This window comes from Convolutriloba macropyga, chromosome 14 (assembly GCF_964194025.1).
Source record: "Convolutriloba macropyga chromosome 14, txConMacr16.3, whole genome shotgun sequence".
Lineage (NCBI taxonomy): Eukaryota > Metazoa > Xenacoelomorpha > Acoela > Convolutidae > Convolutriloba > Convolutriloba macropyga.
Window position 1 is genome coordinate 33,890,087 of NC_134481.1, and position 144,179 is coordinate 34,034,265.

The 144,179-nt window shown below is 35.5% G+C and overlaps 2 protein-coding genes across 3 annotated transcripts; both read right to left on the reverse strand.

The window, feature by feature from the left end:
• Window positions 1-31,607: 31,607 nt before the first annotated feature.
• On the reverse strand, window positions 31,608-120,014 carry LOC142353673 (protocadherin Fat 4-like). Its single transcript, XM_075405977.1, is given in 23 exon segments — window positions 31,608-33,594; window positions 37,452-37,671; window positions 40,246-40,499; window positions 43,999-44,116; window positions 44,415-44,640; window positions 45,069-45,130; window positions 45,543-46,060; window positions 51,415-53,695; window positions 53,698-54,353; window positions 54,642-54,767; window positions 60,908-61,097; window positions 63,795-63,931; window positions 71,242-72,516; window positions 72,792-73,060; window positions 75,477-75,717; window positions 78,025-78,783; window positions 79,168-79,357; window positions 84,286-84,479; window positions 90,335-94,891; window positions 98,781-99,138; window positions 104,403-104,640; window positions 106,277-106,769; window positions 119,431-120,014. Coding segments are annotated over 23 exon segments (15,783 nt in total). The 5' UTR covers window positions 119,963-120,014; the 3' UTR covers window positions 31,608-31,705.
• Window positions 120,015-131,028: 11,014 nt separating this feature from the next.
• Window positions 131,029-136,915, reverse strand: LOC142352997 (fringe glycosyltransferase-like). Of its 2 annotated transcripts, none has more exons than XM_075405170.1 (2): window positions 136,812-136,915; window positions 131,029-132,466 (listed from the first exon to the last, which is right to left on the reverse strand). In XM_075405170.1, exons 1-2 carry the CDS (start codon window positions 136,849-136,851, stop codon window positions 131,715-131,717), a joined length of 792 nt encoding a protein of 263 aa, XP_075261285.1. In that variant the 5' UTR covers window positions 136,852-136,915; the 3' UTR covers window positions 131,029-131,714. The 2 variants fall into 2 exon arrangements, with proteins under 2 accessions (XP_075261285.1, XP_075261283.1); XM_075405168.1 differs by lacking the exon at window positions 136,812-136,915 and adding an exon at window positions 135,588-136,795.
• Window positions 136,916-144,179: the final 7,264 nt, after the last annotated feature.

Here is a 144,179-nt window from a genome sequence, read left to right on the forward strand (position 1 = left end):
GAAGTCACAGCAAAATTTTTTATGAATAAATGCATAAAAAACTGAGTGCTATAAATTGTCTGCCTATATTAAAAAGAGACAGAGCATTCTCTCATTCAATTGGTTACTATTCAAATTATACAAATATAAAGCTCCTTAAAATAAAACAGTGATCGCAAAAAGTATATTGATTTTTCGCATTGCCTAAATTTTGCATCTATCGATATGTGAAAAATGTTCTTCAAGAGAACGCAAAATACTTCAAGCATTTGAAAAAGACTACAAACATTTAATTTAACGAAAAAGAATAATAAATTCTTTGAGTTTCCAGTGTTACATAGAGAGAACATAGCCGGCAGGCTGCCGGAAAACAGCCGCGATAGACGTTTTTGGCCCTCCATGGAATTAAAACAACTAAAAATAACAAGATAAACAGAATGACCACCAGTCCTTTAATAGACCACTAGAATTTTTAATTTAGATTCAGACTATCAATTTTATGAGATCCATACGCTCTATAAGTAGAAATCCCTAAGAGAGCTTTTTCAAAATTAATATCCGAAATCAAAAAATCAAGATTCGAAGACTCAAGAATTAGGGCATATACGTTTGGCACTACTTAGACATACACTATTGATCTTTAACTAGCAAATGTTCATAAAACTTAAAGTTAATTCAGGGGAATCAGAGTCATTTCTTTAAAGTAAGATAAGTAAACCAATTGACCTAAAAACACTAAAAGCAGAACCAAATGACATCACGCACACAAATTTTAACTGCAAAGAAGTAGAAGTCACCGAAATAGAAAAAAACGCTGGCCGCAAAAATCATCAATGAAGACAACAAATTAAACATAGCGGGACTAGTCCTGAAATGCAATCCAAAAAACTGAATGAAAAACTTAGAACTGAAATTCCTGACCAGCAGATCTCAAATATTGAGAAGCCAGAACAATACAAAAAATATAATCATTGCAGAAACTCTTGAAGCTTTCAACCTGAAGGCCAAGTTTTATCCATTAAAGTATACCCATTAAATTAAGTGCAAGCCTTGACAGAAATTTATTGATCAATTACAACAGAAAAAACTGAGAAATGTGACAAACACTTAATAAATGAAAAGGGCAAAGAAAATTTCTCAATTATGCAATTTTAAAAAAGTCGAAACCACTATTTTCACTCTAATCTGCCGAATAAACTATCTGCAAGACCTAAAAAAGTTTCACTAGCTCCGAAAGGTTAATAAAATTGAAAAATGACAAAAGTTAAAAATGAAAACAATTGAGCATTTTAATTAAAGTATGCTAAAATTAATGATATTAAATTCTTCCGAGCCATTTCAGCATCTCAATTGCTATCCAGTAAACCAATATAAAGAAATTTTAATGCTTCATTTTAATTAAAGTATGCTAAAATTAATGATATTAAATTCTTCAGAGCAATTTCAGCATCTCAATTGCTATCCAGTAAACCAATATAAAGAAATTTTAATGCTTCATAAAGATAAACTATGAACGTGACAAAAAATTCAGAATCCTTTTTTTTTGAAAAATTTTAGTTTAGATCTCAAATATTGAGATCAGCAGATCTCAAATATTGCGAAGCTAAAACAATACAAAAAATATAATCAGTGCAGAAACTATTGAAGCTTTTAACCTGAAGGCCAAGTTTTATCCATTAAAATATGCCCATTAACTTAAGTGCAAGCCTTGACAGAGGTTTATTGACCAATTAAAACAGAAAAAATTGGAAAATACGACAAACACTTCAAAAATGAAAATTGCAAAAAAAAAATTCTCAATTTTGCGATTTTAAAAAAGTTGAAACCACTTTTTTCAGCCTAATCTGCCCAATAATCTATCTGCAAGACCAAAAAAATTTCACTAGCCCCTGAATATTGATAAAATTGAAAAACGACAAAAGTTAAAAATGAAAACAATTGAGCATTTTATTTAAATTATGCTAAAATTAATGATATTAAATTCTTCCGAGCCATTTCAGCATCTCAATTGCTATCCAGTAAACCAATATAAGGAAGTTTTAATTCCCCATAAAGATCAATAAACTATGAACGTGACAAAAAATTTCAGAATCTTTTTTTTGAACAATTTTAATTTATCAATAAATTGCAAAAATTTGTGACATTAGAAAGTTGAAAACCACTTAAATACCCCTCGAAACTATGATATCAAAACCTGAAAATCATTAGGAAGTTGCCTGGTCGTTGAGGCAGAAAAAATTTGAACAAAAGACAAAAATATGTAGAAGAAAATTGCAATTTTTATCAAAAAATTGCTAAAATTCGTGAAGAAAAGCAACTGAAAACATCTCCATTGCCACTAGAAAATAAACAATAACATATAATCAATTTCTAGAGGAAGTTTGTGGGCCATTGACGCTGAAAAAATCAAAAGATGACAAAAAACACTTGACAAAAATAGCAAAGTTTCTCAAAAAAACTACCAAAAGATTTACGATATTAAAATCTTGAATAGAATTCCATGTCCCGAATAAAATTTTTCAGTGAACTATCGTCAAACACTAGAGGAGGTTTCATGGCCCCTGGGGCTAGAAAGAATGTGGTACTGACAAAAATTGCAAAAAAAATTACCAAAAGTTGATAAAATTTGTGATGTTAAAATGTTGAAAACCATTCAGTTACCACTAGAAACTATGTAGTGACCTATTATTAAACTCTACATGAAGTTTTGTGTCACGTAGTGTTAAGAAAAGCAAGAAAAGCAAAACGTTTTACAAAAAATTGTAATAATTACTGAAATTTTGTGTGTTTATGTTTGGAGTACTAAAACATAGAGGTCACAAAAATGTCAAAAAAGGTAATTATGTCGTGCAAAAGACCTTTATCAATTTTACAAAAAATTGCGAAATGACAAAAAAGCACTCAAAACTGCAAATTATTGTGCTGAACAAAAAATAAAACTGACCTTTTAACCTTGAATAACTGCCTTCCCATTAGCTTCACAACACTACACACGTGAAGGACTACTAAGCGCTGCTAAGGGCCTCTGATGAAAGTTGATGCCCGGTGATTTTTACCCGTCCATCCCGTTTTAAAACCTCAAAGTCATGAAAAAGCTTTGAAAACATATTACAAAAAATACAGAGCACCAATACAATCAAATTTTTAGATTGCAAAAATCCACAATGTCCGCAATTATAGCCGCTATCGCTTTGCGGCTATTAAAAACAAAGATTACCTGAAAAAATTGATATTTAAATATTTATGTTATGCGCTGATTTACAATAACTAAATGTAAATGCAGTTTATTGAAAGGAACTATCCCTTACAATTTACAAATACCATAAAAATAAAAAGTATCATTTATGAAAGGCGCTAATTGTGATATATCGAAAAGTGGCGAACTTAGCAACTTAAGTTAAAATTTCGATATATAAAGAAAACTTTCTTACCTGATGTTTGGTGAAGTGAAATTGAATAATGGCTTCTAATTTGAACCGAATCGTTGATTCAATTTTGTTCATACCGCAAGTTTATCAGTGAACATAAACCATAAATTTGTGTGATAGATTCTATCTTCCCACCACCAGATAAGATCAGAACTACCAGCACTAAAAGCAGAACAAATGACATCACGCACACAAATTTTAACTGCAAAGAAGTAGAGGTCACCGAAATAGAAAAAAACGCTGGCCGCAAAAATCATCAATGAAGACAACAAATTAAACATAGCAGGACTAGTCCTGAAATGCAATCCAAAAAACTGAATGAAAAACTTAGAACTGAAATTCCTGACCAGCAGATCTCAAATATTGAGAAGCCAGAACAATACAAAAAATATAATCATTGCAGAAACTCTTGAAGCTTTCAACCTGAAGGCCAAGTTTTATCCATTAAAGTATACCCATTAACTTAAGTGCAAGCCTTGACAGAAACTTATTGACCAATTACAACAGAAAAAACTGAGAAATGTGACAAACACTTAATAAATGAAAATGGCAAAGAAAATTTCTCAATTATGCAATTTTAAAAAAATCGAAACCACTATTTTCAATCTAATCTGCCCAATAAACTATCTGCAAGACCTAAAAAAGTTTCACTAGCTCCGAAAGGTTAATAAAATTGAAAAATGACAAAAGTTAAAAATGAAAACAATTGAGCATTTTAATTAAAGTATGCTAAAATTAATGATATTAAATTCTTCCGAGCTATTTCAGCATCTCAATTGCTATCCAGTAAACCAATATAAAGAAATTTTAATGCTTCATTTTAATTAAAGTATGCTAAAATTAATGATATTAAATTCTTCCGAGCCATTTCAGCATCTCAATTGCTATCCAGTAAACCAATATAAAGAAATTTTAATGCTTCATAAAGATAAACTATGAACGTGACAAAAAATTCAGAATCCTTTTTTTTTTGAAAAATTTTAATTTAGATCTCAAATATTGAGATCAGCAGATCTCAAATATTGCGAAGCTAAAACAATACAAAAAATATAATCAGTGCAGAAACTATTGAAGCTTTTAACCTGAAGGCCAAGTTTTATCCATTAAAATATGCCCATTAACTTAAGTGCAAGCCTTGACAGAGGTTTATTGACCAATTAAAACAGAAAAAATTGGGAAATACGACAAAGACTTCAAAAATGAAAATTGCAAAAAAAATTCTCAATTTTGCGATTTTAAAAAAATTGAAACCACTTTTTTCAGCCTAATCTGCCCAATAATCTATCTGCAAGACCAAAAAAATTTCACTAGCCCCTGAATATTGATAAAATTGAAAAATGACAAAAGTTAAAAATGAAAACAATTGAGCATTTTATTTAAATTATGCTAAAATTAATGATATTAAATTCTTCCGAGCTTTTCAGCATCTCAATTGCTATCCAGTAAACCAATATAAGGAAGTTTTAATTCCCCATAAAGATCAATAAACTATCAACGTGACAAAAAATTTCAGAATCTTTTTTTTGAACAATTTTAATTTATAAAAAAATTGCAAAAATTTGTGACATTAGAAAGTTGAAAACCACTTAAATACCCCTCGAAACTATGATATCAAAACCTGAAAATCATTAGGAAGTTGCCTGGTCGTTGAGGCAGAAAAAATTTGAAAAAAGACAAAAATATGTAGAAGAAAATTGCAATTTTTATCAAAAAATTGCTAAAATTCGTGAAGAAAAGCAACTGAAAACATCTCCATTGCCACTAGAAAATAAACAATAACATATAATCAATTTCTAGAGGAAGTTTTTGGGCCATTGACGCTGAAAAAATCAAAAGATGACAAAAAACACTTGACAAAAATAGCAAAGTTTCTCAAAAAAACTACCAAAAGATTTACAATATTAAAATGTTGAATAGAATTCCATGGCCCGTATAAAATTTTTCAGTGAACTATCGTCAAACACTAGAGGAGGTTTCATGGCCCCTGGGGCTAGAAAGAATGTGGTACTGACAAAAATTGCAAAAAATTACCAAAAGTTGATAAAATTTGTGATGTTAAAATGTTGAAAACCATTCAGTTACCACTAGAAACTATGTAGTGACCTATTATTAAACTCTACATGAAGTTTTGTGTCACGTAGTGTTAAGAAAAGCAAGAATGGCAAAACGTTTTACAAAAAATTGTAATAATTACTGAAATTTTGTGTGTTTATGTTTGGAGTACTAAAACATAGAGGTCACAAAATGGTCAAAAAAGTAATTATGTCGTGCAAAAGACCTTTATCAATTTTACAAAAAATTGCGAAATGACAATAAAGCACTCAAAACTGCAAGGTATTGTGCTGAACCAAAAAATAAAACTGACCTTTTAACCTTGAATAACGGCCTTCCCATTAGCTTCACAACACTACACACGTGAAGGACTACTAAGCGCTGCTAAGGTCCTCTGATGAAAGTTGATGCCCGGTGATTTTTACCCGTCCATCCCGTTTTAAAACCTCAAAGTCATGAAAAAGCTTTGAAAACATATTACAAAAAATACAGAGCACCAATACAATCAAATTCTTAGATTGCAAAAAACCACGATGTCCGCAATAATAGCCGCTATCGCTTTGCGGCTATTAAAAACAAAGATTACCTGACAAAATTGATATTTAAATATTTATGTTATGCGCTGATTAACAATAACTAAATGTAAATGTAGTTTATTGAAAGGAACTATCCCTTACAATTTACAAATACCATAAAAATAAAAAGTATCATTTATGAAAGGCGCTAATTGTGATATATCGAGAAGTGGCGAACTTAGCAACTTAAGTTAAAACTTCGATATATAAAGAAAACTTTCTTACCTGATGTTTGGTGAAGTGAAATTGAATAATGGCTTCTAATTTGAACCGAATCGTTGATTCAAATTTGTTCATACCGCAAGTTTATCAGTGAACATAAACCATAAATTTGTGTGATAGATTCTATCTTCCCACCACCAGATAAGATCAGAAACTAACCCTCCGACCCTCCCAATAGATAGAAATGACATGTTCTCAGGTAGGGAAAACAATGTGTTAAGTGCAAAAAACTGCACTAGTATTTGCAAGGGGTAAAACTTGTTCACAACTAAGGTGTAAATTAACTCATATCAGTTTATCTATATCTAGACGGATCTTTATATTTTCATACTGATACGCACTATAAATACCTGTGAAATTTTGTACATTTAGGCCATTTTGAATTCAATTATTAAAAAATAAAATTCTTGTTACTCGTGCTCGAGACCACGACACTATTCTAAAACTAAAAAACTCTAAATTATATTATCAAGTATTTGGATAGCGCTGCGAATTGTATTTGAAGCAGAAAAAGAAAAAGCTTTTCTTTATCTATCATACGTAATTTCAGAATCAAAACATCAGAAAAACCATTTGAAAGCGTCCTGATAAAATCTTGAACTGTCTTTTTTTAAATTCAAATATGTATTCAAGTAAATATTTGGTTTCCACCGATTTATTACCAAAAGTTGAACACTTTCGTGTCAATCACATGGTCTCATCCAAAACTTTAAATTGTAAAGATAATTCAAATTCGGTTGTTCGATTTCAAATGTAAATGTAAAATGATAAGCAAATTTGTCAACTTTTTCAAATGTTACGAAAGGTGAACTTGCAGTAAGCCAACGCAAAAGCAAACAGACACAAAAGCAATTTAAGCCGGAACGGTATGTAATAATTATAAAATTTATCTGAAATATTACAGTATTAACCAATAAAATCAAGACTGCGCTTATCATTTCCAAATTATGATGTATTCCTGTGCACCAGAGAAACAAATTTGAAAAATATAGTAATTTCAAGCCCCGGCCAAGCCTCTGACCAATCGCAGGACGTAAACCGTAATCCTTGGGCCGCTTATCGCGGCGAAGCGTACCCTTTCGTCTGACAAGGAGATTTAATAATATCGCTATCTCCAATTTTTTTTGTCTTACTTGAGCAATTTTTACAAATTTGACTCGCTTGTCTGTTGGATCGGCTATCGGCTTGCTTGACTGCCATGATTTTGACAAACAGAAATCCTTGTCATTATTTATCAAAGTTTTCCTTCAAGAAAGGTTTAATCAAATCAGCGTACCTAATGATAGTTTAAAAACATTGAGATCGTGCATAGTTTTTCGTCATATATCGGGTTTATTATCAGGAAAATATACCTCTAGAAGCTAAATTTTTGCCGGTTGCTCCTATAATATTTGTTAAATTTTTGGCCTCTGTCCTCTTCATTATCTGGCCAATCTTCGAAAAATCGAGTGCACACTCAACTTTTTCGGGGTTTTTAAAGACTGATGTGTTAAGATAAGGGTTTTTAAACGTGTTTAGAAACCAGTGACACCGGGCTAATTTAGATCGAACTTGCTTTAAAATTGGCTGTGAAAGACCCAACTTTTTACAAAGAGCTATCGTAAAACCAAAGGAGAATCTTTCGTCATTAAACCCTTTGAGTCGAGACCTTTAAATTACTTTCAATTCTACTTGGTGTATCTGGCAATATCCTTGAAAGGGAATTTTATGAAATTAATAATAGAGATCGCAGTTTAAGCGTTGATTTTCCAATAATTAATTTTTATCCTTTCATCTCGTCACTCTTTTCCGCACGTTTGATGTCGGCGGCTACCACTCTCTATAATTTTTTTTCAGAACAGAGTTTTGTGTAAACAGATGGATTTTATTATAATTATTAAGTCCGATTAATTAATAACGAAACCGTAAAAATCACCCGTCCGCTAGTTTTCGGTGAGCAATTTATCTTATTATAATCAGTTATGACTTTCCAAAATCTCGTATGACTTTTTCTAGTTGTTGGCAGATCTAGCTGTGCTTTGCATCTCAATTGTAGTACTCGTCTTGTTGCTCGCTAAGCCGAATGATTTCCTGAGCATCCCTTTAAACTCGTTTCTGAAAACTTTGCTACCTAGAAGGTACATTACAAAGTTGAAAGAGACATTAGCCGTGGCGGGCAATTCGGCTAACTGCAACAGTCCCACATACAGGTCGCTCATCCATGCTCCGCTATCCTCGTCCAGTATCGGCTCAATGTAGAATAGGCTAATGTACACTGGCGTCATAGTGAGTGCTGTGAAGAAAAGGAACGCGAATGTCACAATTAGCAGAGCTCTCGTGATAGCCGACTCTCGGCCACCTTTGTTGAACGAGGCCGCATTCCTCCTAAAGCAATGATTGTTCAATCAGTTAAGAATCTTCAGGAACCTATATAATATTCTGCTCGAACTTTCAATTGAATTTACGGGGACAAAAAGGTTCGGAATGCGGAGAAAACAATAAATTTTTTAGTGTAAATTGCACTAAATGCGACGAATGCCGCAAAAAATCCCAATTTGCGCTACATTTTACTTTTTAACAGAATTTAGCAGATCCGATTATGTTGGTCCAACTGCACCTATGCTAATGTCTTAATTTAACAAGGAGGCTCGGTAATGTGCGTTCACACATAATGTTCCGACACCGCTCATCCACATTTTTGGCATAAATGTCTACCAAATGAGGAACAGACAGAAAACCCCAAAAATTCAAGTTTTTTTCAAAAAAAATGTGTATGAACAAAGATTGTCTCCAACGCAAATAACTTATTGGAGTAAAACTGCTGCATTAGACTCATGAGATCGGCCATTATTCAGAAAGCAAGTCAAGACGAACAACAAAATCAAACAACAATAACAACAAACATTAATTACATCCAAAACCTTATGTCCATTTAAAAGAAACTTGCTAACGAGCTCAAAATAGCGTCGGATAAAGGTGAAACTAAACAAAATAACTTGTATTTCACTAGAAAAGATATGGACCATTCAATAAAAAGGCTCGGTAACAATTTGACAAAAAAAAGAACAAAAAAAACAAATTGGCTAAAAATTTTAAAAACAATCAATTTCAAAGTAAGGAAAACCATTAGATGGCAATTGAAAACATACAACATAAGTATGATCACACACTCTTTTATAGAAGAGCATTCACACCTGTCAATAATCAATTTTTTAAACGGTTACAAAAAGAACAACAAAATGAGACAACAAAAAGAAATTCAATTAAATTTTAAGAGAGAACGCTGTCGAAGCCTTAAAACCATATTCGGCACCTCAAAATATGTTCAATTGAGCCTTCTCAAAACGCCAAAAATGTGGTATTGGCCTTCTCATTAAAGAAAATTGGTAACAAGTAAAAAGAGAAAAAGGGGCAAAATTAATTAGCACTTTCTTTTCGAAAACAATTTTTTTCAAAGTCATGAAAGCCATTAGATACAAAATGAAACAATTAGGCAGGTTCGCCTATTCGTCCAGAAGAAGTGATTGCTTTAGATTTTTCATAAGTCCGAATATATCTTACGTCTACACAAAGAGCGTTAAACATAGACAAAAATCAAAAATTATTTTACTTTTTGTGCGAAAAACCCGTGTCGAATCCAGTAAATTCATAACGAATTTTTGAGAAAAAAACCTTAGATTTTGTACACTTGCACCCTACCTCGACAACAAAAATGTCAAATTTGACCCGTGACTAACGCGATTAGGTAACGCATAGACAGAAGACAACAAAAATGAGAAGCTAAAGAACGTTAAAAAGAGTTTTTTTTTATTTTTGAAAACATTTGTTTTCAAAGTCATTACGGCCATCAGCTATCTACTCAAATCAGAAAAAAGGCTCATTTATCTCTTAATGAAATGCCAATGAGATCTGTTGTTATCCAGGTAGTTTCATACGACTAAAAAGACAAAGTAAAAACGACAATTGAAGACAGTTGTAAAAAATTATTTTAAACTCTTCGAGAAAGGGATGTCGAAGCCGTTAAAACCATATGATATGTCTTTCAAGACTTTTATATGTTTAATTGTGTCTTATTTCGAGCGGCAATAATGCAATATGTGAACTGTCAATAATGTGATAATGTAAAAAAAAACGAGAAAAAGTCGTGAAAATTGGCCAATACCTAAAAATCGAAAAAAAAAATTGATATCGAGTAGTATGAAAGCCACATAACCATAACTTAACGCGTAAAACCACAAAAATTTTTTCAAATTTTTTTCAATAGAAAGAAGCTGTTGAATAACAATTCTTCCTTTGCTGACACTAAGATATAAGTTGACCAAATTTAGAGAAAAATCGTGGCAAAGTTCAATAAGCAATTGTTCATTTAAAAAGCAAACATTTACAAAGGTCAAAACGATCAAAATCTTTCAAGTAAAGACAATAGTTACAATAATTTGGAACTGCTTAGAAAACCATCTGGACCTATTAACAGTGAGCTTTGATGTGATTTGTTCTGTTCTTTAGTTAACATAAAAAGCTCATAATTTTTTTTTAAAAAAACAGACTGATTACAATCCGAATTTTTTATTGATTGTGACAGTCCACGATTGCAACAAAACCAACGCCGCTACTGCTTTTCGCCCACTTAGAGCACTCAATTGTTTCGAATGCTTTAGATCTAGATAATTTGTTAGTTAAAATTTCAAAAAAAATGCTGCGTTTTTGATTATCTTAGAGTAAAGTTAGCAAAAAACAGCATAATTTTGATTCTAGACTACCCTCAATGGAAATAGAAATAAAACTAGCTGTCTTCGTAGTTTACAGGGATTGTATTTGTTTTTTTTTGGGGTGTGTACTTCGTGAAAATTTAATCATAGTGGACTAAAGAAGCTTATTGCGGGCAATTCTGCATGAAAAAGGCTGAATTTTGAAATATTTAGCCATAATTTTAGCCAGAAAAAGTAAATGAAAATTGTCAACACTACTTTTTCTGTCTCTAAAAATAAAATTATCAGTACTATTGTTAAAAATTTTTAAAAATTTTTGCAAAATTGACGAAATTTTAGGCGAAAATCCGGAAAACGTGAACTAAAAAGGAAATGGGAATGGGAAAAGAAATCCGTCAATTATTCGCAAAACTTCAACCATCGATTACTCCTTGTAAAATACGAAATTCAAAAAAAATCTTTTAAAATTCCATATTCTACGCTGGAGGGGCTTTTTAATGATACCACTCACGACTCTGTACGATGAATATATCGATCGGCCAAAATTGACTGAACAAAAAAAACCCATTTGAGTATATAGTTCCTCCCCCCTCAAGAGGGTCGGAACAATGAATGGATCTTTTCAACAATTGCCCTCCTCCTTTGCAAAAGGGGGGCAATTCTTGAATAGAAATTAGGCGAGCGATTTATTAACCATGAATTTCATAACCAAAGAAATTGTCCTTCAAATTTCAATCACACTTAAAGTTTTGATAATGGTCAATAACACTGATTTGGAAACTAAATATTTTAATAATTCTCAAATTACAAGCATTTCTGGAACTCATTAAAGGGAATGCTTTTTAGTTTTTGACAAAAAAAACAATCAAATTTCAAAAACTTCAGTTTTTCGGATATTATTGTTTATATCACTGACAATGGCAACCGATATCTGATCACGGAAGAACTTAAAATTACATAGTTAGCAAAAAAATGCGAACAATTGTGATGTTTCATGCCTCGGGTGACATACCAGCTCTCACACGTGGATCAAGCCATAATTATTAGAAGAACCGATTACGTGAGTCAGCAGGTTGTCAATTGGTTTGAAGAGCCATGATTTAATATTAGAGTTGACACTCGTGTGGAAACCAGTTACACTTAGCAATTTTAGTTTAATTTTACTTCAAAATTGAATATAGATGTACTCATAGGTCAGGATGCGTGCTTTTGGCGCTATTGTGAAAACATTGGACAATACTTCGGAACTAATCTCCACGCCTTAAGTCACATTTTCCCACGCTATAAGCCACTCTTTCCAAATAACTAAGATAGTGATCATTAGACCAAAAAACGAAGCCAGATTGGCGATTATTTTCGGAAATTTTCCGCTTGATACTAATTGCGGATTAAGAGGACTATTAGCAGTTTTGCGATTACCCATATCATTGTTCCCAAGAACAATTAAATCTTACAATTGGCTCTCAAGTAAATACAAATAAAAAAAATCAGGCACAACTTTTTTAGGCTGATCACATGCTAAAAATTGTGAAAATGTGTTCCGTTTATTCGTGAATACTATTTGCAAAAAGTTATTCGCTTCATAAAATATAAGCAACTTGTTTGCACGTTTTGAGTAACTATTTTCCATCGTGGAATAGGGTTCTGAAAATGAAAATTGGTGAGAAGATAGTGTCACTGGTTTCTACAAAACAAAAAATTTATTTATTAACAAGCTAAGCACGCTGCTCATTTCTATTAAGTTTTTTTTGGAAAGTTCTTCATGAAAAAATTGCACAAAATTTTTTGAATTTAGTTATTTTTAGTTTAAGTTGTTCACGAGCTGCAGTAACCTTCTCAATTAGTTTTCATTTGGTTATTAAAGAAAGTATGAGCTTTAGCGAACAATTTTTTAAAAATCCCGTTTTGTGTTTATATCCTTCATACCAGTACGGTGTCCCATTTTGTGCCGCACTAAAAAAGTAATTTTAAATACTCTTTGGAAAAATGTTTTTCGCAACGATAATGATTTGAGATAGTTGATGAAAATTATCTGTAAAAGGATCTTTTCTGTTTTTGCCCCCCCCCCCCAGTCCTATATAACCAGGCTGTTTGCACCCCCCAAATATGTACTTTTTTGTCCTTACATTATAAGCAAAGTTCAATTACCGTATACGTCTTAAATTCAAAATTTCGCTGCATAATTAAATTGTAAATGCCGTTTGTGCCTAATTGTATGTAATTGTATAAAATCCAAACAATATGCTATAACATGCGTAAGTGGGGGGTGCAAATGGACGTGGGGGGGGGGGGGGGGGGGGAACAGAAAAGATCCCTGTAAAATACTTTGCAGGAATTTGGAAAAATAAAGTGAAAGGGACTTTGACTATTGTTATTTTGTTTCTGACCCTCTGCCTTATTGCACAACCAAAGTTTGAAGATGTGATAGACTGAAAAATTTTGATGGCCGAAAAAGTGTTTATGTCAACGACAACAATATAGACACTGGTCTACTTTGTTTCCCGATCTTTAAAAGAGAGCTCATCTGAGCAGACATTAAAATATTATACAGAACGATCATGCTCGAATAACAAGAAAAAGCGAGAGAACCGCTTGAAAACGTAAGCGATTTTTATTGGTCTTTTAAGTTAAGGGAACTTGAACATTCACATTCAGTACATGTTCACAAGTTTACAAGTTTTTTTCCACCAAAATTCACTGCTAGCCGAAAAAGATAATTTTCAAGAAGAGGGTAAACGCATGCTGCTTTTGTCACGGCGGTACATGCGCCTCCTCCATGAACACCCTCAACCCCCCCCCCCCCCCCCTCCCCCGTAAAAATAAGGACAAATTGGCTACTGCTGACCTCATTTGTACCATGATGACTATGTTGAAGAGGAATAGCATAGTGGATGGGATTGCACAGTAGAGGAGAGACACTTGGGCATGGAAGTAGATCTCTCCCCACACCTGTGGAATGTGTGTTCCCTGTTGACAGATGCCACCCACCAGGTCAAACACATACACCTGACCACCACTCAGAATGTACACAATCACAGTCACTATTCCACAGCTGATTATTGGGTACTTCAAGTTACCCTGTAGCAAAAACAAAATCATTATTTTCACATAATTTTTGTAAAATATTGGTTAAGCCATCAAAGAATTTTGATCTCTGAAATTTTATGACATGAATCAACATACTTAGTTCAACCAAGCGAGATCAAGTTTCTTGTTACGCGAGCACTATCTTTAAATATAATAGTTAGTTATAAGAACTCTAGAATTTTGAAGCTCATAGGACTCTAGAATTTTAAAAGTAATTTAATTAATTTTTCGTCAACAAACGGCTTATGTAAGAAAAATTCAAATTAGGGCAATAATTGTGTTGCTATAGTCATAAATTCAATTGAAAGATGATTGGTTCTGATAGAAATATTCCTCAGCGGTTTAATAGTAATGAAAACACTGATATTGTCATAAATAAAACAAGACTGAAACAAGTCAAATCATCACATAATATACAGAAAACATCGGTATAGTCCATTTTTAAGATTTTTTTGTTGGTAACTCGTTTGGTAGAGGACGAGAACGGGCGAGAAAGGATGGAAAACCAAAAATACAGGAAAATCTTAGAAATTGGTTTTCTGAATCAATCTAAGATAATTTTTCGACAGTACTTTAACTATATTATGTTATATTTTGTTTTGTTTAATTTTGTTTTGTTTTGTTTTGGTTTGTTTTGTTTTGTTTTGGTCGAAGAAAGTTTTAGAGCGCGGGTTCTACCCTTTGTACGGACTCATTTCTCCTGTAGCATTTTGTTTTTAACTCCACCGTAGCCGGTTCCCAGCCCGCACGAGAAAACAGGAGGGAAAAAATCACCTGAAAATACAGGAAAATCTCAAAAGTTGGTTATTTCAATCAACTTGAGAAAACTGTCCGATATATTTTATAGTATTATCATCATCATCTCTGATCAGACTATTGTGCGCTATACTGAATTCCAGATTATACCAAATCTCTCTAATGTATGAAAAATGACGAAACAGAATTACTCTTACGTATTAAATGACGATACCGAATATCTCCTACGTTTAAAAATGAGAATATCTTATCCCTCTTATGCTTGAAAAAAGACGATACCGAATCATGTTTTAGTTTGAAAAACGACGATACCGAATCTGTCTTACATTTAAAAATGACGATACCGAATATCTCTTACGCTTAAAAAGACGATACCAAATATTTCTTTTGTTAAATACGGAATAAAAACGATGAAACCGATTAAAAATGTAACAAATTTTCTCGTATTTGGCTTGCAAAAAAGACGATACCGACCATTTCTTATGTTTATAAACCAAGGATTTCTCAAATAGGGCATGTGTCAGCCATGGTATTTATCACTTTCCTTCTCTAAAATGACACAATCTGTTTATTCATGTTTATGAAAACTCAGTGTTCAATAGAGACAACGTTTTACATTTTTGGTATACCTAAGTTGAACTAATTTACCAACCTCACACTCTCATGTATTCAGAGTACTTTTTGTTTCAGCCATAAGACAAAAATCAACAATTTTTTTTTGCTTGATATTGAATTTTGACAAAAAAAACTTTCTGGTTTTTGTATAAAAAAAGGTTTTTAACGTATAAACTAAACAGTTTCTGAAAATTTTTGAAAAAGGTTGAGGTCATTTTCATCAGCAATGATTGACTCATCATGCCCAATAGAGTTGGTGAAGAAATTATATGCGATATTAAATTTTTTTATCATTCGATTCAGAATCAATAATCATTCAGAAGCTTTTGAAAAAAGAACTTACTTAAGAGTTCATAATTTCAAATTTTAGTTTTTCGCCGGAACTATTCCAGAGTTTTGTTCACTTTTCACACCATACCTTTTCCAGTAAACTTGATCAAGCCGAGAGTCCATTTATATAGCTTCATATAATTCCGATGTTTAAACTTCTTAATTGAAAATTTTATGGTTGGCCTAGAGTTTATAACCGTTTGTAATTTAACTTGTTTTTGCAAACTGACTTATTGAAATCACAAGGATATTTTTTTGTCTCTTTTCCTCTCCTCCTCTTTTCAGCCAATTTTGAATATTCATTTGACAGAGGCTCAAGTTAGGTTTGTCTCGCTTTTGTGGGAACCACAATGATAAATTTGTACCATATATTTCATTCGGAAATGTTTCTGATTTTGTTTGAATCACTGTTTAGACAAATTCTGCTTTTAACTAATTACTCCTTCTTCCAATCCTGCAGACGAGGGCGGAAATGTCATGGACGCCTCAGTTTTTGATTTTTACAAAGACAACTGGCAGGCACAAAGCACGCGATCATTAAAATTTGATGGAAATAGCTGATTTCTGAAAATATAGGAAATTTGGAATTAGCTCTCAAAATCTACAACAATGAATCAGCCAAGAATGAATTTCACTATTTATGATACATTTCAAAATCTAAGACCTAATCCAACTCCCTGCCAACATAATAAAATTATCAGACTTGAATGGGTCGGGACTCAACGCTTAAATTCATAGGCTCCGTGTTTACAGTAACATACAATAGAAGTATGGTACCTTGAGTGTGCGATATTTAAGAGGTAGAGTGACCGCTAGGACCCTGTCGAACGTGAACAAGACAAGGACAAACTGGGTTGCAGTTGATGAGGAGTGGTTGATCCATTTGAGGAACTTGCAGGAGAAACTGCTCACTGCGTACAAGTCACGCTTCCAATAGCTGATTCTAAACAAAAATGCACTTCAGGTGTTTAAAAACTAAAACTGTCTATGTTTTTGAGAGAGAATCATCGCGACCAATCCCGTTTGATTATTCAAAAGATCCAAAGAGAAAATGTAATATCTTGCTGTTTAGAATTTTCTTACACCATACACTGACAATATTTCTTTGGAATTTTTGAATAAAAAATTACAAACACAAGGTTAATATCAGTGATAACTATTTTGCTATCTCAAATTTAAAACCTCACTCAAGACTCGAAGATTGTACGTTCAACCGAAATTGCAAGCTCTTAAATCTAATTCAAAAATCGAAATCTAACGTCAAATGCAAAGGGGCGATTATTGGTTATTGTCAACAAAAAACAATAAAAAATTGTACACGGTTATTTTAGTAGTCGCCTTGTTTCATTGTTTCAAATAAGGTTTTCATAGTGCCGTGTGAAGTAATGACTTCGAATGACTTCAACTTCCGTTTCACCAAAGTTATTAATTTGTATCAGTTTTTGAAAATTTTATCTCTATCTTCAAAGGCGCACTGTTCTCATTGGTTTTTACTATTGTAAGCAACACACCAATGAAGAAAAAATTCTAATTTTTTATATTTCAAAAGTTGCAGAACAGACTTGTGGAGTTAAATGCTTTTCATTTTGGTTTATATGAAGAATGTTATCTGAGAAACATTTTTAAAATTCTGCTGCAACCTTTGTTAATTATTGTTTATATTTGTTCAAATTTATCGACATGATTTTTTTACGATTTTTAAGAATTGATGCGAACTATGTATCACTACATCACTAAAACTTCATGATTTTCTGCACCTCAAAAAAGCACATCAATTTCCAAAATAGTGACGAAATTTTTGACCAAAGCGAGTAACTCTGAGAAAAGATTTCTGAAAAGACATAATGAGAATTCGACTAACCCTGCAGTCAGAATGGAGTCCACGAATCCTGACCAAATGTCCCCAACGAACAGTATGAGCATGAATACCATAGAGGACGAATTGATACCCATGTGGAACAAAGTCGCTATTCCGAGAGAGTTGAACACGAAACCAAAAACTCCCACTGTCGGAATGACAACAGCGTTTGTCGCCACTAGAGCCGAGCGCCATGCTTTGCTCGTCTCGGTTGAACTATCGGTAATGTTCAAAATGTTGTCAACTTCGGACATGTTACTATCAGCAGGTTTATTAAATTTACTGAAATTAATACCCTGGCCCGAGTCAAACTTTGGTCTTTCCCATTATTACCCCCACGAAATTGTAGCCCACCTCATGGTACATTTACAATAAGGGGGGCTATATTGTGAAAGACCCCAAGCTTTAACGTTAATTCCGTTCAATATAATAAATTTTGATAGCTTCGTCCAGAAAATGTCGTTTTGAAACGTAAGAAAATCGTCGGTATGTTCTGTCAGACGAAAGCCCTTACGTTTTTTTCAGTATTGTCGGTATAATGGGCGTTCCATCGTAGAAAAAAATAGGTATGCTCGGTTTCAAACGTTTCTAACGAATTGATTTGTAAAATAAAAAAAAAATGTTTGGGTTTTTGCAACAAAGACTTCTCTGTGAAAAAAATAGTCGCATATTTCAGTAAAAATTGAGATGCCGATGAAACAACTGAATGCTGATCGAAAACCGCCCTCAACTCTTCTAAATTTCAAAATATCATTTGCTTTAGCTTCGCGTTATTAGTTCAAATGTCCTGAATAATTTTAACATGGAAAATAACACGCAGCGAACACTGGCGCCAACAGAACTCAACAATGCTAAATTAATTATATGGCAGCTATTAAAAAAACACGACGAACCACAAAATATCAAATTATCACAACAGATTTTCTTTACAACCATCCTGAAAAATTGTTCAGTATCTTTAAAACATTTTCGTTGCAGTTGAAAAATGATCTGTTTAAAGTTGACAACATTTCTAGCTCCTCGAATTTTTTTTACAATTATAACGCAAGTATCAAACTATAAAAATAGAAGTGGTATTGACTGCTTCATCATCATAAACTAAACCAAACTGATTAGAAACAAGTTACAAACAATCGCCATTTATGGACGATACAGAAAACAGCCGGCAGGACAATAGAAATAGCTTTTCAATAAAATCTAACGCCATAGATTTGTAAATGTATTCTAAAAGAAATTTGATATTTTAGGAGATATTACATAAGGAATAGTTTACAAAATGTTTCAGGCGGAAATCTGGACTAGCATAATTTGGACAGGCATAACTTTTTTTGAAATTACAAAAAACAGACTGAACTGAGAAACTTTAAAAAAAGTGTTACGAAGATAATTTTTGAGTCCCAGGACAAAGATCAATAAATATCAAGCTGTATTTTCTTCACAGGCAAGAAATTTTGCCGTATTGCCTGAGTGAGCAGAATTGTTGATTGTGTGCTACAGTAGCGACAAAAGTTTAAATATTTGGACAAGAAAAACTTTCAGGAAACCAAATTTAAATATCTTCAGATATTTTATGTGTAAAACCGGCATTCGGAATGAATTAAACTGAATACGGATAAGTCGAGGAAGGCAAAATTTCAAACCTAGACAAATTCTCGGTGAAGATAAAAATAAATTATTAAAATATTTGATCCAATCATACTCTATCAACCATTCACCGTTCGGCTATGTGTGACTGAAGAAGATAAACCAGTCGAACAGAAGTTTTTCCCCGTTAGCGAATCAGAACAAAATTCGAACCAATCGTTTAAAAATGTGTCAGTATAATGTGCGTTTAAAAATGCATCTCTTCCTAATAATGGTCATTCCTGACTTTGACGCCGAAAAAAAAAACAAGGAGGCTCGGTAATGTGCGTTTGTTGAACAAATAATTCCGACACCGCTTATCCATATTTTTGACTTAATTGTCTACCCAACGAAGAAGAGAAAACTTTCAAGAACTTCAAATATTTGTTCAGCAAACCGCTAAAGGTATAAAATAATGCCGCAATAGATGGTCGATGATATCTGCCATTAAGGAGAATATGAGACTAGACAGACTAAAATTTCAAATCACAGCAAACAATAATTGCTCCAAAAATCTATCGATATCTATATATAAAAAAACACAATAACAAAATCAAAATAGCATCAGATAAAATATAAACAATGCAAATTAGGCTGTGCTGCAAAAAAAAGTCGTTGGACCTGGCCTTAAGGAGACCCAGTAACAATCCGGGAAAAACAGCAGGACGAGTAAGGTTCAAAAAAAATTTTATTTTTGAAAACCATTATTTTCTAAGTGATTATACCATTAAGTATCAACTGAATTCAATAAAAATATCCAATTATTTTTATTGAGGTATAAAAGTGGGAGTGATAGAAAATTTATCAAAATTTAAAAAAAAATCAAATAATTTAACAAGAAAACGGTGTCACGGCCGTTAAAACCATAAGCAATTCTCTGAGAACACTGAATAGTTTCAGTTGCGAGTTCATACTCTTTCAACCCGAAAAAGTTTCCCGTTAGTGTGATAATGTTACAGGAAACAAACAACCAACCTCAAATATGGTCGGATATCCAGATATTGTTTTAAAATGAATTTTTGTTCCAATTTTAAATGAAAATGTGTAGTATCAAAGCCAAAACACCAGTACTTAAAAACAAAACATATATAAAGATAGAGGTTCATTTGCTTTGAAAGAGATGCCATATGTCTTTACAGATGCTTGCTAAATATTGGCAGAATAAAGATAAATTGTGACAAGGTTTAACTATTCACTGATTGTTTAAAAGAAATTTTCTTCCAAAAAATTATAAAAAACAAAATTTTTCAAATAAAAAAAAACGGATCACCTTGAAACTTCTTAGGAAACCAACTGGGCTAGTAATTAGCGAGACAAACTCATAAGAGTAATAAAATTCGACGGACCTCAAGATTTCAAAAAATTTTGTTACGAAACTACAGCCTTGAAACCATGAAAACTATGAGACGAATTCAACCACATTACAAAAGAAAACAATGACTACTAGAGACAAAAACCAATAGAGAAGTGGTAGGCAAAAAACTAATAAGACTTTTCAAAAACGAGACTAATCAACATTATGACAAAATCAAGAACAAATAACAGTAGTTTCCAAAATCCTTTTATAATTAGAAATTTTTTGAATTTGAAAGTTTTTAAAACTTTTAGCAATAAATTAAATCCATTAAATTGTTTTTCTTTTACAACTAGAGAAATGGCAATATTTTAATATCTTGAATATGTTGAACAACTACAAAAAGAACGAAAATTACCTGGAAATTTTTTTTAAACCAAAAAAGTTTAGCGAGAGAACGATGTCGCAGCCGCTAATATCACAAAAAACACCAAAATCCTTAATATGTTCCAATCTGAAATCGTTAAGTACCAAATGGATCTGTCATTATTTTGATAATTTGTCGCGTAAAGTAAAAGATATTTTTTCAAAAAAACTGGTAGTACTAAAGGCAATACATACGCCAGTCAAAAAGTTTAACCAACACAAAAATTAATTTTTGGTTCAACAAACAAAATCAACCAGAACTTTTTTGAAAAAGGTTAATTTGAAAAAACATTAGCTATACAATGTTATCAGTTACTAAGTTCAAAAATTTATCCAAAGTTGGCCGTTGAGACTATTTTTACTCAATATTTCTCATACGACAACAAAGACTAACAATAAATATAGTGCAAAAAAACAATACAGAAAATTGCAAGAGAACGACATCGCAGCCCTTAAAAGCATAAGTTATGAAAAAAGAAATATGTTCAATAACGGATATTGTAGCAATGTAACAAAATTTTGTACAAAAACTCGTAGTATCAACACAACAAGCCGATATTTAAACAAAATTCACCACAAAGATTATTTAATATTCTATAAGAAAAAATTGGACCTGCATTTACTCAGAATAGGCTCAAAATAAAAAGAATGAAATTAAAAAAACGAAAAGTTTAAAAAATCACTGACATTTACATGAAGCAAATATATTCAATGTCATAAGAGACATTAGATGACAACCGATTGCACTGTAAAGGTTCACTTACACCTCTTGAAGAAGCTATTTGGATTATTGATTGGTTAGATTTAGTAACCAGACCTCAAAAAGAATAACAATTGAAGGCAAAAAACGAGAATTCATTTAAAACTTACTAAAGTTCTTCTTCAAAGCCACACAATAATTAGGTTCTCTGAAAACATATAATATCTACATTTGGCCTCATTTTTAAGTTAATGGGAGCTGTCATTAATGGAGCCGTGAAATAAACATTTTGTCGGTAATTTACATAAAAGAAAACAAAAAAGCAAAACATTTAAAAAAAAGCAGCAGTAAAAAAATGTACGACTATAAAAATCGATGATAATATCAAACCTATCCCTGATATTGACGCGCTCCCAGCAAACCAACCATGTGTCCCAAATGGTTGCGAATAAGACCAATAGTTATATGAAGTATTTTAAAAATAAAAAAAATAAAAAATGATGTGTTTTTTATAGTTATCGAGTTACATTCACAAAAAAGGCAAAATTTTAAACAGAGAAGACTTTTATATGGCGCCGCGTTTCAACTAGCTCTCTTTTGAAGTTAACGGAGATTGTGTCTGCGGTATGTAGGTCTCCACTTTCGGCAGACTTAAACAAAGTGGACCAAAAAAGCATAATCTCTGCAATTATTGACGAAAAAATACTGAATTTTGAAAGTGTTATCAAAATTTTTAGCTAAAGAAAACTGCAATCAAACATTTCAGCAACGCTCTTCTATCTCTAATTGTAACAATAACGCATTTGAGTATATAGTTCCTTCCTCTCCACTAAAGTGGGGGTCGGAACAAACACTTAACTTGCTTAATTGGCGAATGTGTAAGTTCTTACCATAGCTGAAGTAATTGTTATGCGAGACTATTGTATGAAAAATATTTCCCACAAGAATGGTTCAAAATTTGTATTATAGAAATTTACATATCTGAATGAAGTTTGACTAGGACTAGGGTTATAAAATGATCAGCAATAAAAAGCAGCTCAGCGTTCTGTTTTATTCGACAGAAATTTTGCTATTTTTTGCCCTGTCAGGGTTGTATAAGTGAATGTTGTCAAGAAGGCGTTCACTGTTATCGTGAGGCACGTTTATTTTTAAATAACAAAAAATACAAATTAATTGATAATTACGAGGGAGAAGGACGGTGAGATCAATTTGAATTTTTTAAAAAAAAAAAGATTTTTGTGACGTAACTGCAGAAATGTGAAAAGGACCGGCCAGTTTTTGCCTTTGTTTAGATTTTCAGTGTTTGATTTGAAAGTAAATGAAAATGCTGACCCGCTAAAAGTGCTATTCATTGACAATAGCCCCTAAAAACACCCCGGCTTATAATGAACTTCACGAAATAATTATTGATCAAAGGAATCGAGAAACAGAATTACTTTTTCCCATTGCTTTTGATTAGAGGCATAAAATTAAATTCTTTTGATCACGAAGAAATTAACGGAAGCGTCATCCTTACTCGAATCTCTAAAAAAGTTTTTAAGAATAATTATTTTTCAATGATGATCAATTGAGAAGTTCTAAACAACTGCTCCCACAGAAAAATCATCTTTGAAATTAATATCTTTTGTTGTTTCAAAATGTTATGGAAAGCTTTACAAAATATTGGGATTCGAAAATTGATTAGAAATGAGTTTTAATATCAAAGACAGAAAATCTTTGATGTGATTCAAGTTAAAGGTCAATATTACATCTCATCTATACGAGGAAAAAAGTTCGGATCAAAAAGAGTCTTAAGGATCAAATTGAAACCAATTTGATTTGTTTCCATTATGTTTGATATAGAACGTAGATATTCACCTGATTTTGTGAATATTACCACTTCCATCGCTTAATTAACAAGATTTCCACCAAATTGAACGGTTTTTGATGTGCCCGCGGCTTCAAAGAACCGATTTGAAGTAAAAGATCGTCAAGGGTTTTCTTAATATGCTGCATAAACCAAATCACCAATCTCAGCAATTGAAAATGAGCGATAATTAATAAACTAAGTTGGAGAGAATTATATCGGATCTCCCGCTCCCCGCCCATTGGATGAGACAACATCGTAATGAAACTACTAGTTGCTTTTTTCTCGTTTTTATGCTCCCCACTCATAGGGCGAGCTTCCGTCACCACAATAAGGGATGTCAAGAGGTTATAGATAGTACTTTGATTTCATTTTATCGGAGATCATTTTTGAATGATCAATGGAACTTTGTGATCTATTTGAGGTGAAATTTTTGCATATAATCAAGAAAAAGCAACCCCTCATACGCAACAAAGTCGACAGTTTTGATTTGATATTCCGTTTATAAATGCAATATGTAAACATTATTTTTATTTTTCGAACTTTAAAAACTTAATTCTTGCTAAAGACTCGCTCATTTAAAATATCCTATATTAATTGACCCTAAAAATCACTTTGTCAAAAATTCTTTTGAACAAGAAAAAACTATCAATCTGAAAAGTGCCATAACTCGTACTGCCTCATTGGGTTGTTGCGCTAGAGTGTCTTTGTTCTTGCTAACAAGTTTCTGGCCCAAACTTCAGACCGTTGATAAGCGAATAGTGTTTCAGTCGCGGTTGTCATGTAATGAAGATTTCCCTCCTGAAAAAAAGTACGAATAAAACTGACCAGAAATTTAAGTTCATGCTTCAAACTTGAATCATCCCACGACAATTTAAAACAGATGACGTTCAATAGGCTAGGATAAGATTATACAACTTGGCGTACATTTTTTGTCTTCGCGAAAACCAAGAGCCTCATCAAAAATTTTACAGGAATTTTTGAGTCTGACGTGATGATTGATAGAATAAAAAATTTGGGAACTTGAGGCAATGCATTAGTCCCTTATGAGAGCACAAGAACTGGTTAATTGTTTGCGTCAGAATGTATAAGAGCTTTCAGAGACATTACCTAATCCTATCAGTCCAATGGTGCTCAGGTTATTACCACAGAGACCACGGGACTCAACTCCTCAAAGAGCTGGACCCCAGATAGTCCTAGCACCGATGCTCTGGTCTTCATGGCGTAGAGTTCATTCCTCTAATGGTCTGATGACTAATTACCTAAGGTTTCGGTCAAAGGGGCGGTGCACCACAGAGATATGAAAATTTGTGTTAAAAGAGAGCTCATATGCTGCTGAAAGCTCCTAGAAAAGAAAAACACTTCTCGAAGCCTTCGAGGAGAGCCACAGACAAAAATGATGCGGAGTACAATTGGCAAAAAACTAAACCAGCAAAAAAATGATTAGATTTACACTGATATACAATCTCGATACAGGTCAGATCTAATTTCATCGGAAAAATTTTTCTTAGCCTAGTTGTTCTTGATGTTCTGTTTTGTGTTTTTTTGTAACAGAACTAAACTTTTAGTCAAAACCATTAAACAAAGACACAGCTGTATGTAGCAATTATGAAACAAAAGGCCAAGTTGCTAGTGCATGTAAGCATAAAAACTAACGACAAAAGTGTCCGCTTTAAATATTTGCATCTCGTTCAACGCTGAATGCACCTTTCAAATTATAAAAACTGGTTTATTCAACGAATCAGAGAGTGCTGATAGCATGACAGGAGACAGAGTGTTGTTGTAAAACACAGTAGAGTAACTCAGATAAAGGGAAAATACAAATCGATTTTACTGAAGATTATAAAGAGATGCTAAGAAATTGTTTCAAAACTTTTTAAAAAAATCTCTTGCTTGTGCCTGAATACAAAACTAACTTGGTTTCATATCCTTGTCTGACTGGTTCGAAAACAACAATAAATATCTTACAGAAAACTTATGTGTTAAATATATGAAGCAAAGAAAGCGTCCAAAAAGAAGATGAAGAAAACTGTTCCTTTGTTTTACAGAAGAAAAATTTAACACTTCTCAATGTTGAGTTTGAACTGTAATCAAACATGCGCACGGCAGAAAAAGACATAGACAATTGAACTAAACAAAATCAGGCAGCACAAACAACAGATGTAACGTCTAAAGATTCCAAATTTTGTAAAACTTGTGCAAAGGAAACATTTTACAAAAAAAAAACTGCTCTCAAAAAAATACAAAAAAGAAGAATGAAGCTATATCAAACCTAAGAACAAGGTTTGTTGGAGGATATTGAAACTTTGAGTGTTTCAGGTATAGGATGAAACATATGTTTAATCGTTTTCACAGTAGAGTTCAGCGGGACATCAAGATAACAAAACCAATCACAATTTTGCGTCTGCATAAAACAGACCTCGACAATTAAGGGTTCTTGAAAAATCTTTGCAAAAAGACAGTGCAGAACAAATTAATGGAATAGTAGTAGAGACTGCAAAATAATTTTTCATTAAACAAAAAAATAAATTGCCATAAAACAACTGTGTCTGACCTCTAGATAATCATTTACGCAAGCGATTTATTTGTCAAAACTAGAAACACAAAGGAAATTTTGGAATAATTCTCTTGGAAATGAAAATCATCAACCGTATGAGAAACCACCGCCTAAAACTTCGGGGTCCGACACACTATTCAAGAATTTGTAGACCAACACCTTTAGACTGAAACAAATCTAAAGAAGAACATCAAATTCTGCGCCACTCAATTGACTACAGCTATTGAGTCAATAATTTTGTTAATGGAAACTAGAGGAAATCTTGGTATTCAACATCATGGCTTCCGACATCAGGACCCTAACATATATACACTTTGAAAGCTATCATTTCTACAATTCTGGTATTATCATTTTTCAAGTTTATGGGTCTTTATGCTCCGGTAAAATCTGTTCTACGCTTGCAATTGGGTTACTAGATAGTTTAGGGAGACAACGAAATAGTTCCAAAGATATTATTATCAGAAATTTTAGCAACGTTGGAATAAATTTTGCAATTGTTCCAAACTTTTTGAAAGTTTTCATCATTTTCTGAGTATATCTAAGGGTCAATTATTTTTTTTAATACTTCCAGATAGATTACTGGACAGACTTTACAGACATAAAAATTGGTTTTTAACATCTTTTTGTGAATTTTAAAAAGTTTCAATAAGTATTGCAGTTTCCATTTTTTAGAGAACTTGTTTCATTTCTTGAATAGTTCTATCTTTATTGGCCAAAGATGCAAAAATTTCAGAAACCTTCAATTTCTCAATTTTATTTTTTTGTGAAATTTCTCGAGTTCTCTATCTCAATTGGTTTACCCTTTTCAAAGCTTGTGCGTGATTTTTAGGGTACATTTAAATGAATGAAATTTGGCCTTCAGGGTAAAAGCTTGAAGAGGTCCAGCAATAGTTATTGTTTAGTTTGTTTGATTAATTCAGTTTCGAAACTTTTGAGACTGTTTGTTATTTTGTCTGGCATTGCTCGATTGATCAGATACAGTAGGTTCGTTTTGCATTCAATTTTTTGTTTTGTGTTTAAAAATTTGTCCTGCTATGTTTTTTTTGTTTTGTTTTCGCTTAGCGGGCAAATTTTTTTAACGTTCAGATTTTTCGAGCGTTTTTTGCTTTTTTAAGCTTCTATGTTGTCTCAAAAAATAATTTCAGACTAAAGTTTTAAATTTCTGATTGTTTTGGCAGCGCATCGAAAGTTTTTGCTAATTAGAGAGAGTTTTACACCAATTTAAGTTTTTTCGAATAATTCACTGGTTTTCAGGATATTTAAGCAATTTTGGCCCATTATTGTAATTTTGTTATTTGTAACTGAACGTAAGTTCAACAGTCGTGGTTCATTTACATTACAAGCTAAAATCATTGGTACCATTCAATTTTAGAACTTTCACAAAAAATCGTTATAAATTTTTAATTTCCTACAGGTTTTCGCTTATTGTGCTTATTTTGACTTGCCCGACTTTTTAGAGGCAACGAAATTGTCTCCATTTCTCGAAATACTATTTTTAGTTTATAAAAATTAACGCGTTTTTTATTTTTTTTTCGGTTCAAATTACTTTTGATTGTCAATTCAATCAAGATAGTCTTTTCTCTTATTTGAAGCTCCCTCCAATCAGAAACTGGATATTCGACAGCCTGCTGTTTGGTGAAGACATCTTTGAGTTGTTTCGACTATGTTCTAAAATTATTATAATCTTTAAGCGAGAATACTTTCGGCTATGTTTTTTAATTATTTCTTTTTCAGCACGAGTGGATTTTTCAACACGAAAAAAGCGCGTCAAAATTTGACTTCGGAACAAATTTTAGGAGTGGAACAAAAATAGTGGTTTTTTGTTCATACCGCTGTTTTCGAGAGATAGAGAATATGAGGTGAAAAAAATTTCTGTCAGCGAGCGAAAATTTTTGTTCATACGCGATTTTTTGAATGATTTAATTTCTCAATTCTCTTTTGTATTAAACGTCTTTTGATGAGTAAAAATGGCAATAAACAGAAATTTTAAAGTCGTATTTTTCGTAAATTTTTGCAGTCTACCGTTTTTGTCTATTTTTTTTATTTCAAGTTGCTTGAAATGCATTTTGTATTCCTAAAGTTTTTTGTAGCATTTGCAGATGTCGCTGGTTTTTGCTATTTGTCTTTGTATTCATTTGATTGGATTTTAGATTCCAGCTATTTTGTTAAGATAATTGAGTAATGTTTATGAAGATTCGGGTGGATTCTTTTTGGCTTATTGTTTCTACTTTTGTCTGATTTTGTGCTTTCTTTACGTTTCACTTAGGCTAGCTTTTTGAAGCTTTTTTGAGGTGTTTGAGGTCCCTGGTATCCAGATAGGGCCCTCTTCATTGAAAAGCATATTTGTTTTTGTTTTTCGTTCGCTGTTCTTTTTTTGTATATATCGGCAAGGTGCTGGATTGGTGTATGCTGACCTGAACTAGTAGTGAAAGTTCAATAAAATACTGGTTAGAAATTAGCGTATTGGCAATTTATCCAATTATAGCTAATTTTTGTAGAAATTTTGCAGTGTACTTTTTGATTTTGTCCTTCCTTTTCATTGCCTGTTTTCTCATCTTGGAAAAATTGCCTTGTGTTTATATGTCAAAATGTAGTCAATTAAGGAAATAAAACTAAACGTGACGCATAGTCTTGCCTTTTTTAATTTCGGAGTTTCAACTGATCAACAACTTTTATCAGAAGCCCTATGATCTTTTCTGTTCAGATACTTTTTCATTCATTTTCAAGTTTTTGTTTCAAAGTGATTATTTTTATTTGTACGGATAAAAATTATGTCAGTTTTGGTTGTCGTTTTGTCCTTCGGTCGTTTCCGGAATTCTTCCGGCTATCTATTGTCTTTCCGCGTGATTATTTTTTTTTGTCACACGTGTCCTACCTCACACTGAAAAATAATTTTCTCACTCTCAAACTGACTTTACTTTAATTCATGACATAAAGTAAAGTGGGTGTGTTTCACTCTAAACGAAGGCTACTTTAGAGCATCTAACAGAGGTAACAATTAAACAAAGTGTAAATCAAAATATAACACATCAGCATTTAATCAGAAGTCAAATTTTCTTTTCTGGATTGTATTTTTAATATCTTTTTGAGACTGTAGATCTACCAACGTATCGCTGCTATTTTCTGGCAATCTGTCAGTTGTGTTAATTATATTGAGGTTATTGAAATCTCCGAGAATAAGTTTACACTCCAAAACTTAGAAAATGCTTTTGCACCAATTTCAACCGTTTACCATGCAGAAGTTTGACTATCTTGCAGAGCAAAACAAGAAAGGCTAAGTTAAGTTGTACTTACTATTTTTAAGCCTCAAAAATCAAAAACCCGTCTAAATTGGAATTTCCGCAGACTAATTGCCATCCCGAAAAAGAGAATTTCTTGACTGATTCAGTGACGATGTTTTGACACCAACCTGAGGCTAATTCCCCCCCCCTTTGCGTTGAAACACTTACATAGCGGAGCATAATCTAGAGGGAAAGGGAGCAACCATATCAAAAATGCTCATCAAATTTTTGCTCCAAAGAGTTTGCGTGAAAATTTGGGTGCTGAACAAAATTGAGTGGAGAAAAAAGTGTTTTTTTGTTCATACCGCTGTTTTCGAGAGATAGAGAAATTGAGGTGAAAGAAATTCTGCACGCAAGTGAATTTGTTCATAAGCGGCTTTTTAAAACTATTTTTTCTCAATTCTTCTTTAGGAGTTTGACTTTGATATTGTATTAAGTTAAGGGATGTTTTGATAGTGGTTTGAATGTTTCTGGCAGTTAGAATGAATGCTCTCTGAAAGTGCAGGTTTTTCTGCTATTTTACTTAATTACAGAAAACTTTGTCAATTTTTTTTTGTTTTATTGCGTTGTTGGGGATTTTATTGGACGCTTAATGCTTCAAGAGTTAATAGACAGATAGTGAGAACAGTTTTATTTGTATTAAACATTTTTTGTATAAATGGCAAAAAAACACCTTTAAATATTTTTTGCAGTTTTCTGTTTTTGTAGACTCATATAGGTTTCTTAGCCTATTCTAATTTGTCTGTCGTTTTTCGAGCGTTCCAACACTCTATAGTCTTCAACAACTTTTTTCCTCGATGTGCTCTCGTAATGTCAAAAAATTTGAAATTTTTTATGTCAAGATTGTTTGGAATGCTTTTTGAACTTTTGCTGCTTTTAAAGCATCTCGGGATGTCTCTGTTCAAGGTTAGTGTCTTTGCCTCCCCTTCATTTAATTTTAGTTTCGAGTTGCTTTTGTTGAGACAATTGAGTAACAATTATGCAGTTTCTGGCCGATTTTTTTTTGCTAATTTTGTCTTTTGTTACTTTTTACTTATAGTAGCTTTTTTTACTGTTCAATTTTTTTGAAGCTTTTTCTTTAGGTGTTGCTTGAGTCACTGGCAGCTAGACAGGGATCTTTTCAATGGAAGTATGTTTGTTTTTCATCCTTCGCTGTTTATTCTTTTATAAATCGGAAAAGGTGGTGGATTGATGTATGCTTGGCCAGAACTAGCAGAAAAACTAAAAAAAGTTTGTAAATAGCATATTATTAATTTATCTATTTGTAGCTAAATTTTTATTGAAGTTCCGCGCATTGTATTTTTTTAGATTTCGTCCTTCCTTTCATTTCACTGTTTTCTCTTCTTCGAATGTTTCTCCGAGTTTTCTGTCGAAATTTAGTCGTTTAGTGTATGGAAACTAGACGTGCCGAACGGTCTTTTGCCATTAGTTGTTCTGGAGGTGCAAATAATAAAAATTTTCATCAGATGCCTTATGATCTTTTATGCTCAGATAATTTTCGATCTTCATTTTCACGTTATTGTTTCAAAGTTATTAGTGTTATTTATTAGGATAATCATTATGTCAGCTTAGGTCGTTTCTTCCTTCAGGTCGATTCTGGAATTCTTCCGGCTATGTTTTGTTCTTTCGGCTGATTAATTTTTTTGGTCACACGTGGCCTACCTCTCTGAAAAATAATTTCCTCACTCTCAGATTGACTTTACTTCAATTCAAGGAAATTCAAGCAATAAAGTCAAGTGAGTGTTTCATTCTAATTAAAGTTTACTTAACAGCATCTAACAGAGGTAGCAATTAATTATAGTCTTGATCAAAATATAACGTATCAGCATTTAATCAAAAGTCGAAATTTCTTCTCTGGTCTGTTTATTTACTACTTTTTTAGACTGTAAATCTACAAATGTATCGCGCCTATTTTCTAGCAATCTGCCTTCTCTTATACTGAGGTCATTGAGTTCGCCGAGAATAAATTTTTCCTTCAATTCAGATAATGCATTTGCACCAATTTTAACCGTTTACCACGCAGAAGTTTGACTATCATACAGAGCAAAACTAGTATGGTTGAGCATAGTAAATTTGTACATACCAATATTCAAGCCTCAAAAATAAAAAAGAGACTAAATTGGAATATGCACAGACTAATCGCGATCCCGAAAAAATGTCTTGACTGATTCAGTGACGATTTGTTTTGACACCAAAACATTTTAAATATATCTACGCAGCATACCACGCACAACCCTGATCAAATCAAATCACAGCTAATCAAATCTTAATATCGTCGACACGTCAAAACTGATAATCAGAAACTAAATTGAACTACAGTGCAAAATATAAAACTCAAAGCAATTTTAATTCTATATTCAATTATTATGAAATGTACACTATTTACAGTTATGGCACAAATTGAGATGCTGATTGAGTGAAATCATCGTCTTCATTTTCCACCAAGTCGGGAATGTTTGGGAGGTCAGCCAAGTCTTGGAAGACAGGCGCCAACATTTCAAAGTTCAAGCGACCTTGGAAGAACGGATTGTAGTCACCTTGTTGAAAGAATCGCTCCGGGTTCGAGTCTGGATGCGACCTCGGAGAGTTCAAGTTCTGGGATGAGTTATTTGGTCTGCTATTGTGGCTTGATAAAGATGTCCGACCAATGCTCGGCAAGTGAGGCATTCTGGGACTGACTTCTCCGGGTAACCTAACATTATTATGATCATGCCTTACATCATCTATACTTTCATAGTAAATGTTCGGCTCGCTTGTCATCGGCTCCCGATTTAAGTTTGGTAATCTTGATGTTTGAATTTGGTCACCATATTCCGATTCTGTGAATTCGTAGTTTCCGTCGGTGTCACTTCTTGGGGAAGATTGGTAGAAAGATCTGGTTGAGAATTCGTCGTCTTCATTGAAAGGGAACTGGTCAAACTCTGGAACTTTCGCAGGACTTGTCGGCGTCTTTCTATCAGTCTTAACTGACAATGTTGGCTCAGTGAGTTCGAACTGATTTTCTGGTTCCGCTTCGGGATACTTTTGCATGAAATAGGGATTTAGGGAGTTGTTGAACCTTCGGTAGAAATCACTGTGATCCGAGTAGTCAGGGAAGCTATCTGAATGTTCATGGCTAGGACGCTCCAAAGATCCCTTGGTGCTTTTTTGAGATTGTATAATGTATGGAGTAAAGTTGGAGCCGTGCTTTCGCTTGCCTTTTGCAGCTTCGTTTTCTGGTGAATTGTAAGCGCGATCATAGTTGCTGTTATCGGTTCCTGATTCAGCGTAGGTAGTGTTGTAAAACGGTAACCCATCATTAGCGTGTAACGTATGCATTGTTGAGCTACTCTTAGACCTCCGCCGCTCACGTTGATGGCTTTCGTCCATTTCGTGGACAACCGACAAGTTCGGGTCGTTCATGTTGTCGTAATAATCCCGCTGGTCTCCAAGGTGACCTAGGTGACCGGAGTTAATTCCAGGGGCTGGAAAATGTTGATTATCAAAAAGGAAGCTATTGTTGTTACTTCTTCTGTATTCGCTGCTTGTGATCATGGTTTCGTCAATATCTTCCTCGACTTCTACACCCGGAGCCACAGGAGTAAAATTAGTGGTACTAAATTTGTCAGGTACATGAGCCAGTAAATCGGGAGCAACTGGATCTCTTGGAAACTGACGATTTGCGGTCGGAGATTTGTCTTCAAACTCCATTACTTCCACTTTACTCTCACTATGCGAATTTTTGGAACGCATTAGTCTACACACACAGCATACAATTATCAGAATGGTCACGAGAAGTAGTAAAACGCTGAACACCATTATCAGCCAAATAAACCATTCCAATGCTTCATTTTCCTTCTCTAAGCACTCAAAAGTTGGTTCGGATCCCAGCTGCGGCACGCACTCTTCGCTTTCTCTGCACTGATTGACACCGTCATTGCAGTACAAGCTATGCTCGCATAAGTCTCCCTCAAAGTTCAAACCGCAATCGCATTCGTAGCTAACAGACGGAATTCTATCGTCCGGGATACACGGCGTTCCGAATTTACACTCATTTGAATCGCAAGCCGAAGGCTCCAAACATTCAAAGTCATCGACTAACGAGAAACAAGATAGCGTACTTGGACAGGAGTTGTTTGAGCAGAATTTGTTTCTGTTACAGTAGAGAGGAGTGATTCGGTCGACCGAATCGCCGTAGTCAAATGTAGTTGAGAATAACTGGGAAATTTCGGCTGATGGGTTCAAGTTAGAAATCCGTTCTCCATTTAGCTTTGCCCAAGACAAACATCCTTGAACACCTGAAAATTTCGATACTTCAAAAATGATTTTAAAAACAGTTTGTGCTTCAACGTTTTGGGATTGAAAGACGATAAAAAAAACTAATGAAAAAATGATTTTTGTACGCAATCAATTTTAAAGTGCGAACTATTTTGATATCATTTTGGAGCTGAACATAATCCTGTTTAGTCGTGAGACGACACAGGGGCTAGTATCAACACCAATAAGCATCAGACATGGTAACTAAGAACAAAGTTCGAGTAACGGGCATCTAAAATTGGGCTTTATGGGTTTATCCCGTTTCTATTTCTGATTTCGGTTTTCGATACTGACTCTGTTCATTTTGAATTTCTTTGCTGAGCAACTGCTGTCTAAAAACACTTTTAGCAGAATGAGAGGAGTGAAACTAGCCTAGAGAAGTCAAAAAGATTTCACGCAAAATGTTGAACAAGCTGTGAACTAAAGAAAAGCGAAAAATTCATATTCGACGAAGTAAAAAACATAGCAGGACAAGTCCTGACGTACAATTCAAAGAATGTTGATTGACTCAGCAGAAAAACTAGACCTAGAATGGACAATGAGTGAATTGAGAAAACCATTTTTAAAAAAAATCAGATCAAAAAATAAGAGAAAAAAAAACAAAAAATCAATGTCAAAATGCCGCATGTGAACAAAAAACCACTAGGGAGAAATGAAAATTTAATTCAAACAAAAAACTAGACCTAGAACGGACTATGAATGGATTGGGAAAACCATTTAGAAAAAAATCCAATCCAAAAAATCGAAAAAACAGAAAAAATCAAAGCGAAATTGCCGCATGTGAACAAAAAACCACTAGCGAGAAAGCGAATTTTTGTTCAAACACCGTTTTCTCACTCTACTTTAAAATTAGAGCGAAAAAAATTCACGCCAAAAAACCACTCGCTTTTTTCGCTCCATTTCCTGTTTCGGCGTGACCAAAATCACTACTCCAATGAGTTCAAATATCATGAAAACGTGTGAACAGATCTTAAAAAAAGACAGCGACCCAATACAATTCAAATTCTTTGAATTGTAAAAACATACAGGACACGTCCTGACATACAATTCAAAGGATTTTCATTGTCTAAGCGAAACACTAGACCTATCATGGACTAAGAGTGAACTGGGAAAACCATTTCTTAAAAAAAATCATATATAAAAAAAACAGAAAATCGAAAATCAACGTCAAAATGACCCATGTAAAAAACAACTAGCGAGAAATTAAAATTTAGTTCAAACGAAAAACTAGGCCTACAATGAGCTGTAAATGGATTGGACAAACCATTTGAAATAAAAAATCAAAAAAAAAACAGTAAACAACCGACTAAGCGTCGGAAGAATTGTTCTCGAACGACTAGAGGGAGCTCTAATCAATTGCAACCTGCTTCAGTCGGTGCGGGTAGGAGGGAGGGAGGGGGAGCTTAAATGGTACTAAGAAGTTCAACAGTGGGCTTCAAATAACCACATAAGAGGTTAACATATACAACTATTAAGCTTTAAAGTAAAAAATGGCACCGCAGTTTTGGCGCACTTTTCATTTGATTTTTAGTATTAAATTGCCGCCAATTGAGTTCAGCTGCTTGAAATTGTGACTGAGAGAGAGTTTTAGATCACGCGAAACGCAAAAAGTCAAGGGCGTAAAAGTCACCCGAAAAGTCAAAATTGTCAAGCGAAAATTTTGCAATACACACACGTTTACAATAATTGCTATGAACTTCGCTCAAGAACAATTAAAAATCAAAGTGCAATTGCCGCATGCGAACAAAAAACCACTAGCGAGAAAGCGACTTTTTGTTCATACATCGTTTTCTCAATCTACTTTAAAATTAGAGCAAAAAATTTCACGCCGCAAAACCCCTCGCTTTCTCGCTCCACTTGCTGTTTCGGTGTGACCAAAATCACTACTCCAATTTGATTTCAAAAATTATGAAAAGTTGTGAACAGATCTTTAAAAAAACAACGCCCCAATAAAATTCAAAGTCTTTGAATCGTAACAAAAGGAGCGCAATAATAGCCGGCTGAGAAGCTGCGGCGGCTATTAATGAACCAATAAATCTCTATAAACCACCAATGAAATCCAATTATTGGAAAAAGAATACAAGAAAAAACAATTTATAGCTTCTTTCGCTCAGCTGGCAGCTACAGAAAGGCGGCTACACGCTCTAATAACGAGTAATCCAAGAACTTACAACTCTCCCAATTTGTAGATCTCCCAATTACAAAAAGATAAAAGAAACAGACCAAAAAGAAATTTCTTTTTATTAAAAGCTGAGATGTTGTATTTTGACTAAGAATCTGTTTAATTTATTGCTGCTTATACTAGCTGCTCTCCAATAAGCTTCAAATAAAGTGATACACACTCACTTGACCTTATCTTTCTGAATTAAAGTAAGGAAGAGTCAATTTAAGAGTGATGAAGTCATTTTTGTGAGTGAGGTAAGTCACGTGTGATCAAAAACTTAATCACGTGAATGCACAAAAAAACTCGCTCCACTAAGAGTGAAAAATGACGTCACGCAGGCAATTCAGTTAAAGTTGCATGAATGAATGAACAACAAGCAGATTTGAAAACCTGATTGTGACGTCATATGGTCGTAGCAAAAATGCTGTTGATGAAATGAAAAAAACTAAGAGAAGGCCAATAATAGCCTCAGCCATCACTGTGCGGCTATTAAAAACAACAATCGGTCAAAATATTTCCAATTTATTGATCGATTCTCAACTGTTCTCTTAAGAAACAGTTAAACTGAGCATTTTGGGTATTGCTTATTTATCAAAAACGACTTTGTTCAAGACATTATAAGTGACTAGTAAACTAACTAATAGTGACTAGTAAATAACTAGTAAACTGCCGCAAATTGCATTTTTCTGATCTCAAATGTGTTTGAGAAAAGAATTTAGGTCAAGCAAGAATCAAAACAGTGGGATCTTTCCCGTTTGTGTTCCCCCCAGTACGAAATGCACACCCCCTTCAGTTACGGAGCACGTGTCATTACCTAGTAAATCATTATGTAAAATTATGGCACGTGCGTCTGGGAGTTCAAATAATATGCATCCATTACGCTGTGGGGGAGCACAAACAGAAATTATCCAAACATTGAAGGGCGTAGAACTTTCTCGAAAAGAGGAGGAGGGGTAGGTTACGTAGGTGGGCGAGGGGTTATTAGTTTGGGTAGGACGGAGGGACACTATAACGGAGACAAAAATTCTGGAAATAACCTTTTCACCTTGAATATTACCAGCAATTTTTAACTACTGAAAACTCAAAACACACTGCCTACTCTAAATGATAATGCCCAACGCTCGAAAACAGAAGTCAACGTTCGAAAATAAAGATCAAAATTCAAGTCTGATAGATGCTTCAGCTAAAAAGAAATAAGTATGAAACAAACAATCATCTTAAGAGTGTTATAAAGACAGGATCAAAATAGTCGCTTCAAACTTCGCGAAAATAGCAATATCGTTAAAATAAGGTTATTAATTGGGTGCCCATTAATTAGTTGGTACTTTTATGCGTCAGTAAGAACAAAACCAAAATTTTTTAAGCCATGAGGTATAATTCAACAAAAATGTATACCTCAAAAAAGTGAATAAGAGACATTTAGATGGTGCTAAACTCAAGAAGTCACGGGCTAGAAATCAGTTGAATCAGCGAAACGTCAAATCGGTCAAGCAAAAAGTTTGCATAAACGACTACAGTAATTGCTTTCAGGCGTTCGGGAGTAATTAAATTAAAGAAACCCGGTACATGCTTTTTCTAAATGATGTTCGTGTTAGTTCGATAAATTTTAGCACATTTTTACTTATATTGACGCTCGAGGTAAATTGTTCAATACAGATTGTTCAAGCCACCTACCTTTTGCAGTATCTCCAAGGACAAACGTGTCTAAATAGGGTGACATCACTGCACTTCGCGCACCCCACTGATTATTAGTGGCAACAACAACCTCGTCAACACTCAACTCGACTCCACTTAATTTTAGGGTGTGGAAAGTGCCTAACTGTTCCATTCCACTTGGCAAGTCTATTTGCCAAGTGCTATCTCCAATACCAATGCGCAATCCCGAGGCTGATACCTAGAATCACATGACTGAATTTAATTGAATCATTTTTCAGTGACATACGATATACGAAATTTTGATCCAATAGTTTTTCGGGGACAAGAAATTAAACCACAAAGTCACTGCAGATACTTGGGTATAATAATTGATTCTAAACAAAATTTTCATGTACAACTCAACAATGTCCTATCAAATATGGCCACAGCGATTAGATCCATATACCTTTTACGTTATCAGTTACCTCTGGAAGCACGATTGATGCTATTCAAATCCCTAGTCCTTTCTCATTTAACATTCAGTGCTCTATTTTTTCAGAACTTGAATTTCTCTGCAATGCAGCGAATTAATCGACAAATCAATTGGGGTATTAAAGTTTGCTATATGAGAAAAAAGTTTGAGAGATCTACAGCTCTCTTAGTAAAATCTGACAGTTTGCCTGCAGAACTTTTAATAAGCCAGATGAGTGTTTCAAAACTTAGGAATGATATTTCATTATTGAAAACACAGGGCACTGAGAGTTTTTTTCTAAGTGGTAATGTCTTAGTAAGAAAAAACAACAGAACTGAACAGCTAATTCTCTTAAGGTCGAGCAGTCGATCAATACAAAAAAGAAGCATCCAAAAATGGAATAAACTTCCGCGTGAAGTCCGGATTATCAGATCACGCTCAAAGTTTAAACGCATGTTAAAACAGCATCTGCTCCAACAATTCAAACTTGTACCGTTGGAAAGGAACGTTGGCGGCTTCAAAAGTTATTTTTACCTTTAGAAAACGGAATCACTAATTTTGATTTTTAACATTGTACTAATTTTGTTAATTTTAAACTTGTAATATTTAACCCCTGGGTTATATTTTCAATTTACTTGTTTAAAAAAAATACTGTTTCCAGCTGTCATTGTAGCTTAACCATTATTCTTTACTAAAATATTGCACATCAATTTACAGAATGACAAATAGCTAAATAGCTAAATAATGAACATAGCCGGCAGATTGCCGGATTAGCTGCGAAAGAAGAGACCTTCCTGCCATATTATAGAGATAGAAACAGATACAGATCTAAAAACAGATACAGATCTAATTTGAAAAAAAAATCGACCCCGATCAAAAACTAGGCTAAAAAACATTCAGCGATAAATTAATAGAGCTTGTTAAAATTCATTCCACAGAAGCCTCTTGTTAGGGACCTTTACTGCACATATGAGTTCTTTTGACCTTAAACAAAATCAAATTAAACTTAAGTTTTAAAGTGCAAAAGTCATTTTATTGAGTGAGGTAAGTCACGTTTGATCAAAATCTAATCACGCAAATAACCTAAAAACTTTCGCTTAAGTGAGTGAGAAATGACGTCACGCGCGCAAATGCCGTTAGTAAGAGGAAGAAGTCATTCATAAAATTTGACTTTTTCAGCTTTGCTGTGTGAACAAATGTGAAACGAAAAAAGAGCGTCAGACGACGAATCAAAAAAAACATAGCAGGACAAGTCCTGACGTACAATTCAAAGAATTTTCATTGACTAAACAGAAAAACTAGACCTAGAATGGACTATGAGTGAAATGAGAAAACCATTTTTAAAAAAATCAGAGAAAAAACCAGAAAAAAAACAGAAAATCAATGTCAAAATTCCGCATGTGAACAAAAAACCACTAGCGAGAAATAAAAATTTAATTCAAACAAAAAACTAGGCCTAGAATGAGCTGAGAAAGGATTGGGATAACCATTTAGAAAAAAATTCGATCCAAAAAATTGAAAAAACAGTAAAAATCAGAGTGAACTTGCCGCATGTGAACAAAAAACCACTACCGAGAAACCGAATTTTTGTTCAAACACCATTTTCGCACTTTACTTTAAAATTAGAGCGAAAAAAATTCACGCCGCAAAACCACTCGCTTTTCGCTCCATTTCCTGTTTCGGCGTGACCAAAATCACTACTCCAATTTGACTTCAAAAAACATGAAAATGTGTGAACAGATCTTAAAAACATAGCCGGCAGATTGCCGGGATAGCTGCGAAATAGACTTGCGTGCCGTAAAATACAGATGGAAAAAGATACAGAAGTGAGTTGATAATAGTTATCGCCGCCACCTATAAAACTTACAAGTTTATTTCAAATGAGGTTGTTTTGGGTGCAAAAAAATTTTCCCTGTCGCGTCTCGAACCGGCGATCTCCGGATTAACAGCCAGTCGCCTTAACCACTCGGCTGTCGGACCATACAATCTGTTTTCTTACAATCAAATTTGTTTTAGGAACAGATTCTGTTTCTGAATAACCGCAATTTAGGTCACGCAGAAAGCGTGAAATCAAGCGCGAAAAAGCCATTTAAGCAGTGACGAGACAGAATGTTCTAGAACAAATGTAAAACGAAAATGAAGCGTCAGACGACGAAACAAAAAAAAACCAAGAGCACCGCAATATAGCTACGCTCTGCTTACAGCTTCGCAGCTATAAAAAAGACAGCGCCCCAATACAATTCAAAATCTTTGAATTGTAAAAAACCAAGATCACCGCAATATAGCTACGCTCAGCTTACAGCTTCGCAGCTATAAAAAAGAAGAAAATTGAAGGAACGAAAGTAAATAACGATACATTACCTCAAGAAAGAACTGGTTGTGATTTTGAGTTGAAGTGAAGTTGTACATCACAATTATCCTCCAATCAGAGTCCAGTTTGGATAGAGACAATCTGATCTCGATTGATTCCGGTTCAGCAACTGAGTTACCAAGAGATCTCTTAGCTCTCCTCCCATCTGGCGAGGTCTGAGATTCAAGTGAGAGAGATGAGATGGCAGTTTGTGTCAGTTGCAACACGTATGCAGTCCTCCCGGAGAACGACACAGTCTCGATTCCTTCAAACAAGAAAGCATCACTCATCCGTTTAACAAATAAACTACACTGCGGAGGTAATCGCAACCAAAGTTTTTTTAATTTTATGATTCAAAACCGGAAAACTGGGAAATTTTGCTTTATAAAATTTTAATTAGGAAAATCAGACATGTACATAAAACAAAATTTAACCAAACGAGTGCTTGATTTTGACTAGAATAATGTTTTAAAACAAGTATTTTATTTTGCTAACATTCTAAGGAATTCTATAACATTCTAATTGAACATTCTAATGGAAAATCAACTCCACCTCAGCTATCTCCAGGGACAGAATGCTGCGAGGGGCGTGCGGGGGGGCAGAGAGGTAGGAAGAGGGTTTTTATTGGGGGGGGGGGGGGGGGTTGCCGGAGTGCAGGGGGAGGGGTCGGGTTAAACTCTAAGAACCGGCCTTCACACCAAAATTATGACTCCACAACCGTTTCACTGAATCGCATACTTAGTAAGGCGTACGGCTCTAAGATAACTGCCCAACGACTTAGTGTCCTCCAGTCATTACCAGTTTAACCCAGTTCTGAGGAAGAAAACTTGAAAGTGAAAGCGTCAGAAGAATTGTTATAACTTCATTTGAGAGCAATCAAAAATTAGTTTTGGATAAAAAGCACTACAAGGCGCAGCAAATTAAGGAACTCCATATACATTATATTGGTCCAGAGTTTTTAAAAAGATAGGTTTCAATTTAAAAACGTTAACACCCAAAAGATATGTTGTTTTTTAACGAATAGTTGAACGTGCAATACAGTTACCGGATCCTTTGAAAACTATTTTTTAAAAGAAATGACAGGACTGTACTTTTTTTTCGCTCCACTTCCAGTTTCGGTGTAACCAAAATCACTTCTTCAATTTGACCTCAAAAATAATGATGTGTTAGCAGATCTAAAAAGCGCATAGCAGGAAAAGTCCTCACATAGTTCAAAGAAATTTCATTTAAAAACAACAAATTAGACCGAGAAAAAACAGCACTAGATTTTGAAAAACATTTTTTAAAAAAAAGTCGAAAAACCGGTTAAAAAATCGAAGTCAAATTAGCGCATGTAAACAAAAAACCATAATCGAGAAAGCGAGTTTATGTTCAAACACCGTTTCTTACTCTATTTCAAAAATAACTTTTGATCCATTCGCTTTTTAGCTAAACTTCCTGCTTCGGCGAGAGCAAAATCATGAGTTCAAAAATCATGAAAATGTGTGAACAGATCTTAAGACAGCGGCCCAAATTTCTTTGAATTCAATAACCCTCTGAGATGAGGGCGGCTATTCATCAACATGACCGACAGATTGCCGGAGTAGCAGCCAAATGGACTTATTTGCCGTAAAATACATATAGAACTCCAATCCCTGGCGTACGAATCGGAAGCAATATCCACTCGGCTGCCAGTCACTTGTCACTCTGATCCTTCAATCGATTTTGTTTTAACGGTAGGAATAATTTCAGAGTGCGGGAAATTTCGATCACGCAAAACGCAAGCAATCAAGCATAAAAAGTCACAGAAAACGTCAAGCAAAAGAAGGTTCCAGAACAAATGTAGAACGAAAAAGAGCGTCAGACGACGAAACAAAAACCGACTAATGCCGGAAGAATTGCTCTTGAACGACAGGCGAGGCAATTTAATTCAGGGGCTGTAGTCTAGATAAACTTTTCTTTACGGGTGCAAAAATAGTTTAATGCGCCGGGAATCGAACCATTGACATCCCGCTCCCTGACAAGAAGCACTACCCACTCGACTATCAGGCCCTTCTTCTTGCTTTGCTGCAATCATTTTCATTTCAGCAACAAGCTTTACTTCCGAGTGAGAACCAAAGAGATCACTCAAAAATGAAGAACGAAAGCGTGAAAGAGTCACTTAAGAAGTCAACGAATGTTCTAGAAGAAAACCGCAAAATGACCAAGCGAAAAAATTGCGTAAAAAAGACTAACACGTTTACAATAATTGCTTTGAACTTCGTTCAAGAGCAATTAACACGAGCACGGAAATTTAACCACGCTCAGCTTACAGCGGCAAAATATAAATTGATTAACGCCAGATGAATTGCTTTCGTTAGACAGACGGAACAATTTAATTTAGAGGGGATGTAGCTAAAAGATCTTTTATGGAAGCAAAAAACCGACCTGAGACCTCCACGTCGATATTCTGACATCTTGACTACTCAGCTAAAATGGCTTTGATTTCCATTCGCTCACAATCGCTTTTAGCTTCAAAATTTAATTTAGAATGAGAGCAATTTAGATTGCTTAATTAAGAAGACTTACTGTGTAAAAGTCAATCAAAAGTCAAAGGATGTTCTGGACCAAAAGCGCAAAAAAAGTCAAGAAAAAAATTGCATAAAAGACACAAGCTTACAATAATTCCTTAAACCTTCGCTAGAAAGCAATTAATAAACATAGCCTGCAAATTTAGTTAGCCAATATATTCATAGATCTGCACTCTCAAAAAAGATAGTAAAGTAAAAAGAAAACTCTTTATTCAATGCTGAGTAGATGTTACATTTTGATTAAGAATCCGTTAAAGTTATTTCTACTTCTATAAGCGGCTCTCAAAAAACTTCAATTAGAGTGAAACACACCCATTTGACCTTATCTCTTTGAATTAAAGTACAGAAAAGTCCATTTCAAAGTGAGGAGGTCATTTTTGAGAGTGAGGTAAGTCACAAGTGACCAAGAACTTAATCACTCGCATGAACAAAAAACTCACTCCACTATGAGTGAAAAAAGCTGTCAAGCACGCAATTCAGTTGAAACCGCATGAACAAATGAACAAAAGGCAAATTTGAAGTGGTTGAGACAACTTAACGACGAATTAAAAAACCATTAGAAGGCCAATATTAGCCCCAGCTATCAATGTGCGGCCATTAAAAAGAAAATTACCTCGCGGTAGAAAGAGGCATTCAGTATATGAATTATCAATGAGATGTTGACATATTAACTGAGTTTCAATATAACGTACATTTCAATATTGACCATTGACATTTCACCCACGTCGAATAAATTATTTTTCTACCAAAAAAAATTACAAGCCAAATCTGGGTCCATTAGACAAAAAAAACGCCCAAAATCCGTTATCTATATGTGCCATTCTGTCAAAAACACTTTTCAAAGTCAAAAAGTCATTCATTGAACGCCGCGCAGGCTCGAAAAAGTTTTCTCGCTTAGAAAAAAATAGTTCACACGGCAATTTCACTCACTTTCGCTTTTAGATCAAAACGCCGTCTGAACGAATAGTACTTCCGGTAAAAAACACCCTTAAGAGAACCAATACTCCCATTTTGCGTTGTAAAAAACCAAGAGAAGGCAAATAATAGCTCAGCTATCGCTTTACGGCTATTAATAACTGTAAACCACTTCGATTTTTGTGTGATATTTATTTGAGATCACTAAAGAGCGTAGGCTGCCTTGATATGATAATTTATGTTACATCAGGTAATTCAGTTTTCTTTATTGCAAACTGAATTCCCCATAAACAAACATACCTCTTTCACAGGTGGGTCCGCTGTTGTAGTCTCCACAAACACAGTTGAAGCTGTCCTCCCAACTTTCCACGCATGAGGAATCTTCAGAACATGCAGACTGGGTGTCACAATAAACATCCTGAAATATTGTATGTGCTTCAGAATATCTATTTCCTATTAAAAATGAGCTGGTTGCGTTTTTAGACAGTAATTCTGCTTTGATTTTACGGCGTCTGGACAACAGAATTGAATATGTAACAATTTAATTGAAATGGACGGAAACTGCACAGAAACAGTATAAAGTTTTTACTTTATTACAAAAGTATTACAAAAATTACACGTACAAAACCTTTTGTAATAAAGTTCAACTAACTATTCACACTTTCAGATATCTAAATTGCTACAAATGACAAGGACAGCAATGGCCAGGGCAGTACCTGTTTTCTTGGACATCCGGATGTGATCAAATCCATTCCCCAGGAATGCATCAACAATTCCATGTCTCTTCCATTCACAGTCAACTGCCGAATGCAGCCTATGAACTCCAGCGAGGACAGGTAAGAGTATGGCCATTGTGAAGGGTAGTCTCTGACTCCAAACCTCTCATTGCGATCAAGTCCACCAAGGTAGAAGAAGGATTGACTCGTTACTTCGCTGGTAGACCTGAAACGAAGCGAGAGGTGTAGCTTTAGTAACACCTATGGTGCCATGAGACAACATTCTGACAAAATCAGATTAAAAAATTGTATTTTTATTCATAAACGACCTAATTAAATTCTGTATCAGAAATAAAGCTTTTTAATTCACAATTAATCTTGAAAATTGTATAAAGGAGATTGTAAAACATTTTTCATGTCAGAAAAAGTTCAAAAACGCACTTAGGCTGAGCCCTTTATTGACTTATACCATATTGTCCATCGAACAGACCGATTAAAATGCTTCATTCATTCAGAGTTCATCAACAGCAGTTTTTGTAGTGTTAAATGGGAAACCACTGATTAAGAAAATTTCAGCATTTGCCATTATTTAGATGAAAGTTTGTTGAGATGTATAAAATATGTAATAAGGATATAATACCAAAGATAACTAACCGCCAGCTGATTGTCATTTCATCACGACATGAGATGCAATTATCAGTCTGCAGGGAGACGCGCTGAAACAATCAAAATTACCATCAAAACTGAAACTCTCATCTTTCAATTGGCACAAAGAGCATTCATTTGCTATCAGTTTCTGTTCATTTGATGAAATCACAGCTCAACACAGTTCGAGAGCTACTTTGGAGAACACTGGAACCCCTAACTTAATTTTCACTGCGCTAAATTTTGCTATCGAAAACGAATTAAGTATTGGGTCATGTTTAGTGCATTTGAACCGAATATTTATTTGATTTCGTCCAAAAAAGTAACCGTTGCCTTGATTTTATGAATTCCTAAAAGGCGACTCATACAAAGCAAAATCCCAAACCGATCACTCACCCTAAACTAAACATATCTGAGACTGAAAAACGTCAACATTTTTGTACAACTTATACCTATCAACGCCATATAGGGGAAAACACTAACCGAATTAGACATCCGAATGGTTATTACATGGAATGCGGCATCTGAGCACTCAACATTGTTTCTAAGTTGGATCACAGTTTCCTCTCCTTCCAAGGAGCCACCGTTGACATCACCTGCTACAGACAAAGAAGGAAACCCGTCTTCTAACTGCAGAAAGAATTGACCGGTTCTGATTCTTTGACTTGAATTCTGTTCTTCAATACCGATCGTAGGAGAATATTCTATCAGCAGGAGACAATTTTTCTGTAACGTTGCAAATGCAATCTCGATAACCAGCTCATTCGTATCTTCGTTGGTATAAAAGCCTTCGTTGATAGCTGAGTTCAGCACTGATGGCAGTAGAATTGAGGAGCCCTGATGGAAACCGACAGAACTCTTTTCGCACAGTTCCCCGGAGTAACCGTACGGGCACTGACAGGTAAAACTAAAACTGTTCACTTGTCCCCTAACACACGTTGCACCATTCATGCAAGGGTTCACTTCACTACATGGCCCTCTCAGTTGTTCACACGCTGACCCTATAAAGAAAAGAAAATCAGTTCTCCAAATTCAAACGTGTTCATGTTATTTAAAAAAGTTTAAATCAGACTTCTGTGTTCGCTATGAGTAATAAAGATTGATAATGCAGTGCTCTGATTCCATCCCCATCATTTTGAAAAAAACACGGAAGCTTAAATGGGACTAAGAAGTTCAATAGTGCGCTTCAAATAACCACATTAGAGGTTAACATATACGACTATTAAAATTTAAAGTGAAAAATGGCACCAGTTTCGGCGCACTTTTCATTTGACTTTTAGTATTAAATTGCCGCCAACTGACTTCAACTGCTTGAGATTGTGATTGAGAGAGAGTTTTAGATCACGCGAAACGCAAAAAATCAGGGGCGTAAAAGTCACTCGAAAAGTCAAAATTGTCAAGCGAAAATTTTGCATAAAAAAAGACACACACGTTTACAATAATTACTATGAACTTCGTTCAAGAGCAATTAACAAAACCTCCGAATGCAAGGGACCGGGTGAATTTTCGATATCCCGTTTGCAAGAAAAAGGGTTTGCCATAAGTGCGGAGTTTGCCATCCTGGCGAAGGGGGAGATTTGCGTGCAGAATAAAATAATGCCTAATCAGCAGAGCATTGACTCAATGCTTTTGGGCTTTATCAGTTTATCGCATTATCACTTCTACGATCTTCTTCCGAAAACAGTTAATCAGTACTTTAAAACATAGCTGGAAGATTGCCAGAAAATAGCCACAACAGCTATTTAGATCTGCAGCATCAATAAAATAGAAAACAGGCAAAAGATTTTTATGATTAAGAGTCTGTATAACTTATTGCTGCTTCTACAAGCTGCTCTTAAATAACCTTCAATTAGAGTGACACAAACTCATTTGACCTTATCTTTCTGAATTAAAGTTAAGGAAGAGTCAATTTGAGAGTGATGAAGTAAGTTTTGAGAGTGAGGAAAGACAAGTGTGACAAAAACTAATCAAGCGAATGAACAAAAAAAGTTAAAAAGTTGCTCTATTTAATGTGAAAAAAACGTCATGCATGCAATTTATTTGAAATTGCACGAACAAAAAGCAGACATGAAGTTATTATGACGTCATGTGGTCGTAACAAAAATCTTGACGACGAAATAAAAAAAAACATAGGACAAGTCCTGACCAAAAAATCAAACAATTTTCATTGATTAAACAAAACTAGACCTAGATTGGACTACGAATAGATAGCAAAAACCATTTAGATAAATTTTGATAAAAAAAATCGAAAAGGTAAAAAATTAAAGTCAAATTTCCGCATGTGAAAAAAAACCACTACAGAGAAAGCGAGTTTTTATTCAACCACAGTTTTCTATGTATTTTGAATTCAGAGCGAAAAATTTCACGCCGCATAAACTCTTGATTTCGCACCCTACTTTCTGTTTTGGGCGTGACCAAATCATCTCTTCGATTTGACTTCAAAAATCATGAAAATATTTGAACAGATCTTAGACAAAAACAGTCGGAAGCGACCCGAAGTAAAATTTAACCTAACTAACTTAGCTACTAAAACTAACTGATTTCACTATACCACTCAAATTTGTTTAAAAAAACGAATTAGAAAGGAAAAGAAAAGCTGCGAACATTCTTGGCCATTTTTCCCCCCGAGTTGCGTTTCCAATAACATATACTCAGTTTCTGTTCAATAAATTTGCATATGTTACATATTGCTTAAACATAGCCGCCATTGATTACTATACCCCCGATTGGCATGAAAAAAAAATTTTATTAACAGCAATATTTTAAACTGTGAACTATGTTGATGTCATTCCGTAGTTAGATATACTATTGTTTCCTAAAGAGTGGATAGAGAGACTAGTATCATTACCTATAATCATTAGATGTATTAACCAAAATTTAAAACGACTCCGTTGATTCTAGATTTTTTCTGAGCACATGCATCTTAAAACCACTTTGAACAGAACGAAAAACGAAAATAGCCTCGAGAAGAATTCGTGCAAAATGTTGAACAAGTTGTGCACTAATGTAGAGCGAAACAAATTTTTATTGGACGAAGTAAAAAAGGGCAACCCTAGCGGGTTGAGATGATGACGGAGGATATTAAAAACGATGGAGGATATTAAACGATAATGGAGGATATCAAACAAGGGATACATCTCAACAAACGAGAAAAACCAAGCAAAAATGATAAAAATTAAGGAAAAATTAGAAAAAAACGTTGCATTTTAAATAATATTCCCTAAAAGTCTCAACCGATGTTTCAACAAACTTTAAAAAGCAGTCTCTGCTGATTCATTGAGCAACCGCGAGACAAACGCACTGAAAAACACATAAAAACAATAAAAGTAAAAACTACAAAAAACTACAGAATTTATTTGATTGTTTTATAAAAAATATGCTATCAAATCTTGAATTGTTTTCACTTCGTGAGAATCACCCCACAACCAACTCTAATAATTAAACAATTGAATCTGAAAAATTGTAATGAAATAAACAGTTAATTATTCCAATAACAGTGGTAATGCCAAAACAGTTATTATACACGGTAATTAGCAGTAACTATTCCAAACAAAAATTATTCCATTAAACAGTAAATAAAAAAAAACACGGAAAACAAAATTATGGGAAAAACGTTAAAATTTAGACTGTTTTCTCCAACTGAAACAAGCCTCATGTGATAATAACAAAACTAAAAAGGCATGAAAACCCACGTGAATACTAATTTCAACCCAAACAATTACCCCGGAAACTAAAAACTTGAAAAATAATAGTAAAACCGCTAAAAAGCGTCCAAAACGCCGAAATCACAAAAGTAGCTCAAGATTGCATGGAAACCTCAAATTTATGATTGAGATCGTCAGAAAAATTCCCCAACAAATAATGGTTAATATCGTTTAGAACAACCACTTTCCCGAAAAACTAAACTAAAAACTAGAAAAACTGCTTCGAAAAAGCCGCACGAGATCAAAATATGTCCCTCACAAAGCAAAAAAACGTTTTCAAGCCTATCATTCTCGCTATGTCAAAACGAAAGCATGAACTGAAAATCACTCTCTCCTCTCTTCATTTCTTTCGGCCGTTTGACATAGACCCTGGGTATTCACATGCGGCATTGACTTTTACATGCGGCATTTACATCCTGTTTTGAATACAGTCCAAAATATCGCTCAAAAAAGACGCTCTACCAATACTCCTCTTCAGTCGTAAAAAGACAGCGCCCCAATACAATTCAAACTCTTTGAAATGTAAAAAACCAAGAGAAGGCGAGTAATAGCCTCAGCTATCTCTTTGCCGCTATTAAAAAAAGCGACAGAAACACGATACGATATAAAGCTGAGCAGAAAGCAAAGGAGGACAAACTTGTAGAACTGTGAAGAGAGAGATCGCTTTTAATCAGTATAAATTCAGCGTTGTACATAGTTTTGATGAAAAAGCGTAGATAGTTTTGATTTTATTTATTCTCATGGTAAACGATGAATCGAGGCAAATTGTACTTAATTAAAAACTTAAACATAAACCGACTAATGTCGGAAGAATTGCTCTCGAACAACAGGCGGGTGAGAAAACATTTGACCCCATCGGGATTTGAACTATCGACCTCCCGCTCCAGAACCAGATGCAGTGCCCCTTCGGCTATCAGGCCCTTATCTTTCCGATGCGTCAATCGATTTTATATTAGCAACTAGCTTTAGTGAGAACAATAGAGATCACGCAAAAATGAAGAACAAAAGCGTGAAAAAGTCACTTGAGAAGTCAAAGGATGTTCTAGAAGAAAAGCGCAAAATCGTCCAGCAAAAAAAAATTGCACAAAAAAGATCAACACGTTTACAATAATTGCTGAGCTTCGTTCAAGAGCAATTGAGAAAGAAAATAAAAATTTCCTTGCTAAAATGAAATCTGGCACCCTACCCTTTAGGATACCAGCTTTGTTTTTCCCATCGAAAATTGTAAAAACAAGTTTTTTAATTTTGACGTTAAAGATGAGTTTTTCTCAAAGTTGAGCTTGAGTTTTTTATTCTATTTATTTTTTATTATTATTTTACGTATATGCGTCCATCACTCTGGCTTGTTTTTACTAATTGACCAGGAGATCTGCGCTGGATGCAAAGCTGAAGTTTTGTTCTGACTGAATATGTATCCATCAAAACTGTCTAGAAAATAAATAACCAATAATTGTTGACATTTCGCTTTGGGTCCTATAATTTTGGCGCGTGCATGCTAGAAATTTACTTGAAAAAAGCACTGCCTAAAACTTGTGGAAAAAACAGCATAGCCGGCAGATTGCCGGAAAATAGCCGCGATAGACGCTTGTGGCCTTCCATGGAATTGAAACAACTAAAGAAATAAGATAGACATATTGACCACCAGCCCTTTAATAGACGACTAGACTTTTTGGGTAAGATTCGGATATTTGTCATTTTTGAGACATATATGCTCCATAAGGAAAAAGCCACAAAAGAGCTTTTTCAAAATTAATATTCGAAATCATAAACTCAAAACTCTAATACTCAAGAACTAGGGCATATACGTTTGGCACTACTTAGATGCACACTATTGATCTTTAACTAGTAAATGATGATAAAATTTAAAGGTCATTAAGTGAGCTCAAAAGTCATCTTTTTCGTGAGGTTAAGTCACGCAATTAACTTAAAAGTATAACAAATGACGTCACGCACACAAATTTTAACTGCAAATCAGTAGAAGTCACTGAAATTGAATGAGTAAAAAGTCGCATGTCTCCAATAATAGCCGTTATTCTCGGCTATTAAAAATGTAGAACTTACTTTTCACTGTGTAATCACAATAATAACATAAACCAACTAACGTCAGAAAAATTGCTCTAGAATTGCAGGCGGCGCCATTTAATTCAGGGGCTGTAGCCTTGATAGAAATTTTCGGATCTATTCTGTTTCGCCCCCACCCCCAGTGTTTTTTATGACCCCCCAGTTACAAATTCTATGTTGTTATATAGCACGTTACTATGTAAGAAAATAGCACGTGCGTCTGGGGGTCATAAAAAATTCTTGCTCACTAAGCTGGGGGGGGGGGGGGGCACAGAATAGATCCAAATTTTCTTTATGGGTGCGAAAATATCATCCCAAGGAAGGGTTCGAACCTCAGCTTCCTGGGCCCGATTAGGTCACCTCGACAGAGGCATTAACCACTTGGCTATTAGGGCCTTGCCATCGTCTTCCTAGCAATTGGATTTGTTTGAACAAAAAACTTAATTTCCGAGGGAGAGCAACATTATAAATAGTAGAGAAACAAACTGTTCTAAAGAGGCTAGAGCCCAAAGGTCGAGACGTTTGAATGATACTTTTGAATTTTTTTCAAGAAGTAAACCATTGGTTACAATTAGAACCACAGTTCTTACCCTGATATGGGAACTGACAAACACATTCAAGTTGCATTTCATCTTGTTCTTTGTTGATGCAGAAAGATCCATCGCTTGTTCCTGTGCACAACTGATCTCCACTGTTGTCATTTCGTTGACAAGGTCTAGTTTCGACTCCATTCGAGAACTCACACGACTTTCCACTGAATCCCTCCAAGCACTGACAAGTAAAGTGATCGTTTTCTGTGCTGCGTAAGCAGAATCCGCCGTTTAAACAAACTAGGACTGAGTTCTTTTCATTATCAATGCAGTAATTTAACACATCCTCGATTCCACATTTAAGACTCAGAGTGACATCTAGCGTGTTCAGAATTACTGAATTGCTCGAGAATGTCTGTCTATTTTCTACATTGCCAATTTCGATATTTTCTGAACATGAACTTGTTTGTCCGTTTGAGCAGTACACCTCCAACGCCTCGCAGGCGCTTTTGGATACATTTGAAATTTTCAATCCCGTCAAGTGACTGATTTGTGACATTAGATCTTGAACTCGCTTGAAATCATCTTCAGAAATTGATTTGGCTGCTAACATAACTAACACCGAAGCTTCTGGTCTCTGTACGTTCCATATAGAGACTACATTAACATCAACCATCACCAAATTTCGGACATTTTTTATCAATTCCGCCATTCCAAGTTCAATAAAATCTTCGATAGTGAGACTTTCAATACGCATGAAGAAACTTGAGGCTTTTACTGTTATTTCATCACCAAAAACAAAACTGGAAACTAAGGCACTTCCTAAAACGTCAACATGGACTCCGTCATTGACAGTATATTGCGTTAAAGCTGTCGAGTCTACAAAAGTTTCAAACACTGAAAATCTGCAAGTGCTGTCCAAACCAACTACTGAAATCTCGGAAGATGCTTCAACATTTGAACAGGAGAACTCGTTGCTAGTTGAATCGCTATCTTCAGGATAGACGAATTCTATTTCTAAGTTAGGAATAAACGAATGCGACACTATGTTAACAGTCCAAGATTTCGAAAATGGCGGATTATCATTCAGGTCTTCGATGTGAACATTAAACGTAAATAAACTAGTTTGTTCAGGAGTACCGTTATCAGTTATACCAATGATTACTTCAAAATTTTCAACCTGTTCGTGGTCGAAGCTATCTTTGGATCTCAATTCGTTGCCGACAATTTCCACCAAATTTGAAACCTCCAAGTTGTTGATTTCAATGATAAAAGGCGCTCCGTTTTCAGCTGTGTCCAGGTCATAAATGAGGTCAAAGGTCGCAATAACAGATTTCGCTGGTTGGTTTTCGTCAATTTTGAGGTCACGGTTTATTTCATAAATTCCTCCCAGTAACGGTGCATTGTCATTTATGTCCAAAATTGTAATTTCCACATCAGTTGACGTTCTGATATCTGGATCTTGGCTATCCACGGCAAAAACTGCAAATTCCAGTAAATTACCAAGAATTTCGCGATCAAGTGGCACCCTATTAGATATCACACCGGTGTTGTGATCGATGTTCAAAACTAGGCTGACATTTGATTGGAGCTCATAACGAAAGTTTGCAAAGGACTCGGATGCATCTAGATCTAAAGCTGCGACTGACAATATTTCATCTCCCATGCTGTCAGTTTCAAAAACTGATTCCTCATACAGACTGTTTTCAAACTCTGGGGGTTCGTTTTCATCTATAACTGGAATCTTAATAGGCACGATCGAGATCCTTTTTGGGGTCACAAAATCAACTGCAAGCATTCTCCCGTCAAAAATGGAATTTGTTTCGTAATTAACTGATTTTATCAAATACACCTGACCGATTCTCGGTTCCACCTCGAAAAAGTCTAGTAGAGATATGTTTCTACTTTCAGCTGATTCGACTAAATAGTAACGGATGGAGTTAATGACGTGATATTGTGGAGCAATTAAACTATGGTCTAAATATGAGGTGTAATACTGCTGCAGTTGAGATGCATAAGTCGTTTCATATCCGCAGTCTGAATCAGTGGCTTTAACTATTCCTATTTCTTTGACTGGTTTCGAGCTTTCAGCAACAGGCCATGTGTAGCGCTGGGTTTGAAATTGGGGAGGAAATTTGTTGTTTAAATCCACGAAAAATACATCGACGACTCCATCAGAGTAAAGAGTGCTGACGTTCTCGTCAACAACTCGAATCTGAATTCGATTGTTTGTTTCGGTCAAAATTTGTTCACATGTGACGTTTTTGGATAAAATCAAGTTTGACTTGACTCGCTCAATTCGAAAAAGTGACTTCCTGATAACATTTGAAACGCCCAATTTGGTTCAAAACTCTTGTCTTGGTCTTGAACAAAATCCGACAAAGTAAGAATGAGATCACCGGCAATTTTGTTTTCATCAATCAATACTCCAATTGAAGGCAGTACCTTTCCATCAGCATCAACGTAAACCTCATTAGAACCAATAAATCGAGGCTCATTGTCATTCAAATCTTCGACTGTTATCACTATTTGAACATCAGCTCTCAGCGTCTCCATTGCCGTCGTATTTTCAGATGCCTCAATAGTTACAGTGATAGTGCTCACAGCTTCATAGTCGATAATTTTAGCAGTCGTCGTAACTTGCCCGCTCTCCAAGTTGACTTTCAGTTTATCAGCCATGATTTCGGGTTCTACGCTTTTTATTCTGTACTCAATATATTGACTTTGAACCTCTCCACCGGCTCCATCAATGATCTGCACTCGCACTGTTCCAATAACAACGTCAGAAGCTGAGTTCTCATCGACACTCCACTGATAGGTTGGCTGTGTAAATTGTACTGAGTGTAAAACTGGTGATACGAACAGAATTTGAACGACAGTTGAGGACGACAAACGCTGACTCACTTCATCAGCATTGTCCGTGACCTTGACTGTAACTTGGGTCTCTTCCACACTCGGCTGATAATTGGCAATGTCAACTGTCAGTTGCAGGAGATTGCCTGTTAACAAAACATAACATGATTTCGCCTTCAGTTTGAAAAAGAATTCTCAACCCTCGTGATAAAATATTTCACAATCCTGCACGAAGTTTGAAAGATTTTGAATCTCTTTGTAGTTTTTGTCTCGCCGGCTTAACAATTTTCTATACTCTGTTTGTTAGAGCTTTAAAAGGATGTACCTCCAGCTCTAAGATTAAAATCAAGTCTAGTTAGACAGTTCAAGGACTTTAACTATTTGATCATACAGATTAGAAAGTCTTTTTTGCACAAATGAGCATCAAAAGTTACCTTCTACTTTGAATATGTTGAACTGCGATTCCTCGATGGAAAAAACAAGAACAGCATTCTCTCCAAAGTCTTCATCGTATGCTTCCATTTCCATCACTTTGTAGCCAATCGTTGCATTTGAAGGCACTGCAAAAACAGTTCCGAACATGATTAATCAGAATACATTGAAACAGGCAGCAGATTTCCGGGTAAAAGCTACGACATTTCACATCCAACAATGTAAATTCAACCCTAACGATGTGAAAACAGACGAAAGACATTAATTATATTGAAAGATAGTAATTTTTGGAGGAGAAAACGAGGCCGGAGAGGGGTAAGAAGGGCATATCCAAGCCTCATATATTTACACGAATATTTACGCCTATACAAAAGAACGCAGGGGAGTGGGGGTCCGACAGTTGAAAATTGCTCTTTACATAATAAATTTAAATCTACTCTGAGTAGATTTAAATAGAGACTACTCGCATACTAAGAGAATAAACAGGTTCTTTTAGAGAACTGTTTACTCTGGGGCTTTTCCAGTTTCTTCCCGTTTTGACAAACGAAGTCACAAAATTTTCTGGTCAGACAAAATAACAATTCGACGAGACACAGACCAATGTGACTAATATAATTGCTACTGAAAGCAATTAAAAAAGTTACCCGGTGTAGGCATTTATCATGATTTAATAAAAGGTAGAATATCAGTATGAGGTGCAAAAAAATTCCGACCAAGGAGGGTTTCGAAGCTTCCTTCGACCTCCGCGTAATGCACTGAGGCGTTAACCACATGGATATCGGTGCCATGTGATAGCATATCTTTCAATCGCTTCTGTTTTAGCAACAGACAATATCTGAAGCGCATTATGAGGCATACAAGAATCAAAAAGTTAAGCGTGGAAAATTTCCCCCAGAGAAGTGAAAGAGAAAGAATGTACAACCAAAAGCATTATCTTTCATATAAAAATATTTATTCTTTACCAATTTACCTAATATTTGATAAATATTTGGTGAAAACTTAAAACCCTGACGGTCATAACGACATCATTGATATTATTGAAGCCAGCCAAAAACAATTACAAAATCACTCGAAAACCATTAAAAAAGCAGTAAAAGTTAAATAATGATATCGATATAAATATTAGAGACAAAACTGACTATGAAATCTTGATACCTCAAAATTTTGTACAATTAGGAATATATCTCTTAACGTTGAAAACTGCCCTATATTCATAGGATGGACAAACAACGACAGGCTCAAAAACATACCGCGCTAAAGAGTGACATCAAATAACTCATGATAAAAGTTTTAAAAACTCAGAACACTGCAAATAGCTCTGCTAAAGACACATTGCGAAAGCATAAGGCAGCTAAAAGAAGCTGAACTGAAGTACTGCACAAAATACTGACATCCAGCACTGCAAAAAAAAAACAAGTAGATCAAAAGTCAAAATATTTAAAACTAATTAAATAAATTCCCAGTGCTGCTTTATATTTAATGAAATAAATTGCAAACCAAAACTAAAAACTTCAGATAGGCTAAACTCGTTAGTTTTCTTAACAACTAAAAGTGAATAGAAAAAAAATAAAGGTCTCATAAAAAGGCTACATTGATACATACTAGAAACAGATGAGACACATGAAAAAAACATACCGACTATCGTCGGGCGAATTGCTCTCCAACGACCAGTTGGCTTCGTCAGTAGCTAGCCACAGTTTAGTGAGGCTAGCTGTAGCTAAATTGAAGGGCGTGAAGTGAGCACAGAGCGGGGGGGGGGGGGGGTGATGGGGGGTGGGGCAACAGTGGGGGAGCGGGGCCTTTGACTGCATGTGGCCCTTACGGCCTGAACATGTGCAGGGATCGGGATGGGGAAGCAAGGGGTGCTGACGTGGGAGTGGTGGTTGTTGTGTGGCGGTCAACCTCTAAGAAAACCTTCAAACCATATGTACAAGTCACCAAAAGTTTGTGAATCACATACTTGTGAGATGAAAGGCTCTACCTGTTTATCCCGTTTTTGAGGACGAATAGCCAAATGGGACAGACAAAAAAACAGCAAGCGAAAAATCGCATAAAAAAACAACAGAACTTCGTTTGAGAGCAATTAAAAGATTACTTGGCAATTAATGAGCTTCTCATAATGAGCTTAGTAAAAACACACAGCCATCCTTATCACAAAATTTTTTAAAAAAAACTTTAGATATTCGAAACATTGAAACGTTTTGAAAAAAAAATGTCAAAGTATTGTTAGTTCCAATTATCGAAAAAAAAAATCACGGAATTTCAACTTAACGCAGAAAAAATTTTAACAATTAATCCCAAAATACAAAACTTAAGTTTTTGACAGCGCAGAAAAAATCGGATCAGTATGTTTACAGTTTTATAAAAACAAAAATACCTGACGATAAACCGCTGTCATATAAACTGATTTCTAAGAAAGTCCGCACAAAGATTACAAAAAAGAACAAACCGACTACCGTAGGGCTAATTGCTCTTAAACAACTGGCGAGCGATAGGCTTTTCCAGCAGCTAGTTACTGCTAGGGAGGTTAGTGTTAGCTTAATTAAAGGGGCGTAGGTGAACGCGGCGGGGGCCCCATGAGGGGGAGGTAGGGGTGGTCAAGCGAGCGCACTGAGTTACAAGTTGGAAGGATCCGCAGGGTGTGGGGATTATGGGGGAGAGGTAAAGGGGATTGATGCAGAGGAAGGGTGAAGTATGTGTGTGCGTGTGGGGGGGGGGTGTGGTCAAGGTCTGAGACCCGTCCTTCACACCATGTATTTAAGTCTCAGTGCATTGCATATTTAGATACTTAGAGAGAGTCTATAAAACCGATAGGCTCTGCGCGCCCTTAATGCCCCCAGGTGCTACATGTTTATCCCTTTTTTAAGGACGAAGAGTCAAATAGGTCAGAAAAAAATCGGGCAAGCAATAAATCGCAAAAAAAGACCACATGACTAATATAATTGTCAAACTTTTTTAACAATTGAAAAAAATAAAAAACATACCCGGCAGATTGCCGGAAAATAGCCGCCGTTGATTCCAATAAGTATGATTGGGATTGAAATAACAGAAGATATTGAAAAAAAATATATTTTTGCTGAGCAACTGATGTTTAAAATCACTTTTAGCAGAATGAGAGAAGAGAGAAACTAGCCTAGAGAAGTCAAAAAGATTTCACGCAAAATGTTGAAAAGGCGGCAAAATGAGGTAAAGCGAAACATTTTTTTATTCGACGAAGTAAAAAAAAATAGGAGCGCTATAATAGCCGGCTGAGAAGATGAGGGAGGCTATTAAAAACTCAAAATTATTGAGAAACGTCTGCAAAATTTTCCATCAAAAGCATTATTAGGTTATCAAAAAACAATGTAGTATCAATTGCAGGCAGGGTACATATTAATGCAGCAGCAATCGGAAAGAATCTCTTTAAAAGTCCAAATTAAAAGCAAAAAAGAGCCAAAATACCAAAAAAACGGTTAATACGGTTATCCATACAAGTCATACTCTCCAAAACATTTTTCAAAGTCGAAAAGTCATTCACTAAACAGAGCGCATGATCCAAAGAATTCTATCGCTCAGAAAAAATTAGTTCACGACAATTTTACTCTAGCTCATAGGTCAAAACGCCGTTTGAACAAATAGTACTTCCGGTAAGAAAACCTCGAGAAAGCCCATACTCGTGTTCTTTTCGAGTCGTAAAAAGACACATACATTTACAATAATTGCTTCAAACTTCTTTCAAGAGCAATTAAAAATGTGTTGTTTAGATCATTATTGCGATTTAGAGTTGAAAAAAATTAAAGCATTTTCTGAGCACTTTGATTCGACTTCTGAGAGAAAACTGTCACCTTCAACTGCTGAAAATTGCCAATGTGATTAATTTAGATCACACAAAACTCAACAAATCAAAGTCAGGACATGAATGTAAATGCAAAGTTCAAACAACTCAAGCAAAAACTCACGAGTGAACAACTTTTTTTAACATAGCTGGCAGATTGCCAGAAAATAGCCGCAATAGATTCGTAGATCAGCAGTCTAAAAAAACAGTAAAGGAGACAGACCAAAGAAATTTGTGTTTTCATTGAAGGCTGATCTGTTATATTTTGATTAAAAATCTGTATAATTTATTGCTGCCTCTATTAACTGATCTCGAATAACCTTCATTTAGAGTGACACACACCCATTTGACCTTATCTCTTTGAATTAAAGTAAATGAAAGTCAATTTCAAAGTGAGGAAGTCATTTTTGAGAGTGAGGTAAGTCAAGTGTGACTAAAAATTTAATCACGCGCATGAACAAAAAAACTCGCTCCACTAAGAGCGAAAAATGACGTCACATATGCAATTTAGTTAAAATTGCATGAACGAAAGAACAAAAAGTGGCTGTGACGTCATATGGTCGTAACAAAAATCATGACGACGAAACAAAAAAAAAACAAAGCAGGACAAGTCCTGACGTACAATGCAAATAATTTTCATTACCTTAACAGAAAACTAGACCTACAAAGGACTATGAATGGATTGGGAAAACCATTTAGAAAAAAATCCAATCCAAAAAATCGAAAAAACAGAAAAAATCAAAGCGAAATTGCCGCATGTGAACAAAAAACCACTAGCGAGAAAGCGAATTTTTGTTCAAACACCATTTTCTCACTCTACTTTAAATTTAGAGCGAAAAAATTTCACGCCGCAAAACCACTCGCTTTTTCGCTTCACTTCCTGTTTCGGCGTGACCAAAATCACTACTCCATTTGACTTCAAAAATCATGAAAATGTGTGAACAGATCTTAAAAAAAACATAGCCGGAAGAATTCCGGAAACGACTCGAAGTGAAAATCCATTTAGACGCCATCCAAATACTCATCAAACAAAACGTGCCTTCACTAATTTATGATTATCTTGAAGCAAAGTCATGAAACAAAAAAGTAAAAACAATAAAATCAAATCTGTCAAAATATGATAGAAAATCTGATCAAGTTTTGTTATAAATTGAGATCCCGAAAAAACTATCTCTGCCAAAATAACTTCATCAAAACAACTAGTACTTATAAAAACCGCTTATTTGAATTTTGAAAAGGTACTTTAGGCTAAAATTATGAAAAAAAGCTCTTAAAAACAACTTTTACTGAAAAACTGGAAAAAGTTACTAAATTTTTTAACATTTCAAAAACATATCAATCCAAAGGCAAATTCCCTTCAACCATTAGGGTATCCAGATCCAAGCAAAACAATAGGCAAGTCAAAATAGGCAAGGAAACTTAGCTAAAAACAGAAAAAAAAACGAAAAACTTCAAAAAATTAACAAAAATAGTTCCAATTTTCGCCATTTTTTTGTCATATTTCTCAACAAAAAAATGATTCTTACCCATAAAACTGTAACCAATTGTTATCATAAAATTGCTCTAGTAGAAGGGGTTTCATCAATACCCATTTGAGCCAGTAAAACAAAATAATCGTCAAAAAACGCAAAAATTAGCCCGAAAATCAGCAAAATACATTAAAAACCTCCGAATTATCATAAAGTTCATATTAAATTCCAGAAACTTTCAAACGACTACCGAAACCAGCCTAAAATTCAAAAAAATCAAAACCAAACCTCTTAACCAAAAATAAATGAAAAAAACTGCTTTAAAATGCCGCACGTGAACAAAAAAATTTCGCTCGCTTAGAGAAGATTTTTTCACACATCAATTTCTCGCTCTCTCAAAAACAGCGGTAAGAACAAAAACCACTCTCTTTTCGCTCCGCTCTTCACTTTTGTTCAGCGCCAAAATCACTCCAAATTTTTTCACGCGTTTCATTCCCCGCTTCTCCAATACTCCTCTTCGAGTCGTAAAAAAGACAGCGCCCCAATACAATTCAAATTCTTTGAATTGTAAAAAAACCAAGAGACGGCCAATAATAGCCCCAGCTATCGCTGTGCGGCTATTAAAAAGACCGAATCCTGTGCTTGCATCTGAATACCAGTAACTGGAATAGCGCGAAGGAATTCGCATGATATTCGCAATAATTCGAAGAAGCTTGGGGTACGAACTGCATATGCGTAAAGATATCCTGAAACCTAATTTCCGTGAGTTCGCTGGTAAAGACAAACAGTTTACTGAAGAACTGAATTCACTTTCCAGATGCTTAAACTTGATGTTCGAAACCACTTCAGTATCAGGACTTAGCTACCGTCGCTATTAATCATCAGCAATCTCTGGAATAATTTAAAATCGTTGCACTGTTAGCAGCATATTAATAAGAAAAAACTCGCTTTCGGGGTTGAAATTTTGTCACTATTTAAAGCATACCTTTAACAATATATAGCCCTTGAGTGAATTTTGGGGCATGGTCATTCGTGTCAATCACACAAATTTCGACACTGTTCGTTCTGTACAAATATGGATACGTCTCTTCTTGAGCCACAACTGGTACTACAGAGCATGACCGACCCGACTTCTCAGACCCACTTGTAACAACAAACTGAGGATCTTGCACGAGCTGAAAACAAATAAAAGTATAGATGTATGAATAGCAACTTAAAGGGGCAAGCAAACGCAAATGTAAATAATAGAAAAGACCATCTATATACATAAATAAATTCAAGGTTTTAAAGCGTTACTCAATTTCGCAAAAATTTAACATGTACTAAATTTGTACTTCGACCATAAAAGCTCATTGAGGGTTTGCTCGTTCGAGCTTTCCGAAAAACTGTTTCATTACAATTTTATATAAATCGAAGACCCTTCAACTATATGGTATTTGCATTTATGAAGCACAATGTTATAAAACACAACTGGAAGATTGCCACAAAATAGCTGGCCTTCGTAAAAAAGCAATAAAAATAAGATAGCAGAAAATTCTCGTTTTTTAAAATAATCGCAGAGATTTCATATTTAAAACAAAGGGTATAACTTTAAATTGGAAATTGTTTAACGTATGCATTGTCTCCATTAGCTGCCCCCAAATAATCAGGCTAATAGCTAACCAATGTCAAAGGTGAAGGAAAGCTTTTTTGATGACTTCGGACGGGCGACAAAGGATTTTCTATTATTTTTCGTTGCAGTTACAACAGTTGCATAACTTATACAGTAATATAATTAATTCTACCATCTCTTGGCCACTCACGTTAAGAACAAATAAAAAGGCGAAAACACAATTCAGAAACCAAATCCTTAACTATTTATTCAAAAAGCTGCCCTATCTAATCTATGTCTGCTCCTCTTAGTAAGAGCACAAAAACATTCAATCCATTTTAACGATTGAACAACAACACTATCAACATAGCTGGCAGATTGCCAGAAAATAGCCGCAATCGATTCGTAGATCGGCAGTTTAAAAAAAAACAGTAAAAAAGACAGACCAAAAAAATTCGTCTTTTCATTGAAGGCTGATCTGTTATATTTTGATTAAAAATATGTATAAGTTATTGCTGCCTCTATTAGCTGATCTCAAATAACTTTCATTTAGAGTGAAACACACCCATTTGACCTTATCTCTTTGAATTAAAGTAAATAAAAGTCAATTTCAAATTGAGGAAGTCATTTTTGAGAGTGAGGTAAGTCAAGTGTGACCAAAAATTTAATCACGCGCATGAACAAAAAAACTCGCTCCACTAAGAGCGAAAAATGACGTCACACATGCAATTCAGTTGAAATTGCATGAACGAATGAACAAAAAGTTGCTGTGACGTCATATGGTCGTAACAAAAATCATGACGACGAAATAAAAAAAACCAAGAGAAGGCCAATAATAGCCCCAGCTATCGCTGTGCGACTATTAATAAACATAACCGACTAAACGTCGGAAGAATTGCTCTCGAACGACTAGTGGGAGCTCTAATCAATTGCAGCCTGCTTCAGTCGGGGGCGGGGAGGGATGGGGAGCCTAAATGGGACAAATAAGTTCAATAGTGGGCTTCAAATAACCACATTAGAGGTTAACATACCACTATTACGATTCAAAGTAAAAAATGGCACCAGTTTCGGCGCACTTTTCATTTGATTTTTAGTATTAAATTGCCGCCAATTGAGTTCAGCTGCTTGATATTGTGATTGAGAGATAATTTTAGATCACTCCAAACGCAAAAAGTCAAGGGCGTAAAAGTCACTCGAAAAATCAAAATTGTCCAGCAAAAATTTTGCATAAAAAAGACACACACGTTTACAATAATTGCTATGAACTTCGTTCAAGAGCAATTAAAAAGCAAACACAGAAGAAGGTGACGGGTCACGTGATGGGGGTGTGGATGGGACGGCTGGGCGAGGGGGTCCAGACCATCAGGTGGAGCGCGGACTCGGGGTTTGCTGGGTGAGGGATGACTCGAGTGACTGAGGGGGGGGGGGGGGGGTCCCCTCTCACCAGGCAATTGTCTCCTCAAAACAAATTTGGCGAATCGCATGCTTAGAGACCAGTAAAGCTCTAAGACAACTTAGTGCCCTCCGAGCGCTACCTTAACTGTTTATCCCTTTTCTGAGAACGAAAAGTCAAAACGGTCAGACGAAAAGTCGGCCAAGCGGCAACGGGCATAAAAAAGACCACAGGACTAATATAATTGCTACAAACTTTGTTTGAGAGCATTAAAACACTAGAAAATAGACGAAGGATACAAACGCTAAAAGTGCATCCATAAAGGCATGACTAAATTCTAAATTGCATTCAAAGTCTAATATTTGGTTCATATTTGACAAACCATTTTGACCAAAAAAGGTTGAGAGATAAAGCTAAAAAACTGCTTTTAAAATGCCGCACGTGAACGAGAAGAAATTCACTCTTAGAAAAATTCTTTTTTTCACAACTTCTTTCCTCGCTTTCTTTCTCTCTCTCTCTCTCTCACACACACACACACACACACACACACACACACGCACACACACACACACACACACACGCACACACGCACGCACGTACGCACGCACGCACACTCACAAAATGATGTGTATGGACAAAAACCACTATTCTCTCTCGGTTAGACTTTTGTTCAGCAGATTGACCTAACCTCTTGTTTTCACATGTCGCCATAACTGATCCTAAATTCGTAAAACCAACAAAGAGAAGGCCAATAATAGCTCCGCTCATCTATCGCAGCTATTAAACAAACATGTTTCATTTCTCAATAAAACTGGCAACATTCGTCTGAAACCTGGATTAAATAAAAGAATCACAAATGAAAATCGAGTTATTTTCAACTTTTTGTACCTCAAGAGAGCCAGACGACAGATCCACAGAGTACAAATCTCTCATGCGGGCACTCGTAATGTGGAACTGGAGCACAGATCCATCTTCGTCTGCAGCAGCCAGATCATCTGAGATTTCAGTTCCAGCACTCAAAGAATCTAAAACCAACAAAATAACTGCATCTTTAAAAATTTAGCAGTTATTTTCTAATAGATTAGAGAGACACAGGACTCCTTACAAGTAATCAAACCTCAAAACAGATGGCAGCAGACTGAAAGACATTGAAAAGTATAAGTGAAACGTGAAAAAAGCACTTGCAAAAAATCCACTATAGAGAACGAAATATGGTTCACACATTGTCTCCTCGCCCTACGTGAAAATTGGAGAGACCAATAATAGCCTCGCTAAAAACATACCTTGAGATGCGAGTACTTGAAACACAGAAGAGGAAACTAGATACAGAATTTCAGCAAAGCAAAGAAAAATTAAAAAAAAAAACACTAAAAATTGACTCAATTGAAATAACCGAAGAATCAAAACTCCAGCAAATTTAGTTTCTGTTCGAGAAAAACAATCCTTGGAAGAACATTGCAGAAAAAAACGAACTGGATAAATAGGCAGAAAACATCATGAAACAGAAAATTAGGCCAATATTTGATCAAATTTACTCAAATTAATTTTAAAAAATAGAAACAAACGCTCAAAAAAATAGGAATTCTAAATGCAACCAAAAACCTCCGTGGACCTAAAAACCGTTATGGCAAAATGCTCAAGAACATAATCTAAACCTCAATCACCAAAATAGCTATCAAATGCCTCGACGCCGAAAATTTACCTCAAAACGTTAATGACTATGCAACTCGATTAATACCAGCAGCGCATACTACAAAAAATCAGTTAGACCGGAAAAGTGAAGGTAATTCAAAACAGCATGATTTAAAAAACCTCTTCCAGGTGCTCTTGAACGACATACAAGCTGTTTGAGTTGGTTGCAACTAGCTAAGCTTAGAGAGGCCAGCCAACTTTGGGGGGCAGCAAGCAGAAAAAGCGAGAAAGACTCCAAGCCTTGAACTGTTCTTGACACCATGAAGCTCTGTTTCACTTATCACAAGCTTAGTTTCGCTTATCACAGTGACCAGACAATTAGCGCCTACTAAGACTCTTAAACAGCTACCTAGATTCCTCCCCCCCATGGATTTTACCCTTTTATCTCGTTTCTTTTGGTGAAAAGAAGAATAACGTAAACTAAATACTCCGAACCAATTTAACCAACAAATTAATTTATAAAATGAAGAGAAAAGAAGGTTAGAAAAGAAAGAAACCATGAAGAAATATAAACATAGCCGGCAGATTGCCGGAATAGCTGCGAAAGAATAGACCTGCGTGCCATATAATAGAGATAGAAACATACAGATCTAAACTGAAAAAAAATCGACGCCGCTCAAAAAACTAGGCTAAAAACATTCAGCGATAAATTAAAAGCTTGTTAAAATTCATTCCACAGAAGCCTCTAATTAGGAACCTTTACTGCACATATGAGCTCCTTTGACCTTAAACAAATTCAAATTAAACTTAAGTTTTAAAGTGCAAAAGTCATTTTATTGAGTGAGGTAAGTCACGTATGATCAAAATCTAATCACGCAAATAACCTAAAAACTTTTGCTAAAGCGAGTGAGAAATGACGTCACGCGCGCAAATGCCGTTAGTGAGAGGAAGAAGTCATTCAGAAAATTTGACTTTTTCAGCTCTGCTGTGTGAACAAATGTAAAACGAAAAAAGAGCGTCAGACGACGAAACAAAAAAAACCAAGAGCACCGCAATATAGCTACGCTCAGCTTACAGCTTTGCAGCTATAATCAAACAAATTAGTGCGTTACATATCAACTTCTGCGTTTTTTACAGGCAAACTTTTTGCTAAAAGTACAAAAATAAAAGTACAAAGGAAGTTACAACACAAAAATATAAGAACAAAACAATCAATATTATATAGTTAGTATAGTCAGTCCAAACGGCTTTGTAAACGCATTCGGTGTTTACCTTTTGTATGAACAAACTATGAACACTTAAAGCCCAAACTGGCAAAATGCTAAAGAAAATCACAATTTAACAGCAAGAAAGTTATGAAACCTCGCCACCTGACATTGCTCGAATTGCTCTCAAACAACTGCAGGTGTCTAGAAGGTCCTTACTTCATATAGGTGGGGCATATAGGTGCCACTGAGGGGCTTACAATGATAAACACAACTCGACAAACGGCGGACAAATTGCTCTCAACGACAAGCGGGGCAATTCAATTCAGAGCGGCCCGTAGCGCAAATAAATTTTTATGGCAGCAAAAAAATCTGCCTACGGAGGGTTTCGAACCCGCACTATCGTCGTGCTAGACTAAAGCACTAACCATGCGGCTCTCAGGGCCTTATAATAACTTACCTTACAACCGCTCTGTTTTAGCAGCACACTCATTTTCAGAACAAGAGCAATTTGGATCACTCAAAAAATCACGAAGTTAAACCTGAAAAACTCAACCAAGAAGTGAAATTTGTAGAATGTTAAAAAAGCGCAAACACGGTCAGACGAATTTTACACAAGAAAGACACATATATTTACAATAATTGCTTCAAACCTCGTTCGAAAGCAATAAATAATAGCGCTCATTCTATACCACTACAGAATTTTTAAAAAACGAAACAAACTTTTGCGTAACTTTCATTTGATTAGTAGCAAACTACCGCGATTTAAGTTAGCGGCTTATTGGATGAAGGTAACTTAGAGAAAACAAGCCTGAAAAAGTAACCCGGAAAGTCATATTGTCGAACCAAAAACCGATCAAGCGAAAAATTGCATTTTAAAAACCAACAGTAATTTGAAAATTAAAAAAAATGCCACAAAGGCAAATAATTGCTTAATGTGACAGCAATTGAAATACTAAAAATTCAAATATTCAGACCCCATTTTCACTTAAACAAATTGATACAAGGAGGCTCGGTTATGTGCCTTTGTGTTAAACCTTTGAAAAATTCTGCAAAACTGAATTTGCCTTAGGAACGAAATGCATTTCTTTTCTGTAAATTGTCCTAATAGAAACAGAAACAAGTAGGCTCGGTATTGTACGCATATATGTTCCGAGCCCGCTCATCCACATTCTGGACTTGGCTACCAAATGATGAAGAGATAGAAAACTTCGTTCAATAAACAACCAATTGAATAAGATAATCCCACGCTAGAGGGCCGATGAAAGTTGTTGATAATGGGACTACTCGTAAGGACAATAATAAAAATCAAACAACAAACCGTTGTGACCAAAACTCGATGTCTATAATAAAAAAAAATCAAAAAATCAAACTCGCATCAGAAAAAACCTAAACAAAACAATTAAACCTATACTTCATTAGTAAAGATATGGGACCTGTCCTCAATGCACCTGCATAAGGGGTCAAAAAAGAGCAAAGAAATTCAAAAATACGTTTCTATTTTTGAAAACAATTAATTTCACAATTATTAATGTCATCAGATATCAACGGAAATCACTAAAATGTTCATTTATATCTCCATCAGAAGCAATTGAGGCATGTCATAATCCAATGTTCAATTTGCCTAAAAGCCAATTTGACCAACGATTATTGTTAAAATTGAAAAGAAAACAAATCCTTTAAAATGTACAAACATTTTAAGAAATCTCGTAGTAACACTAGTAACAAAGCCGAGAAGCAAGTGTTTTAAGTTAAAACCGTTAAAAAAAAAATTATTGCTTTTTGGAAACGGGTTGTGACATTTGTTTACAGAGACTACATTTGTTTACAAGAGCAATTTGGATCACTCAAAAAATCACGAAGTTAAACCTGAAAAACTCAACCAAGAAGTGAAATTTGTAGAATGTTAAAAAAAACGCAAACACGGTCAGACGAATTTTACACAAGACACATATATTTACAATAATTGCTTCAAACCTCGTTCAAAAGCAATAAATAATAGCGCTCATTCTATACCACTACAGAATTTTTAAAAAACGAAACAAACTTTTGCGTAACTTTCATTTGATTAGTAGCAAACTACCGCGATTTAAGTTAGCGGCTTATTGGATGAAGGTAACTTAGAGAAAACAAGCCTGAAAAAGTAACCCGGAAAGTCATATTGTCGAACCAAAAACCGATCAAGCGAAAAATTGCATTTTAAAAACCAACAGTAATTTGAAAATTAAAAAAATGCCGCAAAAGCAAATAATTGCTTAATGTGACAGCAATTGAAATACTAAAAATTCAAATATTCAGACCCCATTTTCACTTAAACAAATTGATACAAGGAGGCTCGGTTATGTGCCTTTGTGTTAAACCTTTGAAAAATTCTGCAAAACTGAATTTGCCTTATGAACGAAATGCATTTCTTTTCTGTAAATTGTCCTAATAGAAACAGAAACAAGTAGGCTCGGTATTGTACGCATATATGTTCCGAGCCCGCTCACCCACATTCTGGACTTGGCTACCAAATGAAGAAATAGAAAACTTCGTTCAATAAACAACCAATTGAATAAGATAATCCCACGCTAGAGGGCCGATGAAAGTTGTTGATAATGGGACTACTCGTAAGGACAATAATAAAAATCAAACAACAAACCGTTGTGACCAAAACTCGATGTCTATAATAAAAAAAAATCAAAAAACCAAACTCGCATCAGAAAAAACCTAAACAAAACAATTAAACCTATACTTCATTAGTAAAGATATGGGACCTGTCCTCAATGCACCTGCATAAGGGGTGAAAAAAGAGCAAAGAAATTCAAAAATACGTTTCTATTTTTGAAAACAATTAATTTCACAATTATTAATGTCATCAGATATCAACGGAAATCACTAAAATGTTCATTTATATCTCCATCAGAAGCAATTGAGGCATGTCATAATCCAATGTTCAACTTGCCTAAAAGCCAATTTGACCAACGATTATTGTTAAAATTGAAAAGAAAACAAATCCTTTAAAATGTACAAACATTTTAAGAAATCTCGTAGTAACACTAGTAACAAAGCCGAGAAGCAAGTGTTTTAAGTTAAAACCGTTAAAAAAAATATTGCTTTTTGGAAACGGGTTGTGACATTTGTTTACAGAGAATGAACTATAAACCGACCAAAAACTAGTTGAAGAAGCTCAAAAACCCAAATATGTTTTTGAAAACAAATATTTACAAAATTCATAACAACTTTAAGATTTCAGCAAAAAGCGATGGATTGGGTTGCAATACCTCAGGAAGCCAAATGGGCCTGTTAATAATGAGACTAACTCACGATCCCACAAAATATCAAATACATAAAGAAGCCAAAACTTCAAACAATTTTGCGACATCACACTGGTCAAGGCACTATAATTATGACATCTTACCTGTAAGAACTGTAAATCATCACTTTCTACTCAGCAAGTCTTCCCTATAAAAGGAAATCAAAGAGCCTTCCTTATAAAAAGACTACGTATACATGACAACAAAAAGAAACCCAAAAATTGAACAGTAGAGAAATCTCCAAAACTTTTTATGAAACTAAATGGTCGAAGCAATCAGTCACAACGAATAATCAGGCGCGAAAAAGTTTTGAATCAACAAAATTAATTGAGACTTCTAATTAAAGAGATTGAGTTACATGGCGACGAAAATGAAAGCAAGAAGGAGACAGTTGAGAAAAAACTTTAAAATTTAATTTGAAATAAACGTTTCGTTAACACACAAACAGCTATAAACTGAAACTTCAACCAGATTTTGCGCTATACGTCTTCGTGAAGCAACTGAAACCTATCGTTATCAGGTATATGACGTACAACAACAAAACGAAAGACAAACATTGGCGAAAACAAAAAATACACAAAATTTTGCGAGATAACTGTCTAAGCCAAAAAAGCATAAACTATTCTGCAAAAACAGTTCACATATCCAGATACGCAATTTCCCAACGCTGTGAATTTTCCATTCTATGCTTTCTTTTACGTGGCCTTTCCAAAAATATGATAATTCGACACGGAAACAAAATGAACAAAACAAAATAAAATTTGCAATTATGCTCAATAATTTTTTTTAAAAACGAAAACTCGAAATATCAAAACAAAGAAATCATTAGTTGAATATAAAACCGTTACCAACATTAATTTGAAACTCACAGGAAATCGGTTTCTGTCTGTTTTTACTGAGATATTTTCACCGATATTTCCCGATATTTACTGAGATATTAGTTTTTAAGAAAATATCGGTGATATATTCAAAGTCCTAACAGGCATTAGATAACAACTGAAAGAGTTGTCTAGGTTCATAATACCTCCTGAAAGCTAACTGGATCTTTGATTGGAGACACTAAGCCATTGGGCTACAAAAAATAACAAAACAAAGCAAAATTCAAGAAGTTCATAAAATCTTTACGAAAACAATTGGTCAGAGCCATGAGTTAAACTCTGAAACCATAATTTAATCTCGTTGGAATTCGTTTATTGTAAAAAGTATCTGTCATTAATTGAGCCCTGATTCGAAATTCTTGTCAGTAATTTGCATAAGAAACAGTTACATAGCGGAAATAGTAAAAAAAAAAGTCGCGTCCCATAAAATCTAAAAACTTTTTTTATCGTAAGGATCCCTGTTGAGATCAAGATCAGCCCAGATATTGCTGCGCGTTTAACAAAACACTCAATTGTTCAAAAGTTTGCGAACTATATCAATTTTAAAACAAAATTTTTCAGTTTGTCCAAAATAAATAACGCATTTTGTATAATTATCGAGTTTAAATTTGCAAAAAACTGGAAAAACTATAAGTCCAGAAGACTCCTAAAGCCAGCGGGAGTACAAATGGCTTTTTTGAGCTTGCAAAGAGTATGACCGCAGTTTTAAGGTGTCTACTTCCAGCAAATTTAGCATTAATTCTAGCCAAAAAACTCGGATCGAACAATTCAGCAACCCTCGCCTATCTTTAGAGATGAACAATAATACTACAGTTAACAATTTTAATATATTTTAGCAAAATTGACGAAAATTTGGTCAAAAATACCGAATAAGTGAATAAAAACAGCTGAATTACGACGAATATTCACAAAACTTTAAGCCTCGATAACTCCCTATAAAAAAGGAAAATTGAAAACATCTTTTTAATTCCATATTCTACGCTGGAGGGGCTTTCTAATGATACCACTCACAACTCTCTACGATGATTAAATCGATCGGCCAAACTGTCTGATTAAAAAAACCCAGTTGAGTATATAGTTCCTCTCCCACTAAAGTGGTTCGGAAAACAACAATACTCCTCTTCTAGTCACAAAATCCAAAGATCACCTTTACGCCTCTTTCGAGTCGTTAAAAGCACACCGCCGTAAAGACACTCCGATTCATCAAAAACGACAACACGCTAATACAATTCAGATTCTCTGAATCGTTAAAAAACAGCGCTAAATAACAACCGTTGGAATTGTATTGAGTAGTTGGATTAAGAAACGTATTAAAAACACAAACCTGGTACTTCAACAACCGGAATATCTGCAAACTCCGGAAGCTCATCATTGACATTCGTGATTACAATCTGCACGATGACACTCGTTTCCCGCTCGCCATTTTGCACTAATACATTCAGCTGGTATTGGTTAGTAGTTTCGTAATCAAATGCAACCAACGTCTTTATTTCACCAGTTTGCGAATCAATAGAAAAACTTTGCCCTCCTTCTAAGAGCGAGAACTGAATTACTGGTACGAGAGATGCGTCTTCGTCCGTGCAAACAATAGTTGTGACACAAGAATCTATTTCTGCATTTTCTGGAACTTCGGCGAAATTTTGATCATCAATAAGATTGCACTGCGGCTCAAACTCATTGGCATCAGATATCACCAGTTCATACAAACAAGTTGAGAAGAGCTCTTCGTTATCGCTATCGCTTACTCTGATCACAAACAGCGTCGACTGCTCAAATTCGCTACTTCTTATTGGCAACGTTTCACGATTGATGAAATTTTGGTCTGATGTGGAGATAACAAGCGATGTGCCCACAAGCGATATTATCTGACTGTCGATAAGTTTCTGAGAATTAGCATCTACAGGAAAAATTAGAATGGATCTTTGATTGTACGGATCGCTATCTTTGTCTTCAATGAACAAATCACTTTCAGAAGTTGCTCGAAAAGCCTCAGAAATTGTAAACGACAAATAACCCGCTAAGCCTCCGCACGTGGGTGCGTGATCGTTCAGATTCAGGACCGAAAAAACATTGTCAATTTTAAAAATTCTGTTTTCCCCGTTTTGATTGGTTGACATTATGTATAATTCTTTTACTTCGTGGCATCCAGAATCGTAGTCAAGGGTTGCTAAATTTCGCAAGGTGTAAACTTCAGTCGAATCTGATGATTGCAAAATTTGGAAATGTGCAAAACCACAACTGGCGGAAATCAAATCAAAAGAGCGAATATTTTCAACCTCAACAGGAACGGAAAATGTTAGAAAATCAGTTTGAACACCTTCGCTGATTTGATTAGTCATGATCGAAAATTGCGGTTCCCAAGAGCTGGTACTATCCAAATTACTGTGTGCTTCAATATCAAGTTCTATGAAAAATGGTCCGCTATTGTCTGCATCGATCACATTGTAGGATAAAAGAACGGAGTAATTTCCAGCGTTTACGACGTCAACGTTCAAAGTCACAACTCCGGAGATTTGGTTCACTGATGCTATATCGTCTACTGCGTTGTTCCATGTTACGCCGTTAAATGAGTCAACACAAGAAACTTGCCCGAGAACTTCTGAAACAGAGCAACGCGTGATCGGTGACTAGGGACTGAGGCATGTGAACTCCAATTTGGGTCGAATTTAAAATAACCTTATAAAATGTACAGAAATTCTTTCAGAGCTCCAAAATCTAATTTTCAACGCCACTTGTGACAGGCGACGAAACGGTGGTATTAAAATTCAATGCCGTCCAAACTCAGGCATGTCAAAATTATGTATATACAAGAGATGAGATTTCATCTATTTACTGCAAAGATATTTATTATATTTATGTCTGATGGTAACTTACGGCCATTTGTAAGAGGTAACTGAAGCTTTAACATCCTTGTTCCAGTTGACAAGTAACAAGGATAGTCATGAAACACGTTGTGGCCAGGGGCAACAACTATTGAAAACAGTGCCGAATCCGACAATGATGCGTTCTCGATTGATTGAACAGTCACTTGAGCTTCATAAGTTATCCGTGATATCAGCCTGGAGGTCACAATTATCTCTCCAGTTGTCTCACATATTGTGAACGGGAACTGATCAAGGTTGTTGATGTTAGTAAGCTCAAACCTGTAAAAATCCATATGCCACTTGTCAATGTCTTTTATTGCTGCCCACGTATTGTAGTGCAAGAAAAACAAGAAATTTCAAAAGCTTACACAAGTAGTATGACTATCATCTCGACTCATTAATTAAAAGAAAAACAGCATTAGCGCAGTGCCCCCTTGCCCTTAAGTTCTCATGTTAAGAGCAAAAAGCATGAAACAACATTACGTTGCCAATAGTAGAAATTATTGAGTAAATTTACTCAAATATGTCACTGGTTTTCACGACCATGATAAGGTTAGAATTACAATCATGTGCAAACAACAGCGAGCAAGATAAACTTGTTCAGATTTGTTGCAATATTGGGAAAATTCGTTATTTCTCCGCGATGCCTTTTTAAGAACGCGGGGACAGCAGCGGCAAGATCTTTACCATGTTGTCCGCTTCCATCGCAACTGTTGTGCATGGTTACAGTATCTAATAATCACGATAGTTAACGTATCAATTAGACCGACATGAGATAAATCCTAATTGGTGATAAATTACAGAAACAGCCTCGCAATAATGATGTGGATTAAGAGCATAATTAATATGTTACGTGTCGAACACTAAAGAACATAACCGACTAACGTCGGGCGAATTACTCTCAAACGGTTACATGACAATTTACCCAATGCCATTATACCCAATGCCAAAATACCCAATGTCATTATACACAATTCACTTTGAGATTTTCGTTTCTTAATCCGAGCACTTATTAGCAGAAAATATCTCTAACACGTATGATTTAACAAGCGGATAATTTAATAACAAGTTCGGTTTTGATAGTTTCATATCAAGTCCCACGGGCCGCTGAGGCATGGCCATGGCCATTAAGTATGTTAAAATATACGGGTAATAGCGACTGCTAATTTTTTGTCGGATTATTGAACGAAAATATCAAAGTACATTGGGTATAATGGAATTGGGTATTTTGGCATTGCGTATAACGGCATTGGGCAAATTTTCCTGACACCCTCTCAAACGACCGGCCCACGGTTGGCTTCATCAGTAGCTAGGCACGGTTTACTGAGGTCAGCTTTAGCTTACCCGGGTTGCTCATCATACATAATTCTTAGTAGTCATACTAGGTCATATATGATTCCTAGTATTCATACAAGGTCATAAATGATTTGTATGATTTCTTAGTAGTCATACAAGTATCATATATGATTTCCTAGAAATCATACAGGGATCATACAAAAAAAATTCAAAGTCTAAAAACTGTATATCTTTCATTTTCTTTTGATGTTGAAAAAATTTCCCGGAAATCATACAAGGCCATATATGACACATAAAACATTGATTGGTTCCACAAATTCCCGTATAATGTAGTCAGAGTACATAATAAATTATTATTTCGCATTTGCATTCCACATTTGATTCTTTGTGTGGGCGAAAAAAATAACTTTCCAACTTAAATATATTCAGAAAACGAATTTGAGGTTATCTGCAAAAATTGTTGCGAATATTTTTTTTGTAAATGAGCATTTATAGATATAAACTGGCTTCAGAGAATATCAGAAATTTATTCATGTATTTGGACTTACTGTTTTATTGCGTGCCCAACTTTGCATATGATATTGTACGTTTGGGTCTTTTGGCGGATCACAAAGTGATGCCGGGGAATCACATAATTGAGTCCCTGCCGAATGCAATTTTTAAAAGACATAAATGGTGTTAAAATTTATGAAAAATAGATGTATGATTCTTGGTATTTATACTAGGATCATATATGATTTCTTTGTAGTCATACAAGGTTCATATATGATTTCCTAGTTTTCATATGTGATTTCTTAGTAGTCATACAAGGATCGTACTAGGAAATACGTTATGATTTGTATGATACCATATATGATCCTTGTATGACTACTAAGAAGTGGTGACCCGGGTAATTGAAGGGGCGTAAGTGAGCGCAGCGGAGGGGGGGGGGGGGGGGGGTGCAGCGGGGGGGGGGGGGCGATGGGGGTGACAATAGTGGGGGGGGGGGGGGGGGTTAAGAACCGCCCTTCGCACCATAAGTATAAGTCTCCAAAACAGAAGTGTTGTGAATGGTTAAAAATTCAAAACTGCAGGAAAATTGTTGTGCTATCCTCGATTACGACTGATGATGTTCATGCTTATTTCGTCGCTGTTGTCGGTAGTCAACGAGTAGCTTTTAAACGCGGAAAACAGTGACGCAAAGAGAAAATATGAGACGCGGTATTGTCACTGTTGTCAACAAAAGGCCCGAAAAGCCCCAAAAATACAAGATGTAACATTGATGTCATAAAATTTTTAGATTTTCAGTTTTGTGTTTGCGTTTTTTAATAGATTTATTGTATGACACAGGAAAACACGAAGGATGACAAAATTTATACATGCTAAAACTATCCTTAAAATAAGTTTGAAATATTCATACGCCGCGCTTCCAGGCGATTGGGCTTCGTTGATAGAAACGGTAGCCATGACTTCACCAGCATCTAGGAACTGCTCCACGACAATCTTCACTTTATGAACAATTCCTGGGTCTGTGATTTCTGAAGATTGTTGGTTTAGTACAGGATGACCTCCAATTCTAGTTATTCTTGGAGCAACATTATTGCTCAGGTCATCATGCACTATGATGTGAATGTTAACTTGAGATCGGTAACCGCTCGTATCTAAAAACAAATTGAAGTAAAAGCATCAAGTTCGTTGGATTGCCGATTTTGAATATTTGGATATGCAGAACTTACTAACTAAACATACCCGGCAAGTTCGTTGAAAAAAGCCGCCGTTAATTCCCATAACCACGATTGGGATTGAAAGAAAAAAATAGTGAAGATAATGATTTTAAGTGCGAACTGATTTGACGTCATTTTGTAACTGAACATACTCCTGTCTCATAGTGAGACGATGCAAGAGCTAGTATCAATACCAATAAGCATCAGAGAGGGTAACTAAGACTTATAAGAACAAAGTTCGAGTATCAGGAATCTAAAACTGGGTTTTATGCGTTTTTCCCGTTTCTAATTCTGATTTCGTTTTTTGATACTGAGTCTGTTCATTTTGAATTGCTTTGCTGTGCAACTGCTGTCTAAAAACACTATTAGCAGAATGAGCGAGTGAAACTCGTGAAAATCTTGAACAAGCTGTGAACCAAGGTAAAGCGAAACATTTAGTTCGACGAAGCAAAAAAAAACATAGGACAAGCCCTGAATTACAATCCAAAGAATTGATTTAGCTTTCACCTGACAAAAAATAAGCCGTATTATATGTCCAATGAGAACAATTAGTTCTCCATTGAGATAAAGCAACTTTACCACAAAAACAAAAAAAAACAAGCAAGACTAAAAAATCAGATCAATTTTTTAAAGACATGACTAAGAATCAAAACATGACTAAGAATTCATGAGACTAAGTAATTTCCCTTGTTTCTCATTATCAACCGATGAAACCTGTCATTAATGGGGTTAAGTGATAAGACAACAAAAGTTCAATAAATACTTGCAAAACTCAAAATTCACTAAGTTGTTTTTAAACAAAGGGGCAGCGTGTAAGTCAAAGAAAGCAAAAGCTATGAATTGAAAAGATTTTAAACAAAAAGTAAAGCTCTTTAGAAAATAATGAAAACGGTCAATAATGACACAAAGATATAAGACACTATAACTAACAAAAACTCACAAAACTCAAAAACTCTAAAACATTTCATGAAAACAATTGATGTCAGTCATAGAAGGCATCAGCTTTGAACAAAAACGGTTTAATCGACTAAAGTAACCTCTATTAGCATTTTTTTAAAGAAAGGGGCAGCGTGTAAGTCAAAGAAAGCAATAGCTATGAATTGAAAAGATTTTAAACAAAAAGTAAAGCTCTTTTAGAAAACAATGAAAACGGTCAATAATGACACAAAGATATAAGACACTATAACTAACAAAAACTCACAAAACTCAAAAACTCTAAAACATTTCATGAAAACAATTGATGTCATAGTCATAGAAGGCATCAGCTTTGAACAAAAACGAATTAATAGACTAAAGTAACCCCTATTAGCAACTTATGGGGCCTGTTATTAATGAGAATAAACGATAAGACAAAAAACTACAAAAGTACTAAAACTCAAAAATTAACTCATAATTTTTGAGGAAAAGTAGTGTCAAAGTCATGGGAACTAATAAGCTATTAACTTGGACCATTAGTTAGGTTCTTTTTGCGCCTCATTATCAACCTATGAAACATGTCATTGATTATACTGTAATAAGACAAGAGATAATTTTTGAAAGTGGTCAAAATCAGATATTTTCTTTTTTAACAAGTAAGTGTTGAGGTCATAAAGTTTCAGCTGTCCCTTGATGAACTCTAGCAATTCCAACTAGGCGCAATTAGAACACATATGTATCATACTAAAAGGACTCAAGGAAAAGAAACTTTGAAAACAGAAGTCAAATTGACGCACGTAAAAAAACTCCCTCTCAAAAACCGAAAACTTGTTCAAACACCAATTTCTGACTCCTTTAAAGGTAGTTTGGAAACAAAATCACGCCTACTCTAATTTTCGCTCCCTTTAGTACTTCAAGGTGACTAAAATCATCACTCTAATGACTTCCCACTGACATAAGAAAGCCGAAAAAAGCGTGAACAGATCTTTCAAAAAAAGACAACACACCAATACAATTGAAATTCTTTGAATTCAAATTGTAAAAAATAGGAGCGCTATAATAGCCAGCCGCCAAGCTGAGGCGACTATTTAAAAATAGGAGCGCTATTACAGCCGGCTGAGATGCTCAAGCGGCTATTGTATATACCGTATATTGGATATCACTCTCAATCATACTATCGATTGAAATGGTGCGCGACATTAGAACGTACTCTCGTCTGTGAATTTGAAACACAGTATCTTTACTACTATAATGTGAGCTTTTTGAGCATGCTTATGGGAAAAAGGTCATCAAAGAAATCAGTAAACTAATAGCCACTAAGACACCAACCTGCTAGTTGCTGAATATTGATTTGAAGACTAAACTCCTGGTGATCTGCGAACGCGACTGTTCGACTCACAGCAATGCTTAAAACGCCACCTGTTAACTGAACAGCGAACAAACCATCGAACGAATATTCCAATTCCACTTTTGCTTCTTCATCAGATTGCGAACAGTAGTCGGGAAACAGTTGAAAACTTCCCACTTCACCAGGATTTTTACCTTCAGAAAGCAAAAATACAGTTCCGTCTCCTAAAGGTGCCAGTATGCAGTCCTGAATAAAATCAATCGCAATTTCAAAATCAATAGCAAAAACATTTGTGACTAAAGATGGCTGTTGTTGATTATACGCAAACCAATAAACGGAGTAACTTTCACTTGGCTCGAAATCTGGTTGAATAATTGACAGAATTCCTGATGTGGGATCTAGTTTGAACATTTCCTGCGCTCTTGGACCCCTTAGGGTAGAGGCGAATATCGTCTCTAGGCCTTGATTGGGGGTCGTAAGCCTCCCGAGATCAACTAATTCCATTTGTGGAACAGTCCATGGTTTTAAAGCCATGTTTACGCGTTCCTGTGTTCCTCCGATCGCAGGTTTCTCTTCATCGAAATCAATGATGAGCAAAATCAGATCATGTTCAATCTCTTCCGATGAGCCAACGACAGAAATGCACAAGGTGATAGTAAGCTGTGATATTGAACTGTTTGGCGTTGATTTCAGGCTCAGTGTCAAATCATTGGAATTCAGTGCTAGCCATGGTTCTGTTTCTAAACAAAAATGTTCAACATAAACCATGCCCAGCAACTGTTCTTACATTGTGAGCAATTTGACTGTCTCCGTCAAGCTCGTGAGAGCAAGCGAATTAACTGCAAAACTGACTGACGTCACACAAATTGATCTTAAATGACAGGTGTGGTTTAAAGGTTGGCGCTTTGATATCGGGCTTACACGAAACATATCAGTTATTCAGTTAAAGGACTTATTATTCAATTATTTATCCAATTACTGCATAACTGAATTCTTAACGAGAGCCATTAATGGTTTGAGAGGTCAAATGAAGCAGGCTAAAATAGCGTAAAAAGACCACAATAACCCAAATAACTGCATCAGTTTTTATTCTGAGAGTTTTTAAAAAATGAAAAGGTTCTGACCTTTCTTCATTGATTCAGAGCAGAAATGGATGCCACTGATCTGAGTCGCCACTTGCTCCGAACGATCGAGATCTTTGACCGTGAGAGTGAAAAATGGAATGCCAAGAGGTGTCTGTCTGTAAACTGTCACTTCATCAAATCCGTACACTTCCAAGTCACTGTCCTCAACATCCAGGACTTCAACATGCACCTAAAATTCACGAGTTTGGTTCCAATTTAAGAAGTACAGTTTCTATTTGCAAATAAACAAGCAGGCACGCACCAACCTGTGCGTCGTACAAAAGTTTTCATCATAGCAAATGAAATCATAGAATGAACTATATCGCTGCATGGGGCGGACAATCACAGAAGCGTTTGAATACATAAAAATTTGTTTGTTGCAGCCGACAGTTAAAAGCAGGAAAAACACCGACCATATTTTGACCTCCCTCAATTTCGAAAGACGTATCTAAGTGAAATGAGAAACATAAGAAAGTTCATATTAACGAAACGTGATCGAACAATCTTCATCTTCTTTACTATCTTTGAATTTAACAGTAACAACTCATATTACTCTTAATTCTCAAGTTGGGGTTTCAGAGACCCGTATCACAACACGGCGATACCTCCATGAAGTTATTTCTTTAATTCTTGAGATACTTAAAATGAAAATTCCGAGATCGTGACTGTGTCTCAAAACACTCGTATTTTTTGTTTACTGCTGAAAACAATATCCAAATTATTGAAACAATGAGCTAGTTTAGGAACAGCTAAGCTGTAACCATAGTTATCAAAAGCGTTATATGCATATTTCTGTTTGACAATGGTTGCAAAAAGACTCTCAAAACATTTTTCCTGCACTTAGACATTTCATTCAAGCATGCGTTGATAAGTAGAAGTATTTCTAAGCTCAGAAAATTTATTTCAGAAAACGCGCAAAACTGAAAAAGGAGGCAAATAACAGGCAAATTTCCGCAAAAAAGCCACCGTTGGCCACTCTGCCCAACGTTTGGATTGAAACACTTAGGAAAAAAGGTAACAAAAAAATTACGGTAGCCAATTTTTTACAGCCAATTTTTTAAAGTTGAATCTGACCCAAAATCCAATTAGATTCGAAAAATATGTTGAATTCGGCTCTAAATTAGAGGACAATCTCTTTAAAACTAACTGCAATTAGCAGCATACTCTAAACATAACCGACTAACGTCGGATTGAGAGGGGTGTGGGTGAGTGAGGGGGTTAAGAACCGCCCTTCACCCGATAAAATTGTCTCAAAACAGCTTCGGTGAATCGCATACTTAGAGACTAGAAAGGCGTAAGGCTCTAAGAGAGCCACTCAGCCACTTAATGCCCTCGGGGCTTTATCTGTCGATCCGTTTTTGAAGACCAAAAACTGACAGGGTTAACCAAAAAATCAGTCAGTTACAAATTGCGCATAAAAGAAAACAGGGCTAAAATAAATGCTACAAACTTTGATTGAGAGCAATTTTAAACAATTCATAACAATGCACCAAATCAGTTAGTCTTAGCTCCCGAGCTTCATTGGTCAATTCCGTATCATTTCATTGAGCCTTTTGAACGTTGTTGCGTAAAATTGCAGAAAGAATTCTAAATTCCACGATAGAGATTAGATGTCTATATCCTGGTATGACTTCAAACAGCGCTTGAAAACAAGTAAAATGAGGCTATTTTATCTTTTCGAGCTAAGAAAATGTTAACATAGCAGATTAACGTCGGTCTGATTGCTCTCGAACTACCGGCAAGCGGTTGGCCTCGGTAGCAACTGGCTGGGGTGAGGGATGCTAACATTACAAGTGTCAGCAGAGTGTAGGTCACGCTCAGGGGAGGACTGAACTAATACTGCTAAAAACTTTGCTGCAGAGCAATTAATAAATGAACAACTTTTCCCCTAATGAAGAGGATATTATGCGTTTATAAACTAATTACAGACTGCGGTTAAGCAATGGTGAGAATTAAAAATGTTAAAATGACGAGAGCCTCCTACACCAGCAAGAACTAGACAGCACAGTAACTACTAACATGGCTGGCAGATTGCCAGGAAATAGCCGCAATAGCTTCCTAGATCTGAAATCTCAAAAAGATAATGGAAAGACGAAAAATAACTTTTTCAATATATGCGGAGATGTCATATTTTGATTTTGAATCTTTATAACTTATTGCTTCTATTAGCTGATCTCAAATAACCTTCATTTAGAGTGACACACACCCATTTGACTTTATCTCTTTGAATTAAAGTAAATAAAAGTCAATTTTAGAGTGAGGAAGTCATTTTTGAGAGTGAGGTAAGCCACGAGTGACCAAAAACTTAATCACGCGAATGAACAAAAAACTAGACCTAGATCGGACTATAGGTGATTCGGGAAAACCATTATTAAAAAATCAGATCAAAAAAATTTTTGAAAATAATCAATGTCAAGATGCAGCATGTGAACAAAAAAATAAGGAGGAAATGGGCATTTGGTTTAAAGAAAAACAAATAGGCCTAGAATGAACTATGAAATCCATTTAGAAAAAAAATCCGATCCAAAATATCGAAAAAGTAAAAATCAAAGTGAAATGGCCGCATGTGGACAAAAAACCACTAGCGAGAAAGCAAATTTTTGTTAACACCGTTTTCTCACTCTACTTTAAATTTAGAGCGAAAAATATTCACGCCGCAAAATCACTAGCTTTTTCGCTTCACTTCCTTTTTCGGCGTTACCAAAATCACTACTCCAATTTGATTTCAAAAATCATGAAAATGTGTGAACAGATCTTATAAGACAGCGCCCCAATACAATTCAAATTACTTGGATTGTAAAAAATCAAGAGAAGGCCAATAATAACCCAAGCTACCGTTGTGCGGCTATTAAAAATACTGGACTGCCAGATTCAGCGATAATTTGATTCCTCTGCAAAAATTAGATGACAGTGGACCAATAATTTTTTCAAAACTTTTTCAAATGCTTGAGCCTTCAGATGTACTATTCTATTGACGGGAAAACGACAGGGAAAAAGTCACGTACGTCAACATGGCAATCCTGGAAGAAACTATTGTACGATTACTATTTCATTTCGTTGCCTGAGAACTTATGTAATCAAGGAATAGCCGTTGATTAGCACTGAAAGTATTAATCATCAAAACATTATAGCCAAGAATATAATAACTTTTTTACACTTCAGTTGACCTCTGGTTGAAATGTCTTCTTCTACTGCGTGCTCCTTCAGGCAACTAAAGGCAATACTACTTTGTTTGGTTTTTGTTTATGATAAATGAGATATAAAACAAAAAAAAAGAAAAGTAAAAAGAAATTAGAGGAAGTTCAAATTCCATGTAATTTTGCATTATTAAAGAACAATAGAAAAAATTTTACTGTGCCTTGAGAAAAATGCACAAAAGTAAACTTTGAATCTATTTACTTATTGAAGCTCGATGTTTCAAGAAGACTGAAAAATCCTTTTCAGGAATTTTCATTAAAATAACGGTTTCAAATAACAGTTCAAATCAATCAGCAGCTGCTTGGATCCCACATATGATACAATTAGAGTAAAAAACCTATAAATTTATCTTTCTGACGGCAGGAAAGTACAAGAAACTAAATTCTATGAAAACAAAATTGGTCTAATTTTCTCCCAAATTAAAAATTAAGTTTTCCTACCATCTTTTCTATCTGGCAGCAAGAGATGGTACACCGCAACGTGAAAAGCAGTTTATTTAAAGTTCATTTAAAAAGTCCGTTGGAGAAATATTCATGCTTTGCTAAAACATACTGGGTAGATTGCGGGAAAATAGCCGCCAATGATTCCCATAACGGATTTGGATCGAAAGAACAGAGAAATGGAGAACAATGATTGTTGTACAAAAAATGCAAACTTTTTTTTTAAAATTTCTCTTTGTTGCTACACTTATTCATGTTTCATATTGAGAGGATACCGAGGCTTGTATCAAAGCATTAGAGATGGTAACTAAGCCTTCTAAAAACAAAGTTCGAGTAGCTGGTATCTAAAATTGTGCGTTATAGGTTTATCCCGTTTCTGTTTTTGATATCGTTTTGCGGTATTGACTCTGTTCATTTAAGATTGCTGTGCCGAGCAAAAGCCGTTTAATAGCACTTAGAGCATAAGTGAGAGAAGATTGAAACTAGCCCAGAGAAGTTAGACAGCAGCGAACCAGTAGTTGTTCCAGACCACCAGTAAAAAATGGGGTCCAAACCATCCAAAATTCAAAACTGCCGTTCACGCCCTGAAGTTCTGCTTCTCGATACTCACTGCCCTCTGGCTTTACCAATCTATTCCGTTTTTATTTCAATGGATAACATAGACCAACTAACGTCGGACGAACTGCTCTCGAACAACAGGCAATGTAACTTACTTCAGATGTAACTTATTTCAGGCGATGTAACGATGTAACTCTTAGTGGGTGAAAAAAAGGTGCGACAAGGTTTTTACAACAGTAGATGATAAACTTCTGAATGAGAGCAATTTAGATCACTTAAAATACAAACGTCAAGCATGAAAAAGTCAGTCGAGCGAACAAAAGAACATTCTAGAGAAAAAAACGCAAAAGAACGGTAAAACGAAAATTTTGCATAAAAACAGACATCCGTTTACAATAATTGCTCCAAACTTCGTTTGAGATTATTTAAAAAACTCACTAATTGTTTGGAGCACAAAACTCTTGATATACATGCAGTTTAAGGTGCGTTGCGTGAACAGAATATAATCACCAGCTGAGTAGCTTTTATGTTTGTCAATTTATGCATTAAAACTGAATAATCGATACATAACTGATAAATGTCGGGTGAATTGCTGTCAACTATCTGGCGAGCCATCGGTTTCGTCAGTAGCTAGCTGCTACTTAGGGAGGGGGTCAAAACAAGGAGAAACAGGAGGGGGTCGAACTCTAAGAACCGCCCTTCAAACCATGAATTTATATCTCTTGAACAGTTTCGGTGATTCGCATACTTAGGATACTGAGCCGCAAGGCTTAGATTAGTTGTTGCTCTCTTTTACCTGTTTATCCCGTTTTTGAGGACGAAAAATCAAATGGTCAGACGAAAAAAGTTCGTAGTACAAAATATCGCACAAAAAGCCAGCGGGACTATTATAATTGCTACATACTTGCTGAAATGCACTTACTGCAACTCTTTGAAAGTATTTGAAATTTGAGCTGTGAACAAGCACATCAAATACAATTTCAGGTCTCTCGACACATGGATTGAACTCCTCGGCATCCAACACTTGATTAGAGTACAGCCCGTACACGCCAATAGAGTCGATTCTCTTCACTAGGAAGAATCTGTGATCGTCCACAAACAGATTGTTTGTATCCTCTAGAAAAGAGCAAGAAATGGTTAGAGTCCTTCAAATTCATATCGAGGGTAATGCATAAATGTTTGGTTAAAGGATTTTTATACAGAAAAAATCTTACTCCATATACATTTGCAGCCCGATATGTGGCAAATTAATGAAGATTTGGTGCCTTTATTGTAAAACTCATCAAAGATAAAGAAGATAAAAAAATATTATCCAAAGCCTGAAACCATGAAATATCTTTACTTATTTTTTTTATCAGAAAACCAAGGCCCCATGTCAAAAATAAGACTAATTTATATCACAAAACAAAAATAGGCTAAATTTATATAAAAAAAGACCCCTTTCTGGAGATATCAAATGACAACATCAATTATTTTTACTTACGGCTCCAAGGGAAAACCAATCGAACCAGTCAAAAGTGGGACTAAGTCATAAGACAGCAAAAACAACAACAAAACGTGAAAGTTCAGTAAAATTTGATCCCGTTTTTGAGGACGAAAAGTCAAAAAGGTCAGATGAAAAATCGATCATGCGAAAAATAGCAAAAATACCACAGGATTATTTAAATTTCTACAAACTTCGATTGCAAGCAATTAACAAACATCAAAAATTGAAGAAAAAACCTTCAAAATTTGCTGAAATTCCATTTAAATACAGTGATAAGTCAAAAACATAACCGAATAAGGTCGGGCAAATTGCAATAACGTTTTGCTTAGTCAGCAGCCAGCTGCCACTTAGGGAGGGAAGTTTGAGGGGTGAGCATGAGTCGAAAGGAGGAGTTCAAGATCGCAGATATGGGTTTCGCTCGAGCAGGGCAAGAGAGTGCGAGGTGGATACGTGAGCGTATACGAGAGTACGGGTGGAATAAGTGAGTGTGGAAGTGATGGGAGGGGGAACATAAAAAGCGGAGGGGTCAAACTTGATCAACCGCCCATCAGATCCTGAATTTGTCTCTCAAACAGCTTCGGTAAATCGCATTCAGCCTCTGGGCTTCACTTGTTTTTCTAGATTCTGAAAAGCGTCGACAAAAAATGCTTAAATGAAAAATTGAATAAAAAAGCAGGACTAACATGATTGCTACAAACTTCGTTGAAGAACAATTAAAAAAGAAAACATATGAACTGAAAACAAGGAACACTTTAATCAATGTCTTATAAGACAGTCAATGGTACCTGCCATTAAGGAACAATATTGATTAGTAAAACAGACAAAAATACGGGCAAAACTCAAAAACTAATTAATTCTAAATAAACAAATAGTATCAAAAACTTAAAAAACGTTCAGGGCTAATTGCGGGATTCAACCGATTGAACCTATTCACAATTAGAACTCAGGCATCACTTTTAGTAGCACTCAGTAAAACGCTAAGAGTGAAACGCAACTAGCATTCAGTAAAACGCTAGTTTTATATTGAAAGACCCCTTTCTTGAACAATCAAATGACAACATCATTTAGTTTCACTTACGGCTCCATGGGAAAAGCAATCGGACCAGTCAAAAAGTGAGACTAAGTCAAAAGACAGCAAAAAGAAAAAATGCTCAAGTTCAAATATATTTTATGAAAGTGTATTGAAAGAAATGAAAATGACTGAGTGCTCAACTAGAAGTTTCAAATACGGTGACTGAGGAGGTCAAACTTTTAAGATCAACAACCGGCCTTCCCGCCATAAAATTGTCTCCTCAAAACAGTTTTGGGAATCAAATTTTCAGTGTTTAGTAAAGCATACCAAAGGCTAAGAGAATTTAATGCCCTCCGTGCGCTACCTGTTTATCCTGTTTTTGAGGACAAAAAGTCAAATAGGTAAGACGAAAAATTGACCATGCAAAAAATTGGATGAAAAACCACAGGACTAAAATGAAAGCTACAAACTTCGATTGAGAGCAACTAACAAACGTAAAAAAAGTGAAGCAAAACTGAAAAAATCACTGAAATTTCATTTAAAAACAGTTCAATAAAACAAAATCATAACCGAATAACGTCAGGCGAATTGCTCAACGTTTTGCTTAGTCAGTATTTAAAAACTTTATTGTAAAACTCATCAAAAATAAAGAAGATAAAAAATATTATCCGAAGCCTGAAACCATGAAATATCTTCACTAATTTTTTTACGTTTTTGAGGACGAAAAGTAAAAAAAAGGTCACATGAAAAATCGATCATGCGAAAAATAGCACAAATACCACAGGATTATTATAATTTCTACAAACTTCGATTGCAAGCAATTAACAAACATCAAAAAATTGAAAAAACCTTCAAAATTTGCTGAAATTCCATTTAAATACAGTGATAAGTCAAAAACATAACCGAATAAGGTCGGGCAAATCGCAATAACGTTTTGCTTAGTCAGCAGCCAGCTGCCACTTAGGGAGGGAAGTTTGAGGGGTGAGCATGAATCGAAAGGAGGAGCTCAAGATCGCAGATATGGGTTTCGCTCGAGCAGGGCAAGAGAGTGCGAGGTGGATACGTGAGCGTATACGAGAGTACGGGTGGAAAAAGTGAGTGTGGAAGTGATGGGAGGGGTAACATAAAAAGCGGAGGGGTCAAACTTTATCAACCACCAATTAGATCTTGAATTTGTCTCTTAAATAGCTTCGGTGAATAGCATTTTAGCCTCTGGGCTTGTTTATCTCGATTCTGAAAAGCGTCGACGAAAAAACGCTCAAACAAAAAATTGCATAAAAAACAGCACGACTAATATGATTGCTACAAACATCGTAGGAGAACAATTAAACAGCAAAAACTATTATCTGAAAACAATGAAGTTTAATCAATGTCTTATAAGAAAGTCAATGCTACCTGCCATTAATTAACCTTATTGATTAGTAAAACAGAAAAAATACGGGCAAAACTCAAAAATTATAATTTCTAGAAAAACCAATAGTATCAAAAACATACAAAACATTATTGGCTAATTGCGAGATTCAACCGATTGAACCCATCCATAAATAGAACATATGCATCACTTTTAGTAGCACTCAGTTTAAAGCTACGAGTGAAACGCTGAGATAAATGCAAGTAGCATTCAGTAAAACGCTAAATTTATACTTAAAAAGACCCCTTTCTTGAACTATCAAATGACAACATCAATTAGTTTCACTTACGGCTCAATGAGAAAACCAATTGGACCTGTCAAAAGTGAGACTTAGTCATAAGAGAGCAAAAGAACAAAAAAACGCGGAAGTTCAGTAATAATTTATCCCGTTTTGAGGGCGCAAAAACAAATAGGTCGGATGAAAAATCAATCATGCTAAAAATTTTACAAAAGAGGCAGCATGGATATTATAATTGCTACAAACTTCGATTGCGAGCAGTTAACAAACATCAAAAGAATTGAAGCAAAACATTAAAATCTCATTGAAATTTCATTTAAATACAGTGGTAAGTCAAAAACATAACCAAATAACGTCGGGCAAATCGCTTTAATTAATTGCTCAGTCAGCAGCCAGCTGCTGCTTAGGGAAAGAATTTTAGGGGCTGCTCATGAGACGAGGTGGAGGAGTGGGGAGGCCATGATCGAGGATTTAAGTTTAGCTCAGGCAGAGCATGAGAGTGCGAGGTTACGGGTGAAATGAGAGAGTGTGGAAGTTATGTGAGGGGGAACATAAAAAGCGGAGGGGTCAAACTTTATCAACCGCACATCAGATCCTGAATTTGTCTCTCAAACAGCTTCGATGAATCGCATTCAGCCTCTGGGCTTTACTTGTTTAACTTGATTCTGAAAAGCGTCGACAGAAAACGCTCAAATGAAAAATTGCATAAAAAACAGCAGGACTAATATGATTGCTAAACTTCGAAGGAAAACAGAGTCAGCTGCTAGCTGCGGCTTAGGGAGGAACTTTGAGGGGTGAGCACGAGGAGAGCTGGAGGAGTGGGGAGGCCAGGATCGCGGTTAGGAGGTTAGCTTGGGCAGGGCGTGAGAGTGCGAGGTTACGGGTGGAATGTGGGAGTGTGGAAGTGTTGGGAGGGTGAACGTAAAAGGGGGAGGGGTCATACATTAGCAACAACCCTTCAGATCTTGAATTTGTCTCTTAAACAGCTTCGGTGAATCGCATTTAGCCTCTGAGCTTTACTTAGATCTCGATACTGAAAAGCATCGACGAAATAAAGTTCAAGTCAAAAAATTTGCATAAAAAACAGCAGGACTAATATAAATGCTACAAAATTCGTTTGAGAACAACTAAAAAGCATAATTTATCAACTGAAAGCAATGAACACTTTAACCAACGTCTTATTAGAAAGTCAATGGTAGATGTCATTAATGAGTCTTCTTGATTAGTAAAACAGGAAAAAAAACGCGCACAACACAAAATTAATTTAAATTCCAAAAAAAAAAAAAATAATATCAAGAACTTGAAAAACATTACTGGCTAATTGCGGTGTTCAACCGATTGAACCTATCCACAATTAGAACACATGCATCACTTTTAGTAGCACTCTAAGAGTAAAACGCTAAGAGTGAAAACAGCTAAAACAGAACTCAAATTGCAGCACGCGAACAATAAAACTTGCTCAGCAAACTCATTCAAACACAATTTTAATAGTCCAAATGAAATTCAAGAAACATTTCACGCCTTCAAATCACCCGCTTCTTCACTGTCTTTACTAATTTTGTGTATAATCACCACTCCAATTTGTCTACGAGACTGTGTGAACAGATCTTAAGACAGGGCCCCCCATACAGTTCAAAATCAGTAATTTAAAAAAAAACAGGACATCGTGAATAGCACCGCTGAGCTATGAAGAATGAAGCCAATTTTGAGCACTTATGGTTTGATTTTAGTAAAGGTTGAAAAGTTCAATCAAAAAGTTACGCCGATAAGATTAAAGTTGGTCGCGCGAAAAATAGAACCAAAAGCACCATGTCCGAAACTGGTGGCTGCGCAAACAATTCAATGCGGTTTGGAATGTTGAGGTAGCAAAAAGGAATGAAACGTTTGAAAAGTTTTATAATTCCTCATGAATTCGTTAACCTCTATTACTTACATCGTTTTCATATAATGCTTTAACTAATAACTCTGCTTTCTAAAATTACTTAAAAAACTTTTCTGATTACAGAAACAGGGTATAGCTTATTTATTGCCTAAAGTTTGTAAGTTCAAGTTGGGTCCGCATTATGTCGGACCAGCATAAAACAATACCTATACAGTCAATGATTGTATAGCAGTCAATGATAACATCATGGTTTACCATTGGTTGTACCGCTGAGATATACGGCAGCCTGACGAAATTATTTTGGCCGTCAAGAGCTCTCTATATTCAAAGAGCAGTGCACTTCTGAGTTTATTGCAGAGGTGCTAAAAACCACGGATGATGATGAATACACTCATCGAAAGAACAATTTCGATTCTGACCCTTAGCTCTTTGTTAAGTACAAGCCGACCAAAGGGAGAAAAAAATTCCAAAATTGTCAAACCTGGCATCTTATTACTTAAAAATTTCGTCTACTCAAAAATCAGACACATTGCTAGCAGTAGAACGGTGGCTCTCAAAAAGTGCTCTACAAGATAAATAAGATCAGAAATCAAATTTTTTTAAGAATTTTTAGCGTGCTAAGAAGCTCCATTATTGCAGTTTTGTCATACCTAAGCGAAGAAGGAGGGTAAAACGGTGAGAAATGTGAAGCTTCAATTTTAAAGAATTTTCCTCCACGAGCAAATGAGTTTTAGAAAAGCAAGTTTACCACTTTTGTATCTCGATTGGACAAAAGTGGCCTGACTCATTAGAATAAGCATGATGGCTGAGCACAAGGTTCTTGAGACATAAATTAGGGCTGGAACAATTGATTACATCCGCTTACCTGCATGGAACTTTTTACAGTTTTAGTTTTTACAGTTTTAGTATACTTATCATTACGCATAAATAATAAACACTCACCTATTTCAAACCCGATATCTGGGTCGGTAAAATTGATCCAAGCAACAAAACTTCTCGACGGGACATTTTCTTGAATCTGCACTTGAATAGTGAAATTGTTTCCTTCTCTGGTTCCAAATACAGGTGTATTATCATCTTCATTTTCAACCTCGACTATCACTTCACAGACTGAACACAGCGCTGACGATGAGAAGCTATTGTGATTTTCAGGATCAAACGGCACGTCACAAACTTCGACATTCAAACCGTAAAAACGTCTAACTTCAGCGTCAAGGACTTCAGAAGTCTTTATGATGCCTGTTTCACCATCAATCTCAAAGTTATCGTTATTATTCAGCAAGGAGAACCTGAACCCGTTCTGAGTTTGGTCCAAATCTGTCACTTCAATTTGTCCCACAGATGAAAACTTAGGTCTGTTTTCTGGAATGGAAAAGTAAATTTCCGAGCTTCCGATACTGACAACGCTGTTAGTATTTAAACACGTAGGGGCAAATTCATTCACATCGGCAATTTTAATCACAATTTCTTCAACCGCTTCGAAATCTTCATCGGCAATCTTCACAGTCAACGTAAAATTATGTTGAGATTCATAGTCTAGAGGTTCTTCCAGAATCAACAAACCTATTTCAGTGATCGAAAAGACTCCATCAGGGATTTGTGACATCAACATTACATTCGCGTGTGAATCGGGATCCACGAAGCTCAAATTCCAAACGTTTGAACCTCGAACTGCGTTTTCTGGAATCTGAATATTAATCAGTGATCTGTAATCAAAAACTGGCGGCAGGTCATTGACGTTCAGAACCTTTAACTCCTCGTTCACGTAGCCAGTCTGTCCATTTGCAAAAACGGTGAAGCGAGTTTCAAATGTTGTACATTCCAGGGAATCAAAATCCAGTTCACTTGACGGGGTTACAGCGCCTGTTTGCTGGTCAATATTAAGCAAACTTATTGGCAACCGCGCTTCGCTAGAAGTGCATAGAATTGCGTTCACGTCAAATCTGACGTTTGCTTGTGCATAATCGTCCGGACTAATATCCTCAATAGAAAGAACTCCAAAACTTTCACGACTGCTTTCATAAACTTGCTTACTTCCCGTGAACATAGCAGTCAAAGCATTTAGTTCCGAGTCAAGAAGCCAGAAAACATCAATATCTTGTGATGAACTAACACATGTTTCTGAGTCATATGCGGTTACAGTTACTGGCCAGCGATCGCCGGCTGAGCCCGGATTTGATCCGGGTTGCAAGGATACAACCCCACTCTGGACATCAATTCTCAATTCATTTGAGATTAGGTATAATATTTGGACGCTTCTTGATTCGACCGTAGTTTCCACAGTAAATGAGGGTGAGATATTTGAGGTCGTGGAAAGATACTGAACTGATGCTGAAGTGAATTGAATTGTTGGTTCGCAATCATTGATATTTTCTAGGACTCTGATCGTCAGTTCTTTACTGGTACACAAACTATCCTCGTCGCAGGCAAAAATTACAGCTACATACGAGTCCTGGTGGAAATTTGAGGCAAGTGCTTTCGCTACTTTGACTTCACCGTTACTCTCATTGATCGAAAATGATTCCTGGGCATCATTTGAAACAGGTTGAACAATTTTCATACTGAATGAAACATCATTTGAGTCCTGGTCGATCGCATCCAATCTAGTGACGAGACTTGAAACCCGTGCAGTTTCCTCGACGAAAAACAAGCCTTCTGATTGGACGAAACGTGGATATTCGTCATTTACATTTTCAACATTCAGCAGTATGTTCACTTCAGTTGTAAACGTAGGACTATCATCTCCCAGATTTCTGGCTACAATTTTGAATTCATAACTGGTGTCTGTTTCGTAATCAAGAGTTCCAGACAAAATTATTTCACACGTGTTACTAGTCACATCAACTGGGGGTGGATTTGAATCGTCTGATGGAACTACTGAACAAATTATCACTCCATTTTTATCCGAATCAGCGTCTGTGAAATTCAAACGACCAATTAAAGCTCCAACTTTCTCATTTTCAGCAACTGATAGATCCAGTGATGATTCACTTGCAACGGGCGCATTATCATTTTCATCGACTATTTTTAAAATTATACGCGCACTGTCAGTGAACACGATCTCATTTTCGTTCGAAGTATTTACAGACGTCCGAAAAAAGACGTAATCGCCCAAAACTTCTCGATCAATTTCTGCGATTGTTTTCACAATTCCAGAACCACTGTCAATTTCAATCATACTTTCAAATTCAGGTGGCTCAAAACTTCCAGGTACTGGACTGATTTCATGCACAGTTGTAAAGTGTTGCGAAGGTTCATAATCGAGCTCCAATTTCAGAATTTCAAAACCAACGTCAACATTTTCGGTCAGCCTTGCGTAGAACGTTTTGGTCACAAACTTCCGGAAAGCGTTTTCAAGTTTCCCAGTTCTTACAACATTAATTGTAACTTCAACTGAACTTGAACGAGCTGGTTCGCCCAGATCTGTGGCTGTAACATTGAAGGCAGTATCAAAGACACAAAACCGTCCGAGGTCAACGGCTGTGAAAACTTTTCCTGTTAACAAATCGATTTGATATAGTCCGCCATTTTTGGAGCTTTGTAGAATCGGCAAAAAAATTACTCTGCCATTCAGACCACGGTCTTTATCAACAACGTCTAACTGTCCAATTTCAATCCCCTTTTCAGTATTTTCAGAAACATCAAGCGTTACAGATTGTGTGTGAAAAACCGGATAGTTATCGTTGGTGTCGATAACACGGATTATCAATTTCTGTTGCGAACTTAACTTCGGGACACCTTGATCATAAGCAGTAATTGTCAAATCGTAAATATCAGATCTGAGGTTCTCATCCGTTATCGATTTCTGAAGGTAGAGCTGACCATTTGGGAAAATAGCAAAGGGTATACTAGCGCTGCTGCCTGAGAGAGCAATTGTGTATCTGATCGCCGCGTTTTCATCAAAATCTTGATCAGTTACATTTAGAGTGGCGATAACGGTTCCAACGTGCAAAGATTCTAGAACGTCCAGGATAAAGCTTTCATTTTCTATACTGTTTTCCGCAGCCTGAGGGACAATTAAGTCATTAAATACCGGAACATGGTTATTCACGTCTTGAACGTTAACGTCATAAATCACGGCTGATGAAAAAGATGTCAACCCGTTGTCGTAAGCCAAGACTTTAACCGTTACTGTCTGTTGCACGAAATCTTCAACGCTCCTTAGGGTTCGCAATTTATTTCCAGAAACATAAAATAACTCATCGTTGTCTTCTGTTAGTCGATAGAAAACGCTGTTTTTAACATCTTCATCAACCGCTTCAAAATGAGCAACCACACTGTCGGGTTTCAGAGTTTCGGCTATTTGGATTTGTATAATACTGTTAGGCCAAACAGGCGCGTGATCATTTTTATCCATTACGATAATACTCACATTAGCAGCGGTCGTTAAGGAATCGTTTCGACGAGCGTTGATTTTCAACAGATAGCTTTTAGTTTGTTCGAAATTCAGCCTGACCTGTTGATTCAAACTGAGTTGACCGGATCCCTCAAAATTGACGATGTTAAACAGATCAGAGGGGTCACCTTGTGCGATAGTAAACACTATATTTGTCATCATATCAACTTCGTTTTTTGTTCCTTTCAATTTCAAGGTTCCAATATTAGGGTACAACGTATTCTCGTACACGTAAAACTTGTATGTCGGAAACTGGAACTCAAATTTAGATTGCCCCGACGCATCGGTAGAAACAGTTATGAAAAGAGTAGCGTTATTAGTTGATTTCAACCCGATTCCATTTTCATCTTGGGCGGTTATAACCAGAACGAATCGAGTTCCAACAACCAAATCTTCCGGAAGTCCCTCAAATAGGACTACGCCAGAAGTAGCATTAACTGAGAACCAATTTAACTCATTTCCAGAAGCTATCGAATAGCGCAATGTATCGACAGAGTTAACGATGTCATCGTCATCTGTTGCCATTACGGTAGCAATTTGGGTTCCACTGTTAGTATCTCGCTCCATGGAAACGTAGTAAGTAGTTGGATAAAACTTAGGAGCGTTGTCATTAATATCGGACACAATAATTTCAAGCAAGCTTTCAGAGCTTTGACGAAAGTCAATGCCGTTATCGGTGGCCGCAATGCGCAGCCGATAAAAACTGTCACTTTCTCGGTCCAAGTTTTTCTTCAACCACAAATCACCCGTCGTCGGGTTAAGTTCCAAAATTTCCAGAATATCCTCAATTTGTTGTCCAGATTCTATACTTTGGATCAGTACGTCTACATCTCCATTCTCATTTTCATCTGAGTCAGATACATTCACAGAATACAGACGTTTCCCAACTCCTTCGTTTTCAGGAACTGTAATCTCGAAAGGGAGGTTATGGAACACTGGGGTGTTGTCGTTTACGTCAGTTATTTCAATGCTGATTTGAATGAAACTTTTAGTCGGTTGCCCATCGCCGTTCGAATTAGCTTCGTTGACATTTAAGGCTGATATGTTCAGAGAGATGTATGGCGTAACTTCTCTGTCAATACCTGTACCCGTTGTAATCAAGCCTAAAAAAACAGATCTAATTTTGTATCTGTAAACAACAATTGAAGTCATGACATAAAATGAAAAACAGAACAAAATACTGGAAACATATTCCCACACAGCTGAACTAACGAAATTTGCACAACACAAGAAAATGGTGTAACCTTAGGAAGTTGTAACCATATGCCACAAATTTGTCAAATACAAAGTCCTTCGAATATTTCACTTATCCGATAGATTTTAAAAATAATGGCACAAATAAAATTAAAGGCTTGGCAACATAAAGATGACAGACTGCCGAATGCAGCTGCAGAAATGACATGCATGTCGTGGACTTGAGATAGAAACAAAAATAACTTGATGAATTCATCGATGCCGAGTACAAAACTATGAAAAATTGCAAAAAAACCATTGATATCACCTGTTAAAAGTTTTCCACAGACGCATTATCAATACCACAATCTAAATTGAATTTATTTTGTTTAAGAACTTATTTTGTTGACAAGGGTAAGTCATGTATGATCTTAAACATCATGCAAACTACTTAAAACAAAACCGACTAACGTCGAGGAAGTGCTCTCGAACGACTGGCGATCGGTTGGCTTCGTCATTAACTAGCTACGTTGTAGGGATGCCAGTTTTAGCTTAATTGAAGGGGTGTGGGGTGAGCGCGAGGGAGGGGGTTACGATGGAACGATGTGCAGGGTTGGGATTGGAGGTTCTGAGGGGGGATAACTAAATTCACTGAGGGGGAGGGCTTCAAATGTCATTATATACCACTATAACCACAAAAAAATTTCTCAAAAATTTTGAAATCGACGCACTTTCAATTTGACTTTTAGCAGTGAGCTCCCGCCACTTGATTTCAGCTGCTGACACTTGTGAATAAGAGAGAAATTTCGATAAAGCGAAACGAAAAAAAGTCAAGGACGTAGAAGTTAGAAGTCACTCGAAAAGTCAACAGTCAAGCAAAAAAATTGCATAAAAAAGAAACAATTTTACAGCAATTGCTTCAAACTTCTTACCAAAGCAACTAAACAATTGAAAGAATGAATTTGAATTTGTTAGCTTTCCTGCCTGAACAATGGCTTAGGGGAACAATCGCCTAGGATGTGATTTGGAAAGCAATGAGAAAAAATCTAATCGCGCAAAAACCGAGCGAACAGAAGTCAAATAGCCGCACCCGAACAAAGACTTTTTAAATATTTCAAAATTGCGCAAAAATTCTGCACCACTGCGTTGACTAATTTGCTATTGGATGCTTTTATACCTCATCGGGTCACGATTACAATGTTGAGCATATCTCATAAGATAGCACAAACTAGATTGGGGGATTGCATACAGATGGGAGGGAAACAAGAAAATTTTTATTTTTTTTTGTTCACAGAGTTGATAAAGGAAATTAAACTGATTGCTCCAGCTGATTAATTTCAGTTGAAATAGTTGGCATGCTAAAATGTGAAGTAAAAAACTTCTCGATTAAAATTTTGCTTTTCCTGAACTTTATTATTTTTATGGCCTTCGAAGGGATTATGTCATTAGAACTTATTATAGACCAGATAACTGTTTTGAATTTCATACATCATACTAATTTTGGCTCTCTTCATTTGCTTTTCATTAGAAATTTTCACCAATTTTTAAATAGAAAACATTCTGTTAACTTTACTGCTCGATCAGCAAATTCAATTCCATCAACAACTTTTAAGTTCGTAAAGTTTAGGTTCTAATATTTAGATTAAATACTTAGCATTTATTGAGAGATAATTGGTCCAAAAATACTCTCTGAATCCTTTAATTCTGTTCTCTTAAAAAAATTGAGATGTTTTGATCTTCTTTTTTTGAGGCCAAAGAGTTGTTTTTTTTTTTAAAAAAACCGACAGTTTACAAACAAGTTTCTAAATTGAACAAGCTAGTTTTTTATTGTTTTAAAGCACTGAAAGCCATGGAAGCTTAAAAACGATGCAAACACTACGAGAATTAGTTTCTACTCATGTACAATTTGCATCTTTTCCGATTTCCAAATGAAGAATTTCATTAAGTTCCTCCTATTGTATGACGAATCAAATCATGCCAGCTCTGAATTGAGAAAAAAACATTACATTTTGGCAAAAGGAGGTGACCAGGACTGTCCTAGCGCGCAATAAAAAATATTTCATTTTCAAAAACTGCCTTGTTATGCAATCGATATTGGCCTTGAAAAAAAAATTCTAACGAAGCAGGGCATTGGACACGAAACAAAAAATTAAGATCCCTTGTGTTAAATAGACCTATTTTTAAGACGAAACTTAAGTAACTTAGTGGTTCAAAAGAACTTCTTCTACTAGGCACATGAAAATGGCGATTTTTAAAAGCAGTTTTTCTGCAATTGGTTTTTCAATTTTGTTCTGTTTTGGAACGCTTTTTTTAAATTGAGACTTCCAATTTTCAACTATCAATTTTCTTTTTACAAAACTTGTCTTCATTAAGTTTTTGATTCAATTTTTGGCTTTCCAGGGCGTAGATCTGGCTAATTGAGGCTTAGCGTTCTATGACGCAATAGATATCGAAAACCTACTTTCCGAAAACCTATTAAATTAATGAACGATATGCCTGAATGCCCATTGCTATCCAGTAGTTTGCAATTCAGAAGTTTGCTCTCTCTTTCTCTCTCTCTCTCGTTATCGATTTAACTTTAACAACTTTATTCCAAATATTGGACATTCTTGTGCCATGCAAAGACTCGTACGAGTCATCCTGTCATATTTTGATTCAGATGAAGGGCAAATAAAACGATAAAATGATGATTTTATCACAGTAGTCACATAAATGACACTAACAATATTAAGCAAATAATTGATTTGGAATGACAATTCGTGACAAATTGCAAATGTCTTCAATCATAGCCAAACAATGTGGGACAAATTGTTCCCAAACGGTGGACGAGATTTTGTCGTAGCTGCCAGACAAGTAGCTGTCAATCGATTGGGAATGTTTAGCTGACTTATGAGATAAACCTGACTTGTGTTTATGTGTGGAGAACTTGATTTATAAAACACCAAAAAATGAAATTTAAAGCATGAACTCATGGCATTACTGCCCACTTCGCACACCAATAAAGCTCCCTAACTACACATTTAATTAACGCCCCCAAGTTTACCAGTTTATCACGATTCATCCGATGGAGAGTAAAATATGAAAGACAAAAAATTGCATAAGAAGGCGACCAGGACCCAAATAATTGCTGAACATTTCGTTTGAGAGCAATTGAAAACCAAATGTTTTCAAATAGTTGCACCATGCAAATGACAAACACTGAAAGCAAAGCCAAGACAACAGAAAATGTAATGATGATAGTAGCTTGCAACTTACCGTATAGAAAGCTGAGATGACTTCGAAAAGTGATCTGTAAAATCAACAACAACAAACGAGTCATCAATAAAAACAACGTGCTTCCAACAAACATGATCTTTTTCACACTTGCCGCCAATAGAAGCATGGTGTTAAAACCACATAGATGAAGTGAAGCTAAAATCTATTTTATTAAATTCCAACACCCTTTCCAATTACAGAGAATAAATACCCACTTAAATCTGATTAGTTCTTCGTGAAAGTTTTGCACTCTTCCATAGGAAGAGTTTGTATAGTTAGTTACAGTGTAGATCCAACCATTTAAGTTGCTATATACCAGCACAGGGGGGTGGGTTAAACAATCAATTACAGATTCTATATAATGAATTCCCCGAGAAAAAGAAACAGATTAAGTTTACTAATGTTGACCAATAATTCAATTTTCCCATCTTATATTTTAAAGGTTATCACCGTTCCTAGTCGTTGCAATCAAATGCAACGATTTAATACAGCCAGTCTTCATCGCCAATAAAACAGAAAATCTGCATTGATGTAATAAATTTAGCGTCCAACTGGAGTACGCACCTGTTTGCTGATCTAACTGGAACCAACCCAGTTCATTTCCAGATTCGATCTGGTACAAAACAATCACATTTGGAGCATTGTCATCACTGCCTGGACCAAGCTCAACGGTAGCTTCCACCTGAGTGACCAAACTGCCTTGACGGATATCTTCACTAATTGTAAAGGAGCGATTGGTTTCCAAGAATTGAGGAGTCAAGTCGGTGGCCCGTATGACTACAAAGGTCACACTTTCGGAGGTAGATTTCTTGGGGTCACCGTTATCAATGCAAACTAACGTTATGACGAATTCAGAATCAATTCTGCTGTCAACTGTGTCAGTCAGGATAACATTCGACAGAGAGGAGGATATCTCTTCGACCTAAAACGCAATTGAAAATAAAAGCATAACCGACTCATGTCTGACCAATTTCTATCAAATGATTGAAGTGGGGCTGGCTTGCCTGTAGCTTACTGACGAGACTAACATCGGGGGGTAATGGAGAAAAGACAGGGCTCCAAAAATACCATTCAACCCAAATTTATCACTCCACGGAATTTTTTCCAAATCGCACTTATAGAGACTAGTAAAGCTCTAAGAACAGTGTACCATGACTCAATGCCATCGCACATTTACAGATCATCCTTTTGCTAAGGATGATAAAGTCATATCGTTAGAAGAAAAACCTACAAAAAAGAAAACTGCAATAAAATTACGAACACGCACAAAAATATTGTGGTCTTCACTCTTTATTATTGACATAAATCTTGCCTACTCTTTTGAACCTTTTGCCGATGACACAAATTTGGTCACGGGCACCTGCCATGGTTTGGTTCTCAATCTAAATAACCAAAATTCATATGAAACAATAACTAGTACTTCCTATTTGATTTGTTTTTAGTTTTTGGAACAAAGGCGCATCCAATAATACGACATACAAAAAATTCCTTTTTAATTAATATAACTCGAGGGAAACTAAAGTAAATTACAATCTGTGGATTTGTTGCTAAATTAAGACCTAGACACCAACATGACAGTAATCAAACATGAATCTAACATAAAACCTGCCATTCAATAGTAGCCTAAATGACTAAGCCAATGGTGTCGTGAACAAAGGTTTTCATTCACCATGATTTTGTGAAGCATTATATACCTTGCTAGGTAAAACTTTTCAGCCAATAAAAGTTGCTAGGAAAACAATTAACTAACTTCACTCAAAACGCTATCATAACAATCATTATGCTTTTATCAAATATATGCGTAATAGGAAGCTATCAAACGCTAGTCTTTTGAAAGATCGCACTAACAAGTGGACGCCACTGATATGTTGTCTGAAGTGCTTTACAATCACTTGAAAATAATCAAATCATACACCTGAATCTACTGTCGCGTCTTTCAAGGAATCATTATCTTCCAATCACAGAATTGTTATGATGTTGTGCAACAGTAAAGTCAAGAGTGACAGCACATGAGAACTTGACTCAAGTCCTTGAACAAGTTGAAAACGGTTACCCACAAGAATGTAATCATCGAAAAAACTGTATCAAAAACCTTTACTGAATATAGTCTTTTGACTAGAGAACTTGTTTCCGTATATATACAACAAGTAATTGGTGAACCCTCTTCGAACAGAAACTTCTTTTTACGTCCCTAAATGTCGGACTTGAGTCTCCGCACATCCCCTACATCCAAAAAGTTCTACATTCTGCGCTGGGCACAAGATAAAGGTATCACCCAACAGCTGTCACAGCAAAAATATGAGGCTCACAGACCTTGCGACGCACAAAATACAGAACAGAAGACCAAAACACTAAAGACAAAGACAAAGGTCCTTAAGAGACATTTTTTGGAGCCAAATTTTTGGGTTACAGACGTTACCCAAAAGGACGATTTTTTGGGGTGTCAGACGTTACCCCTGGAGGATTTTTTCTACTACGGTTTCAAACGTCACTGTCGCTGATCGCCCGAGGTTTCAGACGTCACCTCAAGAAGTCCTATTCCTCGGTGATATCAATCCAAAAAACTATTTTTCTTTACAGGTCAAAAGAAAAAAACAAAACCTGGAATTTTCCCCCTTTATCTAACTTTCATTGCCATTTTAGACAATATTTCTCTGATTTATACTTGTCTTAATAATTGAACGCAGTGACAAATTCTTAGGGCAAGAAGTTCATAAGAAATTAGACAACAGAAATTCAAAAAACGTTAAATTTTTGGCTTGATATTCCAATAGAATCTACTTTTAACAGTCCAAACTCACTTTTCAGTTAGTTGATAGTTGGCCAAAAAGGTCATTACTTGGATAAGTTCTATTAGCTGTTCTGAAACGAAAATTGACAAAAAAACGTTTTGACAACGGAAAATCAAAAAACGTTCTTTAAATTTTTGGCTTGATATCGTCATAGAATCTAATGTTAATATTTCAGTCTCACTTTTTAACTAGTTGCCAGAAAGGTCATTACTTGGATAAGTTCTATTAGCTGTTCTGAAACGAAAATTGACGAAAAAAAAACGTTGTGACAACGGAAAATCAAAAATCGTTCTTTAAATTTTTGGCTTGATATTCTCATAGAATCTACCTCTAATAGTTCAACTCCACTTTTGGACTAAATGGAATAGTGAGAAAAAAGGTCATTCATTCCTTGGATAAAGTCAATTAGCTGCTCAGAAACGAAAATTGACGAAAAAAAAACGTTTTTGACAAAAGAAACTCAAAAAAACGTTCTTATTATCTCAGTTTTTTCTCAACTTTAATTTTAATGCGCTAAAACAAACTTCAGCTTGCCGCAAGCAATCTTGCTAATTTGATTCTAATTTACCATGATTTATCTCAAAGAAAAACAGCGAATCATCCACATACAAATGATACCAACATCCCATGTTGTCTGGCTGCTCAAATAGGGTATTTAGATACAAAGAGAACACCAATGGTCCTAAGATGCTTCTCTGAGGAACTCCAATCCGTTGTTCAATGCTATCATTTTCATAGAATTTTATGCCTCGCAAATAATTGGAAGCTGGTACAGAAAAGACCCTTCTTTGAGTTACGTAAAAAACGATATATGCTAAATAGCTAACATAGCCGGCAGATTGCCGGAATAGCTGCGAAAGAATAGATCTGCGTGCCATATTATAAAGATAGAAACAGATACAGATCTAAATTGAAATAAAATCGACGCCGCTAAAAAAAACTAGGTAAAAAGATTCAGCGATAAATTATTAAAGCTTGTTAAATTTCATCCCACAGAAGCCTCTTATTAGAGACCTTTACTACACATCAGTTCCTTTGACCTTAAACAAATTCAAATTAAACTTAAGTTTTAAAGTGCGAAAGTCATTTTATTGAGTGAGGTAAGTCACGTATGATCAAAATCTAATCACGCAAATAACCTAAAATCTTTCGCAAAAGCGAGTGAGAAATGACGTCACGCGCGCAAATGCCGTTAGTGAGAAGAAGAAGTCATTCAGAAAATTTGACTTTTCAGCTGTGCGGTGTGAACAAATGTAAAACGAAAAAAGAGCGTCAGACGACGAAACAAAAAACATAGGACAAGTCCTGACGCACAATTCAAAGAGTTTTCATTGACTAAACAGAAAAACTAGACCTAGAATGGACTATGAGTGAATTCAGAAAACCATTTTTAAAAAAACCAGAACACAAAAATACGAAAAAAAAACAGAAAATCAATATCAAAATGCCGCATCTGAACAAAAAAACACCTAGCGAGAAATGAAAATTTAATTCAAACAAAAAACTAGGCCTAGAATGAGCAGTGAATGGAATCGGAAAACCATTTAGAAAAAAAATCCGATCCAAAAAATCGAAAAAATAGTAAAAATTAGAGTGCAATTGCCGCATGTGAACAAAAAACCACTACCGAGAAACCGAATTTTTGTTCAAATACCGGTTTCTCACTCTACTTTAAAATTAGAGCGAAAAAAATTCACGCCGCAAAACCACTCGCTTTTTCGCTCCATTTCCTGTTTCGGCGTGACCAAAATCACTCCTCCAATTTGACTTCAAAAATCATGAAAATGTGTGAACAGATCTTAAAAAACATAGCCGGAAGAATTCAGGAAACGACTCGAAGGATAAAATTTCCCATCCTTATGACTAAACAACTGAACAACTATTGTGAACCCTGAACCTCCATAATAGCCATAAAAAAATTAAGGAAGAATAGAAACGGCATTCAAAAACAAATTGAACAAAAAAACTATAAACACTTTTTTTTTAACTTGAGTTTTTTTTTATATTACAAGAAAACATAAAGCCGAATAAAATTCCGTTGCAATTAGAGCAATGAAAAGCTCGCAAAACAATGGGCAAGTCATAAAAGGCTAAGAAACTTGTCTAAGATTAAAAAAAGAGAAAACCTTCAAAAAATAAGAAAGATGGTTTTAAAATTTCTCAATTTTTCTGTCAATTTTCCTCAAAAAAAAGAGTTATACCAAGAAAACTTTAGTCAAATGGTATCGGAATATTTCTTAACAAGCTTTCATCCAAATCCCACTTAAAGCATTAAAACAAAATAAAAGAGGCAAAAAATCATTAAATTTTGTCTAAAAATCAGCAAAACTGATCAAAAATCTACAAATTAGCATTATATTGATATTTACTAAATTTTTGGCTACACAACTAGGACAACTATTGTGAACCCTGAACCTCCACAAATGCCATAAAAAAATTAAGGAAGAATAGAAACGGCATTCAAAAACAAATTGAACAAAAAACTATAAAAACTTTTTTTAATGGTACAAGGAAACGTAAAGCCGAGTAAAATTCCTTTCCAATTAGGGTAATGGAAAGCTCGCAAAACAATGGGCAAGTCATAATAGGCTAAAAAACTTGTCTAAGACTAAGAAAAAAGAAAAACTGCAAAAAAAATAAGAAAAATGGTCTAAAATTTCTCAATTTTTCTGTCAATTTTCCGAAGAAAAGAACGATTTACACCAATAAAACTTTAGTCAATTGGTAGCTGAATATTCCTTAAGTAACAAGCTTCTATTCAAATACCATTTAAAGCATTAATACAAAAAAACGGCAAACAATCATTAAATTTCGTCTAAAAATCAGCAAAAATGATCAAAACCCTCCAAATTAGCATTAAACTCAGAATTAACTACTTCAAAACCTTCAATTCCTATCAAAACAAGCCTAAAACTAAAACAATATCATAATCAAACCTCATAACCATCAAAAGTTGCAAAAAAACTGCTTTTAAAAGCCGCACGTGAACAAAAAAATTTCGCTCGCTTAGAGAAAATTTTTTCACACATCAATTTATCGCTCTCTCAAAAACAGCGGTATAAAGAAAAACCACTTTCTTTTCGCTCCGCTCTTAACTTTTGTTCAACCCCAAAATCACTCCAAATTTTTTCACGCGTTTCATTTCCCGCTTGAAAAATCACTCCAATAAAATTGATTAAAAAAATGGACTTCTCCAATACTCCTCTTCGAGTCGTAAAAAGACAGCGCCCCAATACAATTCAAATTCTTTGAATTGTAAAAAACCAAGGTCACCGCAATATAGCTACGCTCAGCTTACAGCTATAATAAATGAATTGCTGAGCTAATAGCCGTTGCAAATCAATTATTACAGATTTTAACACTCTTCTGTCGCAAAAAGTTACGTAGGACTTACTCGCACAGGTTGGTTGATAATAACAGAGAACAAGTTGACCACTCCTGCATCTGCCGGATCCTCATCAGTACACTGGATTGAACAAATGACGTCACCAACTTCAGTGTCTTCGGGAAGCGAGACGAAGTTTGTGTCATCGACAGCCCCAATCACTGATATCACGGGTGCGTGTATATTGGTAGTGTAGAATGTTATGTGAACACGACACTGGCTTTTCTGAGACGGCTCGCCCGCGTCCCTACGAAGACACAGCTCAGTATGAACTCATTATTCAAGAAAAGAAAAAAAAATAGAAACATAAACGACTAACGTCGGGCGAATTGCTCTCAAACGACCGGCGAGAGGTTGGCTTTGTCAGTACCTAGCCACTGTTTAGTGAGGTTAGCTTTACCTTTATTGAAGGTTAGGGTAATAGATGATGACCTCACGCCACATAACAGCCGCTGAAGTGTGGCATAAGAGTTAAGGGAGAGAGAGAGAGAGAGAGAGAGAGAGAGAGAGAGAGATAAAACGTGAAGGAGAAAGAGAAGGAAAGAAACGCCAAACAACACAGAGGGAGGGAGAGAGAGAGAGAGAGAGAGAGAGAACTAGGATTTTTTTCCATGATGAGATTCGACACTACAACTTCAAGTTTTCTAGCCTTGTTAGTAACTAAATCAAATAGAAAAAACTGAAAGTGCAAAATTCAGAAGAAAATCTTCCACATATCGCCGTGAAGAAAATGTTCGAAAACATTTTTCGAGTCTGGATTTTTGTCATGTAACCAATCTGCAAGACAAAATCTTGCTCAAATTCGTGACATTATTATCTTCAAAACACCATTCCATTGTCTCAAGAGACTATTCAGTATCCGTATTTCAAGCCTCAAAGTTTCGCTGGCCAGTAAAGATCCATACGTTTGGAACATAAAAATTTTTCAAAAAATATTAAATTAAATTTTATCAAAAAATTGCTAAAATTCGAGTCATTAACATAATGGCAATCATTCCATTAACTCTGGAAACTAAGCAACAGCTTACTATCAAACCTCGAAGGAGGTCCCTGGTGCACGAACAAATAAAAAAAAATCAAATATTAAAAACTGAAAAAATTGCAAAAGAATTTTAAAAAATTGCTTGAATTCGTGATATTAATATCTTGAAAGACAAAATATTGCATCCGAAAACCACGCAGTAAACTATTACCAAAGCCTAGAGGAGGTTTCTTGCCTCTTGCGTAGAGGAGGTTCCTTGGCTCTTGAGGCTAGGTAAACCTATAAAATGGCAAAAACTTTCAAAAAACTTGAAAAAAAATTTTATAAAAAAAATCGATAAAATTTCCGGGGTGCTGATGGGGATGGAAACAGTCGGGTGGGGCAACAGCTCGGTGGGGGTGTCAACAGTGGGGGTGTCTTCAACCTCTATGAACCGCCCTTCACACCATAAGTATAAGTCTCCAAAGCAGTTTGAGCTGAAACAGAGCTGAAAGGCTCTAAGAGCACTTAATGCCCGCTGGGCGCTACCTGTTTATCCCGTTTTTGAGGACGAAAAGTCAAAAGCGTCAGACGAAAAATCGGTCAAGCGAAAAATCGCATAAAAAAAGACCGACAGGACTAATATAATTGCTAAAAACTTCGTTTGAGAGCAATTAATCAACGTCAACATTCATGCCGCGTAAACAGAATAAGATTCCATAGATAGCAAATCTCTTCGTTAGATAGCAAATTCAAAAGCTCTGCAAAACTAAAACTTTTCCGGTCTTTCGATACGTTACATGAAAATGCTCACAAATTCATCAATACAGAATCAGCTTCTAAGGTTTCTATCTAAAAACTATGGTATAATTTTGCCTTTAATCACAGTGGATGTAATTTCTCAAAATCATAGTGATTTCACCTAGCAGCGATGGTGATAGTTTCGGAATAATTGCTCCTCGAATTGAAATCGTCTTTCAATTCCACCCAACCCGTCAACGGGTAGACCAGGAAGAGACCGTTCAGATCCTGGTCAGGATTCGACGTCGCTTCCAAAATATACGACACTTGACCATTGTCACCAAGATCCAAGTCATCAGCTGTAACTTGAATTAGAAGTTCACCTTGAGGCACTGGCATTCGCAGCATGACAAAAAAGTCAGTTTGAGGGAAAAGAGGCGCATTATCATTTACGTCTTTGACAACCACATCGATATCGAGAACAGCTGGCGGGTTTTCGGCCCCGTCTATCAATTCAGAAATCGACAATCCAGGTGTGACTTCCGTATCAAATGCGTAAAGTTGCAAACTATAGGAGTCTATGCTTTCGCGGTCTAGGTTTTCTTTCAGTTGCAAACTGATTGCGAAAGAGTTCTGCGATGTTGTGATGAGAAGACCAAACGCTGACAGATTGCCTGAAATAATGCTTAAATTTCGTTTCAAACCTGATTTTGTTGTCTGCGACAAAAACCATCTTATTTGACCATAAAGCGATGGGTTAGAACAATTTTAACCCATAAAATCTAATTGCTGTAATTTCTTGGTTATCATTTTTTAAAAAAAATACGAACCCTCGATAGTTCAAACTTGTTGGAAACAAATTTTTGAACTTTTCATCCAGACATTTTTACGATCTTGCGTCTTTTAAAATCAATTGATAGCAGATCTATATAATTAAACCACATCATTCGCATTGCTTTCAAACGCCAAAGTTTGTTATAACCCCCCCCCCCCCCCCAGATTTATTCGATAAAGAACTAATCGCTTCCCGCATTACTTAATCCTATCAAAATTTAGACTCGGGTACCAAAACCAAATTTCCAAAACACTTGCCCTCATTTAAAGCTCATTTCATGGAGCAATCATGAAAAAATATCCAAAAGATAGGATAACCGGAAAGACGACCAATTACCAACAAAAGTATTTCTTGAAGAAGCACGAGAAAATAGTTCACCTTTTTCTCAAGTAGAACTCGAATGAAATCAGAACAAGAAGGCTTGTGCGAGTCTGTGCGTAGCTCAGAATGCTCCATCACAACTCTCAAGGTTGAAAAAACAACTTCAATTCTGTCAGAAAAACGGCTGAAAGTATCCGAAGGCAACTGGCATCAATTGGAGAAAATTAATTGTAATATTTGATAACTTTGATCAATATTAGTTTGCGCACACACAGACGGACGGAAGCGCACACAAACAAACAAACAACAAACAAACAAAAAAATTAACAAACAAACAAACAAACAGACAAACACACACAAACACGACACAAAAGAACAAACATTTTCAAAATTTCTTGGCTGTTGGTCATTATCAAGGATCATCATCAATCAATTACTTTTTGCCGCTTTATAAAGAAAGCGAGATGTGGACTATTGAGGCAATAGCATCGGTAATCGTAATGTTATCAGCTGACATAGATATGAAAATTTTAAAAAGTTGTTCTGAAAAAATTGTCAATTTTGATGTTTCATGGTGCATAAAGCGTCAATAAAATATTAAAGTTAACCTCTTAGTTTTCAGGACAAATTTGTTTTTGGACATCTAGAAAGCCGGAAGACAAGAAAAGATCAGTTCAAAGAAAAATACCAAAAATACAGAGAAGTCGAAAATGAGTTTAATCTACTTTCACAATTTGAACATTTTCCGGTTTGAGAATCCATAAAAAGTTTACGAATCGAAATTTTTTCCATCTTTGGTTTTTTATAACAAATTCTGATTTCTTGCTAATTTCATGAAACCAGTTTTGTTCTATCTCCACAGTTTTTAAACTACTGCAATCGTTAAGTCTCCTTCCTAGCAGGAAGAATGGTTTTCAAAAACAAGTCCAAAAGTTAGAAGAGAAAACATTTCTCTGCTCTTGTTTCCCAATGATGGGATACAAGTTCACTTAATAATTCCAATAATCATTAGAGAAGGAACTAAGACTTCTGACGAAGTTCAAGTAGTGGACCTAAAATTGTGCTTTATGGTATTATAACGTTTCTATTCTTGATTTATAAAATATTCTGTTCAATTTGATTTTCTTTGCTGAGCAACTGCTGTTTAAAAGCGTTTTCTGCAGAATGAGCGAAGAGCAAGTCTCTAGAAATCACAAAAATCTCACGAAAAATGTTGAAAAAGCAGTGACTTATAAAGCGAAACAAAATTTTCTTCGAAGCAAAAAACAAAGCAGAACAAGTCCTAAATTACAATCGAGAACGAATAACAATTTCGCAGCAACATCAATAAAAAATTTTATATTTTTACAAACATTATACTAACAAAGTCCAAATAAAGCAGTCAACAAAGCTCATGACCACATTTGCGGAAACATGAACAAAAAATCTGAAAGCAATTTCAAAATTTCAATTATTAAGATCTAGCGTTTTATTCATCAACAACAATAACAATACTGAATGAAAGTAGGAAAATATTCACTCAAACCAAACATGGAACCAGGACACAATGCAACACTATTATGGCAATCGAGGTCAAACAAAACAAGAAGAGACAAAACTAAAGAAACTAAAACATCTTAATTATAGCATTTTTGATAGTAAGCGGCGTCAAAATGAAAATCCACCTAACTACTTGGTAAAATCCTCAACCAAAGAAACCAGAAAACTCTTTGCGTCACAAAAAGTCTTAGCAATTGAAGGCAATTCACTACAAAGTGAGATTTCCTGTAAATAGATTTCCTACAAATAGAAGCAATATTCAAAAAATCACTGAAACATTAAAAAAAAACGTTATCTCAGACAATAAAAAAGCCAGCTAGAACTTGGAAAAAATATATTAACAAACTTTCGCCACTCTATTAGGCCAACGAGAACTGTTAATTTTCAGAATAAGCAATAGGACAAGAACAATAATCAAAACATGGAAGACTAAAAAAATCAACTCTCATTTTTGAAAAGAAGTCTAAAGACCATAGAAAAGACTGCTTTGAACTCGAGCAATTAATTAAACTCACTAATCTCTCATTAGTAGCCGGCCAAATTCGTTATTAATGAGTCTAAATGATAAAGCAACAAAAAAAACATTTTTGCAAACCCTCAAGAACTCGCTAAAAGTTTTTGAGACCTAAGTCAAAAAGTCACGGAAGGCATTAGCTACGTACAGAACAATAATTTTCTTCACCTAAATCCTAAGCAATTAAGCAACTAAAGCAATCTGAATAAGCTGAATTTTTATCCAAGACCCAGTATTTTTGACCGTTGGTCTTTTATCAAGGATCATCATCGTTCAATTATTTTTTGTCCATTTTAATAGAAAAAAAGTTGTGGACTATTAACACAATAGTATCGTCAATAGAAACAGCATACATTGATATAACTTTTTTGAGTTTTTTCCATAATTTTGTCTTTTTAGATGCTTCCTAATGCGTAATGCACCAATAAAAATTTCAAAATCTCGTAGATGGGTTAAACTTTAAATTTTACGCGAAACTTTGTTTTAATCAATTTTCAAGCCGGAAGACTACAAAAGATCAGTTCAAAGAAAAATATCAAAACACAGAAATGTCGAAATTGAGTTTATTCTACATTTCATAATTTGGATATTTTGCCGGTCTGAGAACATTAGAAAGATGAAGCTCCAAATGAAACTTTTTTCCAACTTTGTTTTTCTAACGTTTTTATTTTAAAAAACTGATATGTTGTTCAACTCATGAAACCCGTTTTTATTAAATCTCCTCGGTTCTAAACTACTGGAATGGTTAGGTTTTTCAACAGGAAAAATTGTTTTCAAAAAACAACTTGAAAAATTGGAAGAGAAAACAACTTGAATAATTGGAAGAGAAAACATTCTTCTGCTTAGTTTTATCTTTCCAAAAATGATTTTTGCTATTTTGCGAGCTCTACATCTCCCGAAGTCTTCTATTTCCCCGTTTTCCAAATCTCACTTTGACACTGGAAAAAAATTGTTTGTATGCTAGTTTCCAAGGAGCCGAAAATAGAGAAGTGGGATTTAAAAAGTTTAATCGCAAAACTTTGTTTTTAAAAAATCAATTTGTTAAATTTTCTGTCAAATAGTTAAAATTGTTTAATTTAATGATTGAAACGGTAAATGAAACTTTTTCCATCTTGAGTTTTTTTATAACAAACTATTTGTTGTTCATTTCATGAAACCCGTGTTCTTACATCTCCGCTGTTTTTAAACAACTTCAGTAGTTGTTTTTTAACAGGAAAAATTGTCTTCGAAAACAAACGAAAACTTAAACAAACTAAACAAAATGCATTCATACTATAGCAAACGACAGAATGACGGGAAAAGTAGAAAACAACTACCGTAGTCCCCATTGGGAATGAAAGAACGGGAAATGAAAATTGACTTTCGAACTATTTTGTTGCCATTCCGCACTTAGAAATACTCTTGTTTACAAATACGCCAGCTTGTGAAAATACCAATAAGCATTAGAGATGGTAACTAAGATTAACAAAAAAGTTCAAGTAGTGGACATATAAAACTGTCTAATAAAACTGACTATGGTAATTACCCCCTTTTTATTCTTGATATTTCTCTAAATTACACTGTTCAATTTGGATTGATTTGCTGAGCAACTGCTGGTTAAAAGCGTTTGGCAGAAAATTAAAAAGTCAAAAAAATCTCACGAAAAAAGTTGAATAAGCTGTGATTTGTAAAGCGAAACAAATTTTTATTCAAAAAAAACAAAGCAGAACAAGTCCTGAAATACAATCGAAAGACTTGAGCTAACTAATGACCTGACAAATTACAATTTTGCAGCAACATCAAAAAAAGTTTATTTTTTAAAATCCATTATACTAACAACGTCCAAATAAGGCAGTCAACAAAACCCATGACCCCATACGCAAAAATATGAACAAACCTAAAACCAATTTAGCTAAAAACAAAAAGATCTAGCTTTTCATTCATCACCATCAATAACAACACCGAAAAAAAGTAAATGGCCACACTAAATGGCCAATGAGAAACATTTTGACAATAAACGATGAGACCACAAGGAAAAAAACATGAAAGACTAAAAAAAAATCAACTTTCATTTTCGAACAGTTCAATTAAAAATCATTGAAAAGGTTTCTTTGAACTAAAGCAACTAATTAAACTCACTTATCTCTTTTTACAGCAATAACAAACTAAGACATTCAACAAAGCTTATGACTTCTTATGCGCAACAAGATATGAGAACATTGAAAAAAATTCATCCAAGAATTAATATTTTAAGAATCTCCAATTACATCACTTTATGAAACTAACTCCATGCTTCTTTAAAACGAAAACAACACAACCTTGTGGGATGCAATGACAAGCAAAAAAAGAGAAGAAATTGGAAAAAAATCGGGAAGCCAGTGCCCTCAAAGTAGGAGAACCTCACAAGTCAAAATCCTTAGCTACAGCATATCATAAACTTCAGGAGTCATAAAATACCTTTGAGCAGTTGCTGAGGAAGGAACAGTTGAACTAAAAATGACGACAAGACTCAAAAAATTACTTAACTTGGAAAAAACGGTATCTCAGTCAATAAACATGTTAGCTAAATGTTAGAGCCAATAAATTGACCAAATTATGCCGCAAAAAATAACAAAACATGCAAGACTAACTAATTTCCCTTTTTGGAAACAAAGTGTCTATATTCCCTGCTATGAAATCAAACAACTAACTAGATTTCCCTAATCCTCCCTACCAACCAATGAAATCTGTCATTAATGAGGTTAGGGGATAATGATATAATAATAATATGTTAAAATAATAGCAAAACCAAATTCACCTCAACTAAATAGCTACAAAGAACAGTTAATAGGTCATAGAAAGCACTAGTAATAAACTTAAACAAATAATTGGATTCATTCAGGCATCCTTAGCGAGATATGAGACTTGTCATTAATGAGATAGAGTGATAAGACAGCAACAAGTGCAACAAAGTGTAGCAAAACTAAATTTTTGAAAAACAAGAGAGTAGAGGTCATAGAAAACAAAACCTACGAGACCTGTCATTAATGGGACTATGAGAAGACAACAGAGTGAACAATTAAAACTAGCCAAAATCAAAAATTCAATAAAAAATACTTGAAAACAATTAGTGTCAAAGTCATAAAAAGAATTAGCTTTGAACCGAAAAACTGAGCGAATGATTTCAATCCCCATCAGCAACCTATTAGAATGGTCCCGAATGATATTCAGTAAGACAAAAAAAATTACAAATCGCACAACTGTCATCAGCTGTAACTTGAATTAGAAGTTCACCTTGAGGCACTGGCATTCGCAGCATGACAAAAAAGTCAGTTTGAGGGAAAAGAGGCGCGTTATCATTTACGTCTTTGACAACCACATCGATATCGAGAACAGCTGGCGGATTTTCGGCCCCGTCTATCAATTCAGAAATCGACAATCCAGGTGTTACTTCCGTATCAAATGCGTAAAGTTGCAAACTATAGGAGTCTATGCTCTCGCGGTCTAGGTTTTCCTTCAGTTGCAAACTGATTGCGAAAGAGTTCTGTGATGTTGTGATGAGAAGACCAAACGCTGACAGATTGCCTAAAATAATGATTAAATTTCGTTTCAAACCTGATTTTGTTGTCTGCGACAAAAACCATCTTATTTGACCACAAAGTGATAGGTTAGAACAATTTTAACTCAAAAAATATAATTGCAGCAATTTTTTGGTTATCATTTTTAAAAAAAATACGAACCCTGGATAGTTCAAACTTGTTGGAAACAAATTTTTGAACTTTTCATCCAGACATATTTACGATCTTGCGTCTTTTAAAATCAATTGATAGCAGATCTATATAATTAAACCACATTATTCGCATTGCTTTCAAACGCCAAAGTTTGTTATAACCCCCCCCCCCAGATTTATTCTATAAAGACCTAATCGCTTCCCGCATTACTTAATCCTATCAAAACTTAGACTCGGGTACCAAAACCAAATTTCCAAAACACTTGCCCTCATTTAAAGCTCATTTCATGGAGCAATCATGAAAAAATATCCAAAAGATAGGATAACCGGAAAGACGACCAATTACCAACAAAAGTATTTCTTGAAGAAGCACGAGAAAATAGTTCACCTTTTTCTCAAGTAGAACTCGAATGAAATCAGAACAAGAAGGCTCGTGCGAGTCTGTGCGTAGCTCAGAATGCTCCATCACAACTCTCAATGTTGAAAAAACAACTTCAATTCTGTCAGAAAAACGGCTTAAAGTATCCGAAGGCAACTGGCATCAATTGGAGAAAATTAATTGTAACATTTGATAACTTTGATCAATATTAGTTTGCGCACACACAGACGGACGGAAGCGCACACAAACAAACAAACAACAAACAAACAAAAAAATAAACAAACAAACAAACAGACAAACACACACAAACACGACACATAAGAACAAACATTTTCAAAATTTCTTGGCTGTTGGTCATTATCAAGGATCATCATCAATCAATTACATTTTGCCGCTTTATAAAGAAAGCGAGATGTGGACTATTGAGGCAATAGCATCGGTAATCGTAATGTTATCAGCTGACATAGATATGAAAATTTTAAAAAGTTGTTCTGAAAAAATTGTCAATTTTGATGTTTCATGGTGCATAAAGCGTCAATAAAATAATAAAGTTAACCTCTAAGTTTTCAGGACAAATTTGTTTTTGGACATCTATAAAGCCGGAAGACAAGAAAAGATCAGTTCAAAGAAAAATACCAAAAATACAGAGAAGTCGAAAATGAGTTTAATCTACTTTCACAATTTGAACATTTTCCGGTTTGAGAATCCATAAAAAGTTTACGAAATGAAATTTTTTCCATCTTTGGTTTTTTATAACAAATTCTGATTTCTTGCTAATTTCATGAAACCAGTTTTGTTCTATCTCCACAGTTTTTAAACTACTGCAATGGTTAAGTCTCCTTCCTAGCAGGAAGAATGGTTTTCAAAAACAAGTCCAAAAGTTAGAAGAGAAAACATTTCTCTGCTCTTGTTTCCCAATGATGGGATACAAGTTTACTTAATAATTCCAATAATCATTAGAGAAGGAACTAAGACTTCTGACGAAGTTCAAGTAGTGGACCTAAAATTGTGCTTTGTGGTATTATAACGTTTCTATTCTTGATTTATAAAATATTCTGTTCAATTTGATTTTCTTTGCTGAGCAACAGCTGTTTAAAAGCGTTTTCCGCAGAATGAGCGAAGAGCAAGTCTCTAGAAATCACAAAAATCTCACGAAAAATGTTGAAAAAGCAGTGACTTATAAAGCGAAACAAAATTTTCTTCGAAGCAAAAAACAAAGCAGAACAAGTCCTAAATTACAATCGAGAACGAATAACAATTTCGCAGCAACATCAATAAAAAATTTTATATTTTTACAAACATTATACTAACAAAGTCCAAATAAAGCAGTCAACAAAGCTCATGACCACATTTGCGGAAACATGAACAAAAAATCTGAACGCAATTTCAAAATTTCAATTATTAAGATCTAGCGTTTTATTCATCAACAACAATAACAATACTGAATCAAAGTAGGAAAATATTGACTCAAACCAACCATGGAACCAGGACACAATGCAACACTATTATGGCAATCGAGGTCAAACAAAACAAGAAGAGACAAAACTAAAGAAACTAAAACATCTTAATTATAGCATTTTTGATAGTAAGCGGCGTCAAAATGAAAATCCACCTAACTACTTGGTAAAATCCTCAACCAAAGAAACCAGAAAACTCTGCGTCACAAAAAGTCTTAGCAATTGAAGGTAATTCACTACAAAGTGAGATTTCCTGTAAATAGATTTCCTACAAATAGAAGCAATATTCAAAAATTCACTGAAACATTAAAAAAAAACGTTATCTCAGACAATAAAAAAGCCAGCTAAAACTTGGAAAAAATATATTAACAAACTTTCGCCACTCTATTAGGCCAACGAGAACTGTTAATTTTCAGAATAAGCAATAGGACAAGAACAATAATCAAAACATGGAAGACTAAAAAAATCAACTCTCATTTTTGAAAAGAAGTCTAAAGACCATAGAAAAGACTGCTTTGAACTCGAGCAATTAATTAAACTCACTAATCTCTCATTAGTAGCCGGCCAAATTCGTTATTAATGAGTCTAAATGATAAAGCAACAAAAAAAACATTTTTGCAAACCCTCAAGAACTCGCTAAAAGTTTTTGAGACCTAAGTCAAAAAGTCACGGAAGGCATTAGCTACGTACAGAACAATCATTTTCTTCACCTAAATCCTAAGCAATTAAGCAACTAAAGCAATCTGAATAAGCTGAATTTTTATCCAAGACCCAGTATTTTTGACCGTTGGTCTTTTATCAAGGATCATCATCGTTCAATTATTTTTTGTCCATTTTAATAGAAAAAAAGGTGTGGACTATTAACACAATAGTATCGTCAATAGAAACAGCATACATTGATATAACTTTTTTGAGTTTTTTCCATAATTTTGTCTTTTTAGATGCTTCCTAATGCGTAATGCACCAATAAAAATTTCAAAATCTCGTAGATGGGTTAAACTTTAAATTTTACGCGAAACTTTGTTTTAATCAATTTTCAAGCCGGAAGACTACAAAAGATCAGTTCAAAGAAAAATATCAAAACACAGAAATGTCGAAATTGAGTTTATTCTACATTTCATAATTTGGATATTTTGCCGGTCTGAGAACATTAGAAAGATGAAGCTCCAAATGAAACTTTTTTCCAACTTTGTTTTTCTAACGTTTTTATTTTAAAAAACTGATATGTTGTTCAACTCATGAAACCCGTTTTTATTAAATCTCCTCGGTTCTAAACTACTGGAATGGTTAGGTTTTTCAACAGGAAAAATTGTTTTCAAAAAACAACTTGAAAAATTGGAAGAGAAAACAACTTGAATAATTGGAAGAGAAAACATTTTTCTGCTTAGTTTTATCTTTCCAAAATTGATTTTTGCTATTTTGCGAGCTCTACATCTCCCGAAGTCTTCTATTTCCCCGTTTTCCAAAACTCACTTTGACACTGGAAAAAAAATTGTTTGTATGCTAGTTTCCAAGGAGCCGAAAATAGAGAAGTGGGATTTAAAAAGTTTAATCGCAAAACTTTGTTTTTAAAAAATCAATTTGTTAAATTTTCTGTCAAATAGTTAAAATTGTTTAATTTAATGATTGAAACGGTAAATGAAACTTTTTCCATCTTGAGTTTTTTTATAACAAACTATTTGTTGTTCATTTCATGAAACCCGTGTTCTTACATCTCCGCTGTTTTTAAACAACTTCAGTAGTTGTTTTTTAACAGGAAAAATTGTCTTCGAAAACAAACGAAAACTTAAACAAACTAAACAAAATGCATTCATACTATAGCAAACGACAGAATGACGGGAAAAGTAGAAAACAACTACCGTAGTCCCCATTGGGAATGAAAGAACGGGAAATGAAAATTGACTTTCGAACTATTTTGTTGCCATTCCGCAGTTAGAAATACTCTTGTTTACAAATACGCCAGCTTGTGAAAATACCAATAAGCATTAGAGATGGTAACTAAGATTAACAAAAAAGTTCAAGTAGTGGACATATAAAACTGTCTAATAAAACTGACTATGGTAATTACCCCCTTTTTATTCTTGATATTTCTCTAAATTACACTGTTCAATTTGGATTGATTTGCTGAGCAACTGCTGGTTAAAAGCGTTTGGCAGAAAATTAAAAAGTCAAAAAAATCTCACGAAAAAAGTTGAATAAGCTGTGATTTGTAAAGCGAAACAAATTTTTATTCAAAAAAAAAAAAACAAAGCAGAACAAGTCCTGAATTACAATCGAAAGACTTGAGCTAACTAATAACCTGACAAATTACAATTTTGCAGCAACATCAAAAAAAGTTTATTTTCTTAAATCCATTATACTAACAACGTCCAAATAAGGCAGTCAACAAAACCCATGACCCCATACGCAAAAATATGAACAAACCTAAAACCAATTTAGCTAAAAACAAAAAGATCTAGCTTTTCATTCATCACCATCAATAACAACACCGAAAAAAAGTAAATGGCCACACTAAATGGCCAATGAGAAACATTTTGACAATAAACGATGAGACCACAAGGAAAAAAACATGAAAGACTAAAAAAAATCAACTTTCATTTTCGAACAGTTCAATTAAAAATCATTGAAAAGGTTTCTTTGAACTAAAGCAGCTAATTAAACTCACTTATCTCTTTTTACAGCAATAACAAACTAAGACATTCAACAAAGCTTATGACTTCTTATGCGCAACAAGATATGAGAACATTGAAAAAAATTCATCCAAGACTTAATATTTTAAGATTCTCCAATTACATCACTTTATGAAACTAACTCCATGCTTCTTTAAAACGAAAACAACACAACAACCTTGTGGGATGCAATGACAGGCAAAAAAAGAGAAGAAATTGGAAAAAAATCGGGAAGCCAGTGCCCTCAAAGTAGGAGAACCTCACAAGTCAAAATCCTTAGCTACAGCATATCATAAACTTCAGGAGTCATAAAATACCTTTGAGCAGTTGCTGAGGAAGGAACAGTTGAACTAAAAATGACGACAAGACTCAAAAAATTACTTAACTTGGAAAAAACGGTATCTCAGTCAATAAACATGTTAGCTAAATGTTAGAGCCAATAAATTGACCAAAATTATGCCGCAAAAAATAACAAAACATGCAAGACTAACTAATTTCCCTTTTTGGAAACAAAGTGTCTATATTCCCTGCTATGAAATCAAACAACTAATTAGATTTCCCTAATCCTCCCTACCAGCCAATGAAATTTGTCATTAATGAGGTTAGGGGATAATGAAATTATAATAATATGTTAAAATAATAGCAAAACCAAATTCACCTCAACTAAATAGCTACAAAGAACAGTTAATAGGTCATAGAAAGCACTAGTAATAAACTTAAACAAATAATTGGATTCATTCAGGCATCCTTAGCGAGATATGAGACTTGTCATTAATGAGATAGACAGCAACAAGTGCAACAAAAAGTAGCAAAACTAAATTTTTGAAAAACAAGAGAGTAGAGGTCATAGAAAACAAAACCTACGAGACCTGTCATTAATGGGACTATGAGAAGACAACAGAGTGAACAATTAAAACTAGCCAAAATCAAAAATTCAATAAAAAATACTTGAAAACAATTAGTGTCAAAGTCATAAAAAGAATTAGCTTTGAACCGAAAAACTGAGCGAATGATTTCAATCCCCATCAGCAACCTATTAGAATGGTCCCGAATGATATTCAGTAAGACAAAAAAAATTACAAATCGCACAACTCAAAAATTCAAACTTTTTTGAGAACAAATAAAGTCAAATTCATAAAAGCCACTGGCAGAAAACTCGAACCATCAATTACGTTCATTTCTCGAGAATTAGCAAGCAATAAAACCTATTATTAATGATAATAAGCAACAAGACAACATAAAGGGGAAAAAATCAAATAATCAATAATATTTAATGACGTGTCAAGTTTAAAAAATATTAGCTGACCACCAATGAATTCAGGCAATTGCAACTAGGCACTATTATAACACATATGTATCGTATTAATAACTCTGAAAAAAATTCTCTCAAAAACGGAAAATTTGTTCGAACACCAATTTCGCAATGCACTTAAGGGTAGTAGGAGAAAACTCATGCTTCAGACCCATAAGCCAAAAAAAAGTGTGAGGAGATCTTACAAAGACAGCGCACCAATACAATCCAAATACTTAAAATTTTAAAAATTAACCGCTATAATACCCGGCTGAGAAGATGCGTTCGGCTATTGATAAAAATTACTACAAGTTCTCTGTTTTTAGCTTTCATTTCCTCGCTATCTGTCACTCCCTCCCCGACCGATTTTTCCCTTTTCAATTTTCCTTCGAAGTTTCCCTTTTCAAAATTCTGGAAAAACAGATTTGCTACAAAACGATAATTTTTTCCCAACGATGCCTTAACAAAAACTGAAAATTTGACCGAAGAAAAAAGCCAGCCTCCCATATATATTCCCCCATTCTGAAAAAATCAGAATATATTACCCCCATTCTGAAAACAATTTCTGAGGGTGAAAGCAATTTTGAGGGTGAAGTATTGCGGGAGAGAGGGGTTGACTTGAACACACTAGATATCACTAACCTTCAAGAAAATATCTCTCACTTGTGACACCGTACTCATCGCTATCTGGGTCCGAGGCAGAGGGAAGCAAAAACGAAAAACCCGGAGCCTCATCTTCTGAAATTTCCACAAAAAACGATCCACCTAAATCACTTGGAAATGAGGGATTGTTGTCATTAATATCCAGAATATTCACAATAACTGTGAAGGCTTCCACTTGCGACCCAGAACCTGAAGCCTCGGATAAAATTAATAATTCGTAGAAATCAGCTTCCAAAGATTCCCGATCAATCACAATGTTATTCCTCAGTTCGAAAGATCCCGAGTTTAAGCTCAGATAGAATACTTCTAGTTGCACAAGTCTGTCTCCACCGATTTTTGTTTGATCAATTCGATATGTTTTGGAAACGTCTAGACCGTCTAAGGTTCCGGCGAAAGAACCAACGGAACTTTCCTCGTACACCCAAAACTTGTTAGCATTACTAGTAGTGCACAGTGCAATAGCAAGAAAAGATAGAAAAAATAACCCTATAAATTCACAGTTCCAATTCATTGCATTTCGAAAATTTACAGTTCCAATCAGATGATAATCAAGAAAATCATTATAATCTGAAATAATATTAGAAAAAACAATTATTCAACAATAGCGGCAACTTTTGTCAGAAATTCGGTTTCAAGCAATGGAAAAAAATGAAGGCAAAGTTTTAAAAATGAGTTGCTCGAACATTTATGACGCAATAATGACAACTAATGCTTTCATCTCATCAACACAATTTTTATTCTGAAGTAAATATCAATCAATTGAGAATTCTAGTCAAAGCAATATGACAAAAAATTCAGACAGTTGATATTACGTAGCGCAAAGTGAATTCAAACTTTATATTAGAACCGTAGTCCTATTGAACTGTTTATCTTAGACATGTTTTTAAATATTCATTTTGCTTTGAAAATTTGATGACTTAGCCTCCAGAAAAATTTGATTAAATACCAGCAACTTCATCAGTGTTATGCATAGAAACTGCCTTAAATCCACATTCTCTCTTCATAAAATAGAATTTCCGTCAATTCTGATAAACACAAATTTAAAAGGATAAAAATAGACTTGACAGATGCGCAAATATAGCTGAGTGATCATTTGATACAACAAAGGTGGTAGTTGGCTCATAATGCAAGACAGCCCGACGTCTGAAAATTGAAACTTAAAACTCAGCTTGCTCAAGTTTGCAAAAACAGTTTAACTGCCAGAATAAATAGGAATTGTCAGAAACAGCGGCGATAGGTATTTCTTCAAGACGCCAATAACACAGATCAAAAAATTAAAGCAAAGCTCTTAAAGAGAACAGCACGTTAACAGTCTGAATTTATTCTTATCTAACAGACCAGGAAGTTCTTAATTCATATTGCTGTTAGTTGATACTCCGGACAGCATTTAGCCTTCTGTACCTACTTCAATATGTCTCATTGCATCAATTAGGCATAGCAAAAAAGACTAAAGAATTGTCATAAATGGAAACGAAAATTAACAGATACACAGCAAGCAACGGACTGGGGCGATGCGCAGACGAGGTACTTAATTGCGATGATTAGCTCAGATGCGATGTATTGGAGAGATTGGCAAAAAACCACATGAGAGAGAGAGAGAGCGAGACATCGGTGACCAATTTGAGGCTTTGTGAAGTGATTTTTTAAAAATATCTATATATTAAAAAACATTAAAAACATTTATATTATAGCGTTCAACTTATTCATCAACATAATTTGATTTTCCTAAATCTTCTGACCATTTTTCAGAGCAATTTTTTGTACGTTTTTCAAATAATTAAAAATTTGAAAACAAAAGTGAAAAGAAAACAGCGCATAGAGTCATAATTAACTATGAAAACTGAAAACGTCCTTTGCGATTTCAATTCATTAAAAATAGCCGGCAAATTGCCAGAAAATAGCCGCCGTTGCGCCACTTAACGCACATTGGAATTGAAACCGAAAAAGAAAAAAATAAAGAGATAGAAATTGGCAGAATTTTAAGTGTCAAAGTGATCTTATTTGGTGTGTAAATTCTGCATACTCGGTTAAAATCCAAAAATGCACTTAATTCAACTTCTAAACTGAAAACTATTAAGCATTATACTAATGCCAGCTAGCAATCGCTTTAATGAACTTTGATAACCTAATGCATTCTGACCTAATAACCGGGCTTTATGTTTATCCCGCTCCTTTTGATTTTGCTCTTTTGACTTTGACTGTATTCACTACATTACGTAATCCAATACGTGAAAGAAATTAAAATCCATTCAGTTGCAACAGCGAGTGAATAAGTGAGAGGTCAAGCGTGAAAATCGTGACTTATGTAAGACGAAAAACGTGATCAAAAGGTAAGGCGAATTTAGAAAAAAAGGGGAGCGCCTAAATAATAGCCGTTGAGGCTGACGGCGGCTAAAAAAGTTGACGTTTTGTCATGTGCTTATTTCACAACGCTCATTCACACATAATAAATCCTAAACTACAGCACTAATAAATGCATATTATCTTCATATTTAGTTCTTTTTAAATTGGTTTAAAGGCCATATTTGGTTCTAATTTCCAACTAGTACCATAACCCCTATTTTCTTTGTTTGTTAATCAATGAAAAATTATCCAACACGTCGAAAGCTGTAGTATGTACCTAAATTAATCGAGATTTAAATTTTAGCTTTAAATAGGCCAACTAATAGTTAAAATACTACCTGCTTAAAATCACACAAACATCTAGATAGCTATTCAATTAACTCCCTCAATTATGCCTGAAAAACTGAATTCTCATCCATAATAAACTTCAGAAAACAGTGCGTACAATTTTTTTTCCTTTTTTTCAATCCAGGAAACCCGCTTACTTCAAAATTTTTTGTATTAGTTAAATACTCGCAAGCAAACGCAAATAATATCACAAAAATACAAATCCAACACCAAAAAATTTAATTCTTTTTAAGTTTCTTTTTGACAAATGATTTTTATCCATGGTTCGCATCGTTCTTTTATGTTAAGTTTTTTTTTTTATCTGGAAAACGGAGGGTGAGTAACATGTAGGGGAACGTTAATGGATATCCTTGAAAGCCATTAATTAGTAGTATTGAAAAAGCGGTTGTCCGAACATTTAAAGCATGCCTTTTCAGTTCGGAGTATTTTCACAGAAATAGAAAATGCTTTTTGTGAATAAAAAAATTGTCTTTCATTTTTCGAAATTTTTTTGTTTTTTATGAGCATTTTTACAACCAATCAACTCATTAGTTGTTTAATTTACAGAAACGCCCTCAGTCTGGAAAAGATCAATTCGAAGAGCAGTTTCAAAATGGAAGTGAAAATATTTTTCTTTTAACTCTCAAAAATAATGAACATAACCGACTAACATCGGGCGAATTGCTCTAAAACGACTAGCGGGCGGTTGGCTTCGTCAGCTAGCGACGGTTTAGTGAGGCTAGCTTTAGCTTAATTGAAGGGGCGTGAGGTGAGCGTAGCGAGGGTGTGGTTCACCGTGGCGGGGGCAACGGTGGGAGGGGGGTCTTTAGCTGCACGGGGCCCTTACGGCCCGAACGATGTCCAGAGGTGGGGATTGGGGGGGGGTGCGGGGGGCTGATTTTTTTTTGGGGGGGGGGTGGTAATTGTCGACATCTAAGAACCGCCCTTCACACCATAAGTATAAGTCTCCAAAAGTTTCTGTGAATCGCATACTTGGAGACTAGTGAGCTGAAAGGCTCTTATAGCACTTAATGCCCACGGGCCGCTACTTGTTTATCCCGTTGAGTACTTGAGTACGAAAAGTCAGATGGGTCAGACGAAAAATCGCGTAAAAACGACCAACAGGACTAATATAATTGCTACAAACTTCGTTTGAGAGCAATTAAACATTTGTATTAAGTTATTCAACCTGGCGATCAATAAACTCTTTATCTCCCAAATTCTTCTGCATTGCATTATACTAGAGGAGGTTAATTCGAATGATCTACTCTGACAATAAAAGGAATACAAAAAAGATAAGTACGTTTCCATTTTTACGTTTCAATGAATTTGGTTGATTTGATGTTCATTCAACGATAAGAATTTTTTGACGTCAGCGCAGATTTGAAAATATTGAAATGGTTAGTTATAATGAAATAAGATTTTTTGTCAAAAAGAACTCTTAGAATTAAGAACAGAATAACTTTCTGCTTCTGGTATTAGATTTTCAAGGTTGATTTTTTGCTATTTTGAGAGCTCTGAAGTCTTCTATTTCCCAAAAACTCTGATTGGTCGATAAAGAGAAACACTAGTGCTTACAACACTTTTGAATCACCAGAAAACAGAGACGGAGAAAAAAAATTTAGACAAAATTTTGAGGAAAAACAATATAATTGTTATCGATATTTTTGGTCAAATAGTTAATTTTTAGGACTCGAGATTGTTTGCGATTGTAAAGAATTACTCGTGACAATCAAAAACAAAAAACTCAGCCTCGAATATACATTCAAAAACTTTTAAAAGATATTGGAACAATAATAATACCGCTACCATTTGCGCATTTAAAAGCTTCCAAGAAAAGCTGTAACGGCTGCTCTCCTTGTGTTTCACAAAGAAAGTTTTACACCGCCCAGTTCGTTCTGAGTGGTTACAAAATCTGTCCGGATACTTCGTTTATGCAGTTCGCTTTTGTAACTGTATATCCGCTCTGCTGTACTTACCGTTGCATTAACTTTTTTAGTTCGTAACTATTCGCTGATCTTAGTTTTTTCAATTATCAATTTGAACTGGATTGCTACAGATCACACAATACGGGATCTCTTTATGTATACCAGTTCAATCCGATAGAAAAAACAAATCGAAGACAAAGATATATGTCTAAGACCTGTTTGTGCAAAAATATTTAAATTTAAACTTAAGTTGGCTTTTGCTATTTGTACTCACAAGTTGAGAATACCAGAAGTTGGGGTTGTAACAGTTGAATTTCAGCTCCAATAATTCGTTGATGCAAGACACAGTAACAGAATTTACTGCTCAAGAATAATATTTTGAATACAAGACACAGTAACAATTTACTGCTCAGGAATATTTCTAGTTCAAGACACAGTAACACGTTATTTACTGCTCAAGACAATTTGTTTTTGCAATATTTTGCTGAGTTATACTTTCAGCCGTTTTCTGCGGCTACTACGTTGAGTTCTGTGTGTTGCTTTTTGTTATTTCCCCCTTTTTCTCTTTTTTCTCACGTGACAAACTGTAACTAGAACTAGAACTATAACTATTAAAATGACTAAGAAAACAGAAAGTGTTTTGTTTCTATTTTCCCCGCCTATGCAAGCTTGTTATTCCTTAAGCTCAGCTCCACTATCGCCGGCCCTGTTTTCCTTCGTGAAAACATCATCGTCAGTTGGTAGTACTGGAGCGAGCTTCACTACGGGCCTCTTGTAGTATCCATCTTTTGTTCGGATTTTCGCTGATCGAATCACTCCGTCGGAACCTTCACAGGTTTCGGTTATTCGACCCAGATTGTAATATCCACGTTTGTCACTGTCTTCCACTAACCACACAAGATCACCCTGCTGAAGACTTCTGTCCGTTGTGGTCTGCCATTTCTTACGACTGTTCAACGTTGGCAAGTACTCTTTGCGGAATCTGTCCCAGATGAGGTCTGCATAAGCTTGCGTTTGTCGGAAGAGCTTTCTATGATCAACAAATTGCTCTGCACCTGATAGATACGGTAAACAAAGGTTCTTGTTGCCAAGTAGGAAATGGTTCGGAGTAATAGCTTCTAAATCGGTAGCATCAGAACTGACCTGTGTCAGGGGTCTAGAGTTCAACGTCTGTTCAACAAGACACATGGTGGTTGACAGAACGTCCTCCGTGACTGATCGGTTGCCCAGCACTGCGTACATTGCCTTCTTGCAACTCCTAACCAGTTTTTCCCACACTCCTCCAAAGTGTGGTGATGCAGGTGGGTTGAACTTCCATCTGATACCTTGTTGAATCAGATGTTCTTCAATTCGCACCTTGTTCCATGCTGCTATATACTCTGCCAGTTCTTTTTCAGCTCCAACGAAGTTTGTCCCGTTATCGCTAATCATTTTGACCGGTTTGCCTCTTCGAGCAATGAATCGCATAATTGCGTTCAGACAACAATCAGTGTCTAGTTTTGGTGCAATCTCTATGTGTACCGCTCGTACAGTAAGGCATGTGAATAGACAGCACCAACGCTTTTCGTTTCTTCGACCAATCTTTACTGTGAAAGGTCCGAAATAGTCTACGCCCACATTCGAGAACACTGTTGATGCCACTAACCGTTCTTCAGGTAGATTTGCCATTACTGGTGCCTTTGTTTGGGCTTTTCCCTTTCGACATCTAATGCGTTTGTTTTTGATCGATCTCAAAGCATTTCGTATGCCTAGGATCCAGAATTTTTGCTGGACTATGTTTCTGACATGTTCAGTACCTTCGTGGTGATTATTCTCATGTTCATTTTGCAAGAATAATTCAACTACATGGTGCTTCCAATGTGACAGTATTGAATGCTTCGTTTCGAAGTTCAGATGACTTTTACCTATTCTGCCTTGAGCACGAATAAGTCCTTGCTGGTCTATGAATGGTGAAAACTGGAGGATTTTGCTGTTTTTTGGAATTTCCCTTTCAGCCTTGAGAGATTTCATCTCTTCAGTAAACTGTTCTTGCTGCAGTAGTCTGAAGATGCTTGCTTGTGCATCCTCTCTTTCTTCAACACTTAGTGTTTTTGTTGCCGGTTTGTGTTTTTTGAATACCCGCTGTATGTATGCCATTGTATTTACTAGTCGATTGTAATTGCTGAATCGTTCCCACTGAATCATCGGCTTCTTCTCTTCAACCTTTGCTGAGAAGACCATTTGGTCGTTTTGTTCGTCTGAAGCAAATGTTAAAGCCACTTGTTCAGGCCATTCGTTCTCTCGCTGCTTCAACCAGGCCGGCCCAGTGAGCCATTCACTTCTCTTGAGTTCGTCAACATCGATCGCTCGTGTCCCGATGTCAGCTGGATTGTTAATACCACTCACATGATTCCATTGTGAAACATTAGTTGTATCCAAAATCTCAGCTACTCTGTTTGCAACAAACACCTGTTGCTTACGGTGGGAGCTGTGAATCCATTGCAGAACAGTAGTGGAGTCTGTCCAAAAGTTAGAACTGTGAATCTTCGATTCGTGTTCCTTCACTATCTGCTCTTTAAGTCTCACCGCCATCACTGCTGCTTGTAGTTCCAAACGTGGTATGGAAAGGTGTCGCATTGGTGCAACTCTGCACTTTCCGATTACAAATGCTAAGTCTGCTGGGTATTCTTTGGGCTTTGAACGTAGGTATGCCACTGCGCACATTGTATCTTCAGATGCGTCGGCAAACACATGAAGTTCCCATTTGTCCTTGGCTGTGCTGAAGTATCTTCTATCAATGCTGGTTTCTGCTACTTCTGGAAGCTGTGCCTTCCACTTCAGAAACTCTTCTTCTTCGTTAGGTTCTACTGAGTTGTCCCAATGTTGTCCATTTTTGGTCCAGATGCTCTTCAGGAGTCGTCTCATATGGACACTGAATGGTGCAAACAGTCCAAGAGGATCAAACACTGAAGAAACTAGAGATAAGATCTTCCTTTGGGTGATTGGGGTCTCAACTTCTTTGCTTGTACCTCTACAAACCTGTAGACTATCATCGGTAATCGTCCACTGAAGCCCAAGCACTGATGACCCTTCCTGGCTGGGTTCTACTTCAACCTGCTTTGTTTTGCTGATTGATCTTAAGTCCTCTGGGATTGCGTTGGTTACCACGTCGCTGTTGGTGATCCACTTCTTCAGTTCAAATCCATGTTTTGAGAGAAGAGGTTGCAGTTGTTTAAAAACCTTGATTGCTTCTTCAGGTGTTTCGACTGACTTGATGAAATCGTCCATGTAGAAATTGTTTTGGATTGTTTTTGCTGCAATTGGGAACTCGTCCTCGTTATCGATCGCTACTCGTTTCAGAGCGTAGTTGGCACATGTTGGTGAACTCTTTGCTCCAAAAACATGACGTTGATACTCGTATATTTGCACAGGTTCGTTCATTGTTGGTCGCCACAAAAATCTCAAGCAGCTTTTATCCCGTTCAGGAACTTGCACTTGCAGAAACATTGATTCAATATCTGCGGTTAGGGCAAATGGTCCTTCTCGAAATCTGAATATTGTTCCGATCAATCCGTGTAGTAGATCGGGTCCGGCTAACAACTTGTCATTTAGGCATATGTCCTTGTATTTTGCTGCAGCGTTGCAAACACGGCGAACTTTACCCGGTTTGTTGGGGTTTAGTACTGGATGGTGTGGCAAATACCATTCCTTTCCGAAAGTGCCTTTGACTTCCGATTTGCCAAGGATCTTCACAAATCCTTTTTCAACATCTGTTTCAATTGACTGTTGATACAATTCTTTTAAGTTTGGGTCTCGTTGGAATCTTCGTTCCAGTGAGTAGAGCTGACCAGGGGCCGAGCCGTAGTTGTTTGGGAGATTGGGTTCTGGTTCACTCCAGAGCATGCCCACTTCGTACCGCTCGCCTGTAAACTTTGTCGTGCTCTCTAGAAATTTCTGAGCTTGCTGCTCTTTCTTTGATTGACTTACAACATTTATTTTGGAAGCATAGGTTTCTATGTCCCACCATGATTGGATATTTTCTGCCACTTTCACATCTTCTGTGAAGGCAAAATGACAAACATTTTGACTTTTCTTGCCTGTCATGGGACCACTGACTACCCATCCTAATTCTGTTAAGACGGCGAAAGGCTCACTTCGTGTTCCAATCTTATAGTCTAATGGACGTTGAATTTTGTAGGCATCTTGTCCAAGTATGATGCCTACTTCCATCAGGTTGAATGTTCTGTTTGTGAGATCATTCAGGTGTCTGAAGTTGTTCTTCAGTTCCTTGTAATCATATGTTGTGTTTCCCAACGAGATTGATGGGTGTGCAAACGCTTCAATTGAATGCACCTTTGAATTTAGTCCCTTTATTGTGATAAATTCTTCTCTTTATTCTCTGTCCTCAAATCTTTCGTCCCATGTATGCCAGCTATGTTCAAGGTAACGTCCGTGCCTTTGGCTCGTAGTTGATCCTTGACACTTTGATCGATGAATGATACTGTTGACCCACTATCGAGGAAAGCGTAGGTAGTCAACCTGTTACCACCGCTCTGAACCGATACCGGAACTATTTGAAGAAAACTAGTAACTTGGTTACTCTGGTTGATTGTTGCTGCGCTTACATTAACTGCGTGACTACCCTCGTCCATTTGGTTTTCTGAGTGTAGCAGTCTGTTGTGCTTTTTGGTACATCCATTTATACCGCACGGGTGGACTTTACAATCTTTGATTGCATGCCCTTTCCCCAGACATCCATAACATAAGCGTTCTTTTCTCACTGCTGCATAGCGATCGGTGACATTCATATTCTTAAATATTGGACAGTTCCATATTTTATGAGTGCCATCCGCTAGTGGACAGTTGTTGTTTTGCATTTGCTTCGTTTCGTTCGCATTCGAACTCGCACTAATATTTGACGATTTTGAGAATCGTTTTTCCTTGTTAGCGTTTGGTCGATCATGTTCCTTTCGTTCGCTCTTGGTTGATGGCATTCCTTCATGGACAAAAGCCATTCGAGCTAACCATTTTTCAAGGAGAGTGAGATCGGGCCTATCTTCTTGACACTCGTCAACGAAAAAGAACCACTTTTCTTTCAAATTTGGGGGCAGTTTTTCAATTGCCACTTGCAGTGTTGAACTTGATTGCAGATCGCCTTCATAGTTGTATTGCTTCAGTACATTAACTAGGTTGCTGATTGTTATTGAGTAATTAATTATAGCCGTTGAGTCGTGCATTCGAATTGGTTGTTGTTTGCGCAACATGTTAAGCTGAGCGTCGACAATTAGGTAAGGTCGCCCAAACTTCCGTCCCAGGAGTTCCCACGCTTGAGCGTAGAATTCTCCCGAATAGCCCATTCCTGATATAGCTGACTTTGCTTTACCTGTCAACAAAGTTTTCAAGTGGCTCATTTTCTCTGAGTCGGGTATATCGCGATGGTGAACCGTTGCTTTGAACATGTTCGACCACTCCGGCCACTCTAGGGGATTTCCATCGAATGAACTCAACTTCAACTTAGGTAGCTGACTGCTACTACTTGGTTTATTGCGCTTAAACTTGTCTTGTTCCCGGGCTGCGCTGGCACGCTCTCCACTTGGTGACCGTGACTTAAGTACACATTCGCGATTGAAGCTTACCCTGGGATAATTGTTGTCGATCCTGGTTTTCGCTCGCTCGAAACTATAATCGTGCAAGTTGGAGAATTTATTCGAGTTATCGAGCCAACCGGAAACATCTTTATTCTTCGGGGTTTTCCAGTTGAATGGTGATCTACTTCGCATACTAGGGGCTGCACTATCATCAGAATCTGATGCTCTTGCGTCAAGAGCTTCTTTCTCGTATTCCAGTTTCAGTGACCTTCTTCAAAAAGTTGCATCTCCATTTCAAGCTCCTTCCTTTTCAATTCGAATTCAATTTTCTTCAACCTCATTTTTGATGCAAAGTCTTTCTCTAGAGTCGCAAGCTTTTCTGCTTTTTTAGCTCGTTTATCAGAGGAGGCCTTTGAATCATTGTCCCTGTTTGGGTTTCCATGTTCAGCAGTTTGTTGAGAAACTCCCACAACAGACTGTGAAGACTTAGCGGCAGTTGGTTCTGCATCGCTTGTCAATTGTGCGGTTTGATTCTGTTGATCCGTCATGTTTGTTTCTCCGTGAATGTATGGTAACCAATCTGCGTTTAATGTTTGCAAGAAATTTAGTCGGTCGGCTTCGTAACGTTCAAACAATTCAGAATCACGAAGAAAATTTGCTCGCTTTCGGTTAAGAATGCAAAGAGAGTCGTCAAGTTTCAGCACCTGTTTATAGATGGTCTTGAGTTTGCTTGATCTATCGTTGTTTCTGATTAGTTCCTGGCCTTCCTGAATTTTTGCTTTGATTTGTTTTTCGGAGTTGCTAATCTGTCTAAGCAAAATGTCCTGACTCTGTGACGGAGTCACTGCGTTTGTACTTTGGGACTGCAGCTTGAATATCTACAGTACCTTTTGTTTAATTGCTTTAATTAAGCCTTGCTATTCAACTTCTAATGCACATTGCCTAATTGGCTTTGCGTTGTTGAATTGCTCGTTGAGTTTTGTTCTCGTTCGTCGATGACTTCGTCACTTCGACTGTTGGGTTGGACAGCAGTTTATTCCACTGTCCGGGTCGGCGGACCAAATTTAACGGCTGCTCTCCTTGTGTTTCACAAAGAAAGTTTTACACCGCCCAGTTCGTTCTGAGTGGTTACAAAATCTGTCCGGATACTTCGTTTATGCAGTTCGCTTTTGTAACTGTATATCCGCTCTGCTGTACTTACCGTTGCATTAACTTTTTTAGTTCGTAACTATTCGCTGATCTTAATTTTTTCAACTATCAATTTGAACTGGATTGCTACAGATCACACAATACGGGATCTCTTTGTGTATACCAGTTCAATCCGATAGAAAAAACAAATCGAAGACAAAGATATATGTCTAAGACCTGTTTGTGCAAAAATATTTAAATTTAAACTTAAGTTGGCTTTTGCTATTTGTACTCACAAGTTGAGAATACCAGAAGTTGGGGTTGTAACAGTTGAATTTCAGCTCCAATAATTCGTTGATGCAAGACACAGTAACAGAATTTACTGCTCAAGAATAATATTTTGAATACAAGACACAGTAACAATTTACTGCTCAGGAATATTTCTAGTTCAAGACACAGTAACACGTTATTTACTGCTCAAGACAATTTGTTTTTGCAATATTTTGCTGAGTTATACTTTCAGCCGTTTTCTGCGGCTACTACGTTGAGTTCTGTGTGTTGCTTTTTGTTATTTCCCCCTTTTTCTCTTTTTTCTCACGTGACAAACTGTAACTAGAACTAGAACTATAACTATTAAAATGACTAAGACAACAGAAAGTGTTTTGTTTCTATTTTCCCCGCCTATGCAAGCTTGTTATTCCTTAAGCTCAGCTCCAACAAAAGCAAATTCCCACTATTACAACCCACAGAGTTTTTGTCGGAGGAATAAAATAGCATATATATGAGAGTCATCAGGCAAATATAAATCCTCGACCGGCCAAAGTTTTCAGAGAGAGTTAAATTATTGTGTTAAAATTAAAACAAAATTATTTTTACAGTTTAAATAAACTTGTTCCCAAAAATGCAAAGATCATAGAGCGAAACTAATGTTTAAGCAAACCCCTAGAAAATCAATTTGGGGTTTCAACCATTACAAAGACGATTTTGTTTTGCAATTAAAATTTGCACTAGAACGACCGTATACTATACATGACAACTGATAGAAGCCAGTCGGATCACTTTGTTCCTGTTGCCTACTAAGTGATATCGAATTAGGCTTTATTTTCTTCTTGTCGTAGCTCAAGGAAATTTGCTGACCAACAAATTCGGGTTTCAAAAGAGCCATGTCTTCTAAATGCGAGTGTAATCTGTTGCTTATCGTCAAAGGCACATCATCATGTAAATTGGATATAAGATATCCCAAGAGGACGTCATCGGATAAGCCTGTTCGCTCACATTCAGCAGTAAACTTTTCTGGGTGCAACAATTCTCTCAGCGACTCTAACAGACTCCTAGTGAGGCATATTCCAGCTCCACCAGTGGCAAAGAAAAAATGATGCACATTAGAAATTTCTTTGTTTTTCTCTTTGAAGGAATATGGCGTGGACAATGAGCTCCTTCCAACATAAAACTTTTTGCTTGAATCGAACTGTGAAAGAGTTTTCTCTAACTGGTTGATGTTCACAAAAGAATCATCGTCGAAATGACAGACCCAATTGGATCGTGGATAGAGAATGAGAAAATTTGTGAGGCTAGTCGATAGTTGGCAGCATTGGTTTAGCTTCCTGTTGAACGATGAGCAGTTTGATGCAAGTAATTTGACACCGAGGCGGGTGAAAAGCAAACTTTTGGCAACTTCAGCAGGTCCCGTGATTAGAACTTGATCGCTAGCAGACACCTCACCTTAACATGCGAGCAAATTACGTCAATTTACAAACAATGTAAAATAATTCCTTCAGATAGTCATACTAGAAGTAAAAGTAGTTGTAGTAGTAGTAGTAAAAGACCTCAATTTTTCAAAACAAACCGTTCAATAAACATTATCGACTAAGAGCGGACGAATTGCTCTCATACGACTGGCAAGCGGTTGGCTTCGCCAGTAGCTATCTGCGTCTTAGGGAGGCTAGCTTAAGATTAATTGAGGGAGGAGGGGGTGACTGTGTAGGGTTACGGGTGCAAAAGTTGGGGATTTAACGATTAACGAGTTGGGGGGGGGGGGGGGTTAAACTCTTAAAAACCACCCTTCGCACCATAATTTTTCCCAACAGTTTAGGCGAAACGCACACTTAGAGTCTGATGAGCAAAAAGGCTCTAAGATAGCTACTCAGCCACTTAATTCCCTCTGGGCTTTACCTGTTTATCCGGTTTTGAGGACGAAAAGTCAAATGGTCAGAGAAAACAAGGATCAGGCGAAAAATTGGTGGCACGAAAAATTCAACAGGACTAACTTTATTTGAGAGCAAATAAAATGCATATGGTGTTGTCTTAAAATAAACTATAATTCAATCTTGATCATTAAAAGGAAAAAACCTGAGCTTGAATAAAACCGATAATTACGAAAATTTAGCCAAAATGGCCTGAAACATGCATGTTCGAAATTTAAAATTCGCAATGCCGAAATTCCTACATAAGATGCAAAAGCTGAAAAGCCAAACATTTCTGGCATTTCAAAACGCAAACTGCATGCTTCCAGCAAGGTGAGGTTACTACAAAATTCTAGCTACTATCTCGAACAGCTTCGGAATTCTCGATTAATGCAAAAAGTTCTATACAATGCCAAATGTCTTCTACAATGATCGCAGGTTTTATCGGATTTTTAAAATCCGATATCAATTTTTCGGATGGTTTTTTTTCATAAACGTTGTCAGTACTATTCTAGAGTTGCACGCCCCACTTATAGAAAGCTTTCAACCAGAAAAAAAAATTGCTGAAAACCCTTGGCTAACAAAAGCTGAGAAGAAATCACGAAAAAATATAGACTTTTTAATATCTGGAAAAAAAACATCGGGGCAAGAACATACCATTTTCAAATATCAGAGAAATTTGGTTAATAGGCGTTTAAAAACAGCCCAAAAAGAGTTTTGCAAACAGTTTTTCAAAGAACTACCAACAAGTAAAGAAGTAGAAAATGAACTTGATATTGCAAATTGTCTCAATAGAAGTTTGATATTGCAAATTGTCTCAATATACAATGGACAATATGTGAGCGCTCCAAATATTTCTCGCATAGAAGTTAGGGAAAAGTTTTGCTTCAGAACAGTTACACTAAAGGAACTCTATGATGCCATTGATTCACTCGACAATAAGTCTCCGGGTCCAGGCGTTTTTAATGCTTGGGCAATCAGGGCTGCAAAGTTTCCAATCTGAACCCATTTGCAGTTTGTTTTTAACACATGCATTAGTCAAAATATTTTCCCATTAGTCAAAAATTTAAAACTTGCTTTCATTAGTCCGGTCTACAAAAAAGGGGAAGTAAAAATTTGTGAGACCTATAGGCCTATCTCAATTACTCCAATGTTTGCAAAACTCTTTGAGCGTATACTTCTCAATCAGGTTAACGAATTAAACCAAAAAAAAAATTTTGAACGGTACAGAGTTTGGATTTCAAAAACTTAAGTCTTCAACAGATGCTGTTTTACACTTAATCGAAGCATTACAAGAAAACTATGATAACTTAAAAATTTCAGTTGCTGTTTTTATTGATCTAGCTAAAGCATTTAATTCAATATCGCACAAAATTTTTCTCAAAAAGATTGAAGCTTACGGTTTTTCAGAAAGTGCAGTTGATTTATTTGCTTCATTTCTTGAAAACAGACAGCAGTGTGTTAAGATAAATGATGTTTACTCAGAATGGTTGGAAGCAAATCATGGTGTTCCACAGGGAACTGTTTTAGGGCCACTAGTTTTTCTTCTTTACATTAATGATTTTCGAGAAAAGGTACAAGGAAACTTCGACATAATTCAATTTGCTGATGACACAAGTTTCCATTTTAGCAGAAACAATGTCAGCGAACTGGAAAAATCTGTTCCTGAAATACTGTAGAAAACAGATACTTATCTAAAGCAAAGCAAATTAACCATGAATACCGGTAAAACTGAACTTCTTTGCGCCTCGAAGGAAAATGAAAATATTGATCCAATAGTTTTTCGGGGATAAAAAATTAAACCACAAAGTCACTGTAGATACTTGGGTATAATGATTGATTCTAAATTATATTTTCATGTACAACTCAACAAAGTCCTATCAAATATGGCCACAGCGATTATATCCATATACCTTTTACGTTATCAGTTACCTCTGAAAGCACGATTGATGCTATTCAAATCCCTAGTCCTTTCTCATTTAACAATCAGTGCTCTATTTTTTCAGAACTTGAATTTCCCTGCAATGGAGCGAATTAATCGACAAATCAATTGGGGAATTAAAGTTTGCTATATGAGAAAAAAGTTTGAGAGATCTAGATTTCTTAGTAAAATCTGACATTTTGCCTGCAGAACTTTTAATAAGCCCGATGAGTGTTTCAAAACTTAGGAATGATATTTCATTTTTTAATCAGACAGCACTGAGAGTTTTTTTCTACGTGGCAATGTCTCAGTAAGAAAAAACAAGAACTGAACAGCAAAACAGCTGCTTCTCCTAAGGTCGAGCAGTCGATCCTTACAAGAAAGAAGCATCCAAAAATGGAATAAACTTCCGCGTGAAGTCCGGACTATCAGATCACGCTCAAAGTTTAAACGCATGTTAAAACAGCATCTGCTCCAACAATTCAAACTTGTACCGTTGGAAAGGAACGTTGGTGGCTTCAAAAGTTATTTTTACCTTTAAAAAACGGAACCACTAATTTTGATTCTTAACATTGTACTAATTTTGTACATATAATTTTAAACTTTTAATATTTAACCCCTGGGTTATATTTTCAATTTACTTGTTTAAACAAAAAAAATAACATGAAGAGTCAGGTAACCTATACTAAAAATACTAGTTAAAAGACAAATCCAAGTAAAATGGAAAAGGAAGTATTACCAATCCAAGTCTCCAATAGCAGAGACAACCGGTTTTTGTATGTCGCCTCGGACGTCCTAACAAACACTGAGTATTTTACTTGAGATTCATTAAGGCGGCTGGAGTAAGGACCTCTTTTCGCAAGGGAGCTGAAGATAATGAAGGAAAAAATTACAAGACAGAAGCAGAACACTAAGCCGCTGAGTCTCCGCCATCTCATATCCAGCAAAAAGAATTACTTAATCGATAAAAAATCTGAAAGGAGCACCAAATGTTAATTTTGCTAAAATACGCAAAACTATGATGAAAATAAACATAACCGACTAACATCAGGCGAGTTGCTCTCAAACCATTGGCGAGCAGTTGGCCTTGTCAGTAGCTAGCTACGGTTAAAGGAAGCTAGCTTTAGCTTAATATTGAAGGTACGTGGGGTGGGGGAGGGCTGATGTCGGCGAAGGGGTGAAGTGGAGGGGGAGCTGAACTCTAACTCCAGGAACCTTCTTCAACGTCAACAAAAAAGTTTCAGTCAATTGCATACTTAGAGTCTTGTGAGCCGAAAGACTCTGAGAGCCTTTAACGCCCTCCGGGCATTACCTGTTTAACCCTCTTTTTGGACGAAAAGTCAGAAGGGTCAGACGAGTAATTGCAAGTACACAAGTACTTTAAGCCTAAGGGATTTATCAGTTATACCGTTTCAAATCCAATTCAAATAGCTGAAGCGGGCAGAAGAAAAACGTTGAAGACGAGGAGGCTATCATGTGACTATGAGTGAGATGATGTTGGGTGAGATTTGAAAAATTTCCTGAAAATAATTGAACGCCCGGTAATTGCATTGAAATTTATGGATTCATCTTAAAAGGTTTCTAACTCTGCCTTGCATTCAACTGCTTAAGTTTGAGTGACTCAAATGAAATGGCAAGGGATTCCACTTATTTGCGGTAGAATGAAAAACGAAATAGCTATATAAACAGATGAAGGCTGGCGCTCAAAGATGATTCTATTTCAGGTATAATTTTTCCGATTTAAGGAGTACATCAAGGTTACTCCTTGCAATTTACGACAGTTTGATTGCACATTTCAGGCAGTTTGTAAGATTTGTAGAGAGCAAACAAAGTGTAAAAGAAACCAATTTGTCAAATTAAAATTACTTCCAATACTTAAAACAAACGTTTTCGAACTTTACGTTCATCGTCAGGTTAAAACTGTTTTACAAATTGTTAAAAGATAAAATGAATATGTATTTACATTTGTCTGAGATGACAATTAAAACAATTCTAGGAAACATTCTAAAAAATTCAATCGAAAATTTTTCCTTATATACAATGTAAAAGAAACCAATTTGTCAAATTAAAATTACTTCCAATACTTAAAACAAACGTTTTCGAACTTTACGTTCATCGTCAGGTTAAAACTGTTTTACAAATTGTTAAAAGATAAAATGAATATGTATTTACATTTGTCTGAGATGACAATTAAAACAATTCTAGGAAACATTCTAAAAAATTCAATCGAAAATTTTTCCTTATATACAATATTTAGCCTATTTACAACACATATTTACATCTGTTATCAATTTACTTAAAAACATTCCTATTCCGGATTTTTCGATTTTGTCCATGTTCTTGTATTTTTAGGGTTATTCCGAATTTGCCCTAACCATAAGTACCCCTCTTGTGGAGGTTTTGCAAATTTCGTTTTGTCATGCACAAAATGTTTTTGCCCTATGCATTTTCATTTAGTCAAAATTATGATTTGAACTAATATTTTAGCGTGAGTTCCCTCCCCCTATATTTGTCGCGTGTGTTTAGTGCCGGCTTCAGCTTGCTGATATATATAGCTTCGATGATCATTAGTTTTTCTACTGACCGACAGGCGTCCAGAATTCTCCATTCAATGTCATTCGTGGCGCCACGAATGACATTGAATGGAGAATTCTGGACGCCTGTCGGTCAGTAGAAAAACTAATGATCATCGAAGCTATATATATCAGCAAGCTGAAGCCGGCACTAAACACACGCGACGAATATAGGGGGAGGGAACTCACGCTAAAATATTAGTTCAAATCATAATTTTGACTAAATGAGAATGCATAGGGCAAAAAACATTTTGTGCATGACAAAACGAAATTTGCAAAACCTCCACAAGAGGGATACTTATGGTTAGAGCAAACAAACCTCACTTCGAATCGAAGGTGACGGTACTGTTGATGATCGCGGGACAGTAGCTGATTTGGTCAATGCGTATTTCCCGACCATTGCTGGCAATAAACTAGAACAATCTGACCAGACTTGGAGGAAATTTAGTTTTTCACCAGCCGTAAAGTCATTGTTTGTTTCCAGTGGGTGATGAAGAGGTACAGAAAAAGTTACCGCACTTGATCCTAACATATCAACTGGACTCAATGGTATCTCTATGAAAATACTGAAATCTATGCTTCCAGTGATTCTGCCACACTTAAGTAGACTTAAGTAGACATAAATAGTTCATTTTCCCGGGCAATTTTTCCAGATTGTCTAAAAAGCATGCGTAACTCCGCTTTTCAAAAAAAGCTCAATGTTTGAAGTGAGCGATTATCGACCAGTATCAATCTTTCCTGTTGTTAGCAAAGTCTTCGAACGAGCTATATATACCAGATTTTATAGCTTATTGAACAAGCGATTCAATGAAAAACATTTTTGGTTTTCGTACTAGATGTAGTGTAGTATTGGAAATCGCAGACGTGCATGAGAAACTACGGTTTAACTTGTATGTTTTGCATTTTCCTTGACTTTCTTGAATTCAATGTAATGCATTCGATACCGTTAGTCATGATTTGGTGATTCAGGAACTGGAAAATTATGGTGTAAGAGGCGTCATATTGAGTTGGTTTCGCAGTTCTCTTGAGTCGGCAACAGACTGTTTTCATCAATGGAGCCTTCTCAGATTTCAAAGTGATCAGTAGTGTGTGCCACAGGAGTCAATAATCGGCCCTCTCCTTTTCATTATATACACGAACGACTTTTTTTATTTTGGCAAATATTTGGATATGCATATGTTTGCGTATGATGCAACACTTATGTACTCTTCACAAGCTCTGGATGACAGATTCAATGTTTCTGACATTGTTTGCCTGCACAAGTGGAATAAGTTATAATCATTTATATTTAAATATTAAGAAATCAGGATTCATGTGGTTCTGTAAACCGCTTACAGATATTAGGCCTCAAATTGAAAGGATCAAAAACTCCTATTCTGCGAAGTACTTGGGCATTCATTTAGACAGAAATTTTTTTATTGCCGTTCATGTTGATAAGGTTGTTAAATGTTTGTCAAAGCATGTGTTTGCTGTCGCAAAAATCAGGAATTTCGTGAACAGAAACGTACTCATTCTCTATTACCGTTCCTTTATCGGACCGGTAGTTCGACATGGTCTTTTAATCTATGGTTGTACAACAAATTCGAAGTTATGTCGTATCTATATGGTGCAGAGAAAACTGCTTAGTCTGATATTTTTCAGAAAACAGAGAGAAAGTGTATCCAGCCTTTTCTCAGAATCTATTTTCCTAAATTTGTACGATTTATACATTCTGGAATTTTTGAAAATTAATTTGAAATCGGTCAAAGCTTAAATGTCTACTCGGTATCTGAACAGCCTTTATCAGCGTGATGTGAAAGATTGCCTTTCTCCGAGGTTCGTCTCATCTGGCCTCTTCAAGAAACCGTGCCTCAATAAAGCCTCAGGTAAGAGAGAATTGGCCTGCAGAGGATGCGTTCTTTTCAAAATATTTGATTAGGAAGGGTTTTATTGTTGTTTCTGTTTCCGGAGAGGAAAAATCATTAGAATGATCTTTAGATCATCTCAAGGTCTTTTTAAAAAATAATTTATTCGATACCTTATTCTAGTATGAGTTCAGATTTCTTTCTTTCTTTTATACTAGACCTATCTCTGACTATTGTTGCGCTTCTAGTTGCTGTTGAACTATTGCCCAGAGGAGGTTCCTTTCGGGTGCTTTGGTATTTCTTTTAGAATGCATAGAGTTATGTACAATGTATATCACTGGAATAAAATTGGTGTCTATTCGGATAGTGATTCCCAGGAAAATTTTGAATTATATTAGTTGCATTTTCTCCAATCAACCATCTTAATTCAATTAATATTGTTGGTTAACCTAAAATCGATGAACATTGACTTGAAGGCGTTCAAAAAAATGAAAAGCTGATCGCGCGAATTCATTTAATTTTCTAAACGGATCAATTTGATTGGTATAAAAAAGCGTCTTGAGTCAAAATTTGCTGCCAAATTCAAACCACAAAGAGGTCTATATTTCATTGATCTAAAAAAAACTTGCAGAACTTTTGGTTTAAAAATCTTTCAAATTTTTTGACATTGTCCTAAATATAACATTAGCTATTGGTTCGTTATTATGCTGCAAACAGGTTAATACCAGTATAAGTTTATTTAAAAATTACCGCGCCGTATACAGACACTTCTTGGATGCATTCATTTTTCTCTTAACAATTTCATGAGGTACTTCTCTTCTGTTTCAGACATCCAGAACGTTTTAGTGACACTTTTATGACAATATTCATGAGCTGTTATAACTCACAACTCTACTCAGGAAACACAAGTGTAAAGGGGGGCCATATTTGATGATAAAAAATAGATCAGCATAACCAACTAACGTCGGGCGAATTGCTCTCAAACAACAGGCGAGCGGTAAGCTACTTAGGTAGCTATTCACGTTACAGTGAGGCTAGTTTTAGCTTAATTGAAGGAGCGTGAGGTGAGCGCAGCGGGGAGTGCACTGCAGCGTGGGGGGATGCAACAGATGGGAGGCGCAACGGCGGGAGGGGATCTTTCGCTGCACGGGGCACTTACGGCCTGAACTATGTGCAGGGGTGGATATTGGGTGATGATGTAGAGGCGGGGTGTGGATTCAATTTCTTAGTTGGCCTTCAAAACTTGAGTAAAAATCAATGGAACAGTTTCTGTGAATCGCATACTTGGAGACTATTGACCTGAAAGGCTCTAAGAGAACTTAATGCCCACTGGGCGCTACCTCTTTATCACGTCTCTTAGGACAACAATTGCTAAAATTCATGATGATAAAAAATTGAAAATCATTCCATTACCCGTAGACACAAAACAGTAACCTGTTATCAAACCCTAGAAGAGTTTTTCTGACACCTTGGCCTGAAAAAACACATCAAACGGCAAAAGATTTTCGAAAAATTTGAAAAAGATTTGTGAGATTAGTATAAATTAGCATGCTTTTGTTTGTATTACCAAAACATAAAGCTCTTAAAATGAAAAACACCAACAGAGAGAGAGAAAGAGAGAGAGAGAGAGAGAGAGAGAGAGAGAGAGAGAGCTATGGATATCAGCCATAATGAGATTTGACTCTGCAGCTTCTAGTTTTCTAGACTTGCTAGTAATTGAACCATATAGAAAAAAAAATGCAAACAAACAAAAATTAAAGTTTCCAGATTTCGCAGAATCATTTCATTGCCTCATGAGACCATACACCATCTCTATTTCAAGCCTTCAAAAAAATCGTAAATTCGATACGCTAAAATCTCGAAGAACATTCCATTACATCAAAAACTATACTTTAACCTAAAATCAAACCCTAGAGGAGGTTTTTTGACTCTTGAGGACCGAAAAGCCTAAAAATTGACAAAAAAATATAAAAAAAAAGCGTGAGAAAAATTTTACAAGTTTTATCGAAAATTTGCTAAAATTTGTAACCATAAAAGCTGAAAAGCTATTCCCTGTGCAAAAATTTTTTCAGTAATTTATTATTGATTTCTAAAGGGGGTCTTCTGGGCCCTAGATTGGGAAAAATTTAAATAATAACAAAAAATGTCCAAAAACAATGAACAAAAATGCAAATTTTGTCAAACAAACGCTAAAATTCTTGTTGTAATAATTTTGAAAACCATTTCTTTACAACTAGAAAAAATGCAGTCACCTAATAGCAAAGCCTAGCGGGGCTTCCTTGACACCTAGGGCTAAAAAACAACAAATGGCAAAAGTATTCAAAATTTTGAATAAATTTGTGAAAATTATTAGGAATAAGCTTGTTTTTGTTTTGATCACCGGAATATATAGCTCCTAAAATAGTTAAAAAATTACTTATGGCTTTCAAAAGACCTTTACCAAATTTAACCAGCCTCAGTTTGATAAGTCCAACAAAAAAGAATTGAAAACAAACAAGAAAACCCGAAAAACTGCATTATTTTGGGCTCAGAAACTCCGAAAATTTGCTTTTAAATTTAAACTGCGGCCTTCCCAGTAGCTTACCACACTAAGAACTTGAGGAACTGCTAAACGTGGTTAAGAGCCACAAAAGAAACACAATACGTGCTTGGAGCTACCAGTTTAAACTGTTTTTAAGGACGAAAGTCAAATGATTCAGTCGAAAAATTGGCCAAGACCAAAATCGCATAAAGTAAAGACTGACACTACAAATACAATTGATACAAATTTCGAACAAAGCAAACTAGCAGTCAGCGAAAATTCAAAGTTTTAATAAGTGCGAAACAATACACATACAGTCAAACTAAACAAATAATGTCCAAGTGTCTCCGATTGACCGAATGTCTGCAATTTTTCCTTGCTGTGAACAATAAATGAAAAAAAATTCTGAGTCTTTTTGATAGTCAAATGTTACACAAAAAAACAGAAGAGTGTTGAAAAAACAGGTTATTTATTATGAAAAAGATATTTGTTTCAGTCAGAGCCAAGTACTTGTTCTTCTATTTCAAAAATAATCAACTAAATCTAAAGTAATAGGCTAATTGCAGATTATACCAAATTTGTTTATGTGTATAATATCGATAACAAAAACTATGAAGTGTCCTTTATTGCTTCTTGTCATCAAAGATTCATTTCAACTCGAAAACTTTTACTTTTCTAGACCTGTTTTGAAAATCTGAAAAGTGCAAAATTTAAAGAAAATTTCCTGATTTTTAATGAAATGAAATGATTTTTTGTTTCTGGAGTTCTTTTATGCAGCCCATCAGCAGGACTTAAAAAATGTTCTTTTCCATTATTGATAGATTAGCGCAAAAAGTACAAATGATTCGAAAATTTTGAAAACAATTGCAAATTTTTAACAAAAACTTGCTTACATTCCCGATAATAATACCTTCAGGACCATTATACGCGAAAAGAACCAAATAACGTGAAAAAAATTGCAAGTTTCGTCAAATAATTGCAAAATTTTGTGATATTAAAAAAATGAAAACTGACTTATGGCCCAGAAAAATTTTTGTAGTGCTTTATTATAAAACCCCAATGGAGCTTTTGTGACCCCTAAGGCTAAAAAAAATTGACTATTGACAATAAATGTCAAAATTGCAATTTTTGTCAGAAAAATTCTATAATGATAAAATTTCGAAGAAAATTCCATTTAATCTAGAAACTATACAGTAACCTAATATCAAACCCTAGAGGAGGGTACTTGGCTCTTAAATATAGAGAAACCTAAAAAAATGAGCAAAAAATTAAAAAAAGAAAAAAATTTCTAGTTTTACCAAAAAATTGCTAAAATTTGTGATATTAAAAAGTTGAAAACTACTCCATGGCCAATAGAATTTTACCAGTAACTGATAATCATACCCTTATAGAGGTTTTCAGGACCCTAGTTCAGGAAGAACTTGAATATTGACATTAAATGTCAAAAAATTGAACAAAAATTTAAGTTTTGTCAAACAGTTTCTGTGAGTCGCATACTTGGAGACTAGTGATCTGAAAGGCTCTAAAAGAACCTAATGCCCGGTGGGCGCTACCTCAATATCCTGTCTCTTAGGACAACAAATGCTAAATTCAAGATGATTAAATGTGGAAAACAATTCCATTACCCCTAGACATAAAGCAGTAACCTGTTATCAAACCCTAAAAGAGTTTTTTTGACACCTTGGCCTGAAAAAACACAACAAATGGCAAAAGATTTTCGGAAAGCATGAAAAAAATTTGTGAGATTAGTATAAATTAACATGCTTTTCCTTAGATTACCAAAACATAAAGCTCTTAAAATGGGCATAAAAAGTACTTATGTCTTTCAAAAGACCATAAACAATCTTAACCAGCCTCAGTTACACTGGTTCACCGAAAAATCAAAAAAGACAAGAAAACACAAAAGTCGCAAGATTTTGGACACAAAAACTCCTAAAATGACCTTTTAACCTTATACTGCGGCCTTCCCACTAGCTTCGCCACACTAAGCACTTGAAGAACTGCTAAACGTGGTTAAGCGCCAGTAATGCAAATAAAGGAGGATTTGGAAATTATATGTTCAAATGTGTATAGAAATGGCAGTGTATAGAAGAGAACGGGCTGCCATCAACCTTTTCCCGCAGGATATGAAAAAAAATTTTCATTATAACAAAACCGACTTACGTCGGGCAAATTGCTCTCAAACGACCAGCGAGCGGTTTGCTTCATCAGTAGCTGGCGACACTTTAGTGAGGCTAGTTTTAGTTTAATTGAAGGGGCGTGAGGTGAGCAGAGTGGGGGTGGTGGTACAACGGGGCTGGGTCTTGGGATCGGTGTAAGGGGGTGATTAGCCTTAAGAGGCCCTTACGGCCTGAACAATGACCAGGGACGGATTGTTTTTTTTGGGGGGGGGG

Excerpts from the sequence above, each read along its gene's own strand:
- LOC142352997 (XM_075405168.1), bottom strand. The coding sequence starts at position 135,786 with ATGAGATGGCGGAGACTCAGCGGCTTAGTGTTCTGCTTCTGTCTTGTA. Across the intron at positions 132,467-135,587 it reads GCTATTGGAGACTTGGATTG|GTGAGGTGTCTGCTAGCGAT; the intron begins GTAATACTTCCT and ends TCGCATGTTAAG.